We start from the raw sequence: 144,179 nt of genomic DNA, 5'->3' as shown, positions 1-144,179 counted from the left end.
AATTGAGCAGAAATCAGTAAAATTGAAAACAGAAAGCAAAAGAGAAAAACCAATGAAACCAAAAGCTGATTTTTAAAAAAAATCAGTAAAATTTCTAAAATTCTAGTTGGAGTAACCAAGAAAAAGAGAAGACACAAATTACTAACATCAGAAATGGAAGAAACATCATTACAGATGGTGTGGAATCAGCATAAAGGTAGATAATCCATTAATGAAAGAGAATACAGAGTGCAAAAAAACAAAAACAAAAACAAAAATCCTAGACTTATGGCCAACTATCTTTGGACAGAAGTTAGCTCTTTTTAATGTGGGGTATGTAGCTATGTCTTCTCTTTCACTTTTGATTTTTTTTTTCCCCTTGGCCAATCTGCCTACAGGTTTATTTATTTACTCGTCTACATTAGCTTGCCAGCTACTATTTCCAGTTAAAATAACCATTTTTGTTTATACACTTTACAACCTCAATGATTTTATCTCCTTACCAAAGCATTAAAACTATTTAAATCTTGAACTACCTACCGAGTAGAAAAATAAAGACACCACTGTGACCCTATTGGTTTGGAAGTCTACTGACTAGAAGGGATGTTGAATGACTATTAGATCAACTCTCTCTCAACCTCATCTCATTCTCAAATTATTGCCCCAATCTCTCTTTTCAGAAGAACATCTTGAAAAAAGTTATTTAGACTTCCTTTCTCCATTTTCTTACTGCCTACTTACTTTATAAGTCACTGCAATCAAACTTTTATTTCTCTACCACCCATTAAAACCGCTAAAATCGAGATCACAAACGATATTCTTGTAGCTAAAGTTAATGGACGTTCTTTAGCATTAACCATATTTATCACTCCATCATTCTTGAAATATTTATTCCATTGGTCTCTAAGACAACATTTTTGCTCACTTTTCTTCTTTCACAGAGCAGTATAACCACACATCCTCCTGTGTCTCCACTAACCTATGTACGTAATTTCAGTATTGGTGCCGTTCAGATTTGGGGATCGATCTCCTTCTTCAGCCACTGTCTTACTCTACTAATCTTTACTAATGAAGGGAAATTGTAAGCTACATTTGGCTGACTTTGTTTTTTTTTATATTATATTGTATATAAATTGTATTATACTTCCACACCATGTCAGCAAAACAGTTACCAGGTAGCTTGCAAAATCAGATATCTGGGTGTAATCTTGACATCTTGTCATAAAGAAATGAAAGGGATATATTGTGATTATAGTGTCTTTCTTTTGGTTTCCAAATGATTGTTTTTTCCTCCTTCTTTCCAGATGTGCAAATGAACGAAATGAGGTCTATATGCTCACGACGTATTTGAAACTGCTCCCTCCTACTTTGTGCCATTTCTTGTTTTAGTAAATTGCTGCTGAGTGATTTTTGAAGGTGCTAAGGGGAATCGACTATGATTTTCTTTAATAAAAAGCTTAATATAACATTGGCTGGGACTAGAGAAAATAAATATGGAAGAGAGAATGTCTTTTGATTTAATGCTGCTGATCTATAAATCAGTGTAAGGCCCTCACACTTTCTCAACTTTCCTTTTTCTGCCTTTTCTGTAGACGTTTCTGAAACAGTGAAACACCTTGTCAGGACACAGGGAAAACTGCCCTTACTTCCTATGCTGGTAATTGATTGTGTATTTATTTGCCTTCTCTTTAGTCCATAGACAGACTGAGAGGCACTAGGGTACAACGTAATTCTAAATATGCCAGCGGAGAGAACTTTACAAAAGCGCCTTTTTTCTCATTTGCTTCTATTTCATTTTTAAATATTTTTAATGCTCTCTTGATGGTAAAAAATAAAGTTTAATTGCTAAACTAATTTTATTGTGAGAATTTTTGTTCCAGCTACATTCGCTCTATGGTTGATTAACGTATGTCAGACTGACCGGTGGAAGTTTACAAAATAGAAAGCTCTGAGCATTCTCTTCTCAATAAACCAACTGGGTCCTGTTTTCAGGGCGTATAATCAGCTGGAGAGTTCACAGATATATCAAAATTATTGTATCTAAAACTTACCATTTTGAGCTTCCTTAAATCTTCCCTTTCTCTGTGTCCTTCCCTGATCCGACAGCCAGCTGGCTGTTCAACCATGTCACTGGACCGTGATTCTAAACACGTGATTCAAATGGATGAAAAAAATCCCATTTATTTCACCTCCTTTCATTCAGAAATTGAATGGTTACTGAGCATTCCTTTCTATGCAATGGGCAGTGTCTAGGCACCCTAGACTACACCTTGGTTCCTCCCAATTTAATTCATAACTATGTCTCTATTTGCTACCATATACCCAAACTCCCCCTTTTTGATTACTATAATATGGTTTTTTTTTTTACTAGTCTCACTGCCTTCAGCATTAAGGCCAGTACATTCACGGCCAATGGCACAGCCTCTGAAATCTTTCTACAACAGAAATCTGATTAAATTATTCTTCTGCTTAAAACACTTGGGTAGATTCCCACTCAGTAAAATTTAAACTCCTTACCATAACTAAACAGTATGCAGTCACGAATGGTTCTTAAATGTGTTTTAGTCTTTGCTTACCTGCTGTTCAGCTGAATTGGATTCAATTTCTTCCTTCTAGTCATTTATAGATGCTTTTTTCTTTATAGAAAAGTCCTTATCCATGACATTGATTTCCACCTAATTCCAACTCAATCTTTCAGGTTCAAGTTTTTTATTCTCTTGTGAATGCTGTGCTGGGTTTGATTCCCCCTTCGGGACTACAGTACTAATTTCCACAAATGCCAAGAATGCTGACACATGACAGCTCTTCGGTCTCAGCCCAGAGACACTGCCCTCAGTTAAAGACATCAGCTTCACCCAAGATCACTGCCCTTCCTGTGGGCCACCTGCATCCCGTATCTGGGTGATACCAGAGGTATAAAGGCCCAGTCCTCACCCTCATGGGGGATTATTCTGAATGACTTTCCCAGCATCAGAAATCCCCAAGCAGCTGGCTGAATCTCAGTTGTGACTTTATCACAGCTCATTCTGTTCAGTGCAATTTTTCTTCTTTCCCACAAAGTGTTGATCCCAAGAGCACTTTTGACATAATAACCTCTGTCTCAGATTCAATTTCCCTAGGAGCCTAACTTACAACATGTATTTAAAAATAGAGACTTTTGCTATATATCGAGATATATTTCTAGATATAAAATCCACTAGGGGTCCTCTCCCGATTCGCCCTTAAATCTAAGTTGTGTTCCTTACAAGTTCCCCAAAGAAGATGTTCTTTAACGATCACTGCAGTTCTACTGCAAAACTGCAAAAGACAAGAAACAAGGAATTAAAGATGTAAGTGAAACTGATATATTGAAAATCTGCCAGGAAGACTTTTGTAAGCAACTTGAGAAATAGAAGACTTCAGCCATTTGTTTTAATTAATTTAAACTTTTTTTTTTTTGCTTTTTGTTACTATTGATATTTCTTCATATTTTCTACATTTTTTGTATGTTATGTGGTAAATCATTTATCACTTACAGTTCCCAGTGTATTTGTTCTAAAGGTTTATTTCTATAGGGTCACAATTGTAAATGAAAAACAGTTTTGGAAATGTAAGAAAGACCCACAAAAACTATGCATTTATGACAAATGATATGTTTATTTTATATCATTTATATAATTCTCACAAAATCAAACAAGTTTCTGAGCTTCTAAGTTTTCCCTGCTACTCTGATATTTCACTTAGAATTCCAGACCCTGCCTTCTTCCATCATGAAGTCATTTACCAGTTTCTGCCCCTAAAAAGCAGTTATGAATAATACGAAGTGACAGCAGAATAAAGGCAGGCAGATCTTGAATCTGGAATGCTACTGGGACGTGCGAACCTCATCACTTCTCGTTTAACCTTCTTTGTCTGAGTTTTCAGCACAGACAGGCTTCTCACACAGGCAGGAAGAGGACGTGCCGCAGTCGTCAGTCCCAACACTGTGCGTATTTGCATAAGCGCATTTCCCCCAGAAAGGCACGCCTGGCTCTGGTAGGCTCCTGAGAAAGTTAGACAGAAGTCACTGGCCGCTCACTGCATTTGAATTAAGGAGCATTTAATTAAGAACTTACTGAGTGAAATGTATTGTGCCTGGTGCTGTGGGGAACTCAAGGGAATAAAGACACGCTCCCTCTTTTCAAAGGACTCACACATTTATACATTAAAAAATGAGATGGATGCATAAGTAATGAATAAGCTTCACAAAACGTGATAAGTATTTATAAGTAGGAGAAGATACACCCGTATAGAGAGGAAGAGAACGGTCTGGCTGGAAAATCATGGGACCCGGGGCACACACTTATGTTTCAGTCGAGATCAGCACGACAGAAACCACAGGTCAGTCAGTACAGCTGCAGTTGGAGGAGGAATGCTTTGCTTGTAAATACATTAGATATAAAGCCAGTTACGATTAGTAACAAAGTGTAGAATATGTGTGTGTGTGTGTGTGTGTGTGTGTGTGTTTGTATATATGTCCTTCAACAACACGGATTTGAACTTTGCACGTCCACTCACAGGTGGGTTTTTTTCAACAGTAAATACTACAGTACTACAGGATCCGTGGCTGGTTTAACACACGGATTTGGAACTGCCTGTAGGAGGGCTGACTGTAAGTTCAAGCAGATTTTTGACTACATGGAGGGTTGGCCCTCATTGTTCAAGGGTTAACTGTGTGTGTCAGGACATTTGCTTCTGCTCCAATGTGTTCATTTTATTTTCATTTACAGTATCACCACTAATATAAATGCCATAAGGTAGATGCTATCAAAGGGTATATGTACACTAATTATGAAATATCAAGATGACTTTATGATTTACAAAATAACCAACAGTATTATATGAAATAGCAAAGGCAAGAAATAAAGAGGTTTAAATTCTGTCCCGAGCAGTCTTCTCTGTTCCCTTAAGCTCTTTAAGCCAAAGACATTGAAAAAAGGAATAAGGAACTGGATTATGTACTAGACACTTACAGGCCAGGAGAAGGGAGAGAGCCATCTTCCCACTTCCACTGATTGTCCTCCTCCTTGTAAGACAGACCAAGCCAAGTGTGATTTCCCGCAAGTAACTTCAAAATATTCTGCATGGAACCAAAATACACAAAGGTGTTAATACTAAAAGTGCACTGGAGTTAACAAATGATAGAACTTATGTCTGAAGAATCATAAAAACAAAAATCATGTAGTCTATATATGCCCACTGATAAACGAAACATTGAAAAAATATTTCAGTTCTTTAGTGTCTGTACATTTCTCAAACCAGGAATTAAATACAAAGAAGCAAAAAAAAAAAAAAGGAGGTAGGTAAGATAAGAACATTTTACATTCAGGAGGACACCACGCCAAGGTATGAATTACTTTTAGCTTATTTTATCATTTACTCAACTCTGTGCTTGTGAGATAGATCATTGCACAAAAATGAAAAAAAAAATCCCTGCTTCTGGGGGATATGAGCCAGATAGAAGTACACAACATACATATAGATGATACGGTATATAAGAAGGTGACAAGTGCTAAGAAAAAACTACAGCAGGGTAAGAAGGCCTAAGCATACAGAAGAGGGATCTGGGGGACACCGATACACAGGTTTCAATTCTAAGTACGGTTGTCAGCGCAGGTCTTACTAGGGAGATGACAGGTGAACAAATCGGTGAAGTAGTTAACCATGGTTGTATCTGGGAGAAGAAGTCTGCATGCAGAAGAAACAGCGAATGCCAAGGTTCTGCAGTGAATGCACGCATGGCGTGTTAGGAAAGAAAGATGTGCTGATGTGGAGCATACCAGGGAAGAGGAGTGAAAAATGAAGCAGGAGAGCCCCCCTGGCTTTAGAGATGCAGGTGAGCCCTTCCTTTGACTGATGGCTGCTTTACATTTATATCCCAGAAATAAAGAATGAAACACAATCTCACCATCAATCTACTCCTTTCTGTATTTAAAAATGTAGCATTCAACGAGGCACAAATATTAGAACACTCTAACCAAGAAACCATTTCCTCGGTTTCGTGGTAGCAGTGGTCTCGGTACTGCACCCAGGGACTCGGAGGAGGTCCACATCTGTCTCCTAGAGAAGAGGGTATTTATAATTCAGAACCCACAGAACCCCACACACAAGGTCTTATGGCTTCACATCTTTTCTCTCTTAAAAGAGTAATAAGACTGTTATTAAAAATGGTTGTCAACTCAGAATTTTCTCACTTCCAAATCACCTGGTTTCGTATTCAGTTCCTGTAAAGCTTTAATGAGATATTCATTCCGGTTTTGGAGCCACTCTAGGATTTCTAGAGAGGAAAATAAGACTTAACATTAGATGAGAAGACACATCACACCTGATCTGTTACTGTTTTAAGAGTCATAATAATGATCATGATCAAGTGGAAAACAGACAAATAATTATAGTCCCGTTCCCTTCCCTACTTAGTTTCATCTCTGGCTGAAATACTCAGTTGCTTAGAAGTGAGACCTTTAAAATGCCCGACATAGTGATTATAGTCAAGAATACTGTATTATAAACTCAAAGTTGCTAGGAGACTTGATTTTCATTGTTCTTAACACAGAAAAGAAATGAGAATTATGTGATGTGATAAAGGCGTTAGCTAACACTACTGTACTAATGACATTGCAATACATAACTGTATCAAACTCACATGTTGTACACCGCAAATTACACGCTATATGTCAATCATATCTCAATACAAAAAGAAACCAGTCTTTTTAACATGAAGAATCACTGACAAATTCTCAGACGGTTCATTTAATTTTTCATATGGATTCAATACCTCAAAGAAAAAAAATCTAACATTTCAATGCAAATCCTTTGTAAAATATTTGTTTAATCATAAATATCGACTATTTTATATTATAAATTAATTAGTATAAAAGAAGCATCATGATTACTCTAGTATTAGTACTTAGAAACTATGAAAACACCATTACTTTTCAAATATCTAAGTTCTTCTACTTCCATGCTCCCTGAACATCTTGCACATACCTCCACTGCACCCCTGGAAACTTTGGTTTATTTCTGGTTTATATGTTTTCTCTAAGCCTCCCAAGGGCAGGGTTCATATTGTATTTATTACTGATCACCAGCCAAGCGGCTGGCATCTGGTATACACTGAATAAATTTGAATGATTAACTGAGTGAAGGAGCTAATTAATTAACATGAGGTTATATTTGGTAAACGTGAGACTCACTCAGTTTCAGAAGACACATGAAGAACCAAAAGAGGCAAGAAGCCATCAAAACAAGCATGCTGCTGCCTGAGCTCATTACATTAAGCAACTAACCATTTTTATGGCAGCAAGAAAAACGGTCGAGCATTCTGTGAAGACAGTTTGCTCTAGCTCTAACGTTACCTTTATTTTGGTCAAGAGATTCTTGAATCTGAAGGAATTTTTCCTCTTTGTTTTGGAAAGACTCAATCCATTGGTTAAGGTTCTTCAACTGGCTCTCTGATTGCTGAACACTTTGAAAGTCTAGAATGAGAATTCCAGACATGTGTAAAACACATGCTCAGTTATGAAACAGTAGGTTATTAGATTGGGAAGCTTGATTTTTGTAGTATATTCTTAATAAAGCTCCCCAAAAATGTTTTAAAAACTATAAAAAGATATTTGGCTAAGTATGTTTTCATTTATCCGCTATTTTTTCTAACGTCTATGCCTAAGTCCAAAATACCATTTTAATTCCTTATAAGATTGAATGTGTGTTTATATTAACAGGACAAGTGTCCATCTCAATTAAAACAGACAACAGCAACAAAAACCAAGTCTCAAGCAAATCTTTTGGCGTCATGACTTGATGTAATGTGAATTTCACTTACTAATCAAATTTTAGAATTTTGAGTTTCAAAACAGCTTTATCAAGGACCAACAGCTACTTTTAAATAACCAGTTGTCAATAATTTTAATAGTAATTAGAACATTCTATTAATCTAATTTAGGATGTTGGAGGTGTGGAGAGTTTTTAAAAAATTACAAAAGAAGCTACTTTTTATTTTCAATGTAAAGGTAGTTATAAATTCATTGATCTTAATTTCTTAGTAAGTTCTAATTTTTAAAATAATAATAATCAATCATTACTAACAATATCTTCTGCAGTAATTACAATAATATAGTCTCCCTGGAAAAAATGTCATTATTGAGAGCTCACAAGATTAAATTCATTCATATAGCAAAATGTTGTGATATTTTCATGTCATTTTTTTCCCCCTCGTCTCTGTTTAGTCTGGCAATAAAACATTTACCAAAAATTATTATCTGGAAGTGGCTTAAAGAAATATGATAATTTGACAAATAGTCTATGATTTCTTTCCCCCCTATTAATCAGACTTACACTGATAACCAAAGAATCCACACAGCATCAACAGCAGCAGGCAGGAGACTCCCAGGATCACGGAAATTGTTCCAAACAGAGTAATGGGGAAAGGAGAAGCTAAGAAGCAGAGTGAGGAAAAATCAGAGATAATGTAAGCTCCTGTTATTTAAAAGAGGAATATCATTATTTCCCTTGTCTTATTATTCTTTAAACTGCCCTAAGTTTTCTGAAAAATAATGCCCAATGTGCAAATTACTATGAACTATTAGACTGAATGAGGGGAAAAAAAAAAACTATTTTAGAGGATGTGCAGAAAAGAATTAATGGAGCAGACCTGACTTCTGTCCTGAGAAGCCAGCTTACAAGGCTGGCCCTGGCTAGCACCTGGAAACCTAGGTTTCAGGAGGGTCGCCACAGCCGTTCACTGATGAGCATGGCTCACGCTGCCTAAACTGCTTGTGCAAACAGCTGTGCTGAACTGACTTTCCTTATTTTGTTACATGCCAGTCAAATGCTGCCTGTGTGATTAATCCTCAGTAAATAATCTGAATATTGATTCCCTAATGAGTTTTCCTGGTTGGCCATATTTGACACGTTGTCACACCTTGTTGTGACCTTGAGCCTGGGGCGCCCCACACCTCACTCAACGTGCCTCTTCCCTTTGCTGATTATGCCTGTTACCCTCTCATTGTCATAAATCTCAGCTACAAGCACAGCCGAATGCAGAGTCCTGTGAGTTCTCCCAGTGGTCATTAAACCTGAGTGTGGCTCTGGGGACTTCCAGCACAGGTGAAAAACGCACACACGGGCGTTACTAAATATCCTTAAATACGAGACATAAAACTTCAGTTCAGATTACGTTATCCTCATTGATATGATCAGATGGAGAAATGCTTAATGATTTTAAATCTGTGTTTATTTGAACTTGATGACTAGTTGTATATTTCCCTCCTAAAGAATTAGAGTAAATCTTAGTGAACGTTTTAACTGAATGACATTTGGTTTTAGGTCAAACAGCATCTATAATTTATTCAGTTTCACAAAAGTAATATGCCAATTCCCCACACTCCAGAAGCTGAACCTTCTGAGGCCATCATTAATAATCTTTTATTAACTGTGTGTAGAAGCCAAGAATGGGGCTAAACATCCTACCGCCCCTGGACAGTCCCCACAACAGTTACCTTGCCCAAGACGTCAGCAGTGCTGAGGTGGAAAAACCCTGCTCTATTAAATTGTTAAGTTTAATTATGATCAAAAGGAGGCAGTCATGTAATAGGGTTCTACCTTTCTTTGTCTTTTTTACACACTTGCTGAATTGTAAACCATGATCATGTTAAGTCTCTCCGCTTCCTGTGAAGAAACCAGCCTAAATCTGGACAAAAGTCTTCTTTTATCCTGAAACGTGCTCCCTAGTATATGAAATTTTCAAACCTCTCTGTGAGAAGGTATGCTTTTGTTTTACTTCTTTATAGGTTTTGAAGACTTTTTAATCTATTTTCCCTAAATTTTAAAAGTTCCAAATAGTAACAACAGGAGAAAAGCAAAATCGGAAGATGCGCCTTAAGATATAAAGACAGAGAATGTAAATGAATCAAGTCGGGCATGTATACGTTACCATGCACGTTGGCGTGCTCGGGAATAGGACTCCATTCATCCTCCGGAGCGGGAGGGGGAGGAAGGGCAAGAGGTGGTTCCAAGTCCACAATAGGGATAGCCTCTGTCTGCTGTGTATTTTCTTTTAGCATAGAAAATGTATCATTAATTTATAACCCCAAAAAGCAAATGAGATTAGAATTGAGGAGATCCATTGCTATTTTCAAAGATCACTACAAATACAAACATAGTAGCAGTAAAATCAAAGATACTCAAATCACACTTTCAGTCCTCAGCCCATCCAGCTCCCCTAAAACTATTTAAGCTGGTTGATTACACTCCGGATCCAGCCAGGAAAAGAGATCATTCTTTCTGTTAATTATATTTAAAAGCACTCTTTCAGGTATCTGGGAAATATCAAAGAAAATATAAGATATTTAATGCCCTTGTTATAATCATAACTAGCAGTTAGCATTTAGGATAGACAAAAATAACCAAAATTTCATTTTCATTAAAATACACAGAACACTTAGATTAAAAAAAAAAATACCTGAAGGCTGTTCATAGTCTGAATCATTTGACATTATGGAGCCTTTGGGATGATTTCTTGGTCCCAGTAGTGAAGAAGATCCTGTAAAGATGTTGGTAGGTGAATGGAAAGATATTTCTGCCACGATCCTCTTAGGGTTGATGAGATGTCCAGACCCAGCCTCAGGTGGGACAGCCACATACAGCTGTGTGATACTACCTTCATTTGGTAAAAACCACAGAGGAAATGTGAATCTATAACTGGATATACTTATAGTAGGTTAACAAAAATAAAGTTGCCCCACGTTAATTAAACTACATGCAACAAGCCTTTAAATATCATCTACTTTGTACAGGCAATACTCCATCACTCTGGAAATAAACTAGGAAAAGCCACTGTCATAAAAAATGCATAATTGTGTAGTCTAGACTGAAAATTTGTATGAGAACTGAGTCTGCAGTGAAGGAAGACATAGGGATATGGAAACAAAGATTCCAGATAACCAGAGGAAGCAAAAAAACAGGAACAACACTGGAAATAACATGTGTCAATCAAAGGTGGATTTAAATAATAATGTACATGAAATGGCATTTCAAGATAGAAATCACATAATGAAACCTATGCATTCAGATAGTAACAGTTTGGCTTAGGGTTTTTTGGTGCCAAGCCCTCTTCAACTTTTTTTTCAAAGGAAATTCTATTCGTAGAAATATAGTCAGATAGCCACAAACAATCTATCTTTTGCTCTTTATTGCACAAATGAAAAAAAAAAACCTCAGTTTTTATAGTAGGAAGAAATACATATTGCATACAAACAAAAACAGACGTCAGACTTTCTCACTGGGGTTATAACCTCATAGAAAATAATGCATATTTGACCCTGGTTGAAACCACACAAGATATCTCATATACAGGCAGTGGTCACAAGTTTCCCATCCTTCTACGTCCTGTTCAAATCAAATGGTTTTACAAATAATCCTAAAAATATATCACATTTTAGATTTAATATATGAAATACAAGGTTAGTTGACCAAAAAGAATATTATAACGTTACTGTTCACTCAAAGATCTCAGTAAAGTCAGGGATGGAGAGAGCAGAGGCCTAGTTAAAAAATATTCTACATTGATTTGTCTGCCTATATTGTAATTTATTTTTATTTTGTTTACTCTCTAACTCTAATTTTAAAAATCTGATTGCACTGCATTGGGTCAGGATTCAGGTAAGTGTAAGTGGGAAGAAGGAAAAAGTATTAATTATTAATGTATGATTGTCACTTATAACAAGCAAATGTGAAAAAATATTATACGGACATATACAGTATCCCCTTCATGGGGGCGTCCATTATATTAGAATGAAATGAACCTTTTGTACTGCAGCCTTGTAATACGATGCAACATCTCTCCACGTGGGTAGTTATATATCCAAGCATTTTAAAGGGAGAACCCTTTAAAGAATGAGCTAGAAGGAAGGTTCTACATGTTTTACTGTTTAGGAGCAAAAACCAAGCAGTAAAGCAGTGGACACTTAACAGCAGCTCATGGAAAAGGAAATGAGGAGGAACAAGAGGAAGAGAAGAAGAAGAAAAACAACAAGAAGAAACATATGCAAATGTGTTTATTTAATTCATATTTATATAGAAAATTACTTGCACAGGTGATCACAGGCAGGTGGACTACAGGGGAGAAGAAAAGATTACTCATATTTGCTTCATCGTGAGGCCTCATATTCTATGCATGTATTATATTTATCACATTTTTAAAGAAATTCTAATAGATAAAGGGAAGTAAAAGCAAAGAGTGTTTCAGGATTAAAAACTTCATGTTGTAAACAAATTTTACCTTACAGAACACTCATAACAGTATTATATCTGAGCACCAGAAATATTAGAAAAAATGTGTGTCCATAAATGAGGGATTGGTTAATTCCCTATTAATAAAATGAAATACTATACATCCAAAATAATCACTTTATTGAAATCTGCTTTATGACATAGGTATACGCTAATATAGAGAAATTCACTGAATAAAGAGATTACATCAAACTAAAAAGCTTCTGCCAAGCAGGGCAAACTATGAACAAAAATGAAAAGGCAACTGCAAAATGGGAGAAAATATTTGCAACTCATATAGCTGATAAAGGGTTAATATTCTAAAATAACTCATATAACTCAATACAAAAAAGAAAAAAAACTGATTAAAAATTGGCCAGAGGAACTGAACAGTCATTTTTCCAAAGAAGACACACAAATGACCAACAGATACATGAAAAGGTGCTTTACATCACTAACCATCCAGGAAATTTAAATCAAAACCACAATGAAATAACACGTGACCGCTGTTAGAATGGCTATCATCAAAATGGGAAGAGAGTATAAATGCTGTCAAGCGTGTGGAGAAAAGAGAACACTATTGTACTGTTAGTAGGAACATAAATTGATGCAGCACTATGGAAAACAGTATGGAGATTGCTCAAAAAATTAAAAATAGAACCACCCCATGATCCAGCAATCCCACTTCCGGGTATATAACCAAAGGAAATGAAACCAGGATCTTGAACAGGTATCTTTACTCTTACGTTCATTGCAGCATTGTTCATAATGAACAACATATGAAAAACAATGTGAGATATATGCTGTATATATGTATAAAATAAAGCATTTTGTAATAAACATTATACCTGTATATTCCTAAACATATAATGGAATATTATCCAGCCATGAGGGAAAAAGGAAATCCTCTTCAGGGCTTTATGTGAAATGGAATAAGCCAAAGACAAATACTGCACAGCATCAGTTATGGAGAATCTCAAAAAAAAAGAGTCAAACTCAACAGAAACAGGAGATTAGAAAGTAATCCAATAGGTGTGTCTAAAGAGATGTCAATCAGACATGGAAATGGCCTTCCCCAAGGAGAACCACTGACCCAAGATCGTGACCCATTCCTGGGGGCGATTCCAGTGTCAGTGTCTTGATGTTGCTATGCTGCCTGCCCGGCTCCTTTTACTCATGTATTCAGTCGCTTTCCCACAGAGAAGTTAGGCCTGTGAAATAGAACTGAGGTTAATTCTAAAAGAGAAAATTTGCATTCAAAAAAAAAAAAAAGACACATGGGAAAGAGGAAAAAGCATATTCATGGTTCACAGCACACATTGCTAGAAGTACTTTACATATTGACAATGGTAAAAGGGCATTTGGTCTTTAGGTTTTATTTAATCTCATTATTAAGAAAAATAAGGTATAGTCAGCCATTTCTGCCCATGAAATAACCCAGAAGACAGTCAAATGCTCCTATAAATACATCACAAAAAGTTTTTTTTTAAGTGTTAATAGTAAAAGTTAATATCTGAACATAGTTTATCTGAAATTACAAAAGGAATTACTAATAAAGATTCACCAGAGTGATGGTACTTTTCCTTCTGAACATATAGCACAAATATTTGTTTTATCTTATAATTTTTTATTGCTACTCTTACTAGCTTTTTTAACAAATTGCTGAGATAATTTCATGGTTTACTTGAAAACTAGTACCACATGATCCTACAATTTTCACCACTTTGCAATAGAGACAAAGGGAAAAAGCTTCAAAATTGCTGCCTTAGATATTAATACAGTTAAGGGTTGTCCTCTGTTACCACTCTGCTGTGATCAACCAGTGTGTCTTACACTGCCATCTACCACTTGATTTTACCATGAAAAAATGGATTCTGTTCTGCCAAATTAGTTAACTGTCATGAAGATTTTTGCAGAGGCCCATAAGACAAAAAACAAAAGTGGGGCAGATTAGAGGCCAATTAATAAACCATATCCTTGGAGAAGGAAAACCAAGTTTCATAGTTGTGGATAAAGAGAAAGTAAAGAAGAGATCACAGTGTTGCCAAAAGATCAGCCCCCATCCCTGATGAGGCAAATAACTCAGAGACTGGGTCTTGGAGCTTAGAAGAAAAGACGCAGCTTTATTACTTTGCCAGGCAAAGGGTGAGACAGGATGGAAGGGGGCAGGGCACAGCCACTCAAAGAATGACAGCAATTTAACACCAAAATGGTGGAAGATTCACCTCATTGGTTGGCCTTGAGGATTAAGAGGTTTGACTTCTGGCAGACCTCAAGCTTTATTATATGCTCATTGTAACAGCGTGATAAATAACATGCCCGCAGGCGCCATGACAGCCCCAAGGCTGACCACAAAAGGCCAAAGAATGGGAGGCGGCCCATCCCTGGGAATCCCAGCCCCTTCCCCGGGGCAGTTGGAATGTCCCACCTGTAGGCGTGTGAAGCTACTGAGTCCATAAAACATGGCAACACCACGCCTAGTGGCCCTTTTCGCTCCCTCCTCTTTGGAGACGGCCCGCACTCTGTCTATGGAGTGTGTACCTACTTTAACCTGAGCACCCAATTCCCACACCTTTTTCTTTGCATTTCTCTTGCCTTACACTCTGTGCAGTATGTATCTCTCTAAATAAATCTACCTTTACTCAACGGTGACTCGCATTTGAATTCTTTCCAACGACCTACATTTGCTGGGGCACGTCCCAGGGGCTCAACCGAGACCTGGGACATGGCCCTTCTCACGCCCCACATCTATTTTCCTGCATCAAGGGGACTCACAGCAGGATAGTGCCTTCAAAACTGTGAACCCACCTTGGGGATGGGGCGGGGTGGTTATTTAGCCATAGTTCAAACAATAAAGCATTGATAATGATCAACAGAACCATTTTCTCATCAGATGACTTAGAATGGCGTCATGATGCCTCCAGGCGACCAATTCTATAGAGGCCAGCAGTTAGATCTCTTTATCTCATAAGCACTCAAGGTGTGGTCTTCTCAGTATTCAGCCTACTTCATAAGTTTACAGTTCTGTGACCTTCTCCCTGGAGATCGACTCAAAAACCAAGCATGATCATAGCTTTCAATTACTGGGATAAAGTAGAAACAGTAAGATCAGTGGCTTTAGTTTTAACAGTGGGCCTGGGACTGTGGGTAGCAACCAGTCAGTCAGGTCAGTTGACCATTTTAAGAGCACGCATAAGAATAAGCAATCTGTTAGCCTAAATGTGGCCATTTTATTAATCTTCCTTTAACAATACCCGGATTCTCAACCCTGCTGATATGTAGGTAATTTTAACTGCATTCAGATGGGTGCTGGCCCCCATGTATGACAGGAAATTTTCAAAGTGGAAAAGGATTTATTGAAAAGAATGATTCAGATCATCAGTTAAGTCAATTCAATGTCATCTCTTTCAACCATTTAAAATTTTAAAGTAAAATGCATTTCAAAATTACACTTCTTTTCAAATCTATTTTAATAAATTGCAAATGTACTATTAATTTTAATGTGTATGCTATGTGTCATTTTTGAACACTTTATATTTTTAGTATAAAGTAAGATAAACGTTTGAAAATGATATGATTAGACTGTTGTCACTGACTTTAACGTACTATTGACAAAGAAAGTTCAGCTTAAACTTTAACTTAGAATGAGCTAGATAAAAACATGTCAAGTGTATATTTGAAAAATCTGTCCTTATCGTACAATAAAAATAGTACAAAAATTAATTCAAAATGGACTGTGGACCTAAATACAAAACTCAAAACTATAAAACTCTTAGAATATACCAGAAGAGAAAATCGTATGGCCTTGGATTTGGTGAAAACTTTTTAGATACAAAAACAAAGGCACAATCCATGAAATCCATCAATGTTCATAACAGAATAGTTCACAGTAGCCAGAAGATGGGAACATCTTAAGGGCTCATCGACAGTCATTAATGAACGTTTAAACAAGATGTAGTGTATACATGCAATTGAATATGATTCAGCCATAAAAAGAAATGATATTCTGGTACATGCTACAATGTGAATAAGCCTTGAAAACATTAAGTGAAAAAAAGCCAAAAAAAAAAGATAAAAATTATATGATTCCAGTTATAGGAGATACCTGGAATAGGTAAATTCAGAGACAGAAAATAGAACAGAGGCTGCCAGGGGCTGGAAGGACAAGTGATGGGAGTTGCTGTTCAATGGGTGCCGAGTTTCTGCTTGGAATGAAGAAACAGTTCTGTAAATGGATAGCGGTGAGAGTTGTAAAACACTGATAATGCACTTAATGCCACTGAAGGGCACACTTCAGAACTGCGAAAATGGTGAATTTTATGTTATGATGTTTTCCACAATTAACATTTTTCACAGGAATGAGCTCTTGATGCACACAACATGGATAAAACTTATTTGCTTTCTGCTAAATGAAAGAATACACATTATGTAATTCTCTTCAAATGACTTTCTGAAAAAGGTAACATGATAGGGAACAGAAAACAGAAATGGCCAACTACAAAGGCAGGACACAGGGAAATTTGACGGTGAAGGAACTCTTCAGTGTCCTCCTGGGGTAGCAGATACACCACTCTGCGCATTTGTCAAAGTCCATAGAACTGTGCATCACAAATGGTGAACTTTAATGCAGGCTGAAATAAACAAAAACTCATCAATCAAGATGTGAAGGTATCCCAGGAGGGAATGCAGACTGTGAGAGCAGACTCTAACTATGTCACAAATGTGTAACACGACTGCACTGAAGGAGCGGGGAAAATTTTCAGACACTCCCTCCCCAGGGGGCTGGTCTGGACTTGCTGTCTTGCCTCCAAAGAACGGAGTGGGGAAAGCAGAAAATACTACCTTCACGATGGGGAAACCTGGCAAACACTAAATTAACCAAGGGATGAAGTTAAGACCACAAGTGATATCTTGTGAATAAATGTATCCCTGGTAAGATTTGATGATCAGGCTACTTTGCCTTTGTAGTAGTTTTTTTTTGTTTTTTACTTGTTTTTTGTTTTTTGTTGTTTTTTTTTTTCCTGGAAAACCTGTAAGTCCAGTCTAAATATGAGGAAAACATCACAACAAAAATTAAGGGCATTTGACATGAAACCCGACCGCAAGAAAAGACTGGAACTGTCACAGAACAGAGGAGACACAATGACTAGATGTCATGTTGTATCCTGAACTGCATTTTTGAAAAAGAAAAAAGAATATTAATTGAAAAAGTGATGAAATCCTAGTAAAATCTGGAGTTTCCTTAATAGTAATGTATCAACGCTTAGTACTTCGGGTTTTGGCTATGGTAGTGTAGGATGATTGAATTAAGGGAAATTAGGTAGAGATTATATGGAAAATGTTTGCAACATTTCTGTGAAACTAAAATTAGTATAAAATAGTTTTTTAAATAAAATTTAATAAATACTCTTGTGTAACAACATGCAACACAGATTTAGTCATTTGAAGAAAACAGAGGATATAAAATCTGTCAACAATTATGCAAAAGGTCATAACAAAGGCTTTTCTGTCTGCCCAATATTTTAATATTTTATTGAGTAATTATTGTCTCCTAAAACTTTGCTTTTAACTCTGCTTACGTAGTGAAAAATATTTCTTTCATCAAAAAGCAAAATACTGAATACTAATAGGTGTGACGTATTAGTGTGAAGGAAAAGCCGGGCTGGGCTAACTTGTAAATCTAAGTTAGTAAGTGTCAGTTTGCTGATTCCCTGCTCATGTTTTTTTTTTTTTTTTTGCTAGCTAGCTGGATTTTCAGAGAGACGTATCTGGCCTTGGAGTGTCAGTTGGCTGCCTCCCTGCCTCTGCTTTGGGATAATGATGCTGCTAAAGCTGTTCCATGCCTATTGGCCAAATACCCCAAGCTTGTAATTAACCCTGTAAAACCTCATGCTCACGTTTTGGAGGTGCTCAGAGCCTCAGAGCAGAAGCACCTCTGAGCCCACCGGCGTAGTAAACCTGAGTACTCCAACCCTCCATGTGGTGCTTGTTTCTTGGCTGGCCTGTCATTTCTATAACATTAGTCATATTATTAAAATTCTAAGTAAGACAGAAAGGAAAATAAACTTCCCATGTGTTTAGTATAAAAAGGAAGTCAGAAAATACAAATTGATTTTTAATTTTTATAATCAAAGAAATAGAGCATAAATAATATTTTGAAACTGTGACACCACCAAGATTATTTTTTAAAAGTAGATTTCGTAGATCATAAATATTGTGTTCCCAATGCTAACATTTTCTTAACATCCTCCTCTTTTCCATAGTTTGAATTTTTTAGTTCTTTCATTTGTTTTTGTTTCTGCTTTGCTCTTGGTGCTAACTAAAGGCTAAGGCTTACATGGAGTAACAGGTTCTTCAGTGTACTTTGACTTTTGGATGTTTTTGGGTTTACGTGTGTGTTCTTGAAATTAAGAAAAGACAACAAAGAGTTAACAATGCCTATGAGGTTACATTACCACATAATAATAATAAATAATGGTATTTATTTTTTATAAATTTCAAATTATTTCAGGATTAAATGAGATATATTATCTGCAAAGTGCTTGGCACAGTGCTGACATCTTGTAAAATGTTCAGTAATCTGGGTAAATTCATATTTAAAACTTGGAGAAGGCAATTTGTAAGGTGAAGCATAAACATAGTAAAGACTAACAGACCCACGCAGAATATGAAAGATTACAGTTAGGGAAATCCTTAGAAAAAACAAGGCATGTGTTTCACGGAGAAAATAATTATTATAGTATATCATTGGTTAAGAAAGATAAATTGCTGTAAAAAGGTATAATAGTGTAAAGAAAAATGATTAGGAAGTGAATCAGAGAATCGACTTTTTGATTAAGTGGAGAAAGTTGTAATTAGGCAAAATGGAAACATCTGATGGACTTGCAAATGTGAGACGCTAAGGCCTAACCAGATATTTTCAGAGTCTGATATTCCAATCACAGTGGTGTTGAGTGTTGCCTTTGCCAGATGGCTGTTTTAGATGCAATCTACAATAGCTGTAGGGAGCAGGACAAAAATAAGAAGTGACTCTTCCAAAACCAAAAAGAACAGGTAGCCTGAACATAAATCGCATCCCGCTTTCACAGACTACATAGCATTATCTTTTTTTTTATTACACACATTCTGTTCGAAAATGTCTCTAAATTGTTTGTATATCAAAACAGGTTTTCCTTCAGTCCACAACTGAAATACATTTCTTTATCTTGACCTTCATTATTATTGAACTGTGAAAACAGATAGAGCTCTTTCGATCGTTTCCTACTGAGTTGAAACCCATATATTTCAACTGCATTGTCACTGTTTATCCATTACACCACTGGAGATGCTACATCAGACTGAATAAGGGGGAAGCGAAAATATTTCTGCTCTTTATAATTAGGTTACATACCAGAGGGGAAGGGAACCAAATAGCATCAAAGTCTGAAGTTTATATGGAGAGAGAATATAGAGTGTATTTCTGCTGGAATGAACTCAAAAACAAACTGTACAAAAACTGCTCTGGAAAACAGTGGCAATTGAATCCAGATGTATTTTAAAGAAAACATGGACTGACTGGCTCTCCACCTAACAAACCTTAAGATCTTAAAACTTTATTATTCAAAATCTCCTTCAGATAAATGTGAAGAATGATGGATACTAGTGTTCATGTGTTTTCACTTGGCTAATACTAAGGTAGTTTAGAAGATGGATTTAAGTATCTAATTAAGTACAAATTTTATATAGAACCCAAACTTTAGTCCGTTTTCAGGATTATATTTAGAATCTTAGTATTTGATGGTGGCGGCTGCAGTGGTGATGATGGTCCTTTTTTTTTAGTATGCAGTGTGTGGATTCTGTGCAAAATGGGCATGGCCCTTTAAATTGTTTTGCCCATTCATCTCTTCTCTTCAAAAACCGCCTTTCTCTGTCACAGAAGATGCAAAAAGCCTGACGTTCAAATAGGAGCTGCTTTCTGTCTTCACGAGGAGCTGGCAAATACTGAAGCTTCTTTGGTAACAAGGGCAAATAACCTACAGCGCCCAGAAGAACTGTCCTGAGTTCCAGCTCACAGACATCTGTGCCACTCGGCCCCTGGGGCTGACGTCCATTTGGACCAGACTCCAGCAGAAACAACCGCGCTGACCAAGGTATTACATGCATAGCCGTGGCTCTCGGCGTAGCCCATTGTCACGAATGCCACCTGAGTGCGTTTACAGAGCACACAGAGATTTTTTTTTTAATCTAGTAAATTTAATCTTGCAGGCAAAAGAGCTAATTCATTCAGGTTTAAAAATTACTTTATAAGGTAAATTGCCTCATAATTTCTCATGGTTTACCGTTAAACATAACAGATAGTTTTCTTAGCAAATATTTCAATGTATCTCTTGGATGTAACCAAGTGAGTTAATAATAGAGGTAATGTTCACATCAATGAAGACAGGATGTGAGTAATAAAAAATTATTTAATCAGTGATCAATTTTTATGTCTATATAATACTATGTTTCTCTATTTCACACATACATCTAGAATTTTCTTATTTATGTGATATAGCTTCCATATTCCTGAGATATTTAAGACTTGGTGAAGAATTTTTTAAAGGCATTATAAATGTACTTGTGAACAATCATGTTTTCTTACGAGAAGTTATCTTGTGGGAAGCTACCAAATGTTATAAATGAATGTTACGGATATTTAGAGGCCTGTGTATTTTAATCATATTATAAAAGATAAAAACAGGGAATAATTCTCTGAGAAATAAAAATATGTAACAATTGTTTTATTTGCTACTACACTAGCAAACTAGTGAGCAATGAAAATTTTAACCATTTTATGTTGCAATTCTACTCCAGATAAATTTCTTTGATTATAAAAATCATATTTAAAACACTTGAAACAAATTAACTTTTCCAAAATTTGCAAATAAAATTAATCCTTCCAGGAGAATTGGGTGCTTTTTGCCTATGCCTTCAAGTGTTATGGGCATAATGCCACACACCCCACAGGAGAATAAGTAAAACAATTTTAGTCCTAATTGTAGGGCTTTTGTTTTTAGTACCATGTTGGAAGAGATGGCAACAATGCTTTAGGAGATTATGGTACGTAAACTGTCATCAATCAAAAACAGAGTGGAGATAAATAGAAACAGTATCTGGAGAGCTCATGAAGGAGAAATGTTAGAATGACTCATTATGTAACACTATCTCTACAGTACAAATGACTCATAAAAATTATCGTGGTATTCTTCTGGGTAGGGACAATTTTTAAGTGTAAATATTCTATAGATCATAGCAATGTTACCCTTTTCAAGTTACAGTAAATTTCATATTTGGAGAACTTCAGGTAGACGTGAAATGACTATGCAAGCATCTAAAGACAGGTGCTGATAACTGATAATTTTAAGACTAGGAAAGAAAATAATCTGCAGCAAAAATCTTTCTTGGAAGAAAATTATAAAAGTAAAAGCAAGAATCAGTAGTTCAATGGCACGAAATAGTGATTTCAGTGATACACAGACAATGAAATGACAGAACCTGAAAGCTTAGTTTAAAAAAAAAATTGTCCATTTATGTGTCTTAGAATTGTACCTCAAAAATTTTTAGAGATGACTGAAAAACACATAACATACGCAGAAGTGAAAAACATTCCTTCCAAGAAGCAGATGCAAAAAAAAAGTGAGTATTTTTTTCTCCCAAGCCCTACTGAATCCTGACACTATTTCCTATTCCTTTTCAAATAACTTTTCTAAATAATTTTGTTATAATTTAGCAGGTGACACATTATGTCTAACTCATTTTCAAGATTTTGTCTTATTTCAAAGATTTACCTATAATTGAAATTTGCTAAGAGAGTAGAACTTAAATGTTCTTACCAAAAAAAAAAAAAAGAATAAATATGCAAGGTAATGGATGTGTTAATTAACTACTTGGGAAATCCTTTTACAATGTGTAGGTATATTAAATCACCACAATGTACACTTTTTAAAAAAAAAAGGATTTACCTGATGAACTTTGCATGGTAAGAGAACAGTTACATACATCTCTTTCATTTGGGAAAAAAAAATCTATTCTGTCAACTCTCTTCACACATATTTATAACCTACATGCTTTCTGAGAAATGGTGTGACTGTGAAGCTGTAACCACATCTCTGTTTTAACCTCCAGAGATGAAAGAGCAGCTAATTTACACAGAAGTGAAAACATGTACTTCCAAGTCCGATCACACAAAGATAACAAGAACTGAATCACCTAAAGAAAAAGGTAAAGTGTATGTCGAGGACCCAGCTTACCTGTCCCCCCGTCGCTTAGCCAACCACTGTTCTGAATGACTAAGTCAGCGTTCCCTGTTCCACGAGGCTGCTCACACTAGCTCTTGTAACCTAAACAAGAAAGTGGTGTTGAAAGTGAATATCCATGTGTAGTATATCCCAGATAATTAATGCAGTTTGGGTTCTATATTCATACACTTATAACGGAACAAGTCAAGTAAAAAAATTATTTCTTTTCAATTTGTTTGGGAACAACAGTGAATCTCCTGATGTCACTATCCACTCATTCTGTGAAGCTTAAAGAAATAATATTCGATTAATAATTTTGATATACGCTTGGAATTATGTCTTCTAATGTTGAAGAATCGTAGTGAAGCTCCAATGAGAAAATTGTGGAGATATATATGTATACACACATATGCATAAATGTATGATATTTACAAAGTACTAAATATCTTCTATTGTGGGTCAATAAAATTGATTTATACAGATATATTTTAGAAGTATGTTTGCATTTTAAAAACCAAGTCTATGTATCTAATTTTCCCTTTGTATTCGTGAACCATTCCGATGAATTAGGGGATGATTTTGGTAGTTAGATTCAGTGGATGCCCTAAGAGATACATGGTAACAGAACAGACAGCAGAACCCAGGCATCTAGCTCTCTGTCCACTATTGTTTCAAATTGTTCAGTATCCCTTTCAATTTATAATTTCAAGTTGGAAGACATTCAAGGCTTAGGGTCTTGAATTTGTGGAACATCTCCCTCTGAACCCTGCTCTGTAATTCAGTCTTTTCTCTGCTGATCTCCTCAGGCTTCTGTTTTCTCTGGGCAGGGTCTTCAGTTCCGTTTGCCTGGTTTCTCACCGTAGTGATTCTTGGAATACTCTGTTTCTTTCTCCTAATAACAACAGGAGTCATGGGATTCATGGGTAAGTTAAATGAGATCTGTGGCCTGAACCAAGTATCTCCTCCCTTAGCAATTACTCTTTTTATCAGTCTTCCTTTCCTGCTAGTTTCATAGCTATGATTTCCTGGGTTCGACCCAGGAAACCCTTCCACTTTCACTACTAATGTAATCACTGGACCATTTTCCAAGTTCCTCAAAAAAAAAAAAAGCTTCTGACATCTTCTTTACTTATAAAGCCTTTATCATACTCAAGATATTTCCAGGAGCGATCATATTTGAGCTTTTGCTGATGGCTGACCATGCCGTGTCCACATCAACTTTCTCTGTCCTCTCTTATTCCTTCTCTCAATAAATAGTCAAGTCCTCTTGCAATCTCCATTCTGTAGCTCAAATTTACTTTTTTAAATTTTTTTTTCTCACAAACCCCTAATACAACCCAACAGTACTTTTCTCCTGTACTATTACAATCGCCTCCTAATTTATCCTAACGTCAACAGGCTTTCAAAATCCTATTGCAATTGCCAAATAAATGTCTCCAAATCCATCTATGATCATGTCATCAAAATGCCAAGAAACTGTTCACGGTTTTTCATTCTTTACTGAACTGTTAAAATTCTCCTACATATACTTGCTTTCATAAATAATAATCTTCTTGCAACCAAATGATTTTAAGCTTTACTCCCTACATCCAAATTGGCTTCAAATAATTCTAGATCATTTGCTGTTCCCCACAGGTTCTCTTGAGTTTCTCTGCCCCAGCACATTTGTTTATGCTGTTCCCTTCATCTGTACCGCCCTCCCCAGGGGGCCTACATCTGCCTATGGAAATCATACCCATCCCTCAAGACCCATTTTATAGGACATGGACTGCTTTTCCAAATATTCCATGATATATTTTCTAATTCCCTAACCAGATATCAGTTCTCTTTCTAAATCCCATTTTATGACCTTTTATAAATTTTCATCCTGCTGTTTTTCCCCCTTGGATCAGTTTCTAAACCTCAGCACTATTGACATTCTGATGGGATAATTCTTTATTAGGGATGCTGTCCTGTGCTTTATAGACTATTTGCCAGCAACCCTGTCCTCCACTCACTAGATGACAGGAGTTATAACCAAAATCTCTCCAGATACTGCCCATGCTCCTGGAAGGTAAAATCACCCCTCACTGAGACCCAGTGCTCTGGATCACTTTCCTTTCATACTAGACACTGCAGGTGATTCAAAAATAATCTACCAACTAACAAGTCTTCCATTAAAGGAAGTTACAATTGGTTGCCATCAGTTGAGTGTTTACATTTCTTTATGTGTATTTAAAAAAAAAAAAACACCATGCTGTTTAATGGCATGGCTGAGCCTCGGCTTCAGGCTTCCTGGTTTGCAAACCAAGCTCTTTCAATTGCGTGTGTGTGTGTGTGTGTGTACATAATTGTATATGTAACAGCTATATAGTACCTTCATGGAGATATAATTCTCCTACCCTTATACACAAGCCATCTTATGGAGTACTAACATTGAACTCCCTTAATATGTCATGTTCTCTCCGTGTCTCTAGTTTGGAGCAGTGATTGCAGCAATCCAGAATTTTATTGTCCATCTATTTCAGTCTCCTGCCTCTTTCTCAGACATGGGCAGAAAGCAGACTTAAGATTTACACTAACGTGTGAAGTCCTGCTGACCTGCATTTAGTCAGTCAGCCCTCTCCTGAGTTCTAACAACAATTAGCGGGTATCTCTGTTGTGTAACTCATTGCATGGTACTCTAATTGCATACGCTCCCCACTGCCATGAGTGAGTTTCTTGAGGACAGAAGCTTCATATTTTTCATCACTCTATCATCAAGGCCTACTAAGATGTTTTGTCACTAATTCATGTATTTTCAACAAGTGAGATGGAAGTATGTAAATCGTAAGCAACGAAGAGGTACCTTAAAAGCCCAGGAATAAAACTCCTGAACATTAGCTGACGTGTTCAATTTTAAATTGTGCCTTCAGTCCATTCCATGTTCTGTTTTCTTCGAGCTAATGATGTATGGTAAAGTTTTCCAGGGTTGTCAGGGAGGCCAATTAAAGAAGTCTCCACTGGACAACGTGAAACAAGAAGACAATTCCACAGTTAAAAACACAAGTTTCAAAGAGGAGCTACTTAGCGGAGGTATGCAGATATGAAAACTGAACCCAAACAAGTTTCTTCTCTGTTTCCCTCAATCACTTGAGAAATTGCTCAAAATGGATTTTCTTAGACTCAGCCAATTGTGGAGGCCAACTTTCATTTTTACGTAATTGAAAAAAATATCAGTCTCTCCCAGAGGTTAGAGTCTTCTGTCTGCATCATACTATATTCTTTTAAATCACCATTCCTCAAAATAATATTTTTTTCTACGAAAAAAAAAATCCTACACCTCCTTTAGCACATTTTCTAATCATTGTTGATACGCTCTGATGTGGCTGTGTAGATCAGATGCTGGATTAATGCACGAAGATCAGCTCTGTACCTACAGATTTTACTCAGTCTAGAAAGTACAAAGACGCTGTTTCCCACTGTGAAGTCCTCTCTAGAGACTGTGAAGGAAAACATTAGTTTTCTTAGAAACTCTTTCTAGAAAATTTTAATAAAGTTATACATAGATTTGGAGGACTATAAGTCACGTACCCTCTTCCCAGGCCAGGGTTCTTTTCAGAAAACAGAAATAATGGCCATCAGTCTCTTGAAATAAATGTTTTTAGAAGGACTAGAAAGGACTCCTGAGTTCTGAGCTCTAGAGCACTCCTGTCTGGCACACACTAAATGGTCTCCGGGGAATATCTTTTGTTTTCGAGGAAGGGAAAGCAGCAAGTGTGAAACTAAATGGTCATGTTGTGGACAGAAATGTTACTATTTTGCCAATGAACCGAAGACCTTTGACGAGAGCCAAAAATTCTGCAAGAAGATGAACTCCAGGCTTCTTAAGATAGAAACTGAGAAAGAACTGGTGATGTATATTTTCTGTTTTCCATCTCACACCATAATTGTGTAGCCACTAGATGTTGGCTCCATCTTAATGCTTGATAATGTGAGCATCTTAGCAAAGTTTACTGTTGTAAGTTGACTCAGATCCCAAGAGTACTCATGTTAGAGTCAGAAATACAAATAGAAGTGAAATTAGAATTTCATTTCATTCATCTAATTCATCTACAATCAGAACTTTTACAGTACAACAAGTGTAAAGGCAAACATGAAGCAATTAGAAAAATATTCACCCTTAAAATATATCATTTATCACAGATAACTCTATTTACATATTGATAATTTCATTGAAATTTAGCTTTAGCCTCTCTGAAAAAGAATTAATTTACCTCTAACAAAATCAATAAATACAGCATCACCACTGAGCTTGAGGTAAAAGAAAAAACTCAATATCAATTTTAAATTGAAGGTCAATTAATTTCAATTCAATTCAATTTTAACTCATACTAGTTTGCAAGAAAACTGAACTACATAGTCATACTTCTTATCATTATGTCTTGTTTTGAATATAGAAAAAATTTACCACTATTCTTTCAAAAATATATATCCTTACATTCCAGGTTAAGGGAAATCTTTTAATATCCTCTCATAGATTAATAGACACCAACAATTACTCAGTTTTCTGTACTAGGCCAATGATCCATATACTTGGCTTTTCATAACTCATAAATAGCTATTAAAAATATGAACTTAAAAATCATTAAGGAAATGAAGCAAATTTGAATCCCAAAATAAGACATTTGTAGAGTCTGAATTAACTGCCTTTTACTCTAACAGAAAATGCATGCAAGGTAATGAATGTTAACTAGACTTTGGGGCTAATTATTTTGCAATGCATACAAATTATGAATCATTATGTTGTACACCTGGAACTAATTTAATCTTGTATGTCAACTATGTCTCTAGTAAAAAAAAGAAAATTATAATTTTTGATAGGGTAAATTTTAAAATTCCGACTTTGTTTACAGACAGGTCAAAGAGCTCATGTGAAAATATAACATGTTTAAAAGTAGCCAAGTAACAGAGCAAATGTGAAATCTGTCTCTGTCCAACTAATAATCACATTTTAGTGAGAAAATCCCTTATAATCTTCTTAGATAAGAACTATAGAGTTTATATGGATAATAACCAGATTTTCAGAAGTATTTACACTGCACTCTACCATCCACAATGACTATGGAAACATTAGCAAAGAGGTGAGAGTTCCATGTTAGTCATGGAACTTCTGGCTTTTCCTATGAGTGTCTGGACCTTCACTTTGTTTATCCTCAGTCTTATTTTAGACTTGTAGATTTTTAGAAGAACATTGTAAAATATATCATATTCAATAACCTGTTACTGAGTTATCCACTGCATCTTTTGACACGAGAAATTGTAATTTGGTATCAATGGATATACAGAAGAGAGGGTTTAAGAATGAGTTTTACAATCTAGAAGCCCTAATCTCTCATGCAGCGTATCTTCATCAAGAAATATAAGCATTTATGAAAACCCTGAAGTTGAATGCCAAGTTTTGTATCTAGACATATATATGTCATTTCTTTTTCTGGGTAGAGGGATTAAGTTTTTGTTTTCTTCTCTATGGGGAAAGAAACAAAAGAAAATAAAAACTAAGGATGAAAATTAAAGCAGAATAGGAAAATAGAATTTACAGTCAGAAACCCTCAATTTAACTCCCTTTCACACCTTATTTTGTTTGACTGCATCAATTAGAGCATCAGTTTCCTCATTAGGGAAGAATGGAGAGTAGGTATTAGAACTGGCTGTATTTTTCTCCCCAGCATACTGAGGAACATCAAGCTAGGTAATATATGTGCATACACATTGTAAACACTAAAGTACAAGATTAGTATTAGTTACTTTTCACTTACCAAGCAATTTCCAGCCAGCTATATAAACACTTCATCTGACGGCATGGAGACTTCTTCAAGATGCCCAATTCACAGGAAATAAACAGAGTACCTGTGGAACAAAAATATAAAACAACATTCGTAGAAACATCACAGCTGTCACACCTGGACCCCAAAGCACAAATCAGACTTTATTCAAAATTCGCCTTTGAGCTACAGGCATAAGTTTTGAAAGTAAATTCGGAGATTTCAGTTTGAAGACTAAATCAAGCTAGCCAGACTAAGAGAGGGTTACTTTATGTTTCACTTATTTACTATACTTAGTAAAATATCAATAGCTGAGGTTCCATTATTTTATACTTTGAATAAATCAGGATGAAGTCGATCGTTATGCTTTTCGTTATTCAAAACAATAAAAATATTAACAAAATCATGACTTCATTTCAGAAGCATACAAAGAATTCTTCTTATCGAATATACTCCTTTTCATTACAGCACTTCATTCAAAGTCAGCTATCCTACTTCCACTGGATTGGACTGTCCCGTAAAGGAACTGGAAGTTCCTGGACATGGGAAGATAAATCACCACCTTTTCTCAAAATGTAAGTCTCTAGAGGAGATAGTAGTTAATACGTTCTATAATCACAGGTCCTGGTTTACATTTCTGAATGTCTCAGGGAAAAATGCCACATTCCTATACAGGCATATATGCAGACATGTCCAGGCATATACATGCTCCCATACATAAAGAACGTAGGTTCAGAAAATGAGTGTATGAAGGAGAGAGGGAGGTATTTCAATTTCATTCCTATAATCCTCACCAGGTACTCTTCAGGAAAGTTAGGGCACCAAGGGATAGTTTCTTACAAGGAAAGAAAAAATATACCACCTTAACTTTGGACCAATATTTCCTATTATGTCTGCATTAGTGAATGTATATTTCACACTATTCATATACTTTTATTTTGTGTTAAGTGATTGGAAAGAGTCAGAGGTTGGAAACTGTGCGAGCTTAGCAGCAACGAGGATGACGGTGGCTGACTGCTCCACATTCAAGCTCTACATTTGTGAGAAGTAGACTGCAGTCCTGCCCCAGGGAGAGAACTACAACCACAGAAGACCATGCAATAATCTCCCCTTACAAAAAGCCATGCTCTTGGAAGTCCCAGAGTCTCTCTCTCTCATTTCAGAATATCTTTGCTTTATTATGGGCTGTACCAATATTCCAGCCTCTGACTGAGGTACGTCGGACCCTCCACTCCTGCCCCTTTCACATGTAGACTGCCAAATCACACAGGAGCACGGGTTAGTGGAGTGAGAAAGTGTCAGGGCTTCTGACGAGCATTAGGAAGCAAAGTTCTGTATGCTCGATTTCTGCAACTCACACAGATTTAGTAAGTCATCTTGCAAACCACAGTCACTCTCATGCACATTTTATCTGGCATGTAATGTCAACAATAATTAAAGTCATTATTGTGTATGAATTGTGTATGCATTTCTGTTCGATTCCTTAATTTGCAGGAGAAATACAGTAGGGTATACTGGAAAGAGAATAAACAGTACCTTGAATCAGACCCTTGTTTGTGACCTACACCACTAATAGCTAATGTGCTTTCTGGCAAGTCCAAACTTCTGAGTCTGTTTCCACATCAGCAGGTAGACCATCAGGCTGTTCTCAAAGGGGCTGTTCCGTTTTGCATTCAATCAACAGTGTGTGACAGTTCCATTTGCTTGTATCTTCCCGAAATTTAATACTGTCAGTTTTTTAACCATTTTGATAAAGGCGCAGTATAATTTAATTCTGGTTTAAATTTGTATTTCGTTAGTGAATAAATGATGTGCACCATCTTTCCTTGTTTTTTGTTAACCACGTATCTCCTATGGTAAATGCTGATTAAAATCTTTTGCCTATTTTTACTAGTTTGATTGTTTTCTTATTATTGAGTTCTGAGAGTTCTTTCTTTATATATTTTGGATGCTGACATTTTATCAGTCATGTGTTTTATAAACAGCATCTTCCAGTCTTACCTTTTATTCTCAACGTTGCCTTTAGACGTTTTAGAAGTTTAGATCAGCAGAAGCTTTTAATTTTATGAAGTGCAATTAATTTTTTAATTTATAATTGATGGTTTTTGTGTTTTAAGAAATCTTTAATTAACCTGAAGTTGAGATTTCTTCTCCTATGCATTCTTCTAGAAGCTCTAAATTTACATTGAATCTTTAGTACATTTCATGCTAGTTTTTGTATATGGTGCAAAGTGGGGATTGAGTTCCTTTTTAAATTGTTTTGCATTGAGATGTCTAATTATTTCAGCACCACTTTTTGAAAACTGTACTCTTCTATTGAAATATCATGGCACTTTTGTCAGAAATCAATTGGCCAATTATGTGTGGATTTATTTCTAAACTCTCTATCCACTTTCATTGATCTGAATATCTTATCTTCTTTCATCAGTATCTTTATTGTGATTTTATATTGTCTTCAAATAATGTGAATTCTTCTTTGTTCTTCTTCAAAATTGTTTCCACACTTTTTTTTTTGCAAAGAAAAAGAAAATTTCACGTAATGGCCATGTTTTTATTATAAATCTATTACCCAGTAAAAGAAATCAGAGCTCCTTGGAAAAATGACTGATTCTAAGACAAAGGTAGGAAATATATAAGAGCCTGGAGATTTTTGTAATTCTAGAAGGTGGGGAAACACTTAAAACCATGGGGTATGTCAAAGCGGTTGAGCAACTAAGTAAAAGAAGTCCTAGTGGCCAAAGCTGGAACAATTTGAGCAACAGAAACAACAAATGTAATATTGGATTATAACCCAAAATATAAAGTAAATATCCATGAGTCCATAGTAGTAGAAAATGACTGAATACTTAAACATGTGGGGACATGAGACAAATCTCCTGTGCAGAATAAATCCAAATAAAGTATGGAGATGCTTCCGCCTGACGGTGGTGGGACCTAACTCGTTATTCCTTAAGTGTGTACTGCACATAAATGATTCCCTTCCAAGGAAGTATTTATAGACTCATATGGAAGGGGAAGAAAGAGTAACTTTAGAGTGGAAAATCTGACAAACACTACCTCAGTGAGCAAAGTTAACATCAACAGTGATAAGTCATACTGTCTGTTTGTACTCTTGAGATGAAGTGATACAAATGGCACTGGGTGGTCCTCCCCAGAGCACAGAACCCCAGTCTACGGATGAGAACATCAGACAAATCTCAGTTGAGGGATATGCTTAAGTATACCTACCTAGCACTCCTCAAAACTATTGAGATCATCAACAACAAGGGAAGTCTGTAACAGCCAAGTGTAGCCTCAGGGTGCATGACAACTAAATGCAACGTGATAACCTGCATGGGATCCTGGAACACAAAAAGGACATAGGTAAAAGCTTGAGGAAATATGAATAAATTATGGATTTTAGTTAACAAACATGTGTAAATGTTGTCTTATTAATTATATCAAATGTGCAATACTGCTGTAATAGGTATTATAAGGGAACTGAATGCAGAGTGTAGGGGAACCCTGTGCTATCTTTGAACTTTTTTGGTAAATTTATATTGTTCTGAAAAATAAAGTGCATTTCAAAAAATTTAAATCAGGGTGTAAATTTCCACAAAATAAAAGCTTACTGGGTTTCTGACTTTGATTGACAAATTTAGAGATCATACTGAGGCTTCCAATCCAGGAACGTGGTATATTTATCCATTCATTTGTCTTCTTTAATTTTTCTCATTAGTGTTTTATAATTTCAGCATACAAATGGTGCACATATTTTGGTACATTTGTACTATAACTTAATGTTTTTGATACTACTGTAAATAGTAATTTTTGTTTATCTCAATTTCCAACAACTTAACTTTATTATATAGAAATGTAATTGATTTGGACATAATGTCCTTGCATTTGAAACCATGCTAAACTTACTGATTAGTTTTAGGAGGATTTTAGAGAGACTTTGGAATTTTCCAAGCAGACATTACATCACTTTGCAAATATAGTTTTGCTTTTCCTGTCCGATCTGTGTGACCTTTTTTCTTGCTTTATTGCACTGAAATGGCCTCCCTTATGATGGTGAACAGAAATGGTGAGAATAGATATCCTTGCCTTGTAGCCAGTGTTAAAGGGAAAGTACCCACACTTTCACTGCTAAATATAGTGTTACCTATAGGTTTTTCTTAGATGTACTTTATCACGGTAAGGAAGATCTCCCTTACTATCAATTTACTAAGAGTATCGCAAAAATGATGTCAAATTGTGTAGTGCTTTGTTTGCATCTATTTAAGCTCTCATATGGCCTTTCTTTCTTAGTCAATTAGTAAGGCAAATCACATCGACCGGTTAATCCTACATATACAGAATAACCCCAATCCATCATGACGCATAAACTTTTGTGTAAGTTGGTCAGTCAGTGTGTCAGCATTTGCTGAGGATGTTTGTGATGTTCTGTGCATGTGGCCTGTGGTTTCTCATGTTTATCTGGTTTTGATATCCAAGTAGCAGGGACTTTACAAAACTGGTTGGAATGTGTTTTATTCTCTTCTGTCTGTTGGAAGAGGTTTTTTTTTTTTTCAAGTTTTTATCTTTATTCTTTAAATATTTGGTAGAATTCACATCTGGAATTTCCTCTGGAATGTTTTAACTGCAAATTCAATATCTTTTCTTAGATATACAACAATTCAGGTTATCAAATTCTTTCTGTGTGTGTTTTAAAAGACCATGTTTTCTCAATAAATTTGTCTATGTCATGCAGGTTTTAGAATTTGTTATCAAAAAGTTCTACATAACATTCCCTTAATATCCTTTTAATGTTAATACTCTCTGTAACAATGCTGCTCTTCCATTCCTGGTATTGGTCTTCCATGCCTATCTTTTTTTCTTTTGATCAGTCCAGAGAGAGGATCATCAATGTCACTGATCTTTTCAAAACTTATTGTTACATTTATTATTTTTATTTCAAATTTTACTGATTTCTGTTTTTAATTTTATGATTTCCTCCCTTTACTTGTAGATTGTATTTCCTTTTTGTTTTCCATGTTCTTGAGGTACAAAGAAAAGTGTTTTTTAAATATAAAATGTTATACACCACCTAGAAATAATCATTGTGAATAAGTGCAGCCATTATGGAAAACAGTACGGAGATTCCTCAAAAGACTAAAAACAGACTTACCCTGTGGTCCAGCAATCCCACTCCTGGGCATATTTCCAGAGGGAACCTTAATTCAAAGAGATACATGCACCCCAATGTTCACAGCAGCACTATTTACAATAGCCAAGACATGGAAACAACCTAAACGTCCATTGATAGATGACTGGATAAAGAAGTCGTGGTATATTTATACAATGGAATACTACTCAGCTATAAAAAAATTAAAATAATGCCATTTGCAGCAATATGGATGGACCTGGAGATGGTCATTCTAAGTGAAATAAGCCAGAAAGAGGAAAAAATACTGTACAATATCACTTACATGTGGAATCTAAAAATAAAGACAAACTTACTTGCAAAACAGAAACAGACTCTCAGACATAGAGAACAAACTTGTGGTTACTGGTGGGGGTGCGCGTATAAATTGGGAGTTAGAGATTTGCAGATACTAACTGATATATATAGAACAGATAAACAAGTTCATGCTGTATAGCGCAGGGAACTATATTTGATATTTTGTATAACTATGGTGAAAAAGAATGTGAAAACAAGTATATGTATGTTCATGTATGGCTGAAGCATTGTCCTGTACACCAGAAAGTGACACAACATTGTAAACTGACTACACTTCAACAAGAAAAAAAACATATATATATATATTATATATATATATATATATATACACAAAAAAAATCTATACTTAATTAAAAAAACAATTGTCAGGTTAATTAAATAAGAAAATTAAACAATAACTAGAAGGAAGTTTAAAAGAATCTTTAAGTGATTATCCACGGTAAAATTTTTTCTTCTGTGTACTTTTATGTACTGTATCGATTGCTAATAATTTTAATTTTCATCCAGATGTTTTAACTATATATTATTATGCATTTAAGAATGTTGAACAAGCTCTTTTTTTAATTCCAGGTGTCATATTTGTGATCAAGTAGACACTATAGAGGAATAGATATATTAACTGCTGAAAATTGTTAAGAAACTCCAGAAATACATTCAATAAAGGATAGCATTTTTAAAGCAAAAAAAAAAAAATATGTATTTTAACTCTTGGAGACTTTGAAATAAAATAAAACTGCATTTGTACCATAGATCATTAATTCTTTATCATCTTTGATTAGAGACTAAGAGTAAAGCCCATGACACATACATGTAAAATCACACTTCACACATATGTTGAATTGTATATATATTTACATGTTTAATTTGCATATACACATTCAATATATGTTTAAGTATATACTATTTTAATTTAATTAGAAAATAGTACATGGGGAGGGAAACTAATCCCTTTTTTAAAGTGGAGGCTAGTGTTGATGACAAACTGGAATTATAATGGAATGATCATAGATCAGGTGTACAGAAGTGGAGTTGAAAGCCATTGAGGATCTGGTCTCAGACACGTCCCTGCACCCCTAGGACTTGTATTTTCTCTGAACTAAACCAAACCCGAGGACACCACCAGGGGGATTTGGGACAACATCCACCAGCTGCAACCTTATGGTCTCAAGCTCCTGCCTTGTAACTTGGCAACCATTTCAGACCCCAAACAATCCTTCTTAGCGAGCACTCTCACTTCTTGCCAGCTCCAATAATAATTCTTGACAAACAACTTACGTAACTCACTGTAGTTGTAGTTTTTGCACTTAAAAATCTTCCTCCTATCTTGGTGTCCTGTGGGCCACAACTCAAGTGCTTCTTTTTGAATCCGTGCCTCCCAAGCTGCAGTCCTAACAAATCCCTAACAAACACCTCTTTATTTCAACCAGGTCTTGGTTTCTGAAGTTTTGGTTAACAGTGTTAACTGAAGGCACATGGGACTCAATAAATATTTGCTGAATGAAGAAAGACTACATGAATGAACTAAGGTATTTATGAGTGAATATATAAACACAGAGACACAGAGTTACAGGACAGTTACCCCGGCTGCCTTTTTGTGCTCCCAGTTTTCCCTCCCTCTCACTCACAGCCTGAAAGGCACTCTTTCTCGCCCAGCTTGGAACAAAGCTGACCCTAATTTGCAAAGTACTCTAGGAGACTGAAGTGGAGATGCACTTGTTGAGTGTGATGTTTTCCCCAGGCACTGGGGACAAGAAAGACAGAAAAGTGGAGTACAGAGTCAAGGGGAAGTGGGTACTAACGGAACTTTTGAACATAACAGAACGGAAAGCAGAAAGTAACCCAATTGTCCGAGACCACGAACTTTCTACTACCTGTCTTCTTTGGGCCATTTTTTATCTCAACAGTTCTGGACACTTTTAAGCTCTCCTCAAGAGAAAGCAGGAGAAGCCTGGACATCCTGTGAGGGCCTGAACCACAAAAGGATAATCCTGACCCCGACCAAGATGGAACTCAGCTGAATTTCCTGTTTACCACTGGGATTCCCGTGTGAACAAGAGAAGAAGGGGTCTTTGGCTACAAAAGAAAGGCGTGAACCTTACTGAGAGAAGAAATATATAAATCTTCATTCTGAGAGCAGATTCTATTGGGGAAATAACATTTATCAGAAAATATTCTCAGGAATGGAAAGGCTACTTGAGACTCTGAAGAAATGGACAGCAGTGTCTCTTGTCAGAGAACACCAGTGCCCAGGAAGGATTCTCAGACTGGCCAAAGGGTAAAGGTCAACATAATGAACACTTGCATTGCGAAACAATTGAAAGTAAACAGGAGCAGGTCTTCAAGCACGGTCCCAGGCCAGAAGCATAAGCATCGCCTGAGAACTGTTAAAAACACAAATTTGGAATCAGAATCACTGAATCAGAAACTCTGAGGTGGGGTCCAACAATCTGCATTGTCACAGGCTCTCCAGATGATTCTGATGCAAACTAAAGTTTGAAATCCACGGATACTGACTTCAGAAGCAAATGAGTCACAGCTATCAAAAGTCCCTAACATTAAGCCCACGGGGAAGACAAATAAAAAGTGAGAAACTAAAAAGTTAAATAGCCAGAGGCTAACCATAGTTCGGAAGTAAGGCTGTACCTAAGTATACAATTCTTTCTTAAGCTAGACAGAAAATGGGGATATGCTGAATCCTTTACATGGCATCCCATTACGTTTTAATAGAATAGAAACCAGGCTGCACTGCACTTTATGTTTTTGTCTGCATCCCAATTTTTTTTTTATTATTTAAAAAAAATTTTAATGGAGGTACTGGGGATTGAACCTAGGACCTCGTGCATGCTAAGCACACCCTCCACCACTGAGCTAGACCCTCACCCTTATCCCAATTTTTGATACCTGAAAAAAACCGCTTGATGCCTATACACCAAGAGCAGGCACAGTGCTGGAGAGGTTCAAGGCACAGCCTGGATAGAAATGTGGCCCTGAGCTCACCTCCCAGTGACACATGCCAACGTCTTCTTCGCTTAGTGAATCTACTTTTGCGTTTTTTCATGCTCACTTCTTTCCCTACCGGCACCCTCCTGGCCCACCCTCACTGGTTATCAGTTAGTTCAAGCTCAGGACATGTCATCCGATATTGCTTTGTCAAACTATGTTCAAGCCAACTCTAAAATATAATTGAATAACACATGATCAAGTTTTAGATCACCTGCTATTCATCTATGCCAACTCAACCCTCCACCATCATAAGCGTAACTACAAGTCCATTATAAAAGACACTGCGAAATGTGCTATGAAAATAAAACACAAAATAGACCCAGACGCTTCCTGAGAGGTTGTCAACATAGCAAGCCCAGCAGAGGAAGAAAAAGAGCTGAGGTACCTCGGGTCCTTGAGCTAAAACCACACAGGAAGTCTCAAGCTGAAAGAGCTCGCTCCACCGCCAGACCCAGAGTGACGTGCGTTTCACCGCGTGAGGCGGGGTGAGCCCGACAGTGGCCTCCTCTCTCTCCTCACTTTCATGCAAGGTCTGGGAATGAAAGAAAAGGTACATTTTAAAAAATATGATAGATTTGAGATCTACCTTTAAATCCGTGGCTTACTTTAAACCTGGCCTCTTGGTCATGGACTCCCCCAGGATGGTCACAATAGGAAACATACACGTGAGGATCTGATATTGTATTAAAGTGTCTGATGATTGAACATGGACTGTTCGTTGTTTGTTGCGGTTGTGTTTTTTAGAGTATTTTTTCCTCTCTTCAAAGATGAATAGTGTGGGCCAGTTCTTTGTTCTGTCATCTACATTTTATTGCTTACTAATGAGGCAAACTAACATTTAGGGAAGTGCCAAGCACAGCTTTGGGGAGCTTGGGGGGGCTTTTTGCTATTGTTGCTTTCCTGCATCAGTCACTTCATCTACGCCTCAGCACACTGGGCAACAGTTACCCTCATTTTACAGATGAGCAAACTCAGAGTTAGGGGCATTAGGTGACTCCCAAGAGGGCATGTAAGTGCGCATCTATGACCTCACGTAGTAGGTTCATGCCTACTTTACAGGCAAGAAATAAAAACTGAATTACGTGTACCTTCTCATCCCACTTTTCTGTTAATAACAGAAAACATTATGTCAAATTCCAAAAACAAAATTTTAAATACTGGACTTCCCACAAAATCTTTTTATTTTACCTTCAAGGGACATCACGCACAAAATTTAATACTGAGAGACGGGAACAAAACAGGGGCAGGCTAGAAATTTGCCTCCAGATGGCCAGAATGTGCTCACAATATACCAGGAAATGAACCAGGAGGGAGGAAGTGGCTAGTTCAGGTGGGCAGATTGGGAGTTTTTTGGAGAACTGCGGGGGCAGGGGGAGGAGAGAGCCACTGAGCTCCAGCAGCATCTGCAGCCTGAATCAGTGCCAGCTAAAAACCGCCACCTGCCATCTGACACTACAAGAACAATGTCACCAGCCACTGCAGTCCCTGATCTTCAACACACCCTGAGAGGAGTTCAGGGTGGAGATCAGGAATAAGGCGCTCTGTGCTCTGGGAAAAGCTGGCAGAACAGGACTTCAGATAGTTGGATATTTGCAGGAGACCCTAGGAGCCCAATTTCTTGCATCTTCTCATATCTAGAGAAGCACCACAGGCATTCAGGGAGACATCTGCTCCTCGGGACAAGCAGCAACCTTCTGCCAAAACGTGTGCTTGACTGCACGTACCTCCACCCCTTCACCAAAATCACACGTGTGCTGACCTCCCCGCTGCTTCTTTGGAGCAGTTCCTCAGAGCTGTCTGAGGGGCTGCCTCCAGGGCTGCAGTCCTCATTTGGCCCCAAATAAAATTTAACTCTCATGTTGTGCATTTTTTTCAGTCGAAATAACGCAAGATGTGCAGTCTCCTTACCTTGTTGAAAGCATTTCCATTCACCTTTTCTGCTTTCAGAATAATTCTTCAATGTCTCTCCCTCATCGGGACTGCATCTTAAATGTTCTGCAGGTGAAGGGCCGTGGACCAGACCTTCTCTTACTCTTAGGAAGAAAGGCCCCCCAACCTCCCTAGCACATGCTCATCTCGCCCTTGCAATCCCAGTGTTGGTAACGTCAGACAACCGAGACTTCTCTGCGGCAGTGTTCTGCACCAAAATCCACCGCGACCACGGCGGCAACACTCCATTCTCACGGGTAGATGATGTCTCTCCTAACAGGTAAGTGCTTGTAACCCCCGGATAGACAGTGCAGATACTATTTACTCATGATCATGTTTGTTCTTGGAAATTCTTAAACAAAGAAAAACACGTACAAAGGTTAGTACGTCACAGTCATAAATCAAATATTTGAGTTCAAACTGGGGGAACTAGGACTATCAAGTGGAAAAAAGAAAATGTATTGCTCCACTATAAGGCTTAGCATGAGTCTGCCGTATTACTTGACAAAATAGTCTGCTTATCCGTCTCTCTCTTCAACTTGGTCATACGTTCCATAAAAGCAGACACTGTGTCTTAATCACTTTTGTATAACCAACACCCAGGGCAGTGTCTGGCATATAAAATAACACTGGATAATTAATGAATACACAAACTTTTTTTACTGTTTAACATAGTTGAATACAAAGAATTTGAAATGATGATAAGCAACCCCAAATTTTATTCCCTCGCTTTGTTGTTCTGACTTGATTTCTTCTTCTTAATAACGTATGATTTTTTTCCAGCTACTCATTGTTGAAAATTGGAGCAACAAGGAAAACATGAAGAAAAAACCTTACAATCTCTTTTTAAAATTATGTCAATATATTTCCTTTCTATGTTTTCTATGTACATTTTGTACATGGTAGGGATCACACATTATTTTACAATCCAAATTTTTCAATTAACAGAAATATTTCAGAAGCATTTCATATCACTGAATACATCATAAAAATTATTTTTTAATTTTTATATTTTTCAATTGTATGGTAACAGCATATATATTTAACCTATATATTTAACCCATCCCCTCTTGTTGGGTGTAAGGTTTTTCCCTGGTATTTGGCAATTCAAATAATGCTAAGGTAAAAATCTAAGTGTGTAGCATTTGGTTCATATGTATTATTTTCTGAAGATAAATCTCTAAAGTAGAATCATTAGCTCAGAAAGTACTATCATTTTTAAGACTAAGACTATAGTTTGCTAAATCTATTTACAGTAGCTAACATCCCCAGTAGCAGTTTGTGAGAATATATTTATGACTCTATTCTACAGAGCAAGATTTTTAAATTTAAGAGCCTTGATTGTAGAGCTTGGTTTGTGTGATGATGCCATCTGGTGGCCGTAGTACAAAATTACAAAATCAAATGTGAGAAAGAGCCTTTGAAAACTGTAGCAAACAAAATTAAAGTGGCAGCAACTATTCTAAGTTTTCAAAAAGTACTCTTGCTATTTGGATTTCTAGAAAATAAATCTTACAAACTGTTTCAAAGCATACTTAACTCAAGCTGAGGGCCATTAAGTTAGTTTTTGTTTTAAACTTCATTTATTACACAACAGCCACTCCCAAAACTGAATTATCTTGTGAATTTTTGTATAAAATATCTGGAGTCTATTTTGAGATTCTGACAAAAACATAGCAGATAAAATCAGGGAAAGGGTTCAAACCCCAAAATTAACTGAATAATTTTGCCAAGCCTTAGCTTTCTTATCTATAAAATGGAGAGAATGGCACAAGCAATCTTCATTTGACTGTACATCACAAGATAATTCCACTTTTTACAGGTTGAAGGTTGGCAGCAACCCTGCAGCAAGCAAATCTATCGGTGCCATTTTTCCAGCAGCATTTGCTCACTTCACGTCTCTGTGCACATTTTGGTGATTCCCACAATACTTCAAACTTGTTCTTTATTGTCATATTTGTTATGGTGATCTGCCGTAAGTCATCTTGAATGTTACTATTGTCATTGTTTTGGGGTGCCACAAAGTGCTCCCATAGAAGATGGTGAACATAATGGATAAATGGGTGTCTTCTGACTACTCCATCAACCAGCCATTCCCCTCTCCTTGGGCCCCCCTATTCCTTGAGACACAACAACATTGAAATTAGGCCAATTACCAATCCTCCAATGGCCTTTAAGCGTTTAAGTAAAAGGAAGTCACGAATTTCTCAGTTTAAATCAAAAGCTGGAAACGATTAAGTTTAGTGACGAAGGTGTATCAAAAGCCAAGATAAGCCAAAAGCTAGGCCTACTGCACCAAAGAGCTAGCCAAGCTGTGAGTGCAAAAGAAAAGTTCTTGAGGTTCCTGAAATAAAATGTGCACTCCAGTGGGCACATGAATGATAAGAAAACAGCCTTCTTGCTGATATGGAGAAGGTCATAGTGGTCTGGACAGAAGATCTAATCAGCCACAACATTCCCTTAGGCTAAAGCCTAACCCACAGCAAGACCTAACTCTGCAATTCTGTGACGACAGAGAGAAGTGGGGAAGCTGCAGAAGCAAAGTGCGAAGCTAGCGGTTTGGTTCATGAGGTTTGAGGAGAGAAGCCATCTCCATGACACAGAAGTGCCAGGTGCAGTGGCAAGTGCTGACGTAGAAGCTGCAGCGAGTTACCCAGAAGATGCAGCTCAGATCATCAATGAAGGTGGCTACACTAAACGACAGATTCTCAGTGTAGATGAAACAGCCTTATATTAGAAGAAGAGGCCACGTAGAACCTTTATAGATGGAAAGAAGTCAGTGCCTGGCTTAAAGGCTTCAAAGGACAAGCTGACCCTCTTGTTAGGAGCTAATGCAACTGATGACTTTATGTTGAAGCCAATACTCTTAATCATTCCAAAATTCCTTGGGCCCTTCAGACTTACACCAAATCTACTCTGCCTGTGCCCTATAAATGGAACAACGAAGCCTAGACCAGGGAACACCTATTTACAACATGGTTTACTGAATATTTTTAGCCCACATTTAAAACCTATTGCTCAGGGGGAAAAAAAAAAAAGATTTTCAAAATGCTATTGCTCACTGATAATGTCCCTGGTCACCCAAGCGCTCTGATGGAGATGTCTAATGAGAGCACTGTTGTTTTCGTGCCTGCTAACACAACGGCCCATAAATCCAGGAGTAAGCTTGACTTTCAAGTCTTATTATTTAGGAAATATATCTTGTGAGGCTACAGCTGACATAGATTATGATTCCTCTGATGGATCTGAGCAAATTATAAACCTCTGGAACGGATTCACCATTCTAGATGCCACTGAGAACATGTGTGACTCATGGGAAGAGGTCAAAATATCAACATACACAGGAATCTGAAAAAAGCTGATCTCAACCTCCATGGATGACTTTGAGGGGTCCAAGGCTTTATGGGGGGAATTAACTACAGATGTGGTGGAAAGAGCAAGAGAACTAGAGTCAGAAGTGGAGCCTGAAGATGGGACTGTATTGCTGAAATCTCATGATAAAACTTTAACAGATGAGGAGTGGCTTCTTCTGGATGAGCCAAGTATGTGGTTTTCTGAGATGGAAATGACTCCTGGTGAACATGCTGTGAAGACTGCTGAAATGACAACAAAGGATTCAGAACACTACATAAACTTAATTGATAAGATAGTGGCAGGGTTTGAAAAGATTGACTCCAATTTTGAAAGAAAGCTCTACTGTGGGTAAAATGCTATCCAACAACACTGCATGCTGTAGATAAACTGCTTGTGAAAGGAAGGGTCAACTGATGTGGCAAACTTCAGGGCTGTCTTGTTTTAAGAAATCGCCACTGCCACCCCAGCCTTCAGCAGCCATCACCCTGATCAGTCAGCAGCTATCAACACCAAGGCAAGATTGTTCACCTGTAAAAAGATTACAACCTGCTGAAGGCACAGATGATAGTTAGCATTTTTTGTGATTATTAATTAAGGCATGTACACTCTTTTTTATACATAATAATACTGTTGCACATTTAATAGACTACAGTATAAACGTAACTTTTATATGTACTGAGAAACCAAAAAAATGTGTGTGACTCACTTTATTGCAACATTCACTTTATCACGATACTCACTTGACTGTAGTGGTCTGGAGCCGAACCTGCAGCACCGCCAAGGTATGCCTGAATTACCTTACAGGGTGGTCACAATGAGAAAACGAGAAAACATACGTGTATCGTCAGGGTCCAGCAAGGAAAACAGAAATCTGAGTATTTAAAACAGAGGGAATTTAACTCAGGGAATTGATTACAAAGGTGACAAAGATGCTAAGAAATCACCTAGGAATCAATAAGGAAACCCAGAGTTTAACAAATACCAGGAAGTTTCAACTACCCCCTAAACGAGGGGAAAAGGAAAGAGGTGGTTTCCTGGAGTCAGGACCCCTGGCAGAAGCTAGAACCATAGATCTGTCCAGTGAGGAGCAGGAGCAGAGAAGCAGTGTCACTGTTGCTACAGAAGAAATCTAAAGTAGACAAGGGTTAAAGCCACCCTGGCTTCTCCTTTCTCTCATCCTCCCATTTCCTATCAGCATCTCCTCTTGACAAAACCCACCTAGAATCGGGGAGCCTGGTTTACTCGAAGACATCTTAGGCACTTTCTCACATTCTCAGCCTCAGCTTCATACGCCTCTTGGTTCTTAACCACTTGCTTTCACACTATTGCCCTTGCAGTGATCATCTGCAAGTGGGGCTGCAGTTTCCACCGTCTGAAGTCTGCAGCTGAAGAGTCTAGCTCGGAACACCATCTGTGGACTCTGGTAAGCACCAAACCACAGGATGTGACAGCCGGGTCTGAGGAGCCGTACATACTAGAAGTGCAGGTTATTTGCTTTTGCTTGGGATAAGCTGTAACAGCTGGGAGATGAGAGATGGAAGGGGACTGGTGTATAAATCTTCTCCTCACTTTTCCCTCCGTTGACTGTTTACACTCAGGGTGTCCCGGTACAGCCACTCTCCAGGGCCAAGCGACCGGTTTCGTTTCTTCATGGAGCAGTGGCCAGCTCAGTTATGGGCCGTCTTGCATGTATTTCCCATCCTCCCTCGCCTCGTTTCCCCTTTCCCTCATTTTCAGTGCCCTGGAAAGCACTGACAGCATTTAGGCTTTGCCAGACAAGACACTGGAGAATGCAGCTTGGAGGGGTTAGCCTTCCCATAACTCAAAGCTGAGCAGGGGAGGAGCAAGGAATAGATCTGAGCCACTGACAAGCCCAGACGGGCACATTCTAACCTCAGCGCTCAGTGCCATCCTTATGCTCATATTTAAATTTCATACAATAACTTCACGCATCCACCTAATATGAAGCTCCTCACTTCTGTAATAGGTCGTGAAGCACATGGAGGAGGGACGCAGAGACTGAACATCTGTAACGGGGGATGTCCCCCAGTGCGGTAACTCCCTTGCATGCCTAGTGTGGCAGGATTACTTGATGGGTTGTTCTATCAGTGCAATAGCCCAGAGATCCTAAGGTAAAGGAGGGCATAATAAAGATGGTCCAATTAAATAAAACTTGTATGTCAAGTAGGAAAGGAACAGTCGGCAGGGGCCATGACACTAGACAAGAGATCTCAACTGGTTGAGGAAAATAAGCGGTAAGAGTACAAAGTGATAAATATCAAATGCCCAAATGTGGATGACCATATTGTGGTCCATCCGTGTAAGGGAATGCTGCTCCGTAACACAAAGAATGAACCGATACGTGAAAGAATGAGGATTGATTTCAAAAACATACTGAGCAAAAACAAGCCAGATGCAAAAGAACACACAATGTATGAAGATCTATAACAAAACAGGCAAAACTAATTCATGGCCACAGAAAGACCACCACCAGTTTCCTGGGACAGGGCGGGCAGCGAGAGGGAGAAAGGAACTTCTGGACGTGATGGAAATGTTCTGTCTTGATCTGACTGAGGGGCGCATACATTTGTCTAAAACCCACTGATCTCATGACTTTAAATGAATGCATTTTATTGCATGAAAGTATAACTCAATATAGTTGATTTTTGAAACGTCAAGATCAAGACAGACGAAATCCTAAAGAAATTCAGCTTAAAGGAGACTAAAGAGACATCACAACTAAATGTACATGATCCTGAACAAGGAGGAAATACTAGTATAAATGGCATTCTACAGACAGTTGAGAAAATTTGAATACGGGCTATAGATGAAAGCATAGTAGGATCAATGCTGAATTTCCTGATTTTGACAATTGTACCATGGTTACACAAGGCAAAGTCCTTGTTCTGCTGAAATATTTAGACAAAGGGACATAATGTCCTGAATTTATCATCAAATGAATTGGCAAGGAGAGAGAGAAAGAGAACTATAAAGTGAAGACAGAGTAAGACATAAACAAATGGTAACTACGGGTTAAGGTTATACAAAGTTCCTTGTACTATCGCTTCAATTATTTTGAAATTACTATCGCTTCAATTAGTTTGAAATTACAGCAGAACTAGTTTTTTAATGAGAAGGAAGCATCTAGCTGGGGAGGGAGGGAAGGTCACTGTTTTTTAGTTATGAACTGTGATCTCTCAAAGCCAGAAGCTATTGACATGATTCATCCCACTGATAAAGAAAAGACCCAGGCTTTTTATCTGAGTTCTCTAATTGGTTCTGTGAGTGTCTCGGGGAAAGGGAAAGTAATTCCTTGAGGCTATTAAAGAGACGGGCAACTGCTCTGCAAAGACAAAACGACTCTCTCTTCCCCAAGAAGACAGATGGTATCTGATGCCTTAAATCATAGTCCAAAAGGGCATTTTCTTCCTCTCTCAGCTCATCTCTTTTTCCACAGTGGACTAAGTCCTACAGTCAAAAATATTAATTTGTAAGTAACCACAAACTATTACAAGCAATAAACAACAGTTTTCAAAAATGACAAAATTCCATTTCACCTTTTCTTCTTAGTGTTTATTGAAGCAATCAATTCTCTTCTCACAGATACAATGGTAGATTTCCGAGCACACAATAGACGGTGCTCTTGTTCGGGTCAAAAATACACACTGTCCTATCCCAGAAGGAATATTCATTACTTTCAAATTACTGTAAAAGAGAAAACAGACATGGTCAACTGTTTAATTCTGAACCTTATAATAACGTAAACCATATTTTTTAAGTCTGTTGCCTAAAGACCTGAAATATGGAAATATTAACCATAACCTCATCACTGAAAGAATTTCTTCTGCTCTTAGCCCATTAAACAGAACAACATCTTCTTGATCACACCCATAATCTCCCATTTCGTTCCACACTGGGAATTTTTGATCAGAAGGCAACATTGCTATGCTGGCATCACAATATAGCAACCTGCTTTCTTATATTAACTATTTCAATAAAAGTGAGAGATTTAAAAGGAGGAACTGAATTTTTGTGACAAGATAGTAAGGTCTTGTGTGCATAAACTTTAAGGAGAAAAAAGAAGTGGAATACAGTCAGAGATGAAGTTGTTTAATTGATGTTTTTATGTGTTTTATTTCTTTTCCTTCCCTATCCCATAGCTAACGGTTATTAACTGAAACATGAAAATTCATTGAAAAATATCTAAAGCAGGACCTTTATTTCAGCAAAGCAGTGGGTTAGGTGAGAACTATCTTCCTATTGAAAACACTTTAAAATGCTGAATAAAGACAAATTTTACACCCTCTCGAATAAATTGATAAGAACTGATAAGAAGCAAATTCATATTCAAGCTGAGGGTTAAGTAAAGGTGGGAACCTCGAAGGGGAAGTGAAACACTGAAGCCACTTTTTCCCTTAATTGATGTAGTCGGCTAAAGAATGACTTCCACCCGAGATGGGCATTCTAAATAGAAAACAAGCTACAGAGAGTTGAGACCCCAAAGGGATATATCTTCAGTCTAAATCGCCCTAGAACAGTCTTGAACCTTGGATTTAAGCAGAAGAAAAAAAGAATAATCTCACCTAACAATACAAAATCACAAACCATCCCTCATGTAATTTGCATCTGCTGCATTACTTAAGAATACCCAAATTTGCTACAGGGAAAAAGAGAAGCAAGCAGTTAAGGAAGATATACGAAACTAAGTAGCTTGTGAGGCACAGGCAGAAAGTACAAGATGTGTTAAGTACAGGTAAGTTAGTAACCTATGGCACATGTTAGGTACAGAGACAGCAAACAGGGCACACGTGTGCTGAACACAGAAAAGGAAGAACCAAATAAATACCATACACCATGTGTAACACACACGATGCTCATAGACAGTCAATGTTCATAAGGTCTCAAGTTCGCCACCCACTGGTGACACTCATTCTGGCCTTCTGCCTAAGGAACTCAAAATAAAATCCACAGCTGCTCATCAGGTTAACCGGAGAGCTGCAGTTCTGAGCAGGCTTACATGCTCCTGTATCCGCCCAATAGAGATAATGTGTGCACTGGCCACAAGAACCTTCTGTCTGTTGGGCCTCCTTACTTAAACCTCAAGTGTGGTCCTGGAAACCTTGCACCATCGTCAGGGAAGGGTGATGCAGCAGAGCCAGGCCATTTGAGGAGTGGATAACTCAGGATTCAAGGGGTCCTTCCAACTACTGGGCCCTCATCCTAAGTGTGACAACCTACTATCCCATTCCATCCAAGTGTGAGAAGCTACCCCATTTCTTTCCCCTTGCATAGTGCTAAGTGTCTTAAATTGATTTAATTAACTGCATGATGTGAGCATCTTATTTTGGTCCATTTGAGCCTTTCTGTTTTGTGACCCCTGAGGTTGTTTGCCTGAAAGTGTATTCACAGGCTTCCAGGACATTTAGGTGATTTCCTCCACACATCTCTTATAGGTTTGCAATCCAGAACAATACTACCTGCGGGGCCCAGATTTAGAATTAAAATAGCTCAGATTCACAGTGCCCCAAGGCAGCCAACAAAAGCAAATTCCTTCTTGAGGAAGCCACTTTCATCTCAGTCCTCGAAAAATTTCCTCAGCAGCTCAAAAGGAAAACAGAAATCACTAAACACTAAAAATGAAAATGGCACCATGAACAAAAGTCAGTAGAAATAATAGGTTAGACTCACAAAACTTCAAATATTAAAATTCTCATGTACCAAATGTAAAATGAGTATGTTTAGTATCTTTCAAGAAATAAAAGCAAGCTTGAAAATGTAAGTAACTAGAGAGATTTGAAAATGTAAGAGAATTTCTAGAAATAAAAAATGTAACAGTTAAGATTGTTCAAAAATCAAACAGATTTAGCAGATTATAACTAAATGTAAACCCAAGAATTTACAAAATGCTGCGCTTAATAGAAGTACAATGAGGGGAATGTGTGTGTGCATGTGTATGCTTGTACTTACATTTATTTACATTTATAAATAATATAAACTAATAATATAAAACATTTTCAAATGAATTTTGGGGGATATTCAAAATACTCATTTGTGGTTGTGGGAGGAATCACTATGGCTAAGTCAGAATGGTCCAATCACTTCACATCACCGTCCTTAATGGTTTTGTTTTGTGTACATTGTAACACATATTTCCGAGCATGTGTTTAACATCATAATTTGATTATTATTACTAACTCTGTATGACACTTGCCTTCCTTTTTAACTATACTTCCCAAAACACTTTCTTAATCATTCGCCTTATTCTTACCAAAAATCTCTACTAGAAAATTGTAGATTATAGATAATCCATCCAACCTGGCACCAGTATTAGACTTTGAATGCATCCCAGAAACTTACAATCCACATGTGTCACCGTCAATCCATTTCCATTTACTTTCCTCTTTATTAAATGATGCTCCAATCCAGTAGGAATTTTGAGACATCTGAGATTGAAGGAAGGTCTGTAAAAGAAACAAAACATATGAGTGACTAAATTCCCACCTGCTGGATGAATGACAATAAGGACAGGTAAAAGACTGGGCTGTTCCCACAACCAGCAGTCTGCTATTTTCTGCATACCTCATCCTTTGGCCCTCCTTCCTGAAAAACCCCCTCTGTCTTCTCATCTTTCAGTCATTTTCCTCTAGTAGATTATTTATTTATGTAAAAACTGGCTGCCAGTCTCATAAATTATTTAAAATGTAGAAAATTTCAAAATCTAAATACCTAACAACAGGAGATTTGTTCAATAATTTTATGAAACCAGTCAAAATCATGCTTCAGAAAAATTTAAGGATAAAGAAAAATAGTCATTACATATCCTTAAGGGAAAAAAAGAATCTTCAGAACAAATTTATTAAAATAACAAGTGTGGGAGAAGGGTGCGTTGGAAACGTCAGCTTTATAAGAGAAAGGCTTGCTACAGTTCACCGGAAGAGGAAAAAGGAAAAGGGGAAGCACTTAGAAAGATTCACTATGTCTGAAAACGTAGTATGTCAAAGTGACATAGTACATAGTGTTGATTATATTTCTGAATATATTTTTAAATACAGGTTTAAATTTAACTGTGTTTTACTGCAACAAACAAAAAATTATGTTACTACTTGGTTTATAAATTCTTTCACATTATGCTTTAAAACATCTTTCAGATTTGTATATAAATTTTGTATTTTTTTTTCTAAATGATAGAGGTTTCAGGTAGATTGTTGCATACATTTCTTTGTAGAAACACGTGTGTGTGAGGATAGTTCTTATTAGTAATAAATTTAAAAGATGATTTTGATATTGTCACTGTATTTTCTCTTTTTACAATTCTTCCTGAGAGAGATACATCTTGATATAATACATACAAGTATCAATTCAAGTAAATGTTACCACCGATGCAGTGAAAATCGTCATGAAGCTAATTTGTAACACTGTTATCACCTTTATGATCCTCATTATTATCTACCTTTTGCAGATGGGGGAAAAAAAAGGCCTAGAGAGGGTAAGTAATTTACCAAAGGCCACCCATCTAGTAAGTGGCAGAACTGGATGAGCCCAGGCGGTCTGGCTCCTAACAGTAACTACTAGACGGTGCTGCCTCTGGGTTCTTGGTTGCCACCTTACAGGGAAGAATACCGGCTGGCTCCAGCCTGCGGGCGACCAAAGGCTGAAGTGCTTCATCAAAGGAAAGGCAGTCTTCGCTGTGAGGGGTTCTCCGGCAGAGTCCTAAGAAAAGGAGATCAAGTCCCAAACTGCACCTTCAAGGGGGTTTCCATTTTGGAAATAATAATGGTCACCATGATACATAACATGCATTGAATGCTTTGTAAGCAGCGAGATCACATGCCTATTAGCAGGCAGGGTCTCCTGGGAGACTCTTAACTGTACGATTTTTGTTCACTCAACAGATAGAACACAAAGAATAATTGAAGGTTCCTCTATCTAAACTCCTCCATGTTCTCAGTGTTTTGGGTCCAAGGGTGAGAGACAGAGGCCAAGAGAATAAAAGCACATGTAACAAACAGTCCATGATACCATTTCTTCTGCGTAGTCTATCTTCAAAAGAGAAGAACTGTAACTTTGGCAAATCTGTTTACATCCCTTCCAGTCTTCAGTTTCAATGGTAAAGTAGTAACACTTTATTCCCCAACAGCACCAGTCACCTTTCTTGAGTTTGCCTACAATATATAAGGTGAAACATTAAACTTCTTTTCATCCAGTATTCTGTTAAGCAGAATAAGGTATTTATCAGCTCTCCATGAATAAATAAAAATCTTAATAGCTACCAATAATGATAATGTGATGTTCATAAAAAGTCTGAAACGCCAAGAGATATCTGCACTCCCATATTCACTGCAGCACCGTTCACAATAGCCAAGAAATGGAAACGACCCACACGTCCGTCGATGAATGAAAAAAATGTGGGATAGTCACACAATGAATATTATTCAGCCTTAAGAAGGAAATCCTGCCACATGTAACAGCATGGATCAAACTTGAGGATATCACACTAAGTGAAATAAGCCAATGACAAAGGACAAACACTGCATGATTCCACTTATGTAAGATATGAAGAGTAATCAGACTCAGAGAAACAGAAAGTAGAAAGGTAGCTGCTGGGTAGGGTAAATGAGTTGTTATTCAATGGGTAGACAGTTTCAGTTATGCGAGATAAATAAATTCTAGACATCTGCTGTACAACGTAGAGCCGACAGTTAACGATACTGAATTGGGCACTTAAAAACTGGTAAAAGCATACACCTCGTGTTAAGTGTTCTTACCACAAAGAAGAAGGGACTTAAGAAAACTTCTGCAGGTGATGGGTATGTCTATTGCCCTAATTGTGGATGGTTTTACAGACACATCCATATGCCCAAACTCGTCAGATTGTATGTATTAAATATGTGCAGCTTTTGCATATCAATAGTACCTCAATAAAGCTGTTTTTAAAATAATAAAAGAAAATTAATTTTTAAAAGATCCTGGAATGCCTTCTAAATAAAAGAAACATTCTTCTGTGGAATTCTTTATTTTCCTCAAACATTTTATAATATACCAAATCAAAATATTACTGATCCTTTAATTATAGACAGTACATTTCTACTAACTACCATACTTAAATCAGATTAAATACGTAAGACCGCTCTGTAAACTCTAAACCCTAAGCAAACATTTAGTAGTTGTTGATTAACTAGGCTGATTCATTCCATCGTTATGCATGATAACAGGGTTCATTGCATTAGATTTAATATTCTTATCTCCTGGGTGTCTTTAATGCTATCATCACACAGAGCTGCACAATCGTCAGCCCTACGGCACCTTGCAGGTGTACCGCAGGGAGTATATACTGATCAAAAATAGACCAAAATATCTGAAGTCAGTGCAGAATGGAAACACACACAGACAATTATCTTCACAACAGAATCCAAATAAAAGGCGTTGCGCTCACTGTAGCCTAAGTCTATTTTTACTGACATTCTCCGTATTTCATGCCAGCAGCAAAGCTGGAGAGTCTCATTTGCCCACAGGTGCAAAATGAACCAAATTTTCCAGGGCGCTGACCTACTGTTTCATCTTCTGGGAGCAGTAGGAAAGCAAGAGCTGCCGCCGACTTTGGGGAAACGCAGGGCTCTACTGCTGCAAACGTGGCTCCTGAGGTCTCAATCCCGTATTTGAAACAAGCAAACCCAAATACCCACGTGACATCCAAGGGGCACAAACTAACAGTTGTCCAGCAGAGCTGGATCACTACCGTGTAACGTAAGCCTGTTTCTCAGGCATCAAAGCTTTTGAGGGGGGGAAGAAGGAATGAAAAATTATGTGATCTTTGATTCAAGATTTCCTCCATACCTGTATTTTGCAAAGACTTTGAAAAGATCTCCTTTTTCCTACAGCATTCCATCTTTTCTGTAGAGTTAGCCCAAAGAGTTTTCCTATCGAGTTTCATTTTAAGAATGCCACATTCTGCAGTCATATTTGTCAGAAGTTGCCTAACTGAGTAGCTGTCATTTTGCAGAATGTCGTACTTTTGACTGAGGTTTCGTAGAATTTCCTCCTGGTGATGCTTTTCTTGAATATACTGAAAAACTAAAATTAACAGCAGAGATGTAATTTTTAAAGTCCTCATAATGCTTCATTGTTGAAATTTAGGACAAGAGGAAAAAGGTATCTCTTTGACGACCAACTCATTTCATTAACTTTAATTAGTAATTTGACATTTAGAAAGTAACACCTCAACAAAGTGACCATAAAAATTGAAACATCAGATTCCTCACTATTAGCCACCTAAGTGTAGAATCAATAAAATACGATTCCTGAATAAAATTGTGACAGTAACATCTTATCATTCAGTTCAGTTTCTTAGTAACAGTGAGTCATTTACACATTGATACCAAAGTAAAAATCAGTCAGCATTCAGCCACACATCTACCGAGTAGGAAAATCTGCACTAAGAAACATGAAGAAACAGCACCATCATCGCTGGAGTAGATGGAATACATACAGAAGAAAAGAGAAGAAGACCCAATTTTGTAATTTTATCTGAGCATAACATGTTAGTAATGTTCCCTAAACATGTCAAGGAATGCAAATAAAAGATAAAGGTTGAAGTCAAGATCATCTAACATCCATGAGGAGAACCACTCTGTTTACTAAACCATTTCCTCACTATATACTTAGAAAAAAATCAAGAGAAAGTCTTAATTTCTCTTGAAGCGTTGTTTCTCAAAGAATGTGCACCTGAGATTTACAGTGATCTAAACTGACAAAGCGGAATATTATAGTCGTTCCCCCTTATCTGTGGTTTGACTTTCTGCGGTTTCAGTTACCATGTCAACCACAGTCAGAAAATATTAAATGGAAAATTCCAGAAGTAAACAATTCATAAGCTTTAAATTGCATGCCATTCTGAGTATTGTGGAGAAATCCCACACCATCCCGCTTGTCCTCCCCTGGACGTGATCATTCCTTTGCTGAGTGTATCCCACCCGCCTGGGTTAGTCCCTTAGCCGGTATCAGGTGGCTGTCGAGGTACACAGTGCGTGTATTCATCCACCCCTTATTTCACTTAATAATGGTCCCAACGCACAAGAGTAGTGATGCTGGCATCTGGCGTAGTCTCTTATTGTGCCTAGATTATACATTAAACTTTAAAAACATAATATATACAGGATTCAGTGCTATCTGCTATTTCAGGCACCCACTGGGGGTCCTGGAAGCACCCCTGTGGAAAAAGGGAGACTGCTGTACTAAGTCCTTGTCAGAAGGAATGTTACCTTGTCTCATACAGAATGAGACAGCTCATTACGGCTTCAGAGACATTGGAACAGGTAAATAAAATGAAAATGACACTGTGATTACGTCTGGGGAAAATATCTAAGAAAGAACCACCTGGAACATTCTGTGATCACGGCCAGGGAAAAACTGATGGAGCATGGCCAACATCTGCACAATTAGTGGTTACGTCTGATACTCAGACTCAAAGGGTGTACTTCAATTACTCACTCTTTGTCCCCAACACTATGATTGCCATCAGCAAAAACAGACAGAAGATCCCCAGAATCACTGCAATGCGAGGCCAGCACACCGAAGACTCTTCAAATAAAGAAGGAAGAAAATGATCACTAGGGATAGTGCCTGGCCCTCTACTAACCTTAACCTGGACACCATCTGAAATACAATCTTCTGTAAACATTTTACAAAATATATCATACAAAGTGTTCTAATTTTCATTCTAGTAATTACAGTTTTCTAGTTTCAACTTCTGACCGATATTCACTAGTTTCAGAAACCCTACACCCAAGAACACTCCTGTGGGATTTTAAAAATGCATCCTTTCCAAAAGCACCAATGAACACAATACACACTGACGAGCATCCACGTCGACCTCCGTGCTCCTTGCTGTGGTCACAACTGATCACGAAGAGAAAGGAAAAAGCAGTCAATATTCTTGAGAAACTGGTAGCCAATTGTGGATACTATGAAGCTGCAAATGTGACTGGGGCACATTCTTAAAGAACTTCCTAGAAATCAACTTTTTCCTCTTTTTCATCAATTTTTTTTCCTCTAGTAATGCTAGATTTATCCTCCTACTTTTGAGGTCCTCAGTATCCGCAAGTTACATCTCTGACTGACACTACATTAGAACAGTAAAAACTATTCTCAATTTAGAGTTTGCTGCAATATTTGAGGTGGAGAGAGAGAGAATGGAAAAATCTCTCCCCTTTTGATCTGAACATTTTTGCTTCTTCATTGCCATGAAGTTTTGGTAAATATTTAAGACATCTAAAACAGCTTTTGTCTGAATAAAGGCAGTGTTCCTAATGCTTATTTTTCATTTCTTAAATCTTCTGTAAGACTTTTACTTCTCTAGGAAATGCAATGTTTTCTTGAGACTCTAGTCTGTCCTTTACTTTTAAAGGCCTCATGAATTTTTCTAGACCAAATTTGAATGAAAACATTCTATCACCTTCTCAAATTTAAAAAAAAATTCATTAATTTCTCCATTCTCACAAATATTTTTTTAAAAGACCATTAAATACCACTATGGTTTAGTCTGACCAGCTGAGGACCTGAAGAACAGGTAGGAACTTTTCTCAAACATCAATAGTCTGACAAACCATGAGAGGCAGGTGAATTTAGATGCTTAAAACGTGTACCTTTTTCATCAGTCTTGCGAGCGATTTCAGTACCACGAGGCCTTAATCTATTTTGTGACTGTGAAGGCGGCTGAAGTATTCTCACGGTGGAGTAAGTCACTTCCTGATCGCTCATCTCTAGAGCAAAAAGCAATGTATGTTTTGCATTAAAATTTTGCAACAAAATGATCTGTCCAAAAAAAAGAAATTAAAATGTCAGTCTACGGAAACATACCAGGATTAAGGCAGATGTGTGTATGTCTGTGTGTGGATGTGGATGTGTGTTTATTAACTCCTTCAAGTGCCTAAAGTACATAGACTGAGCCTGATCTATATAAGACATGAAAAACTTTCAATATTTCTGTGAAAGTCATTTACATTCCTAGTAATTATGGCCATGACTATTAGAAAATATGGAAAGAATATTTTTAAAAATCAACCAATAGATTAAGTAGGCTAGGTCCTATGCAGTTGAGCTCAAAATGTTCAACATATGCATAAAATGTTAGGCAAAGTGGTACCATTCCAAATTACGGAGACACTTTTAAAACTTTTATGTTTTTAAGATTCTGAAAAAATTTAATTAACTTGGTTTAAAACAAATATATATGTATATATATATATATTTTTTTCAGATCTACATATAAATAGTAAAAAGTTCTTACAAGGGTTAGAATAGTAATTCAATGTCAGTTTGAGATCATTATCTCTTGGCCCACATAGATAAATACACTGTGTAGTTCTTTTCAACTATAACACGACGCTACCACATTGTTTCCCAAAGTATATCCCATACACCATCTACAAAAGAATTACTGAGGGTTAACACTGCAAACTGGTTATCATTCTAGATTCCAGTGCCTCATGGGTGATGTGCTGAATAAACATCCCTTAGGTTAGACCCCAGACACCTGTATTTTTAATCCTAAATGACTCCATATATGTTACAATTTCAGAAATAATCTTCCAGTTGCCAGAGAAGCCAACTTTATTTTGTGAAAATAAAATTTGTCAATAGGCAGTCTTTAGTTAATATGCATAAAGGATTCAATCTATTAATAGACAGCAATATAGAAAGAAATTATTAAATAGTAGATATTTAAAATTTACCTTGCTTCTTATATTAATCAGCTTGAAAAGATGATATCCAAGAAGCACGAAATACAGAAAATAAATTGCACATGTAACTATAGTCTTCAAAAAAATTTTTTTTAATTTCTGGAAGTTTCTAGACTTGATAATTCACATTATTCCTAATTTCCTAAGGAAAATAAGCTGTTACTATAGAACGCTTTAAGACTGATAAGATAATATACAAATCATTAGACTCAAATAAAAAGTAATAACCCAGACCTCTTCTTTGATAACTCAAAGCAAAAATCACAGCATATTTTAAAAAAGAAAACTTTCCGTGAATGCTGAACTAGTTTTCACATCCCTTGGAGTTAAGGCAGTTCTAACCCAATTAACAAAGAATGCTCTTCTCCCCACCCCATATTCATGCCAAGTCATTTATAATGAATTGCTATATTCCTAGAATCTTTTTCCCCCTAGAATCTTTTCTTTGTAAGTAGGATTAATAGGACACTCGGTATAAAGATCTGAGGGAGCAAAAGCAGATGTTACCTGTGTCTGTGCCGGGCAGTGATGCAGGTGGAGAAACCTGACCCAAAAATGAGTAGAGAGAAGTTGGCCTTTCCAATCCCAGATCGCTTGGGTGTGTGAGGGGCTCTGAGACAGAAGGCAGAAATGAACAGTGTCTGAATGATACTCCAACTCAAAATCTTCTGCCCCTCCTCTTGACCAAAGTGATGAAAGGAAATTATGTGATAAAAGCTGGTGCTGACGGGAAAGGAAGGATGGTCATGAGCTCTATCTCCCTCATTTCAACTAACCAGCCCCTGCGGTGAAGAAAGCATTCAGAATCTACATCTGAGGACTGAGAAGATAAATGAACACAGCTTTGGCGAAAAGAAGTAAGATCTTTAACAAAAACTAGCATACTTAAAAGAAACTACTAGTAAAAACAAACAATTAAAATGTATACGCTTAAATATATAGACATATACACAAGAAATATTATGACTAAATTCTTTACCTCAAAATAGCCTGTCAGAAACTTTCTCGTATATATCGCTATTGGGAAAAAAATTTTTTTCCATTTGTGTTTATTGCAGATAAATGTATTTTAGAATTTATTTTGAAACATACGTTAAGATGGTTCCACTATAAAATTTTGGTATATATTCTTCTAGCTTTTTATCTGTATGTTTACTATCAAAATTCATTCTGTATACAACGCTTTTGATCTACTATTTTCTAATAAATGTTTTCATTTAAAATGTTACTTTAAAAAGCCATATATAGTTATTACCCACATGGGTTATACCATAATTTATTTAGGCAATCCCCTACTGTTGGACATTTAGGCTCTTTCTAATTTTTTACAAATATAAAAAATATTTGGCCTGTACTTTTGAGTATTTCCTTAGGAAAACTGTTTAAATAAGAAATTATTGGTCCAGGGTATATACATTAAAGACTTTGATACATATTACCAAACACTCTCCAGAAAAGTTGTTCTTGTTTATACAGCACTAGTTGAGCAGGAAAATGTTCACATTTGATTATTTTTCAAGAAGAGAAACCAGTGAATGCTTCCTCTACTTGAGTTTTGTCCACGAATCTTTACTTCATGAAGACCTATATCCCTCCAATTAAAAGAAACTCGTTTCGCTAAGTCTGTTTCTATGAGCCAGACCCTGCCAGAACACCCCCAGATCTCACACTGAGGTTCACGTTCATCTGATATAGGCCTTGCCAGTCTTCAGGCGCACAGTTCTATGAGACCAATTTCACTGCTCTTCAAATCAGGCGATCATGGTTAACATGGAGTGTCGGGGAAGAGGAGTGAGGTAGGGAACACAAGGGGAAGTTGATTACACGGAGAAAAATGAACCCTATTTTACCAGCCTCTCGCCAAATTCCTTGCTTGTTCTCTCCGTCCCTTACCAACCTCTACCCTCAACGAAGCCATCATCCTGCAGAAGGCGTCCCCGCTCTTCACCTCCTACCCCTCCTCCTGACTACTTTACAAACGCAGTCTACTCAATGTTCTGACCACCCGGACCCCTCTAGGCTGTGCTGTTGTTTGGCCCCCCAGCTGCCCTACGTCTGTCCCCCAATGCAATCCTTAATCTCTGAGTCAACACCAAGTCTGCCACTTGTCATGGGGCACAGCCAGTCAGCTGAATGACCTCCCGGGCACTGACTGAATTCAATTGTATGAGCAAAGTTGCATGGGTGGAGTCTGGATATTTCAGGAATATTTGCTGCTGGACATTTTCTTCTCTCTTTACCCTCATCGTGGATTGCCTCTGTCAATCTCAAAACAGAGAGAGATTGCTAGCACTCGATCCCAATGCCAGGTATGAAGGCATGAATGAATGAATGAGTGGAGTTCTGCTGAGAGGGAATGGAGCAGTAGTGAATGATCTCGAGAGGTGGCAGAGAGATGCCATCGTTTGTTGGAGGACTCCTGAGTGTACAATCATACTGAAACCTCCCAACGCTGACAGCTATCTACTATCGTCCTCATCTGACAAATGAAAACACTGATGTTAAGAGGTTAACTGACTCACCAAAGGACACCTTATTGCTCATCCTTGACCCATGTTTAAAATCAAGCCTGACTGAATACACTGAGCACAGATGGACTTTGGATCTGAATTTTTAAGAAACCTCTTGCCACCAAGCCCCAGTTCTAGAACCAGGCAGATCTGGCTTGAAATACCAGCCCTCACTTCTGTGTGTGACTTAAGCAAGTCACTTCACTTCTCGGACAGTAAAATAGTGATATATGCCTCCCGAGATTATAGGGTCTACAAAGTGCTAACCAGACCTGGCAACTACAGAACGGGCACGGATTAAACATTAAATATCACCATTTGAGGTCCAACATTCAAATCCTTTCTAGCTGTAAAAATTTGAACACATCACTCCAAATCTTCAAGCCTCAGTTTCCTCACATGTTCCTCACTTCATAGACCTGGAAGAATTCAATTAGATTGGCACTGGGATATCTCAGACTTCAAAAAGAAGGAAATGTCATTTTTTCCCTCTCTCCAAGGGTTCTATAAATAGTGGAAGAGTCAGGACTGTGATCCAGAAATGCACTGCACTAAGTTCTCTGTCTTCACATGTCAGGTTTGGGGTGCAGATGCTTGGAAGAAAGGGGGTGTGGGGGGGGTTGGTGGGGGGGAGGGGAACAACACAATTTGGGAGCTGGGAAACATGTGGCAACATACCGCTACCTCTGTAGAAAAAAACATCCTGTAACCTCAGATCTGGCTATTTTATATCTTACTGATCCATAGACACTGGTGATGTTGAACCGTTTTGGGTGATTTTACATCCTTAGAGCTGGTGAGGTGGGTAGCTCTCCTGATGGAAGAACATGTGCAGAACACTTTTTCACACTTACACAGTCGTGCTTCCTCTACATAAACTCCATACTGTGTGTACCACGTCCATCCCGTTCATCGGTGTAACTTCAACACATAGAGGAGATACGATGCCTACATGGAAAGTTAAGAGGAACTGACTACAAAATACAGGTTTTTCATAATTTTTCATAGTTTTGTAGGAAGAATGAGATTAGTAATTGGAAAGTCACATTGTGTAGCTGTTCCCTCAAAGCTCTAGTTTCTTTTTATTACTAAGCTCTAATTTCTGGAAAAGGCAAATTCCTTCTAAAATAAGACACCCAGCATCAGAAGGTAACAGCAGTAACTTCAGACAGGACTAATTAAACTCCCAGCATTGCCCTTTGATCAAAGAGGCACAAAATCGGAGGCACTAAACTTCATCTATTGCAACCCCTAGTTAAAAACAGAAAGATGAAAACTCTGAGGGTTGTTCTGAATGTTCTTGTACATTGTGTTCCAAATTCACTTTTGTGCAAAACACACATAACATGTACACCACATGGACACACATGGCATTCACTTATTTACTTCTTGGCTGCTTTGCTATAAATATAAAGCCTTTCTTCATTTAGAAAACCACAGGTTTGACCCATCCCTTCCTGACAACAGTGACTGTCAGCTAGGAGCTTAGCACACAGCTTCTGGTCACACCTTCAGACTTTCCAGCCACACCTTCAAACCTCAATGGCTTATCATTTCACAGCAGCAAGCTGGTCTTCCTGACCCAGCCGGAAGTGAGGGCTTCAGGGACAACCACCAGCTCCCAGGGAGATGGTGTGTGCATCGCTCTCTTGGGAGGACTAACCTCACCTGGCCAGGTTCCCACTTCCATGGTTATTTGTCCAAATGTCTAACCTTTATGCCACTGAGTGATATTAAATTTCCTGGCTCTTACAGTAAAAACTCTAAAGACCTTTTGTTTGAAGTTTCCTGTTTCCCTAATTAGCTACTTCATTTGTCCTTCTTATCTTTACAATAAAATCTACTCTAATGCTCTAGAGTTAAAATCCTCTATCTTGTCCCAACTGGCCTCTGGCAGTCAAATAGTCACCTTTCATAGAACTTTTAATTATATCACGGTTTCATCCTGCACATCCATCAAGGTCTACAGCTTGAACAGAAATGCTCATTTTCACATAAAAGACCTGACGGTGATGACAGCACAGTAGTGCACAACGGAGATCAGGAGATTGGATGACTTTTCAAGGCAAACCAGAAGGGGCTGGCCACACGTTTCAATGCAGCGTAAAGGACCAGAAGGCACTCTATGGTCAACAAGCTGCCAAGCCAGGCTCTGGAGCTATGCTGTCCAGAAGGCAGCCACAAACCTCGCCTGGCCATCTAAGCCTAACAAAAATCAAGTAACACTAAAAAACGTAACCTATCGGCACCAGTTACACCAGGCATTCCGCCTGTAAGTGAAAAATCCACAACAGGACATCATTTACTGCAAGACTCATTATTGCAAAAGGAAAATACTACAGAATTTAGATTGGCATGCAGGTATTTATTTTACAATTCTTTCAACAGTTTTTTGTGTTTGAAATTTTTCATAATAAAATGTTGGGAAAATATTATTTTTCATTAAATAGGACTATAAATTCAGCTAAATTAACCACATCTCAAGTACTCAGAAGCCACATGTAGTAGCTAGTAGCTACCCCACTGGACTGCAGACACAGCACATTTCGATTATCTCACAGTTTACGGTACAAAGCTGCTCTAGTCTAGCTGCTCAGGCCCCCTGGCAAGCCTCCAGTCACTAATCCTCCCACGCTAAGGCCCTGAGTTAGGTGGATGATGACTAGCAAGATGCGTATTTTTAAAGAGTGAGGGTTCAGATGGAAAAGTAACAGAATACCAGGGCATGGTTAGCAACAAAAGAATAAAAGACCAAGTCTGTCAGAAAGAGGTTGAAGGAACTGGAAATTTGAGTGGGACCTGTGTTCATTAGGAGTTAGGATATAAATACACACACACGTGTGTGTGTGTTTAAGTCTAACCTTTAATTTTTAGAGCGGAGAATTCATTTATTTCCCACAAATACACAACACACACACATACACACACACACATATATAGTGAAACAGAAAATAAGGACATAATAGAAGATGTGCCTAACGGGACACTGACTTCACCTTTGCCACCTTGAGGAAATCACTGCTTATACCAAAACATTTCAGTGTGAATAACCGGAGAGGTTTGTGATAAATGTAAAAAATTCAAAACCTTCTGTAAACTATTTCTATAAGCACCAAAAAATTAAATCCCATCAGGTGTGGTAGAAAAAAGGGAAGACCTACAATTACCTTTAAACAGGTGGGGATCTGGCTCCGTGGTTCTACCTGAAAGAACCTCTGTCAGAGGCCGCACCGACTACAACAACTGTTATTGTCTTTAAAGTGAAGCAGAGATACATCCTCCTGGAAAAAAAAAAAAGCACTGTCCATGCAGGCTTTGATATGTTTTATTGGAGCAAAATTTCAATACAAGGTGACTTTTATTTACAGAATTTACTGTGTGTGGGGACTGTCTGACCCATTTGGACCCAGGTGAAGACAACCATTAAGCCTGCTTATGCAGTTTCTTATTTTCAGTTTGCGTATTAAAAAAAGTTCACTTCATATTCATAAAAACCCCAATATTATAAATGACAAACCCTCCCTCACCCATCCCTTAATTAAATATAAAAACAGCTTCCAAAAAACATACAATTTAGATTGGTTTAATCTTGAAATGTAATCCAATAAGACTAAAAACTAAACATTTCAGGTCCTGCACCAAATAGTAAAATACTCGAAGGCCTTCAGGATCCCTAAAATTTAAAAAGACAGAAATTACTTTTTGGTTCCTAGAATGAAACAACATAGTAATATAAATTAATCCCTAACACAACACAAAAACCAAAAAGCTAAATCATTAAGTTGAAGGAATTCAGGAGAGAGGATCTGCTGATAACTAAAATGCACACACTAAACAATTCCCATCCCTAGCTTTTCTATGAAAAAAAAAAAAAACCCTAAATTTTTTCATCAGTATTCATTTCACATTTAAAGTGTTTATTTCCTGCATAAAAATGTTATCATTACAAAAGTGTATAAAGCAAATAAAATTATAAAGATAGAAAAAAACCTCAATACTATATAATGAAATAACTAATTATTTTAGTATTTCTCTAATTTTTAAAAAATTATTAAAATCATTCTCTGTGGCCTTTTAAACACTACTTTTTCCACTACATTAAAAAAATTCACAAATAAATTTTAATTAATTTAACAATTCTCTTCTTGTTAGATATTTGGATTTTTTTCCAATTATAAATAAGGTTTCAATGACCAGCTTTATCAATAATAAAACTTTTTCATTATTTCAGAATATTCCCCCAGAACACACTGACACTCAGAAATGAAATTAGCTGGAAAAGATGAATGAAAAGTATTAACAGCTTTTCATGCAAATTATCAAATCGCTTCCCAAAAATCACTGTATCAATTTACAATTCCAGTAGGGTATGAATGCCACAGCCTCACGATCTATGGGTAAACAGATGTTATCGCATAAAAGTATTTGGTCACTCTTTACGGACACAGCCTTTTGGATCCAATAGTTATTATGCATTCTTTCCTTTCTCCGTTCCTCTAGTAAACATGTATAAACCATCTATTGTGTGCCAGCATTGGGCTAACTTTGGAGATATAGCAAGGTTCTCATGGAGCTTACGTTGAAACCAGTAAACAAGTAAGTTATTCCAATTTAAGGTGAGAGGAAAAAGACACTACAGGAACATTTTGAGGGAAAAGAGTGGAAAGAAATAATTGGAGGCAGAGGGATTTTTCAGACAACGGTACGTGGCACAGAGACACAGAACCTGGGAGGACACAGCAGCTAAAGCCTTACCCAAGCTATACTGGGTTTTTTCCATTTTTTTCAAGTATTAAACCCAAGGTGGAGAATGATGTGATACACATCTAATAAGGGTGATAAATCCAATACGGATTTCTTTTAAATTTTGTCACACTGTGTGAAGAGGAAGATTTTTTTCCCAATCAGTAAAATATACTACTAACTTCTTTGATAACAAATCTTCACTAATATAAAAATCAGGATTACACATACATAAATAAACTGATATGGGATGCCATTAAAAAATTTTACCAAACTGGCTATAGTTCTAGTATGAGCCTCTCTAATAAATTATGCCAATTCAGTCAAAATACTTTAATATACATACTCACTTTGACTGATTAACATCAATAAGAGAACCAATTTTTGATGTAGTAAAAGAAATGTGTTCATCTCCAATTACAATTTCAAGCTCCTGAAAAAAATAAACAGAAATGTAGTTAATACAAAAACCCATCCCAGAGATGTCTATATTCTTGCTACCAAGAGGTCTCACTTTTAGCTGCAAGTTTTCTAGCTGTCACAGGGTAGGAGAAAAAAAAGAAAGAAAGAAAGAAACTTGATCTATTAGATATAAACTTTGGCTGTAAAATAAAAACCTCATCAACTGCTCAGGAGTCTCCAATATTAGGATGAATCCAGAACAGCTTTCCAGAGATCTCGTAAAGAAGACACCATCAAATGAATGATATGCTTACGAGTGACACAGAAATGTTTCTTATAATGTCAGTAAAAACTAACAATATGGGTATAAGCTTATGTTTAATATAATAAATACAAACACATTTACCCTTTCTACCAGGCTCTACAAATAAGCTGCATAATAGTACTAACAGCACCACTTTAGCACCTACTGTGTGTCAGGCCCTGGGCCAGGGACTTTACAAACATTGTCTATAATCCCTAAAATTAGGCCAATAAGCCTACCCTCTCCAGGTCAGTTTTACTGGCCTAATTTTACAAATGTGAAATTCAAAACTCATAAAGCAGAGGGAAAAAAAACTGTTGATATTTACAACCACTAGTAAGTGATAGTACTAATATTTGAATCCTGGACTGCAAGGCTGAAAGATTCATATTCCTCTGACTTCACAAAACAATTAAAATTAAGGACTAGTAACACAAATACAACATGTTTCTAGTGTGTCAAAGTTACAGTATAATTTTCTCCCCATATTTACCTGCAAATCTAAAACAAAAAATTAAGAGGCTATGTCTATTGTGATTTTTCAGTTTAAACTAACAGATGCCACAGAATACACTCTTAGCTATGTATTCATCAGAAGACCTAATTATGCAGTTGATGGCACGCATAAAATGGAGAATTAACTTGATTTTAATGCACAGTGTATACATGGATAAAACAAACTGAGATCTAAATTTACTTCTTAAAAGTGTTTACAGTGCATAAAATACTGTTCACTATTACCTTTGCTTTCCTAAATAAAGTTCTTTAAGCAGAAGTGTTAAGTTACTGCTACAGAGCGTCAGCATGCTAGATTCCTCCACATTTTCTTCTAGTCAAAGAACCTGTTACACAGTACAATCCTCGGGAACACACAAACTCGAAATTCAGTGCTTCTTCCTCCTGGGGTCACAGCTCATTTCTCCAAGAGCTGAAATGATGCAATTCAGAAATCAAACTGTCTTTCTACAGAGTGAAATTAGGCCTCAGTGTTTGTCAGCTGCCTTTTGAGAAACAATTTTTCTGAAGGAAATGTGAAAGGGAAAAGCAACTGTCAGTCTGAACAAAAATGCTAATCAAATCCCTCTCTGGGGCATAAAGATGCAAGTAAGAATTCTGAAAGTTATACATCTAGAGAAAGTGAATTTTACATGGTCAGTGAGAATCCTTATTCTCAAGTTTAACAAACACTTACATTTTTGTCTAACTATTTTTATTTATTATTATTAAGAATTTATTGTTGCTAATAAAAGGAACAAACCTACAGTCGAAATGACTCATAACAGTGTGAAAACGTCCTAAGTTTAGCTGGGGGGTGGCTGCAGAGAAGACTGTTCAGAACGACATCCAAACTGAGAGCTGTGTGCTGACTCCTTTCCTACCAGTAGACAGCACAGAAAGTGGGGCACAGTGAAATAAAAATAAAAGAGTATTTACTGGGTGTCTCCTAAACGGAAAAATCAAGATTCAGTGAGGCTCTATTCTAACTAAATAGAGAGAAACATAACAATGATACTGAAAATGGTTAGTATTCATGCATTTAGAGAATCACCAAGCACAAACCTGCCGGCCAACCCTGTCAGGGGGAGGCCACAGAGCATCATCTTCTTTTGTAATTTCACTGTCGTCGATAATTCTTTTCAGTTCTTCCATTACACTCTTGTGTACATAAGCCTGAAAGTAAGTTACAAAAATTTCAGTGTATCTCTATCTCTCCCCACGAGTCACAAGGAAATAATAAAACAAAGTTACAAACCCTGAGTATTCAAACAGAATATCAAAGAAAAATTTAATTCTGATTCTAAAAGTACAAGATGGGAGAGAGTCATTCATCCTTTTTATAATTTTTCTTCACTGTCTTGTCCCTTCCTTTAACATTTATTTTTCCCTCTTCACATTACTAGCCCCCTTTTAAAACCTTGTATTCCACCTTTGTGCCACGGGATTCAACTATCTCCAAGTGCTAAACTCAAAACCTACAAGGTGAACAGAGACAAATACAAACACACAGCACAGTTAGTGCTTTGAACTTTTTCTTATACCTAATTTTTGAGCTGTTCATTTAAAATTCATACTATGTTTAAATCATGATCAATCAGTGTTAAATAGTGAATAGAGTAAAAAGACAAAGTTAATTATAAAATGAATTAAATGATATGCTCGATTGTGGGATTACAACTTAATATACTTAGATTGCTTCTTTTGTTGTTACAGATGCTTCAGTTAGAGTCCCTTTTCAGTCTATAAATCGGCTTCTTCTTTACAGCCGTAGGTGTACTTTAAACATGTAAATTAGAACACAGACATGAGAAAAATGGGCTTAATGTAAAAAATTAGACATTTGAAAAGAACTTACCTCCTTTCTGATCATGACATCATTTTTGTAATTGCTGTTGTTGGCATATCTAAGTTTTCCTGTAGGGAGTGGAAAAAAATTCAATCTATAACAGCAAAAACTGCTAAAGAAATAAAGAAAGAAATGACATCGTAAGCAATTTTGAAGGTAAAAGCCATTTGATACTACTACTTTACTAATATTTTCTCCCTCCTAGCTTAAGGTCAATATTGACATGTAGACACACAAACATTTGCTGATAAGTTGGCTAAAGCTGAAGCTAGTCAATTTTTAAATATTCCATGCTTTCAAGAGAATTTCATATAATGGGGAGGGGGCAGTCATTTTCAAGGCCCATTCCCTTAAGCTATGTCATGAATTGACAGGGAATCTGAAAAAAGAACTAACATTTCTTCTAAAGTTTACATTATATGCCTTATTGGTGCTAAGTGATTTACCCAGAGCACTTAATCTAATCTGTAAGACAACCCTAAAATGTAGCTTTTATTCTCTCACCTAGTCATAGTTGAGAAAACAGAGAGTTCAGTCACTTGCCCGGGGTCACACAAGATTCAGATCTAGATCTGCCTTCTTCCAATACTCATGCTTTCCCTGCTACTCTAAAATGTTCTCTTTTAATTATCTTCCTTCAAATTAATGCGTGTACGTATTACAGCAATGCTAGTATTTTTAATTCGTGATTAAGAAGCATACAAACAACGTGCTGCTTCTGGATAAAAACTGGCCAGTTTGTTAGAGGATCTACGTTTAATTTTGAAGTATTCTCATGTGTGCTTCTCCTCATGGCTAGTCAGTTGCCCAGGTACAGATGTCATGTGATCTTGAACCTCTAACATGGCAGGTTACCCTAGTGAGGTGAACCCCTGAGGAATCGCTGTATTTGGGATTCATTATTACTGACAGAAGTCCATGGAATGGTGTGGTGGCAGATGAGAACCATTGTTCTGGAATGAAATTAGACTACTGAATTTATGTGACTGGCCAAAAGTGATACAGATAAGCTGAAAGCTGTTCACAGGCATAGGCACTAAAAATACGATCACATTAAAAAAAGAACTGAGGGAGAATTCAGGCAAATTTGGTTTCTTAGCGAAATTCAGAAAACATTTGGGGAGAACTAGGGAGATCAAGGTGATCAAGGTTTCTGAATAACTGCAGGGCTGTAGTTACCTTGAGCTCTACCTAAAACGTCAGGTAATCTTCCCTTTCCCTAATATTAATGTGATTCTCCTCTAATTTTTCTTTCATGCCTTCAAAGAACTTTGTCCAAAGCATGAACACAGCACTTAATACCCTATACCACCGTATGTTTAGTTTCATGTCTATTTTACCCAAGATACAACTCCTTGAGGGGAAATAAACAGTCTTACGCATTCCTGTACCCTCAATTTTTGTATTTACATGGTGTCCAGCACACAGTATGCACTCAAAAAAGAAAAGTCTATGTAGTTGGACTGTCCTTATTACAGTAAGAGTTCAATATACAGTAACACAATCTAAAGAGAATCAGAGCTGACAAGGGACAGAATCTGCACATTTCTTGGGCAGCAGGCAGTTTCACCTGAGCATTCTATGCTCAGGCAGCTCTCGGCAGTCTGACTCCTTTTTTCCCTCAGAAACCAAGAAAAGATCTACTCTCATTTCAAGACTCATCCCAACCGTCACCTCAGAAAAAAAAATTTCCCTTACTGTCTCATATAACCACTCCCCTTTTTCATAGTCTTAATGCATCGTAGAGGGAACAACCGTTTTTAAGTAATCAAAACACATCATTACCAAACATTCATTTTTCTACACGTCGGGCTCCCCCTTTCAGAGCAGGCCTCATTTGTTTTTTCTAGACATGCTGCCTTACATACAGGGAATGAATGAAACGGATGAATGGGTAGCTCGAAAGTCACAGTTCACCGGAAGACTTTAAGCATCCATCTGACCACCGTGTGGTGGGAATGTTCAACACGTTCAAGTACTAGGACGATAAACTAGATGTAGATGGCCTTAAAGGTCCCTGCGGGTGAGCGGACTCTTTACCATAGGTCCAACTTTAGTGTCTGGCAGGATTGGCTCCTCTGAATTAACGTACACGGAATAATTCTCTATTATTCACAAAACCAATGTATATGCCTCCTACACTCCCAAGCGCCTCAGCACCGCTGTACAGTCGCGAGCCCACGGAGGCTCGCCCACCCGCCGCCGCCCCCTCCGCGGCCTCTCGGCCCCGCTTCTCCCCGACTCAGCACCGCGCTAGCTTGCGACGCCCGCGGCCACCCCTCCGCTCACCGTCCGGCCGAAACTCGAACTCCAGAAACTCGTGTCCAAACTTGCCCTTGTGCCCTACGTAGTAGCGCAGGTAGAAATCGCTGGCCATTGCCATCTTTGCCGCCGAAAAGCCCGCGGAGGGCCTTCCCAACGTGCCGCGGGCGCCTAGCAGTGACGTCAGCCGCCCAGGATTAATACGTCACTGCGTGCGCGCCCTTTCCGCCTCTCGGGCGGCGTCTCGCGTGAGCGGCCCGGAGGCGCCGGAGGAGGGCGGCAACGACGTGAAGTTTGCTTTGTTGGGGTAGGAAGCGTGTTCTTTCCTAAATTATATTAGGAAAGCACAGAAGTGTGAAAATATGAAAGCATTTGTTATGCGCCTAGAACTAAAGTTTGCACGTCGCTCTGACTTTTCGGGTCTCTATTGCGCGCGGCATCATGTGAGGTGGGTGTGGCTCCACTGCGCTTTGATTAGGGGAGTAAATAAAGATAAAGCCAGAACCTGAGGGGCAGATCTGGAATGCAGCCCTCCCCCTGCTAAATTCTTAACTCGGGCCCTTCTCCATCGGACAATGATTGCATCTGGAAGCCTATAGTAATAGAGACAAAGTAGGAAGAATTCCATCAGGCTGGAGGTCCGAAATTTTTAAAAGGCACGTTGAAACTGAGCATCTCTGACAGTCATGGTAAAAACGGTTCCTTTGATTCGTAAAACTTGCTTCATTCAGTAAGGGTTACTTTTTTTTTGTATATATATTTTTATTGAACTATAGTCAGTTTACAATGTGTCAATTTCTGGTGTGCAGCACTGTGCTTCAGTCATACATGAACATAGGTATACTCAGGGTTACTCTTAAGTGGCCTCTGGGATTTTGGCAATTTGACTTAAGATCAAATGGTTTGGCCCACGTTTCTTAACCAGACAGAATTAAATTGGGGAAGTGAAGAAATGCTCCTCTGGGATGAGTTTTGAAGGATGGGGAAAGACAAGGGAAACTTTGCTCAAAGCCTGTTTTTCAAATGGTTTTGATCACTTTCCTTTTACCAACACACAGGCTAATCCCGGCTGTTAGATGACCTTTCACCTTCAGTGGGACTTAGTAGAAAGAGGGGCAGCCAGAAGACCTGGTACTCATTTCCATTACTTACTCTGCCTAACCTGGGTGAAGGAGCTATCTCTAAGCCTGCTTATTCATCAACCAAACATACTGCAGTCAGCTTGCCAAGCACACAGAGTTGTTGAGGATCAAATGAGATACTGCATGTAAAATAAGGTTTAAAATTTATAAAACATTATATAATGAGTTATAACAGGTATTTCCTATGTGCCAGAAATGGTTGGGCACTGGTAATAAAAAAAAAAAGTCCTTTGCACTTGTAGTCTAGAAGACAAACATGTAGACACGTATTAGCCCAAGGAAGCAAATGCTATAAGAAAGAATTTTTTTTTTTAATTCTGATAATACAGCAGAGGAAACAGGTCCCTTTATTGGGGAAGGGGAAGTTGAAGAAAGTGACCCGGGGAGGGCTTGGGACAAGGTGCGCTATTTGAATTGGACCTTGTTGAATAAGTTCAGTTTGTGTTCAGAAAGGTGGAAAAGCAAACAGCCTGAGCGAAGGCACAGTGGTATAAAAATGCCTAACTTGAGAAAGCCAAGAAATTCAGTATAGTTAGAACATAAGGTTCATGGAAGTGGAAAAACCAGAAAGGCAAACTGGGCAGGTTGTGTGGAGTCTGGACTAGCAATTGTATACCTGTCAATATAGAAATCTGAATTAACCATTGTATAAATATGAATATAGAAAAATTATTCAGTCCCCACTGTAGGCTGCCATTATGGAAGATACACAAGAAACATAAAGCACCATCCTTTGCCACTAGAGCGACTAACCTTTCCAGTTTGTCCGGGACTGAGGAGTTTCCCAGGATGTGGGACTTTCTGTTTTAAAACCTGTAAAGTCCCAGGCAAACTGGGATGAGTCAGTCACTGAACTTACCACAAAAATAACCCACAGAGCAAGGAGGGTGTAGCTCAGTGGTAGAGTGCATGCTTAGCAGGCAGGAGGCCCTGGATTCAATCCCCAGTACCTTCATTAAAATAAATAAATAAATAAACCTAATTACCCCCCAACACATACACGCACAAATAACAATAACCCACAGAAACTTGACCGCAATATTCCATGGTATCTCTGAAAATACAGACAGTGATCCATTTAGTTTGTTTTTTGATGGGAGCTTCATTCGATCTTTGGATTTCCTAATGCAGTTCCTTCAGATTGTTGGCACGTGTCCCAGTGTTCATCTTCATCCTTCCCTAACTCGAGCTGCAGATACCAGGACTGGGACTGTGTAAGCAAAGCCTATGGATGCATAGTGTTAAGATCTCTATCTGTAGCCAGTTACTGTTTTTATCCTCTAAAAAAACTGAACTCAAGACTAATCCTCTTTAATTCTGTTTTTAAGATGAAATGTGAAAATATAGTTACTTTACTTACTTAATCCTTCCTACATTTAGCAAAAAAAAAAAAAAAAAAGCCAAAATGTCTATCTCTTGCATCACGATAAGGGCTGGAACAGGATAAAGCATTTGTGTATTGTAGTCTTCTCAGATGTTATACACCAGAGCTGTGGAAATGTTCCAAACAGCTGGTGAGCACCTGACATGTGGTTAGTGAGCCTGGAACTGAATTTTTTCTTTTTAATATTATTTAATTTGTGTTAATTAAATTAACATTTAAATAGCCACATGTGTCTAGTGGCTACCGTTGTTGGACAATGACATTTTATAAGAACGATTTCATATACTTTTATGTGGACTGGAAATAGTGAAAATATTTTTGGAACATTGAGAAATCTCAGTCTCAGTGGCTCTCGGCTTCAAATCAGGGCATATTTCCACAGTTGATTTATGAAAATAAATGGGCTGTTTAACTGAAGCCACATAAAAGAACTATTTCTGCCTTTGCTAATGCAATGTATCTGTGGTTAGCTTTAAAAAGCCCTTATGAAATAATTAAGAAATAAACATTTTATTTTCCAACTCCAGCTGAAATCAAAGCTTAATGATTTAATCAAACACACAATATTCATTGATAAAATAATGATTTCCCACTAGTGTTTTTAAGTTTGTTGCTTTCAGCTTCATGGTGATGAACCAAGTCAGAGGACTATGGTCAGAGATGATTATTTCTTATAAATGTTAATTTACCCTTTTAAAATGTTTTGATTTTTCCTGCATCTAATCTCTTCCTTTGATCTCTTGTCTGCTCTGTCCTCACCCCTCTTTTGCCCCACTATTTAAAATTATCAAACCATTCCTACTTACAATTTTTGGAAATATGTTCTGACTTTCCTGTGATAAACACTAGAGAGGATATTTGTGGGTTTCATTTGTTTTCTTTATTTTATCAGTAGCTTTTGAGTAGTTTTGATTTTGTATTTACAGAACAAAAGCTGTGAGGGCTATTCCATTGCATTAAATTGATCAGAGTCACAAATCAAGAATATTATATGGTCTAAAACAATATTCTAAGGTAATTTAAATGTTTTGAAATGTCAGAATGACTATGGTGCATTTCAGTCTTTATTCTATCCACCCACCTTTCTCTCCTCTCTTTTGTAATAGACCTCTCTACTTTAATCATGTGTCTTTTTAACCATCCAGTGGATAAGGGAACCACCATCATGCAGAAACATGAAACCTTTCACACCATTGTTTCGCAGATATGTTTATATGTGGTGAGCACTTGAAACTATTGCTAGATTATTATGACGTGATGATATATTCAATTCCATTATTCAGACTAATATTTTTTCAGCCTATGACAATATTCTATGCTTCTAACACATAGCATAACCACTAACTCTTATTTCCCAAACAAGTAAAACCAGTCTGCTAAATCAGGCATAATAGGCTGTTCTCCCGGTCTTCCATTGTATATGTATTCATTTGTTTAAATGAGTCATGGTAGAACAAAACTTTAATAACTGTTGTTACAGCAAGGTTAAGATTTAGAGGATTCAGTTCATTCACTTACTTTTTCTTTTAAAATAGTGGGAAAAAACATCATTATTCAATTTTAATAACAAAATACTTAAATCTAGTGTCGTGCATGAACATGATTTGAAAACTACTAGTTCAGACTATTCTAAGTTAAATTACATTGTCAAGTTTCAGTTAGACATGGTATCCAGGTGAGGATTTGCTCAGTTCCTAACTATGTTGGAAATTTTTTTTTAAAGAATAAAGCATAAATTGAAGAAGAAAAAAAAAAGACTGAAGGAGGAGGGAATCCAAAAAATCAAAATCCTAACCAGATTCAAATTGATTAAATGGTAAATAGTTTCATTCTCTTTTCCTATCATTAGGAAATACCTAGTTTGGCCAGTAAGTCAAAAATGCCAGAAATATAAACCCCCTTTTAGAAAAAGCTTGGCCAAGTGAAGAAAAGACCCAGTTTTCTTGGAAGAAACAATTCCTGTGTCCCGTTTTCCAGACCTATATCCAGAAAATACAAACATGATTCAAAATAACAATTGTCTGCCTCTTTGCCTCCTCCCAAAACAAACATTAACATACAGTGTGAAAGGGCGATCCTGCATCTCATTAGGAGCAGCTCTCCTACCTCCCTCTGCCCCCATCCTCCTTGCAGCTCCTCCAAGTGCTTTTTTTCTTGCCTCTGAGTTTTCATATACACAGTCCTTGTGGAAAGCTCTTCTTACAGGCAGGCTTATTTACCCATCCCTAAGGGCTCAGTTTAAACACCACTTCTTCAGGGAGGTCCCCACTTTATGCTCCCTTCTACTATCCTGTACTTTCTCTTCAGAGCACTCACCACAATCTGTAGTTAACACATACCCATCCAAATATGTATATAACGTCTCTCGTAATCCAAAGCTCTCTGTTTCTTTTATCTGAAGAAACTGTAAATCCAAAGCTCTGTAGTCCAGACTGTAATCCAGAGCTGTTCTCTTACCCAACACCTAGCACAGTGTCTGGCACAGTTGGCCTTAACACTCAATTCTTTGAAAATAGTTGAATGAATAAATAAAGATTTTGAAAATCTGACTTAAGTGAACAGCTGAAAAGCAACCGCGAGATTCCATAGGACTTTATCATTTTGTGCCGAGCCACTCGACCCCCCCCTTCTCTCTGCTGCTCACCGCCCATTCAGATCCTGACTAGTCGCTGTGGTATTGCTACAGGTGCAAGAATCATTATTCAGTTGGCTGGCTCATCATGACTCCATCAGGATTCTAACTTCTGCAAACTTTTCAGCTGCCAGTCATCTTTCCCATAGCAGCCTTAGGTGTCACTTCTAGAGTATCCAAAGCATTCTTTAAAATCACAGGTCACATGTTCAACTGAATTGTCATCATCATCATACTTTCAGTATTTTGATGTAGTAGGAGGTGACTCATCATCCAGACCTCACACGAAAATAATGCCGTCATCGTTTTAGTCACGTGGCATTTGTACCACACTCATCTTTAAGCGTGTCCTGCTTTGTAGTGTGACTGACAGACCCGGGTTCTCTTCTTGGCCACAGTAGATGTTAAACGAAAAAGATATGAAAAATTCTAGGATAGGAAGAGGGGCAGTAAGGAGATCAACATTTATTGAGCACACAATGCATACCAGATACTGTACAAATGCATACTCTCATTCAGTCCTCACAACAACCTTGTGAGGGGGTTGTTACCCCTGCAGAACTCTGAGGAATCCCTTTTCTGACAATGTAGATTGCCTCTTGAATTTTTCTATTGACATTAACTTCCATTTGTTTACTTTTGTCTTCCATATTGTAGAGATTTTGGCAACTGTATAACCAGAAAAGCGTACCTTCACTTAATAAATACTAATTTAATGAAACAAGGTTCACAGTACATCATCGGAAGGAAGCTACCGTCCTTCCATCTCAGATTACATCCTTTCCTAGCCCTTGTTAAAGACATTCTGATCTACTAAGCACTCTTGCTTGGTTTCCATATTTCCCATATTAAATACATACGCAGTATATTCATCACCGACCTAACTGTCTCTTTGGGCTCAATCTCCCTCATCTCAGGGACCAGGAAGCCAGCCTGATGAACATTAAGAACATGTTGAATGTTCTTAATCATGAAATGATTCCTCCAGCTTCTGGTTAAAAGAAGTACCAACAGTGTTTACCTGTATCAGAATTAGATCAAAGGGGATCATATTTCTCCTATCTGTACCCCAGGGGAGACTCGGAGCTTCCTTCATGGGTCTCCTCCAGCCCTGCATGAAGGGAACGAGACTGAAGACTTGTCATTCCTCCATCTTCTCTCTAATGGATGCCCTCCTGAGCAAACAGAACCTACATTTTTCTTCTCATCAACTTCTTTATCGGCTTTCTATTCCCTCATTTGATTCCAATGTTCTGGACCTTATAATTGCCTAGATAGAAGCACATTTCAGGAGGAAACCAGCCTGTGGCGGGTGGATTATCTGTGCCATGCTAAGACAAACACTGCAGATTTCTAAAACCTCCCTTGCAATGACACTGTCCACCCCATCTACCCTGTGTCTTCAGACCTGGACAGCAGAAATTTAACAGAGAAATGAAATTATATTTCTCAGTCTCAAGGATTCTACGGCATGTGCAGCCTTATCTACCATCATTTCAGGTTTCTAGGGAAATATGTGGGAGAAAATCCAGGATCCATGTCCATTTCTCCCTTTATGTCCCACTAGAAAGTCTATTCTCTGTTCTTGGAGGAATTGGTTCCAAGAGTATCTGATCGCCCAGAAGTGTGTGTTGCCGCAGGATCATCAGAGGATGCTGTAGGTGTAGGAGAGACTCTCCACGCTGATGCCAGCCACGGCTGCATACAGTTCCGGCACCACCAGCTCTGGTACCTGCAGTACAGCCTTGTCGTTTGCTGTTCGAGCGGCAGTTTCCAGGCGTGAGCGTAGCTCTTCAAGTGACGGGCGGCTGTCCTCGCTCCAACGCCAGCAGGACTTCATGAGACCATACCTGAAAGGGAAGCGGGTGAAACAGACTTCCTTGACGAGGCGTCTGAAGGTCATGTCTCCTCTCCTAACAGACCTTAACAAAAAACACCCTACGGTTCTTTGATCTGTGTCACAGCACGCTTCGCGTGCTATATGTACATCGTGCATAAAACTATCATCTGCCTCGTGCATATAAGCGTGTACATCTTATTCTTAATCGTGCATAGCACATTCAGTCAAATCATTTCCAGCCAACATGCACATCATAACCCTTAGATCACGAGCTTAATCACCAAGCTGCATGAAACCATCAACCCGCTCGGCAGGTGTCCCTCTTCTCGCTCCGGGCCCAGATATGCCTGCCGTATTCTCAGAGGATGATATTCTTTCTCATCCTCCTAAGTCTGTTAATGTCATCCTCTCAACAGGGCAACAGGAATGACTAAAGATTTCTTAAACTGCAATCAGTATGACAGAGCAGGCTCTTTTTTCCCATTGTCAAAAACTCTTTCAGAAGTTAAGTGTTTTCATCTTTACATATTAGTAACTTGCAGTATGCCAGACCATTGCTGTAACACATCTACCAATACAGAAGTTAAGTGTTTTCATCTTTAGATATTAGTAACTTGCAGTATTCCAGACCATTGCTGTAACACATCTACCAGTACAGAAGTTAAGTGTTTTCATCTTTAGATATTAGTAACTTGCAGTATTCCAGACCATTGCTGTAACACATCTACCAGTAGCAGCTCCGCTGCAGCAGGAAAAAAAAGAAGTTATGGAATAATATGATTCACACTAATTTCAGATAATGTAATTAGATGCCCCTTCCATTAATTCAGGTCCTGTCCCTCCTTTGTTATTTAGCTTCTCCAGGAAACTGCTTTAATCTAGATAAAAGTATTTATCACCTGTAGTCTGTCTCTTCTTTAGTCCAGTTTATAGAGAATTTATAACATGGTCTGTTTTCAAAGACTTTTCGTCAAGTTTTCAAAGACTTTTCATCAAGTCAAGACAGCTCTAGTAGAACTGAGGTTGGCAGGCTCTGAGACTGACATTTAAACATAAAACACTGCTGTACTTGAATTTGGTTTGGTCTGTTTTTAAAGCTTCCAGAGGAACTAAGTTTTATCAGTTTTAGAAAACTTAAATTTCTAATATAGTAGCCAATGGTTGCCTCAATATTGTGTCTGTGTTTATATGTGTGTATACACGTACACATATGTGATGTGCATATATGTGAGCGGATGTGTTTTACTGCATAGATTTGGATTAAGGCTGTACATTAGCACATAGTGATCGCTGGGGCTCACCTGAGCCATGTCGGAAAGGGTGTAATTGATGAGGAGCAAAAAGAATTTGAAATGAGAGAAGAGTCGGCCTTTTAAAAGCCACTCACATGGTGTGTGTGCAGCTACTGGGTCTCTTCATCATCTTCCCTCTTTGGAGATACGGCAGGATGCTGGTAGGAGGGACTTCGGGGTATGGAGGTGCCCCTGTAGGGATGGAAGGAAAGAGAAGAGCAAGAGAACCTCAGCATCCTCTAGAACATGACCTGTAACTAACACTGCCCTCCACCCCCGGGGGCTAATTGCCTGCAAAATGCAGAGCCATAGGAAAAATAATAGCTATAATTTAGTTGCCCCCTGGTGACCAAGTAAGGAAGGCTATAGCTTTAGAGAATTTATGGGGGGAAAGAAAGGTGTTTGGAAGGGAACTGATAATTTAGGAGAATGCTGAGTCTTTAGGAAAGTAACAAAATAAAGCAAAGTAAGAAAGAAGATCCACTGTCTGCTTCCCAAACGTGAGAAGGTGCTGTAGTTTCTCAATCAAATGGATGAATAAGTCTAAAGGCCGTGTTTTTATATTTTTGCAAGATTACTCTTAGACTCATCCTTGGATTTTAAAACATCTCTTGGAATTGGTAAAGTCTTGGGGAAAAGAAAGAGAAGGAAAGCAAAAGAGAGTTAAGAAGAAGAGCGAGGGGAGAGGGACAGAGAGTCACAACTTCACAAGACTCTCTTACAAATCAGGCTTGGGTTCCACATCAGCCCAGCTGGACTCCCAGGGACTGTACTGAAAGCCCCTCTCACAGCACCTGTCACCCACCACCCAAGTGAACGCCCTTGCCTGTCTCTAAACAGGTGCGCATGGCTTTGGGGATCCTCCTTACCTAGAGTCACCATCTCATAGAGCAGGAGCCCAAAGGACCAGCTGTAAAAGCAACAAAGTCATTCACTTAATTGCTCTTTCTGCCTTTCGTAAGGAGAGCTCACTTAAATATCAGAGACCTTCAGTAAGAACTGCATCGTAAGGCAATGAAGGGGGAATCGAGGGCTGATACAAAAAGCAGAGTCGTAGAGCCATTACAAAGCGTTTCTGTCCAGTGCCCTCGGAGCCTAATCTCTTTGAGGACTGGATGTATGTCTCCGTTCTTCCATATTCCACAGTAACATGTTTACTGTTATTTGCCAGATTGCATGAATGTTCATGCAAACATGCAAACAGATTCACCCAAACATACAGAAATTCCCCTCTGTCTTTTTCATCCTTTCCATTCCTTCCTGCTGAAATTCCACCCTTTATTCTTAGCACAAGGCTAAGCAAGTTTTATCATTGATCTAGGAGACCTAGGAAAAACATTAACAGAGCAAGATTTATACATAATTGGCACAGGTATTTGCCTGAGCCATATGATTTGAGAGATGTACATTTCACTATTCTGTAATATCCCCAATAAATACGCAGTATTTCCCAGTTAAGCCTGTTACTCCCAGACCTCTACCGAAAAGCTGTCAGTGACGCAGCAGTGGAATAAAGAAGCAGTCTCCTAATTGACTCACCACGTTAACTGATGTTCCAAGTTTCCTCTGCGGCATAGAACATTCAAGTTATGTAACAGATTAAGTGAGATACTCTGCATTACGTCTATGTGCTTCTCCAAGCAGCTGAGTGTCGTGGTTACCAAAAGTCAATTGTGATTCTTTACAATCCTGTTTATGCCAATCATACGTGTAACTGTAATCATGTAATCAATTAAATACCACATAAGCTGATTAAATATAAATGCTGAAAAGTATTAGCTCCCTGGAAACTAGCTTGAATGCTTTGAAAAAATTCTATAAAACTAAGCTGCAAAAAGAAAATGCTGTCAAATGGTGTGACTGAGACGACTGTAGAAAACCGGGGAAAAGATTAACAATAAATGTCTACAGTCAAATTACACCCCAGTTGTTTTCCAGTTTCTCACCCAGAATCACCCCAAACTGAAATTCAAAAATAATTTATTTTGCATGCTATTTCTACAAGAAACACAAAATGTAACTTCATTTAGCATAGCAGGTCTATCCCCCTGGCCCTCCTCCAAACAATTGATAAATACCCATTTATCTGTTTTAAATTAAAGTAAATTGAGTATATACATATATGTGTGTGTGTGTGTTTAGTTTAACAATTTCTAGTTTAAGTTTTGATGAAGCAGACCTGCCTTTTTCAGATAAAACAAACTCGGAGGTTAAGTTCTCAGATACTGGCTTGAATAATCTTTTCGTTTTTCTTTTTTCCCTCCCACTTAGAGCTTCTGCTCTAATACAGAAGGAATACTTCAAAGCGCACTGACAAGGACTGCAGCCAGATGCTCTGGCACGTAACGCACATTTTTGCTTGCGCACTTGTCTGACTTCCGAGTAGAGATGGCATGTGTAGACAGAACTGACAACAGACCCAGGTGCGTTCAGGGATTGGAGGACACCCAGATCAAGAGAGGAAGAAACCCAGAGGGCAGGAACAAACCGTACACGTCTCCTTTGATGCTGGCTGCTCTCAGCAGAAGCCGCTCCGGGGCGAGCCACTTGAGAGGTACCGAGCCAGTAGAGGAGATGGCCCCTCGGGAGTGGAGCTCATAAGCCAGGCCCAGGCCACAGAGCTTAGCGGTGAGATCGCACTGGATCAGGACGTTCCTGGCTGCCACATCCCCATGGAACAGATGCTTCTCCTGGAGAAATTCCTGTCCACGTAAGATCAAAGATGGGTCAGCTGTCTGAGGTCACGGCTTGGGTCGCAGATAAAGAGAAGCAGTCCCAGGGATCCTCGAAAAGAGGACGTTTTCCACTCTGCACAAGTCTCATTAGTGACGACATATCACTTCCAATTATTTATCATGGCTCAGACATTTTTGCATTGTGTTTATAGGATCACCAAACTGAACACATAATCCAAGCCATATTAGTATTGAGTTTGTAAAGTGTAATCCCCAACTCTGCATCAAGCCCTGACCGTGGCCTGATTCCACGTTCCTCTCAGCTAAGACCCAGCCGCACGATGGGAAGGGGAGCGGGTTTCCAGTGTTTAGCAGCAGCCCCCAAGCAAGGCCATATACAGAGCACAGAACAAAACTGAGCGGCATAATAATAAATTTACATAGAGTTTTACATAGTTTCATTTTGTTCCTAAAATAACTTGATGAGGCAAGTTACGGAAGTAACTTTTAGATAAATCTAAATGATTATGCAAAGCTACGCAGTTACCAAGAGGTGGTGACCACAGTCAGCTGTTCTAATTCACAGGCAGAACTACAAATTCTGCTAACACTTTTCAGCCCAGGCTGCACATCAGAATTGCCCAAGAGCTTAATAAATTCATAAGATGTTCACCCGGGGTGTACTTAACCAAAATCTAGGAGGGGGGACCTAGGAATCTATGTTTTTAAGAAGTATCAAAGTAGCCCCTGCACAGCCAGTAAGGCACCTGAGAGTCACTGTACGTGGATGACACCGACGTGCTGAAATCATTTCCCCGACAACCGAGCTATTCCGGGCACACGGAGAAGCTGAAAACCCACCCGTGATGGAAGAGCTAGAGCCTCAGGTCTGTGACGACGAAACAAGCACAGTGTGAAAAAACAAAAGGCTGAAGTTGGAGATTTCCCATCGGTGATGGTGAAGCAAACAGTGGCTAGCAGGGTTTGGGGTTGGGTTGGGTTTGGTTTTGGTTTGTTTTGTTTGTTTTGGTCTCTGGTGAGCTCTTAGAACAAACAAATTATATGATAATGAGAAGAATTAAGGAATGTACTGATCCTGAAGTTGTTAAAAGTAAGGGAACTAGCATGTTATTGCATCACAACTGGGAGCCTAGGGCTCTGAGGAGTGCGCCTGTGTGATCCCTCGGAACATCCCCGCAATGACGGTTCAGGATACGAGGCAGACTCTATCCTGACACCCTGACTTTATCAAGAAAACATACCAGTTAGGCCCTCCAAACACCACCGTGAACATTTATCTGTGCGCTGTGCCCTGTCCTCTGCCCCATGAGAACTTCAGCCGGAGCCTTCTCTCACCTCACTGCCTCTCCTTCCCTAGGCCTTCCCTGGGTCCGTGCAGAGCTCTGGTATACTTCGCGCCTCGGGGTGGCAAGGCGTATCAAAACCTTAAAGCAGTGGCTTCACAGGGCCCTGATTTTCCGTAACAAATGCTGATTCTAAACACAATTATCTAAATAATCTCATAGAAATAGTCACCTAAATTTGTAATTCAGTAAAGGTAATTTTTTTCTCTTAAACCTTGAGTTCTTTCTCTTCCCTGTTTATTTACGTTAGTTTAAAATCAAGAAACGGTCACGTTGTCGCCCCTTCTCTTCCTCATCTTCCACTTGTTCCCTGTTCTTTTTCAGGTATGTGCATTTCCTATCACATATGGTATCAAAGCAAGTCTCCAACCGCACATGTTCTGAACTCGTATTTCTTGTTTTTCAGGTATAAATTATAAACTTCCTTCTTCTGTAGCCTTTCACCCATTCAGTTTCTCCCCATGTCTTCTCTCACTTTGCTTCCCTTTTCCCTCGTACACCTGTTAATATTAGTATAAATCGGGAAGTGGATTTACAGCTCTTGGCCCTGGCTTTTGACCTCTTAAGACTGAGAAACCTTTTAACACCCTTCCTGTTCCTTCTAAAAACCCCAAATTGACTGCTCTCTGCCTAGAATTACCAATCCTGAATTCTGTTATCTAAACAATTTTGTAAAGAAAGAACTGAAAACAATTTATCAGGGCTTGAGTTTCTGCCCACCAACTTCCATCTGACTTTATAATATATACACCATTGAGGAATAGAAATATGAGAAATATGACATCAAATGCCAGGCACAGGACACACAGAAGAATCCCTGCCATCTGTTGTCATCTTCCCCAGCCTTACCAAAGCCAAGAGAACCTGCTTCCCAATGTGATATATTTGTTTTTCTGTGAGGTCATAGAGAAGGCCATCCATGGTCATCACGTCCTAAAGAGATAGAGAAAAAGGCATCACATCAAATGACATGAAGAGATTTGAAAGAAAAAATAGGGGCGGAGATATTCTTAAATGCAGTTATCAAGACTTAAAAAAAGAAAAATACATAAACATACAGACTATAAGATTGAAGAAGAGACTGCTGTGAGAGATTCTCCAATATGCAGACAAGGGCAATGATTTATTGGAGCAGGGAAACTATTAATAAAGAGTGTAGATGGATAGCAGAATGAAGGAAGAACAGAATAGCAGATGAGAAAAAGGTTTATATGAAACTATCCATCAGATAAAGCAGCACTTTTCCTGAAGCAGAGTATGTGTGTGTGTTAGAGATTAATTAAGCACATTAACTCAACACATCTTGATTGAATGCCTGCTAGGTGCCAGCTTCCATCTCAGGAACTCAGAATACAAAAGTGAGTAAAATAAATATGTCTGCTGCCTCCTGGAGCGTGTAGGGTGGCAGACACTCAGGAATCAGAACCAAATAATCATACATAAATGCATGACTACGTATCTATAAGTGCCATGAAAGAAATGCAAAAGAGCATATGATGCTGGAGGAAAGAGCCGATTCTGCTGGAGGAGCAAGGAAAGCTCTTGCGGAGATCTGAAGTGTGAGTGGACACAGAGGAGGGAAGGGAGAAGTCAGGTGTGATGAGAAAGGCACACAAAAACGATCTGAAATCGACAAGCATGTAGTTTGAAAAACAGAAGCTGGTGAGGTTAGAGACAGACCATGTGACAGATGGATAACCTCTGAAAAAGGTTCCAAATCTCATGATGTGCACACTGTCCTATTGGCACTGCTGGATGGAAGAGGTCAACAGCGTCCTCTCTCCACATACATTTAGTAGCACGGCAGTCAGCATGCTGGGGAGGTGCGATTAATACTGAACTCTGTTCATCAGCAAGTGAGGCGCTAACTAGGAAAACAGCACTTCAGAAAGGGGAATGGATAGAGAAGTGGGGAAAGTGTAAGGAAAGCGACTTGCACTTTAGCCCGGAAATTTCTGAACATCTTAGTTTTTAAAAATATGGATTGGAGATACAAAAACTTGCAGGCTGAATTTCTTCTCAGCTCAGCCCTGGCACACTAGGGTGATGTTACAGAAAGACAGGCACACCTAACACTAACAACAATGAAGTTATCACTAACAATAGTTACGCTGTTATGCAATTATCGCTATAACAGCTACCATTTTGACTGCTTGCACTTGAGTACCAATTGCTATGTTTTTACAAACTTAATGTCTGAAGTTTAATAATTATTATTACTCCTACTTTACAGATTCAGAAAACTCAGGCTCGGAGAAGTGGCTTGCCCTGAGTCACACGACTAGTAGGAGATGGAGCCGAACGTCCATTTCCTTACCTCTGCACTGCGCAGTGTGGTACCTGTGAGCCACTGGTGGCTATCTGAACATATATTATTCAAAATTAAATTAAATTGAAACTTCAGCTTCTTAGTCATGTCAGCCACATTTCGAGGATTCCACGGCCACGTGTGATTAGTGGCTACCATATGAGACAGAGCAGATATTCTATCAATATAAAAAATTCTACTGGATGGTGATAATCACTCTGTTATGCTGTCATAATATCTCTCTAGTTTGCCGTCTTTCGGGCTAATTGACATGTGAACAGCTGATCAGCCAGGTCAGGCCTTTCCTTCCTAACACCCCCCTACTGCTCACCCGGCGACAGGTCCAGAGAAAGCTGAGCAGGTCCCCCGGGGCCACGTCCTCCAGCACCACGTAGAGCGGCAGCTTTTCTGTGCAGCAGCCTTCCAGCTGTACCAGGTTCTTGTGCTTGCCCAGGTACTGATAGAATTGGATTCGGCCTAAGAAATCCTGCACCTCTTGGAGCCCGGCTGGCTCTGTGGAGGACAGAAGAGCCACAGGGAGTGAGCAGTCAGAGTATCACCAATAAAATGGGAGGTATGAGGCAGCAAGCAACCTCAGGTGACAAATTTCAGGGCGTCACAGGGGAGTGATTGTAGACAAAAAGCAAGTAGAAAGAGAATCAATTAGAAGATCATCTTCAGTGTCGCTGATCTTTTGTCAAAGGTAACAGAAACATAGGGCTTCCTCTGCCTAAATAGACAAGTGTTCTGTTCACATTAAAATATTTTTACTGTCTATGCGTTTTGAGGAATATTCTTGCTATTTCTATCCTTGTCCTCTTTTATGTATCCATCATTACTGGTCCAGATCATGAGTATCGGCAAAAGAAAAAAAAGGAAAAAGAAGAAAAATACGGTATCAGCCAATATGCAAAAATCAGTTCTAACAGCTTGATAGCTAGGAAAATGTTAGCTAGGAAAAGACCGGAAGAAGAGCATTTTCCATCACGAGTTTTGTTTTCTGCTCCCTTCTGATTCTGAGCCCAACTGTCACCACAACCACCTGCTGATTAACGTCTCAATGTCTGCAAAGCCTGTTAGCATTCACTGCTGTGGGCGCACAGAAAAAATGTTAAAAGGAAAGAAAGTCCAACACTTGTCCTTTTACCTTTTAAAGCCTTGAGGACAACACTCTTGGCCTTAGCAGGGTCCCCAGTATATATCTTGGTCCGATAGATGGCCCCATAACTACCATTGTGGATTTGCTCCAGGTCTTCAGAGAGTTGCTCCCGGGGCACCTGCAGCTTGGCCAGGGCACGTGTGGAAGTTTGTAGAAGGCTTTCCACTGATGTCTCCTTAAGTGGTACAAACACACTTCCTCCATGTGCTGCTGCTTCCCGGCTTACACCTCTAGAAGATGGCACATGGGCAATGCCTAGAACAAAGAAGTGATACTAACCAGCTTTGCCCTGGCCCAGGGACTCCAGGAAGGCAGCACCTGGAGTAACCCAGCAAGGAAGCCCGCTAGCAATCTTCTCTCTGGCTGATGTGAAGATACGTTCTGGTGCTTCTCTGTGAGCCAGCATCAGTACAAACCTTGTGGAACTTTTATAGTAATCCCATTACTTCTAAGACAACTCAAGTGGACCTCTGGAAACTGGTAGTGACATTCCTTTCAGTCTTCCCGAGGATTCGGTGTGAGTATAGCAGGGAGATATTCATACTATATCAAACCACAGACACTTAAATTTACTGATGGTAACTGACAGTGGGGGGGTGATCATTTAAGTCAATCAAATGGCTTCCAAAGATGCGAGGGGGGTGGTATGGATAACTACTCAACTCTAAGCCTTGGCTATTCTTCCCTCAAGTTGTCCCCAAGGTCAAATTAATCCGTATTTCCTAGCGTCTCAGTCAAAAAAAATCTTCTGGTACTTTCCCCCGTTCTAAGCCAACTTTTCTCCATTGGAAAAGAGAGGTTTGTTCTTTTTATTAAATCTCCATTCATTCATTAACTCATTTATTCAACAAAGATCACCTCCTACATGCCAGGCACTATTCTAGGTGATGGGAATAAGGCAAAGATTCTTATGACACTTACTTGCCAGATAATACTATACCAGGGGAGGAGTGTCATGGAGGAAAAGAGGGGGATTATCACATCAGTGATGCAATTTTATGCTGGAAGGTGAGGAAAGGCCTTTCTGATGAGACCAGTTTTGAGAAATACCTGGAAGCAAGTAGAGAGCAAACCATACGGGTATCAGGGAAGTATTATTGACGAAGTGAACACGGAGTGCAAAAGTCCTGAGGAAGGAGCTCACTTGGCATGTCTGAGGAAGAGCAATGAAATCAGTGCCCCTGGAACCAAGTGGGATAATTGGCGGGGTACAGGAGATGAGGCCAGAGAGGGCCCAGATCATGTAGGGTCATTGAAAGAATGTTGTCTTTTTCATTCTAAGATGGGAGGCTACTGGAGGGTTTCAAGCAGAGAGTTAACAGGACTGACTGACGCCTTAAAAGAATCATTCTGGGGTGGGTGGGGGGAGGGTCTAGCTCAGAGGCACAGTGGATGCCTAGCATAAAAGGGAAAAACGATAGGGGCAGAAGCAGGGAAGCCAGTTAGGATTACAATTATCTATGAGAGGTGAGAATGGCTTGAGTCTGTTTTGAAGGCAGAGTTAACAGCGTTTGCTAATGGTCTGGATATGGAGTGTGAGGGAAAGAGGAGTCAAGGACACCTTCAAGGTTTTAGACTGAACACAGGGAGCGGGGCTTGCCGTTCACTGAGATAAGGAAGACCACTGGGGGAGGGCATTGTGAGGGGATTTCGGGACGTTTGTTCTACACATAATACATCTTAGATGTGTACTAGGTCACAACTGCAAAGTAGGTGGTTTAGTATGAGAATCTGGAATTCAAGGGGACTATAATCAGAAGGAAGGAAGTATTTGAATCCGTTAAGACTGAAAATTAGATCAGTTAGGTCGTGACTGCAGATTTAAAACAAACCTAGAAAGTACTTGAAGGAGGAGGAAGTGCAAAGTCATTTCAAATGCTTTTGAGAGGTTATGAAGACTCAACCTAGCTGTCGCTGGCGATCTTGGAAAGAGTTGTTCGGGTGAACCGGTCGGGGAGAAGCCTTGTTTTAGTAAGTTCAAAAGAGACCGTGACAGGCAGAAGCAGTGAGAGGGAGTTAAGACAACTTCTTTGAGAAGTTTTTCTGTAAGAGTGACTGATAAGAAAATTGGGACACAGTTTAGAGAAGGAGTAAGGATCGGCCACTACGGAGTTTCATGTCACTGTCGGGATATGTTTCTCCTTCCTTTGTCCCTGAGTTTCATGTATGAGCGCACGCCCTTTAATTACATGCTCAGCGGTACCCCAGAACAGTGTGTTATCATCGCCTACCCAGTGCTTCAAAGGCCATTATGAAGGCTATCCCCTTTCGCCATAAATTCCAGAAGCACAGAACAGGGTTGGACTGTATTACAGAGTAAAATGTCATCCTTCAAAGCTCAATGCTACAGAGCCTTGGGTGTCACCCAATAGGTCTTCCTCCCTAATCCGTAGACACTCACACGGCCAAAGATTTGTACAGTAGGACAAAGGAGACAGAAACAGGTTACATGAGGCCTCTCTTGCCGACTCTTCTTTCAGCTAACAAGCATATGTTTGATTTGTACTCATGACTCCCTAGAGAAAAGTTCACCCCCTCTCACCTCCATAGGAGGAGACCCATATCCCCTAGCTCACTGCAGGAACCTCTAGACCTGGGCTCTCTGAGGCGTAGGTCTTATCTTCTGTCGCCTGTATCTGCCCCAAGCCACCGCCCAGTTCCAGTGTGAACTTTACCTCGGCGTCCAGGAGGCTGTTGTTGGGCTCTTTGTTCTCTGATAAAAAGCCACAGGATGACCCCAAGGAGGATGAGGAAGATGCCCACCAGGAGGGTTGGGATGATGATGATTTCATACTGCTGCTCCCGGACAACTAGGCAGGAAGTCAAGCAAGAAGAGAAGAGGCTGAAGGAGCAGGCTAACCTGATGGCCACAGCACTCCCCTGCCCACCAGTCCTAGCTCACCGTACATGACACGATCGTCTCTTGCTTCTGACCCCTCTACTTTCATTCAGTGCAACCACAATTGGAATCAGCTCCTTGATCTGAAACCCCAGTGACCCTGTTTCTTAGCCCATCAGGGATGCTCTGTGCCTCTTCTCTCATTTTTCCTACTGAGATGAAGGATGAAGCCCACCTGGCTGTACGGTTGCCACTCACCCCCACTTCAAAGACAGTGGCCTCTAGTGCCAATTCCTGTCATCACCACCGTCATCATTTCTGTCAGAAATCAAACGATCTTCCTTCCAGAATCTCTTCAGATCTTAGTCTCCATCGCTCTGAAATCAGAGGACAGATATCTCTAGCATATCTCTACTTACTACACAGCTTGTCGCTGAGACTGCATTCCAGCAGTGTTCGTGTCATGCCCCTCTCGTCTCCCATTGCTGCACAGCTGTCCACTTCAGCACTTGACCCACAGAGAATGCTCAGAGCACAGCTGAGAATAATTCCCAAGGACTGAGTCGTTCTGAAAAAAACAAACACACACAGAATTTTAAACCACCTCTGCAGATCACTAGTTACCAGATACACAGCTACCTGGAACTCTCTAAGCCACCAACTCATCTCTAGCCATCCACCTGCTATTCAAACTGGAAGAACTTGTTTTTTCCTGCCATTTTTTTCTTTTATATAGTTAACACAGTGCTGATCTGGTCTTACCTTTTCATGTCATTGTTTCTCAAATTATTTTCAAAGCTCCCCTCCGACCCTAGACTCCTGCTCCAGCGGTCAAGTTCATGAACGGTGCACAACTGTGGTCCATGGGTTTTGTGAGAAAGAGTTATCCTTGTTTATAGTCCTTAAGCAAGTCTGATTTTCTTTTTCTATGTATCACCCATTTTTTAAAACAAAACACTTAATTCCATTTTTATACAAAGCTAAGTCAGACAATGAATAGTTGGCAGATCTCAAGTGAGATGAATTATGCTTTCTTTCTCTGAAACGTCCTCCCCACTGCATTCTCACTACCAATCAACAGACAGCATAGAAACTATTTAATTCTACAGCTCTCAGCGCTCCAAGGAGCCTCCCCTGCCCATCATATATAGACAGACACAGACACTCATTCTTACCAATGTATAGATTAAAGCAAGTGTCTGTACTAAGCCATCTTCTCTTTCTCTCTTTTTTAAACAAAAAGGGAATCTACTTATTTGATTCAAAAATAAAAATATAAAATGGCATACCCACCCCAAAAGATAAAAATCTGCTTCCCACCTCCTTGTTCTCCATCTATCCAGTTCCCAGTTCTCCTCCAAGCAGACTATAGGTACTAGTTTCGTGTTTACCTGGCCAGAGATTCTTTATGTGCATCGCTTTCAACTCTATATAATCAGCACGTGTTTCTATATAATTCTGTATAATCAGCATATTCCCCAAAACCGGGTTCGTTCTTTTTGAAGAGAACTGGTGGTTACCACTCTTCCATATATGCACAGACTTTACTTTGCCCTTGGTTAGCCTGATTCTGTGGCCCGCAAGACCAACGTCTTTAAAAATTCTCATTGATCAGAAACAAAATATTGTAATTTTCTACTGTCTGGGTAACTGTAAATATGTGCTCTAGTTTTGTAGTGATTTGATAACAAGGTCAAATTTTTAAAAATCATAATTGTAGCTTATATGATATTATGCTATATTGTACATGTATGACATTAGCCATATTATGCTCCCTTCTGTTACATGTTGCGCTTCCTTGCTAATACCAAGAACCACGCTGATCTGTATTGAAACAGTGTCTCAGTGCCTGAAACACACATGTAAAAGGAACCTCCCAGCCAGCTGAGCCTTCTCTTCACCATTCCTGGAGCTCTGTGAGCTCATCTGAGGGGATGAGAGTTAACCAGCTCCCTTAGAACTCAGAGGACAGGCAGGTGGCTGGTTGACAGAAGCCCAAATAAACAGAGGAGTAGCGAGAAGGAGGAACATTGCAGAGAGAGAGGGAAATTCTTATCTGTGGGATTGCACAGAGCAAAGGATCTATGCAGTCAGTGAATAACAAGATAGCAAAGTCCATCTCATCTATTTTGTAAGTCAAAAGGGCAAGGTGGAAGTTCCCGCAATTCCACGAGACCACACGAAAGGGAAAGTGCTCGTAAAAGGGCAGGAAGCAACATGCCTTGAGAAGGTGGAGCAAAGGAGAAGGTCTTCAAAATAAAACATGAGCTCAGCCAGAAGAGTTCTAACGTAATTTGAAAATGGGTCCCTGCCATTGTCATTCTTGTTTTTCTTCCCTCTTGCTTCCTTTTCGGTGCATGATCAGACGTAATTATTTTCATTCAGGGAGCAGCCTGTTTAACGGGCTTGGCCACCTGGGAGTCTCTTCTGTGACATAATCTCCTACCACAGCACAAGAGGAAGAGAGAGCCATTCAGCAGCCAGCTCCGACTCGTGAGCTCTGCCCAGAAACCAAACTACACTCCTGCTGGTACAAACTGGAACGTGAAATGGGAAGCCCTGTGTACATGTCCCCACGTAGAGCTGCTCAGGGTGGCCACATCCAATGACACCACATGTGTAAACATAACCACACCCAAGGACCCAAACCCAAGCTTATCCTCCCACCCCGATACCACACTTACTCCGCAGCACCCATTGCTGGACGCAACATGACCTTCTATTGCATTTCCTAAACAAGGTTCTCACCATTTGGCTATAGGCACCTATAAGATACCAAACAAGTCAAGAATTTGTAAGGAATACATGCCAGGTGTACCCATCTGTCCATGAAAGCCACACAGAGCTCACCAAAGCACTGAGATCACAAAATTCTTATATTCACTTGTAACAACAATATTCCTCTCTACATTTTTTTCTTTGCCATTAATGTTCAATTACCACATGACTGGGCCTGCCCGTTCTGTGTCAAGCTAAGAAAAGGCATGCCTAGATGCCAGAACCTTCTGGGATGGCCCTTCCTATGGGCTGGATTCTAACCCATCTATTAGAAGAATATTCCTGTCCAACATTTCTGTACAATATGACCCATACTCTGTCCCCTTTGATTATATCTCGCTGTGTTAAAAGAAAAAAAATACGTTGGCTTCTGCTTCTTCTCTTAAGAGGAAATCCTTAAGTATATAAAACACTAGTCTACATGCCTTTTGCTTTCATGCCATTGTTTCTCAGATTATTTTTAAAGGCTCCCCGCCTACCCGAGACTCCTGCTCCAGGGCTCAAGTAAATGTTCACAGCACCTGTCTGAACAATTGTGGTCCATGGGTTATGTGGGAAAAGTCTACCTCCTGTATTCTAGTCTAATTTTCTTTTACTGTGTTTGACTTATTTTCTAAAGAAAACATTTATTTTCATTTGGATACAAAGCTAATTCAGACAAGGAATGCATAGTTGGGGCAGATTTCAAGTCCTCTCTTTAGTGCCACGTATTTCTAGGTGCAGGGCACTGAAATCAAGGGTCCAGTGAAGTGGTGAAATTGTTAATTCTGATAACTCTGGCGGCTGGAAAATAGGTACATAGTTTGCCTATAGTTTACACACACCCACAGTGCCAAGTCTCACCCGGAAGGGCTCTAGTTAAAGCAATATTATTGCCTCATTTGTGGCTGTCATTCCTTATTTTTCCTCTTCTCAGTTGCTTCTGACTTTAGCATCTTAAAAAGTTGAGTTCCCCTCTTGAAATGAGGACCTAGACTGATAAATCTCACTATGCAGACAGAGATTCACATAGAAAGAGAACGAAAGTAAAATGGGAAGCAAAATCCACCCCAAATTCTTGCAAGACTATAGCCGGGAGACCATGGAAGTTAATGACCATAGCTAGAACCGAGCTAAATATTAACTCTCCCAACTCTGACACATATTTACAAGGAAAGTACAATGCCATACTGCATTTTTGTGTCTGTTTTAATTACACAAAGAAAGAGTTCTCTTTCAACAACAGCAGAAATCCCACTAGTGACAGTTCGGTTTGGTCACCACAATAATGGCCCAGACGTAATCAGCAATTTTCTCATGAGCATCCAGAAGAGATTCTTACCAAAATATATCAACAAATAGAACTGTAAAAATTAGATGCATTCTCCTGTACTCTGCCTCTGTGTTGTGAGAAATTTCTTGATCGACTCTATGACATCTGGTCCTGGTTCCATAAGGTGTGATTAAATCTGTTGTGCCAGCCTCATCCTCAACCTTGCCACCTGCCTGTCAACACAAGCTGATCTGCCAGCGATGTTCTTTTATACAGGCAAGTGACCCGCTTGCCTAGACGGGCACCGCGCTGGGTTGAGGGGGTCCTTAGTAGCCGTGGGCTACGGGGCAGAGGAAGAGAAAATACAAGGAGAGGGTCCCTGAGTCGGAGACAGTCTGCCTTCTCCCTCAGTCACTCAGCCTTCCCTCTGCTTCCGCCATCACCCCTACCCCTGAGCTGTCCAGCCCCCAAAATTCACTTAATGGAGTGACCATGTTAAGTTGGAAGCAAGATAGAGAGGAACTGCTCAGATCCAGAGGATTCCAGTTACTTATCTCCAACATTCTGAAAATGAGCGCCCTTTCACACACAGGAGGACACTGAGGTTCAGAGGAATTCAGTTCTGAATTAGCCAGAGGAAAAAAAAGAAGAAAAAAAAAGCAAGTAAATAGCCAAAAAAGTTTCATACTCCAGTCTTTTGATTTCAAACCCAATTTTCCTGAAACGACTTCACCACACATGTGCACCTGTCACTCAAATGGACAAGACACATGGTGTCGAGAAGGAATTATGTCAGAATCCAAAGAATCATGGAAACCATATGCTGAAACCGAATTTCACCAACAACTATACCATAAATCGGAAAGGACAGGTGAGAAGAATCTGCCTGCTTGTTCTCTAAGGTCGTTCAGGGGCATGTCTGCACGTCTGTCTTCACACTGCATCCTGAAAATAAGTGTCGAATCAGAAATGGTTTCCCATACTCACCAGATTATGGAATCCTGGACCATTTTCTTAGTTTGTTCATGTTCCTGGAGCTGAGCCCAATTCTATTTCAAGGGAAAGGGCCTGGTTTCCAGGATTAGCAATCTTCCACTGCGAGCCTGAGGGCCAGGAAGGGGCCAGAACTCCCAGGGCCAGAGCTCCGGACTAATAATTAGGGTTGCTCTGCTGGATGTCAGCGCCTCGGGCTCCACCTCTCCCCGAAGCGCACTCGTGAGCGGACAAAAGTGAATGGGAGGGCTCACTGACGAGGCGGCCCTCTAAACCCACGGAATCAGACTGGTGTAGATAACTCGCCGCCCGCACAGGGATTATAATCTGCTGGTGCAGAAGAGGCGGAGAGGAGAGGCGGTTCCCCGGAGAGCATCCCTTCCTCCTGCTCTTCTCAGATATGGGAGACGGGGATGGTCCTCACCCTCAGCCTCCTCCACCTTCCTAGACACCCGGGCCTTGAAATGCGTTTTGAACCATAAAAAGGAGAGGCTCTCAGCCTGTTGCCTGGGAGTCCTGACCCTGTTGAAACAAAAGCTTTTGTCAAGACAGAGCCTATCAGCTTTTCTTGCTTAATTTTACCTGTCGGGAGGAGTTCCTGAAACGCACGTGATGTACAGTAATGGTGAGGAAGCCTAAACTGTATCTCGGCTCCTCCCCAGAAGCCCGCTCACGGCCCCGCAGGCAGCTTCAGGCCTTACACGTCACTGCAGACAAGAACGCACTTCATGCCCTTTGGGGTATCCCACCAATTCAAGACATGGTATTTTGACTATAATTATTGCCCTGTTTATCATGTTCCCGATTCTATAACCCTCCATCCACCACGTTCAAACCTCAAAAGCCTGGAAATAACATCTCTTAAATTAGATCCTCTCCTGGCTGGCTACTTCCTCTTCGTGGGATTACCAAACAACAGTCTCCCAAGCCCAGAATAAGGACCACTGACAAGAGGGCAAAGCCAAGAACACACAGCCACCGCTGCCTCTACACAGAGCAGCCTCTGATCCATCTGTGTCTCCTCTCGCCTACCTGATGGACACGCGAAGGCGCCGGTCCGTGCTGCTGGGGTGTCTCAACTGCTGTCAGTCACACTGCATTTCTGGGGATCAGTCCCCCTCTTTGCTATTCACCCTGCTCAGCTTTTTCTTCCAAGGGAGGGGACTCCTGGTACTTTAAAAATCTTTTGGCATTTCCCCCCCAAAAGCCGGGAGATCTATTTTCGTGTCCTGCCACGCCGCCTCCAGCCTTCTCGAGCACACAGCCCTCTGCAGTGAAGAGGGTCCCCGCTGAGCAGAGCAGAAGGAAGACAGCCCACAAAAGACTGTGGGAACCCACACACGGGCACGCGCACGCGCACGCACACCTGCTCATTCTCTGATAAAGGAGTCCCTGGCCCAGGCAGGCAGAGCGACAAATGGACTCACTGCACAATCAGGAAATCAGCTAGTGTTGTGTCACACAGGGTGTGTCCTTGTAAGGAGCCTATACATAGAAAGCAAATAACAACCCCTTGGCAGGATGCAAAAGGCACCTCACTCCGCACAGCCAGGAGCCAGCAGCAGGGGTGGGTTAGCGTGCTTCTGAGCTGAGGGGTCTGGGAGTCCGGGGACAAGGGAGCAGCACCGACCTGGTGCTGTGACAACAGAGTCAGAGGTCTGAGGTTCTAGCTCGAGTTTGGTAGGTGAGTCACCCAGCGTTCAGAGGCATATGACCTGACCTCGCTGTTCCTTCTCGTCCTAACTAAGGGACCAGGACGCCTCTTTCTCTCCAGAGGGCCGTGAAGGAGTACAGAGGGCAGCAGGAAGTGAATCACACCAGAAAAAGGGGCAGGCAACCAAGAAGTCCCCACAACCAGTTATTCCACCTCTCAAATCCCGAAGGCTCCCTTGGACCCGCGTCTTCCTTCCCACATCATGGCAGCCCCAGAACCTCGCAAGTTTTCATTCCTGTCCCTCCCCTGCCTGTAATTTCCCACGGGGTAACGGTAAGAGAAGGAGCTTTGGAGGACGGCTTCTGTTTGCATCTCAGTTCTACTATTCATCATGGCTGTGTGTACATTATCCTTACTTTCTGAGCCTCTGTTTTTCCATCTGTAAAGTGGAGACACAAATGCCTACCTTCCAAGGGATCACTTATGTTAAAGACCTCAGGCACATTAGACAATCTGTGTGTGTTAGTCTCCCTGCCTTCTTCACCTGCCCTCCGGGCTGGGAGGTAGTCACAGAGCTGTGCCAGTCAGGTAAGCATATATTAACAGAAAATAGTGAAACAAAAGACCATCATCATACTTATAATATCTGTGGATCTAAGTGTATGTAGTTCTGTGTTTGAAGAAGAAGTTAAAATAATCATAAAGTGAATATGGGTTTTAAAAGTCTTCATACACCCCTCTAGGTGTGATTTGATAGCCCAAGTATTACACCAGCTAGGAGGTATCTGAATTTGACCGTCATGTTGAGGAAGGGGTATTTAAACACGATGGATCAAAGAGCATAATGCTGTGAACAAAGGCATGAAAACAGACAGAATGCTAGATAGTGATATATTAATTAATGAATTGATGAGTTTTTGAATTAACCTCTGTCCCTAAATTTCTCAACTCCTTGTCGCTGGTTCCATCGATACCACCTTTCTGCTGGCTGTCTTCGCCCAGTTCCTGAACCCACCTTGACAGAGGCAGCAAAGAGCTCACTACTGGCCAGTAGTCCCAGCTCCCCTCTCTCCTGGCCACTCTGAGAGGACATAGCCTCACTCCACTTTCAGAAGGCGGGTCCGGTGACTCATGCTTCAGATCCAGGCCCTCTCAGATCTGGAGTCCCGTCCTGAATGTCTCATGGGTGGGTAGGGCTTTATGGTCCTGCCTTCATCAGCCCGCTGTCCTGAGCTTAGAACTTTGCTCTGTACCCTGGTTACTGAGGTTCTGAGATAGGAGGGAAGGGGGCAGGGCACAGCCATTCAAGGGAAGACAGCAATTAACATGCAAATGGTGGGGAAGATTCAACCCCCAGTAGGCCTTGAGGATTAAGATGGCAGGAGATTTGACTTCTAGTAGACCTTGAGCTTCATTATATGCTCACTGTAACATATTAGCATGATAAATGACATGCCTACAGGCACCATGACAGGCCCAAGGCTAGCCACAAAAGGTCAAAGGGTGGGCGGTGGCTCAGTTCCTCCGAATCCCAGCCCCTTCCCCAGGGAAGTTGGAATGGTCCTCCCACTTGTTAGCATATGAAGCTACCGAGCCCATAAAAACTGGCAACACCACACCTCGTGGCCGCCTCTCTCGCTCCGTCCTCTTCAAAGGCAGCTGCACTCTGTCTGTGGAGTGTGTGCTTGCTTCTACTTCAACCTGAACACCCAACCCCCACACCCTGCGGCCTCTCTTGCTTTCTGAAACAGCCTACGCTCTATGCAGTATGTACCTCTCTCAGCAAGTCTCCCTTTACTCAACTGGGGCTTGCTCTTGAATACTTTCCTGCATGAAGCCAAGGACCCACACTTGGTGGGACATGTCCCAGGGGCTCAACCGAGACCTGGGACACAGCCCTCCTCATGCCCCACATCTGTTTTTCCTGCATCAGTTCTGCTACAGATGGGAAGACCATCCCCCAGATCAACACCCCTGCCGGCCTAGTGTCTGAATAATGACCACCCCCCCACCCCAACTCTGCTTCACGTCTAAGCACACACCCCTGCACCTCTTGCCCCCGTGTTCTGCTCACCCCACTAAAAACCCAAGTTTTTTGTCTGCATTTGACTCTATAACCGAACTGCCCACCTTTACCTACCGCCCACCTCTGCAGCCTAGTTCGTCTCACATCTCTCACTCAGACGACTGGTCGGAAAGCTGATGAGAGGTAAGAGGGAAAAGTCACAGGTGGATGCAGGCAAAGTGGAGGTCACTCTTGGCCACAGAAAGAGTAGTTTCAGAGCAGCAGCAGAGTCAGAGTGGTGTGGCTCAGGGAATAAACAGAAAGTGAGGATGTGGAGAAGATGTGTTTGGGGAGCTTTTCTGAGATGTTTAGCTGTGAATGAGAGGACTAAGGTGAGGAGCTCAGGGACCGCTCTTCAAGTTGATTTGTTTGGAAACTTAGGGCTCCAGCAAATGAGGACGGGCACTAGCAACATCCCAGCATGGAGTCAAAAACAACACAAATCAATATTTGAGCTGAGGGCGGGGGCAGGCTCTAGGCCTGAATACACAACAAAGCCCGAGACACACACACACACACACACACACACACCCATAGACACACACACAATGACACTGAAAAACAGACAGACAGATTAATAGAACACGCAAATATCCCAGAAATAAATCACATGTTTAGAAATTTAATATAAAGAAGTCAGCATTTTAAAAAAAAAAAAAGCAGATTCTCAAACTGAGCTGCACATTAGAATCTCTTACTGAGCTTTTTAAAAAATACCAATGCTGGGGTTCACCCCCAGCCCCAGAAGAGAACATGGTGATTATGAACCCTACAGATTATGGTTTCACCCATCAGCACTGAAAAGAAGGAATGCTTCCCAGGAGAGACCAAAATATAACTTGTGCGGAGAACTGCCAAGCTCCGTTATGCATAATATGCATATTACAGTGTACCCATTTGGCAAAAAAAAATTTAGATCTTTGCTTCATCCCTGTGCAAAAATAAATTTTACTTGGGAAAATGACTGTAGGTTTTAAGAAACATAAAAAAATCACAGTGTAAGTTAAAATGGATTGGCAAAGACTTGCTATGTTACAAAGAAAAGATTTCTTCCAATAGGAAAAAAAAATCACAAAGCGAGATCAACCAATCAAGCAAAGAATAAAAACATAGAAATTTTATAGCAATAAATAAAGATAATTAAGATGTCAATAAATAATCGTGGAAAGTGAAAAACAGAAGAAAACTAATTCACCAAACCAAAATGTGTAACAAATATGGAAGCACAAGGGAGGAAGATTAAAGATGTTCAACTTAACTAGAAATTAAGTCATACTATTACCTACTTAGTTAAATATTAAAAGAAAAACAAGGTGCAATTTTTTTGCCTATCCACTTAAGGAAAATTAAAAAATGAAAGTGAGAACTTTGATGCATTAAAGAGCCCAGTTAAAAAAGCTCATTCTTACACTTTGACAGGGTGTCTAAATTTCAATATTTAAGGAAACAAATTTGGCAATATGTAAATAAAGAGCCTTAATGACATTCATAATCTCGACCAACTAATTTCTCTCCCAGGAGTCAATTATAAGATTTTTTTATAAGATTGATTTTAATGGAAGATGATTCTGAACACACAAAAACATTTTTATTGTACTGTTATCTATTTCTCTTGAAAGCAAAAATATACATTTACTTCAAAATATCCCAGGACTTGAAGAAAGAAAGTGGGTAGAGATATAAATGAAACAAGATTGGCCATGTGTTGAAAATTGTTGAATTTGGGTGATTAACACATGCATAGTCATCCTCCCATCCAAACCTTTTGTTTTCTTCTGTTTTTGTATAGATATGAAATTTTCTACAATTAAAAAAAAGATAGAAAAAAATTAAAATTTTCATCAAAAAGAGTGTGATGCTTAATTTTACATGTCAGTTTGGCTAGGCCGTACCAAGATATTTGATCAAACATTATTCTAGAGGTTTCTGTGAAGGAATTTATTTCATTGAGAATGGCTGGCTGCTTAATATCTTAAACCAGTCACAAAGCAGCCCAGCAGCGGGCCCCACCTCAGCCACCTGCCTTTGTCCTTCACGCCCCTGCCCTAAGCTTGCAGGCATGAGAAAGATGCTCTGCTTTCAGATGCTTTTTTCCTTAAGATCTTTTCTATCTTCCACCATAAAGGCCAAAAACGGCATGCTCCTACACTTCGGCTCGCTTTCCGTTTTTATTACAAGTGTCAGAAGTACAGCCCCGTGCATTTCTGAAATCCAGTGGACTCCTTTCTGCTGTTAATTAGTTGTGTGCTCTTGAGCAAATTATGTAATCACTTCTAAAGCTCATTGTTTCACATCTGTTATAGTAAATAATCTGGGGATCTATTAAGCTGTTGTTCACATATCTGAGAGAACTTCAGGCCAGCTGTATCATTGCCCCATCATGTATGGCTCACAGTTCTCCTCTGACACGTCATTGCTACTAATCTTTAGGGAGACAAAAGTTAAAACAGCTAAAAAGGTGATAAGAGATTCACTTTGGAGAAAAATCTGATATCAAATGAATTTTAAATACTGCTATTTCTATATCAGCATGGATATAGAATGTATCCAGTATAATGAGACATATAATTATCTGTGTAGTTATATTATGAAGTATAATTAATCTTCATTTTGGCTTCAGCTGCTTTCTGCACTGGAATTTGTCATATTTTCCTCATCTAGATTCTTTCTCAATAGAAAGTTCTTGAAGAAATGTACAGTGAGAGGGAAGAATTTGCTCCTAATACAGGCAAAGGAGTTGTGCGATCTAAGTTATGATCCTGGGTCAGCAAAATCTTGTGTGTGACCTTAAGCAAGCCAGTCAGAGGGTTGTATGTAAATCATCGAGAAATAATATCTCAAGAGTAAACATATAAGGCATTATAATTATTTTTTGATATCCAATGAAGAACATCCAAGAAAGCAAAACTATGATGAGACCAAGTATATATAACATATTTACATAGGAGAAAGAAAATTCAGGAGGGTAAAACCAGAGGAAAGGTAGACAATGGAGTTTTTCTCTACCCTTTTAAGTAAGGAATTTAATACCTTATATCATTCCCTCAAAATGAGTAAGCCATCCAGTCCTTAGAGCAGAATCTCTAATTGCTGTCAACACATACGAATCTACGGAAAAGTCAACAGCTGTACGCACACCCTTCCAAAGATGCAGAAAGCAGTTTAAAGCAAAGGCATTCGAACATTGCCTTAAACATCTGCCACCCTCCTGGGTTCCTCATCTGTCCTGGGACATGAACTTTAAGGGTTTGTTTGATCTTACTTTTGGAAATGGAAGAGCAACAAAGATGCCAACCAAAACGGAACAAGAGAACAAAGATCATGAAGTTAGTGTCTAAATTCCAGAGGCGAACCGTCAGAATTTTTGCCTGACATTTATTTAAATTGAACAACAAAAATATATTAAGTGCTTTCCACCATTCCTTGCTCAAGTTGCCTTTTCTATTTGTCTCTCCTAACATATTTTTGGACCTTTCTCCAGGACCCAGGCAAGAAGACTAAATTCAGTATTTGTATCCTTGGACCCACATTCTCTTTCCTTTCTTTTCTGCTAAACCCAGGCTCTTTCCATGAGAGAGCATGGAGCAGAGTTCAGACAATAAACCCAGTGAAATAATCCACGTTGGACCCCACCCTTAACTGATATTTATGCTCAGCACAACTTCCTTGATACCGGGTTTTGCTTGCTAGTACATTTTATGGCATAGAGTTACAATGGTAAACACTTATATAGCGCTCACTCACCATGTGTTAGGACCCGTTCTAAGCACTTTACATATGGATGAAGAAACTGTGTCACAGAGAGGTTAAGTAACTTGCTCTAGATCACACAGCTAGTAAGTAGGGATTTGGAGTTCCAACCCAGGTCTTGTGGCTTTAAAATCTGTTCTTGCATTGTACTATTCTGCCTCCCTAGCAGATTCTCAAAAATCCTTTTTTCTTTTTTTCATAATCAGAATTACCTTTACTATTGCTTTTGAGTTTGTCTTATTTGAATGAGCTACAATTCATATACCATAAAATGCACCCTTTCGAAGTGTACAATTCAGTGGTTTTTTATTCACAAAGTTGTGCAACCATCACTGCTATCTAATTTTAGAATATTTTCATCACTACCGCCCCAAAAAAAACCCTGAATCAATAGCAGTCACTCTCCAATTCCCACCTCCCCGCCCCAAGCCCCTAGGCATCGCTAATCTATTTTCTGTCTTTATGGATTTGCCTATTTAGGATACTTCACATAAATGGAATCATACACTTTGTCACCCTCTGTGGCTTCTTTCACTTAGCAAGTTGTCAGGTTTCATTCATTGTATTAGTCGGGGTTCTCTGGAGAAACAGAACCCATAGGATATATGTAGAAAGACATATGTAAAAGGAGATTTATTACAGGAATTGGCTCACAAGAAGCTGGAGGTTGAGAAGTCCCACCACCCGCCGTTTGTATGCGGGAGAACCAGGAAATCTGGTGTTGTCACCCCATCTGAGGCTGCAGGCCTGGAAGTTGGGGTCCGCTGGTACAAGGCCCAGAGTCTGAAGTCCAGACTCCCCTTATTCCTTATGCCAATAACCCAGGGTCTTAATTACTGTAGCTTTGGAGTAAGTTTTAAAATTATTAACTAGGAGTCCTACAACTTTATTCTCTTTCTGAAGATTGTTTGGAATATTCTAAGTCCCTTGTGTTCCTTCCTATGTGAATTTTAGAATCTGCTTGGCCACCTAGAATTCCGGGAGAGATTTCATTGACAACGTCCATTGACTTGGGGAGTACTGCCCTCTTAACGGTATTAGGTCCTCCTACTTCCCACAGGGTGTCTTTCCATTTACTAAGCTCTTCTTCCATTTCTTTCAGTGATATCTTGTAGTTTTCTGTGTATAAGTCTCATTTGTTGCTGACGGTAACACTGACAGTTCCATGGCCTCTAAAGGTTACATCAGACTTTGTGTACGATTTGATGATACCACAGAGCGTTCTGCCTCTGAGAAAATCAGTTCCAGAACAGGGTGGACAGTCCACGCCTCCTAAAGGCTGGTCAGACGTGCCCTATAAGGTAACACAAGCTCACGACGGGTCTTTCTCACATCTGGATAAGAACACAGACTATGCGGCTCCGCGTTCGATAGCTCCCAGCGTCAGAACCCTCTTTATTTTCTTTGACAGTCCTGAGTTGGTCTGAATTTCTTAGGTTGCCATGAACGGGTGGGACTAGAGAGGACATCCAAAGAGTAATGTCTCTAAATTCCTATCAGCATAAATGTTTCTATATTGCAAACCTACACACACACACACACACACACACACACACAAATTACTGCTCCCTGGGCACACAAAGTAGGTTTGATCGAGGTTTAAATAAAAGCCACAAAGATACAGCCCCCAATATCGCTGTTAACCCCGTAATTCAGGTCTGGAGATACGGGGTTTCCCGTCTAGCACAGAGTTCTAGCTCAGGTCTCAGCAAACTTTCTGTGGGCGATTTATCTCACTCACTATCTGAATCTCTATAAACCCACAGCCTGTGGCCTTGCCGATATACTGTCAAATCTTTATTGCTCATCTGTTTGTAGATAACCTAAGTTTATACTTCTATTTTTAAGTCCGGTTGCCTCTATTTCCCAGTCAATATTAACTTGGTGAATTAAAAATAATCGATTTCAGCATCAGCCCAAGAAGAGCAGAGCTGGAAAGCTAGAGGTGGAGGTGGCCAAAGGGAGGTGATTTATAGACAATTGTACATTCACCTTTGGTTAATCTGCATTTCTTTCTTCCCAATTGTGCAAAGTGGGAATATTCTTTAAAGTTGTCTTCGCTTTTATAACAGAAAGCCCCTTCAGAATAATCCATGGCTATTTTAACAACTTCATGTCGCATGTGGAAACTAAGACCTAAGTGAAAGCATGAATTGCCGAGGGTCAGAAAATCAATTAGATCTAATCAGGCGTGGGACCCTTGATCATGAATCCGTTATCAGGCCATCCTAAGAGTGGAACGGGTGAGGACAAGAAAAGACAGGGAGCGAAATCAAGGTCACTTGGTGTTATGGGAGCTCTTTAGGCTTCAAGAGAGGATGCAAACACAGCAGGTTCAACTTTCAGTGTCAAAAAGCCGTTCTCCTCGCACGCTGTGCATGAGGAAACCAGCACTGTACCTTCTGTGCCAACGCAGTCACACCTGCCCGCTAAAGAAACTATAAAAACAGCAACCGTGCCTTCCGTTTCTCATTCTGCTTTACAAGGACACCGTGAGATGCCGCCCAAACTCCATAGAACTCTAAACAGGGACCACCAGACGAGCCCCTTGAAAGCAACACCCAAAAAATAAAAACACTTACCTCCATAACTTTCTGATGGCGGAGAAACTGAGCACAGAATTTAAGAGTGTTCCAACAGCTAATTAGCGCTTAGGCTAAGACCTGCATCGTGCATCCTGATTGTCCATCGGGTGCTCTCTCACTACAGTTTTCCACCTTCAAAAGGCAGACTGGATATGGGGTCTCTGTTTATTAGGTTAAGTTTTGGGGGCGGTGAGGACAAGGAGGAAGATCCCTAGGTCTTAGCATTCATAGTGTGCCCAGACTCTCCTAGTTTCTCCTGCCTGCCGGGCCCTTGGGCTGACAGGTGCCTGGATGGACCTCGGGGTGTCTGTCACAGACACCTCCAAGGCTGAAAAGACTTCGCATTCCAGCTGTGCTTTCCCTGCTGCCATTGCAGGGCTTCAGGATCATTTTACTGAACAGTCTGCTTATTTCTTCCTCCACCGAAACTCCTTTTGGCTCACGCTCAGACACAACCCAAAGAAACCCAAGGAACACCAAAGGGGTCAGGCCCTGAGACCTGCGGAGAAGAGACCACAGAGGTGGGGGCAGGGCAGCTTCAGACCAGACTGGCTGGAGCTGTGGATTCTACCTACAGATCTGACGGAAAATGAGGCAGTCAAGAGAGATTTTCAGCATTCCCTCAGCTCCCCTCCCCCTTCCTTGAACCACATGCCAGGCTTGTCACTTCTTCTGCTCAGATAAACAGGTCCTTTCCTGCTTCTGTAGCATCTGACTAGCCAGAAGCAGTACCAGCTCTGGGCGCAGGTTGCGAGGCGTCCCACGGCGCTTAGGCAGAGGTCGGCAGCAGCCTTCCTTGTCGGGGCAAAGCCAACCCATCTGACTTAAAAGGAACTTTGGAGGAGTTTATTCTAATGACACAAACTAGGGGTGGCTTTGACATACAATTGGTCCTGACAGCTCCTTATTGTCAGGGGGAAAAAAAGGTGCTTAGGATCATCCTCTCTGAACTCCAAATGATCCTCTTTGGCAACTATTTTTCATCCTTAATGATGTCTCCTGGATTGTTCAATGCAACAGCCCACATTTACCCAACAACACAGTACGTTTGGTTAAATCATTCAAAATTGATAATAAGATGAAAGGTAATCGTTTTGAAGCTTTTTCCAGGAAGCTAACTGGCTTAAAATATGAGTATTATATATGTATTACTGAGATTTTTTTCCCTATGGCTACAATGTACACTTTGAAACACATTTTTTTCTTAAACTTTAGCATCTGCTACAAACTCTTGTTAGTAGAATTCTAACATAGCCTAGAATTTTATACATATAATAATTCTAAGTTAGACCAATGTTCTGGAAGCATCTCCATATTTCTATGTATTTTGTTACCTGACAACTTTAAGAACCACTGTTAAGTATATAAAATGGGGTACTTTACTATGACCGAAGCTGTAAGTAGTTAACAGCTGTAAAAGAAAAATTTAAAACACATTTCCCTTTCATTTATCATTTTTGCCAGTAATTTATACCTGAGAATTCTAAAAGTGTAGGTCTAAAAAATTTAATCACTATCTTCAAGTTGCTATGATCATGCTGTTGTTAAGAGCTGGCTGTATTGAGGTGGTGTGACCACGAGGGTGGAGTAAAAGAGCCTGAGCTCACCTCCTCCCATGGGCACACCAAAATTACAACTATTTACAGAGCAACTATCGATGAGAATGACCTGAAGTCAAGAAGGAAAGATTTTTTTCACGACTAAAGATACAAAGAAGGAACCACAATGAGATGGGCAGGAGGAGCAGAAAACGGCGTTGTCAAGACCCACAACCCTGCGTGGGCAACCCACAAACTGGAGGGTGATAACAACTGCACGGGTTCTCACCAAGGAGTGCGATTCCAAGCCCCACACTGGGCTCCCAAGCTTGGGGTTCCTGCGCCAGGAAGACTGGCCCCCAGAATGTCTGGCTTTGAAGGCCAGTAGGATTTGCACAGGGAGAGCTGGAAGGCTGTAAGAAAAAAAGACTCACTCTTAAAGGGCGCACACAAAATCTCACATGCTCCAAGACCCAGCGCAGAGGCAGTCATTTGAAAGGGGCCTCAGTTAGACTCATGTACTGATCTTGGAGAGCCTCCCCAAAAGGCAATGGGGACTCCCTCTGGGGATATAATGCTGGTAGTGGTCACTGTGGGGCGCTTGTGCCACCGCAAGGACACTGGTGCCGGCAAGAAGCATTTTGGAACCCTCCCGCTAGCTCATTAGCACCAGGGGCTCACCTGCCCACTGGCTGATCATCAGCAGTCTGGGGACTCCATGGGCCAAGCAACCAGCCACATGGGGTCACAGCCCCGCCCACCCGACAGCAAGCTGGCACCAGCCCCGGGACTTCTCCCCACCGAAGCCCCAAAGCCACCACCCTAGGACCCAGCCACAACAACCAGTGGGCCCGCATCCTCCAAACGAGGCAGGATTTGGCAGCCAAATGGGCTAGGGCAAGACCCACCTACCAGCTCACCCACAGTAGTCAGTTCACCGCAACGGAAGGTCCCATGAGCCCACACGGGGGCACCCTTAAAGCATTTAACTCTAGTGAGCAGAGTTAAATGGCTCTTATATCAGCCACTTCTCCAAGATCAGAAAGTATAAACAAACTACCTAATACATATAAATAAAAGCAGAGAGTTAGGCAAAATAAGGTGACAGAGATATACATTCCGAATGAAGGAACAAGGTGAAAACCCAGAAGAACTAAGGGAAATGGATATAAGCAATATATCCAAAAAAGAGTTCAGGGTGAAGATCATATGCTCAATGAACTAGGAGAGGAATGCATAGACACAGTGAGAATTTCAGTAAAGAGTTAGAAAATACAAAGAGGAACCAAATAGAACTGAAGTATGCAATAACTAAAATAAAAAATATACTAGAAGGAATCAATAGTAAACTAAGTGATACAGAGGAATGGATTAGCAAACTAGAAGACAGAGTAGGTTGGAGGGTAATAGCTCAGTGGCAGAGCACATGCTTAGCATGCACAAGGTCCTGGGTTCAATCCCCAGTACCTCTATTTAAAAAAAAATTTTTAAGAATTTAAAAAAAAAAAAGAAAGCAGAGTAGTGGAAATCAACCAAGCTGAACAGAAAACAGAAAAATAATTTTAACAAAATAAAGTTAGCTTAAAAGACCTTTGGAAAACATCAAGTGTACTAACATTCACATTATAGGGGTCCCAGAAAGGGAAAAGAGAGAGAAAGGGGCACGTAACTTACTGAAAAAAATAACAGCTGATAACGTCCATAAACGGGGTGGGGGGAGGCATCCAGGTTTAGGAATCACAGAGAGTCCCAAACAAGATAAACCCAAAAAGAGCCACACCATGACACATTATATAATAAAAATGGCAGAAATTAAAGAGAGAATCATAAAAGCAGCAAGGGAAAAGCAATTACCATGTACAAGGGAACTCTTGTAAGACTATCACCTAACTTTTGAACAGGAACTTTGCAGACCAGGTGGGAGTGGCATAATATATTTAAAATAGTGAAAGGAGAAAACCTATAACCAAGAATACTCTTCCTGGCAAGACCATCATTCAGTTCTGAAAAAGAGATACTTATAGACAAACAAAAGCTATAAGAATTTAGCATCACTGAACCAGCTTTTCAAGAAATGGTAAAAATACTTCATTAAGCAGAAAAGAAAGAACCACAACTAGAAAATGAAAATGATGAAAGGAAAAATCTCATTGGTAAAGGCAAATATACAGTGAAGATAACAGATCAACCACTTATAAAGCCAGTAGGAAGTTTAAAAGATGAAATTAGTAAAAGCATCTATATCCACAATACATAGTTAAGTAATATACAAAACAAAAAGACATAAAATATGGTGTAAATAACATTCAACGTGTGTTGGGGAGAGGTGATAAATGCAGGGTTGCATTTTAACTTGTTATCATCAACTTTAAAAAATCATGTAAAGTTGCTATGTGTAAACTTCATGGTAACCACAAAACAAAAACCTAAAATAGATACATACACACACACACACACACAAAGAAATCCAAATATAACACTAAAGATAGTCATCAAAATTACAGGGGAATATATATTCACACACACAATGGAATATTACTCAGCCATAACAAAGAATAAAATTCTGCCATTTGCAGCAACATGGATGGACCTAGAGAATATTATGCATAGTGAAATAAGTCAGACAGAAAGACAAACACTGTATTCATACTCATTTGTGGAATCTAAAAAATAAATGTATACAGCAAAACAGAAACAGACTCACAGATATAGAAAACAAACTAGTGGTTACCAGTGGGGACAGGGAAGGGGGAGGGGCAAGATAGGGGTAGAGGATTGAAAGATACAAACTACTTTGTATAAAATAGATAAGCGATAAGGATATATTGTACAACACAGGAAATTATAGCCACTATTTTGTAATAACTTTTAATAGAGTAAAATCTATAAAAATGCTGAATCACTGTGTTGTACACTTGAAACTAATATAACACTGTAAAGCAACTATACTTCAATAAAGAAGCAAAAAAAAAAAAGAGAGAGAGAGAAGACAAATTAAGAAAACCGAAATTCCGTGAACAAAGAACAGCATATCTCACTAAAATTTTTAAGCATGGTTACAGATATTACCTCATTTAGATATGACAACAGCCCTATGAGGTAATTACATTATTAATTATACTTAACAGATAAGGATGCTGAAGCAGAGAGCAGTGAGCCCAGGGCCACACATCTGAGCGTCTGTAGCGTCCTGTGACAAGTTATTCCTGTCTTTGCTTGTTTCTGTCCCCCTCTCTGATTGCCTCTTCTCCAGGAACACACACAGACTGCTCATCCTTTAGCTTTCCGGCTGCCTCTCTTCTTGCCAGAATTGCTGAGGCAAGTTTAATTTTTCTTAAGGAAAAAAAAAAAAAGCCAAAACCTACAAGACGCTTGTTCCAAAGAAATAACAGATTCGCAGATTTCATTCACCTGGTGATCGTTTTTGTTCACAAAAAATAGAAACTGCCACTCGCAACCATCCCACAACCGGCCACCTCTCTCTGTTTCTTCCCAAATGTCTAAGTCCACACCTAGCTGCATCACTGCAATCCCCTTCCACCCTTCATGCCCCCAAACCCCTTTCACTACCGTGTCCCTCCTCCGGTCACTCTGTATTTCAGATGAAACCGGCCCAGCCAGGTAAAGGGAGGGAAAAAAAAAAAAAAAAAAAGGCCGTTTTGGGCAGGGCAAGTTGTACCTGCCTAAAGGAAATGCTTTTCAGTCCCTCCTTCCCACTGTGGGGCGTGGCTGCCGGCGAAGGATGGAGTTCGAGCGGGCTCCCACAAAGGAAAGTCTGTGGGCACTGAGGTTTCCGGGACTCACCACACATGAGCCAGCGGGAAACCTCTGCCGAAACTGTAAAAGCTGGACTTGCTGCCGATCAACTTGTTCATTTCCTTCTCTAGCGATTGCTAGACGGGTATGAAGGGGCCGCGCGTCCCGGTGCCGATGCCGTCATGATGAAGCGCAACAGCGCCACCTCTCGTGCGACCCAACCACAGCTGCCGTCATCAGTGCGCAAAACGGTCAGAATTTGACGTTTAGCTCCAGGGACAATGGCAATTCCAAGCCTTTGCTGGGTGCACCAGAGAATATGACCACTGCTATGACATGAGGGAAGTGATATGGAGTGAGTGAAAATAAGAATCCAGGGAGCAGGTAATGAATCATTCATATATGCTTTTAAAACAATCTCTGTGCTGGGCTCTCTTCTAGAGATACAGTGATGGACACGATAGTTATGTTACGTGCCCATATGGAATTTACAGTCGTAAGAAACACCAAAGAAAATACACCATTGGGAGAATTCTAAATCAGATATTAACCCCTTATGCAAATTCTATTAAAGGCATATAGGTCATAGGCTGAATGGATGAGCAGCGTGCCCAGCATTGAGCGCACACCGAGCAGAAATGGACATCGTCAGAACAGAAACAATTTGGGTGCCATGTAACGTGGCGTATTTAGAGAGTGAGCTACTTCAGTTCTCTAGAGTCTGCGCTATTGCTATTTTTGTCTCCTTTGGAGCTCTTTAAAATAGGATGAACCATACTGAATGCCACTGAATCGTACATTTAAGAATGGCTCGTGGTTAATCTTACATTATGTGAGCTCTACCTCAATTTATAAAAAAGAAAGGATAAAATCTCATCAGTCAATTGTTCTTCTCATGTTTTATATCGTAATTGATAAATAAAAGCCAAAGGAACTGATCTGATTTTCATATTATGTAATCTCCTTACTCTACCTCCCCAAGAACTCTGAACTCTTTGAAGTCATAGACTGTGGCTTACTTATTATAGCAGTCACTGCAGGACCCTAGCATATTGCTAGATACCCAACCTGATATAGAAACTTGTTTAAAAATCTAGTTATTGTAAAGAGCTGTTATAGTCACAGAATTTATAACCTCTAGGATCTAGAAATTTAGATAGATACATAGATACATAGACAGACAGAAGGAAGATAAATTCAAAATTTTATCCTCCAATTTTAATGAACAATTCAAACAAATGATTTTTAAAATTTATGAGATAGAGAAAACTCTAGAAATAACAATGCTCCGACACAAAAACACCTACATACGTACGGGATAGAGAATCCTAGTTAAACAGAAGATATAAACAGGATGTCTACATGTGTGACTGTTCCCACACGTATATGCACGAGTAAGGTGACTAGATAACCCCTTACTTCTCTTTTCTCTTCAAGTGTTCATTCCCTTATAATTTCAGCTACCTCTGTCTCAAACTTCTGGCCCTCTGACTCATTTTCAGCAATGCTTTAGTCCACCCATCCCTGCCGGGTTATTTCTACCTCATCGTTAATTCAATCGGCACATTTATTGACTGTCCATTTTCTGCTGTGCCCATGTTAAGTACTGAACGGTGGGAAGTCACACTGAAATAAACACTAGGGGCCTCTTCATTCTGTTGTTTGGTCCACATACACCTCTACCAGATCCTACTCTCCTCTAAATTCCTACAACAGCCACCCATTCGTGTGTTGTTTAGTACATTCTGTCCTGTCTGATTCTAACAACTCTGAGTAGGAATTCCAGCTTGAAGACCGGTGGGGTGGCCACTCCTGAAATCTATTGACGTGAGGCATGGAGAACTCCCTGGGAAATTATTCATTGTAAGGAAAGAGTCGGGGCAAGAAGGCTTTGCCCAATGACAAGAATAGATTGATGTTCAGTTTTGTGTCTGTCTCTTTATAAAGTCCTTCAGCTGAGGGCTTGTAGCTGAGTCTTAGGGAAAGACGGCTGTAAAAGCAGAACTGGTCGAGTTATTTCTCAAAACAGAAAAATGAAACAAAACAAAAATCTGCAATAGACCTTGAGTAACATTGCTTTGGAATTGTTTCAAAAGAATTTAACACTAAGGCGAGGCAGATAGATTCTTCCAATTTAACTGAAAACAACCCAACTTCACCATAAGAGGGCAGCAGGGAGCCACCAGTGGAAGACATTCACAAGCCCCCAAGGCTTCCGAGAGGAGGTCTGCAGGGCACCGGGGAACAGAAGCTGTTGACGAAGCTGTGGACAGAGGCAGTGATAGAGTCCCTGCCGCAATGCCCGCCACCTAAACGGGGCGTCTCGGGCACTCTCAGGAAAGGACACTGCCAACTAATTGTCGCTCCCCATCTGACACTACAAGAACGGTCACCAGCCACTACAGTAGTCCCTGACCTGCAACACACCCTGAGATGGGAGATTTATTTCATGCTTTTTTTATATACCTTTGAATATTTTTGCCTTGTGCATATTATCAATTTTGACTCTTCTAAACTTGCAAAGCAATACAGCTCTTGAATAACCCATTTTCTCCAGCTGGCCACGTCTCAAACCGGCCAAGTACGGTCCCACCCGAGAGCGACTGCACCTGCTCCCTCTGCCTGGAATGTTCTTCTGTCCAGATATTCAAATGGTATTGATCCCTCACCATAGGACAACATTTACATATTTTATCACATAGGAGAGACACCTCCCCCCCATTTAAAATAAACACACCTCACACAATTATGCCAATCTCCACCCTTTGCCATGTTTTTTCTTTATGCATCTACTGCCATCTGACACTACATGTCACATGTGTTTACATATCTGTTGATTCTCTCATTCACTCACTAAGACACAGCTCAGGGGGACCGAGGTCTTTTGTTGGTTTGTGCCTCTAGAGTGGCACTGGGCACAAACCGAGGCTCCACGTGCACTTGAGTTGAGGAATACATCTGCAAGGTGCGGTGGGTCTGAGGAGTACCCACACAGAACTCACACACCCTGCAGAGCTGCTCAGCCGGGGACCCAGCTAACCCCTGGGGGAAGAAATCTGAAGTGCGTTTGAAACGAGGCCCCCTTTCTCTTTTCTGAAAGACATACGTAGACAAGCCCGGCGCTGCAGTTGGTGTTGAAAACCTCCGCGGGTGCCAGTTCAGGGATGTCAGCGCTGCTAACTCCTCCGCTGAAGGAGGCTGATCGCCTGCGCGCCACCAGTCCCCTCAGCGACGACGACGCCAGAGGCGCGGAGCAGCAAGCCCAGCGCGCCTCCTGCCGGGCGCAGCCCTGAGCTGGTGCCAAGAAGAACCCCCTTCCCCAAGGTCTCAGCTCCAACGCCCGCGCCCATCACACAGCGCAGCTCCACCTGGACGTTCGGCTGTGCGCTTGCTGTTCAGTGAATGGGGCGAGGACAAAAGACGAAGCACACGCTGAGGTAGGAAAACAGACTTGAGTTATACATCCTTTCCTTTTAAGGGTAAAAATTTTATTTTTGAGGAACTTCAGACTGCACATTTTCAAAGAGAGTCACATCAGAAAGCAAAATGTTACCCTCCCCTCATCCTAGAAATAAATAAGAAGGGCATAAAATTTCTTTTTAAATCACGACACTTGGAAGTTTAGCACCAGCATCCAAAATGAACAAAAAAGGAAAAAAGCATTTACTATATATTTCAGATTTCTTTGGTTGGGGGGGGTCTCCCCATGTGGTATTAATAATTCCTCTTTCAATTCATATTACCAAAACAGTAAAAACCAGAAAAAATAATAATAAACCGAGTGGTTGCTGAAAGCGGGGAGGTTGCTCTCTTGCTCTGTGCAGGCATTCCCAGGGTCTCAGCTTGCTGGAGACATCGGCTGACGTTTTCCTTGTGTAGCTGTTTGTCTTGTCAAGAACAATAGTAAACATTCTAATGTCCACATCTTGGTTACTAGTCTTCCACTTTATTGCTTGGACGTTTCTTTGGTGTTGGTAAGGTCGTGCTCTGCTTTTTGCTTAGTTTTATTTTTTGAATGGTCATTAATTTCTTAGGTCACCTGGAAAAAATTCAAATCGAAATTATAAAGAGTGGCACAATGACCGAGAGTTAAAGCATAAAAAGGCAAAAAATACAAAACAATTATGTAGTTCAAAAAGCAGTATTTCAAAAGCTCTAAACAAAATCTACATGTGTATCTTTTATAGATTTGCAAACTAAAACATTAATTTAATGGAAACCTTTAAATATTTTAAAAAACCAGAACAGTCAGGACATAATAGTAAAAATTCTGTAAAATTATATAAAAGAAAATTACCAACATGAAGCCTTTTCAAATAAATGACACTATAGCATTGATGACTCTTCATAAGCATTTTAATGGCTGTACAGTATCTCCTCATATGAATATACCACAATATTAACCACTTCTCCAATATTAGACTACAAATAGTAGAAATATGTTTCCTGTATTTTGGATTATTTATTTCCTTAGAGAAAATACCTGGAAATAATGTTACTAAATAAAAGGTTATGACCAAATAACTGACACATAATTCTGTCAGCAAATGCAAGCAAGTCGAACATGGAATTTATTTCTATGATAAACTTTCCATGCTACCCAGAAATAAAACAGAATATTCTCAGCATAGCAAATGGTCACCAGTGAAAGGCTAATTTAAATCCCAAATCTCTGCATATAAAAGCAGACAGCATTTATAGAGTAGAAACTTACGGGGAGGGTATAGCTCAAGTGGTAGAGCGCACGACCAGTGTGCATAGGGTCCTAGGTTCAATCCCCAGAGCCTCCTCTAAAAATAAATAAATAAACTTAACTACCCCCCCACTAAATAAATAATTAAATGAAAAATTTTTTAAAGTAGAAACTTAATAATGATCGCAAAACTTTATGAAATCTTAATTTTTGGAAAAATAACACTGAGACTATGAACTTTACAACATCTCTTTTAACTAACAGCTAATTCTTTATTTACTTAATGGAAAGGGCAACAATTAAGAAATACTGAAAAATTAGAGTCTCAGGACTTACTGGATGAAAAATCTAGAATGAAACCAACTACGGCTTCTAAATTCTTTGAAGACTGGCTCCATAACTGAGTCAGTCTTTCTAGTATATGTCTACCTGTATAAATGCAATTTCCAAGATCTTTAACAAGACGATAGAAAAAAGCAGGAAGCAACAATGAACAAAATCAAGCTGGCTTTTACGGAGCGGCCATCCTTCCCCACGCCCTGCTTAAGTACATCGTACGTGGCACTGCACTAGATGCGTGCAGCGGCCGCAGTGGGCAAGTCTGGCGAGCAACCTCATCTTACGGGCAGCAGACATTCCTGAGGCCGAGGATGAAGCAACTGCTGGCGACCACTCAGGCACGAGCAGATCCTGCACTGCACACATAAACCCGGCTCTCACGCGCCACATGCAGTGTCTCAAAATAAATGGTGGTGGCTATCAAAGGAAAAGGGGAAGGGAAAACCACTCTGGTTTGTTCCACGGATCACAGTCCTGTTCCTCAAATGAGGCCTTTAAATGGTCAAACTGGCCACTAGGTGTCACAAAGGTAAAACTTTTCAGAAGTTTTCTTAAGTGGTATTAATAGTTAACAACTGTCTATCTAGAAAAAAGAAGTTGACTCTCCTTAACCCTGTCTGCGTGTTTATGCCCCTAAAACTTGGCAAAAGCAGGTCAGTCTCAGGGAGGCTGACCACCAATACCACCACCGAAACCGCTCTTTCTCCAGCATCCTGATGGAGACGGGAGGTTGGCCCAGATGCATCTCAGAACCAGTGTCGGCCAGTCGGCGCAACTGTGGAGAAGGCAGCGCTGTGTGAAAGGCGCAGCGGTCCTACCTGCAGGTGGTGAGGTGCCTGGGGAGCCTGCTGTCACTCAGCACTGCTCTGCTCGGTGGCCGGAGCGGGGTTCTCAGATGGCGCGTCGCCTGCCTTGGTCTAAAACACACAACAAAACCACAACCCAGAAACAAATCAATTCAGATGGCAGTGGAAGGTCCAAGGCTAAAATCTCTAAAGTTGGAATCTTCCTGCCTGTGAAGGTAAAGCACTGTGCAAAATCTTAACGATGCTAAGGTATGCGTCAAAAATTAGAACCAGAGAAAAATGGCCTCTAAATGGCGACGAAGCCCCACTACTCCCCTGAACAAAAAGCCGTAAAAAATTATATAGTTGCTTTCAACACATGCTGGGAGGTTGACAGGCTCTCTGTAAGTGCTGTCCTTTGTCCAGAGAGCCCTGAATGCTTCAGCTCTGAGTCCCCATTAGTACGGCTAATTAGTTGAATTCAAATATTTGATCTGTGTTATGTGCAGGGCATCCCCTCCACCACATACATATACACGGATCTTAAGAAAAATGTTAACTATATATAAAAATATTATATATATTATATGTATCTGAAGTCTCAGTTTTCAGATTACAAAAGCACTCTCAGAAGGGATACTGAAGTTGGACACGGTTAAGGATGCTCTGGCCGCCTCCCCTCCAACTGGCTGGCTTCACGCACCTCTTTGCCATCTTGTGCAGGAGCGTTCGGAGGGCGGGGGCGGCGCCGATAGTTATAGGGGCGCCGGTATCCACGACGAACAGACGGCTGGTTGGGACCACTGGCAGCTTGTTGATTCTCTTTATCTTCAGCCTCTCCAGCAGCTGGGGCGGGTCGTGGGCGAGGAGGGCCCCTGGAGCAGGGAACACGAGAGAACAGAGGACACGAGCAATGGGACGGGGTCCTTGGGAACGTGAGGTTTTATTCTCAAAGGTTACCAAGTCAAGGGATTGGGACTCACTGCTAGAATTAGACACAGACTAATGCGGCAAAGGGAACAAGGTGTAAAAAAAACTGCTTTTCCATCATTTTCCCCCTTCACCCGGACTCCTGTTTGTGGTGAACAAACGTATGCTGAACACAGCAAGGTCCTGGCAGGCCCTCTGGCGGGCACTGAGGATGGGAAGATTAAGAAAGAAAATGGCCTGGTCCCTGCCCTCCGAGGACCGTGTGTCGGGGAGACTCAGGGGACTGAACATGGGGAGAAAACTAGCATCACTCACTTTGTACCAAAGCCTGTGCTGGGATGTTTTCGTGTTAAATATTTAATTCAATTTCAGCACTAATTCTGTGAGTTAAGATTTGTAGAGAGAAAACCAGGAAGTTTAGAGAGGATAAGTATTTGGCTGAAACGTACTGGATTATTGCTTTTATAGGTCAAAGAGCCCAGAGTCCCACAGCTCGGGACTCACAGAGCTGGGATTCGTGTATGCTACCGTCTTTTTTCTGTTTTCATTAAGACATTTCTATGAAGCCTCTTCTATTTCCAAAATCCTAATAAATCATTAGAAGGATTACGTCTAAAACTGAAATGAATCTTATGAGAAAAAAAGATGCAGAGTGGTACAAATCCTCTCCCAGAACCATACACTCACTCTCCTCTCAATAAACCCACGCTGCCAAACCCTGAGGTGGTATGAATGAAGCTCTATTTTTTTTACTTACATCAAGGGTAGGGTGAGGAAACAGGAAGGCTTATATAATATAAAAAAGCTTAAAAGAACTTAGGGAGTCTAGCCCAATTCAGTCATCACAGGGGATAAAGCAGAAATAAAATAACACTCCCTTACTAACACTAAGATCGCTGGTAGTAACAATAAGCGGTATTTACTGAGGGCTTTCTAGACCAGGCACCGGACTGATTGTCGTAAATGCCTTAGTGCATTGAACCCTACTGACAACTGTAGAATACTGCTTATTGTCCATTTTATAAACCTGGCGACTAAGTCTAAGAGGATTCTAGAAACTTGCCAAAGTAATTGTAGGGTGGGAATTTAAACACAGACCAAATTTCATCTGTATCCTGATGTAACCCTGTATCAGACTGCCTCGGCTATCAGAGTATTCAGTATCCCAGATACTCCCTGGCACTCAATTCTTCCTCCGTTTGTAGCACTACCCATCAATTAATTTCTGTTTGTCTCATTAAGCATAAGAAAAATTAAGCATTAATTTATATCACGTGAAACAAATAATGCTTTGGTGCAGGGATAACTTAAAAAATTCTAATTGTTAAGTAGGGGGAAACGTCACACAGCCATCTAAAATAAAACACCCCAGAGTCCCACCCCAAACCTGGACGTAAGGTCAAAGCAGCAGCATCTTCAGTTGCATAATAAACCCAGAAAGCTGACCCACAACTTCCGCCTCCATCCCACTGTCACTCCCAAGTCCTTCAGCCAGTCGCCGTCAGTAGGAAACACATACCTACGGAACCTCGGGCGGTAAGTCGGATTCCGATGGACTGGTCCCTGAAGTTGTGCTCCGTCTGGAACTCCATCCTTTATCTCCCCAATCTCACCAGCCTAGAAGGGGGCAAGGAGAGCGTCAAGCTACAGGACAGAAGAGATTCGGCACACAGCTGCGTTCAGAATTTTTTTTTTTAAAGGAAAAAAATAGAAGGTTTCATTACAAAGCTGGGAACTCTCAACTCTAACAGGGAGCTACGCACTGATTGGATCTTTGTGAAAGACAGGAGAGAAAGAAAGATTCTCTCCCACTAGACAGTATTTTGCCTGATCCCAGTGCACCTAATTCTATTTTAAAATATTAAACACTTTGAAGTGTTCCACACATCTCTTGAAAGAGAACCTCTATTCTAAAAGGACAAGGAATGATATTCTCACTGGAGCAATGAGAATCTCTTCAATCTTTTCCAACTCAGACGCACCGATCCTGCAGACAGGGTGTCCCCTCAACACGGTAATGCCTTCTCCACTCAAAGGTTCTCCCGCGCCTCCTAACCACACCTTCACCAGATTTCTTCCTTTCACTATTTTTTTCCTTTTATCTATTTACATTCTTTACTTAAGTAAAACATTTTAAAAAAATAAAATAAAACATACTTCCTTGAGAAATTTATTTTAAGCTGGGGGGGTAAAATTAATTCACTGCAGAACTTCCAAGAGAAGAAAGAATGAAAAAACTAACAAAAAATCCGAACAGCAATCTCTGAAATTCTTACAATACAGCCACATCTCAACCTTTTTTTTCCGCCTCAAAATGAATATCCCTTCCTTCTCCATACTTCACCAAGAAAAGAGAAGCAATCAGAGAAGAATTTCCACGTTAACTATCAAATCTACCAACTTACCTGCCTTTGTTTTCCTTCTCTCATTACACTGATTAAGTGGTCCACGCTCAAAGCCAAAGCCGACCGACCACCTCTCTCGCCTACCTGAGCCTTCAACTCCGCCCCTTTCACTGGACGTCAGTTCCCTTCTCCCCGCCATCATCTCCACCCAGGCATAGAAATGAGCTGAAATAGCACCCATCTTCTCCAACTTTTTTCTTTAAATAATCACAAACTTACAGGAGACTTGGAAGTATAGGATCTAGCCCTCAGACCCCATTCAGGCTTGCCACTTGTCCCCAAAATGCCCTTCACAGCAACAAGACGCATGGAGAACCACACCTTGGACTGAGCTGTCTCTCCACCTGGAACAGTCCTTCGGTCTCCACCTGGCTTTCATGACCTTGGCACTTTCAAAGGCTACAAGGCCAGTTTATTTGTAAAATACCTCTCAGTTTTGGTTGTTTGGCGTTTCCTCGTGGTTTAGTTTACGCACCTTTGGAAGGGAAGCCACAAGAGGGGCACTGAGCCCCTCTCACTGCGCCCTGTCCCACGGCGCCTGGTTTCACTTCCCACCGTTATGGACAACACTGACCTTGAGATGGCGTTAAGGCTCCTCGCTGTGAGTTTCTTCCCTCCCCCCCTTTGTAATTTATGCGGATTTTGTGAAGAAGTACGTTCAAAGTCTGTAAGTATCTCATTTCCCCTCAAATTCAGTATCTGTATTTCTTTCTCTCTGCAAAGATCGCACGGTTCTCTGTTTTATTCCATGAGTGAAAGTCTGTTACTCTCATTACTGGCCGGTGGGAGCCCTTTCACGCTGGCTCGGGTCCCTCTGACCCGGCTCCAGCATTCTCTGAGCACTTCCGTGCTTCCTGGCACAACAAGATGTTCCAGGCTCATATTGTGCTTTCTCTGGCCTGGCTCTGAAATCAGCTGTTTCTCCAAAGGAGCTTCCTTTTATTGGGGAATGGTATCTATAAATGAAAAACTGGAGGCCAGGCATGCTTAATGCTATTAAGGTGTCATTGACTTCAGGCCATTTTGGGAGACAGAAATAAGAAGCACACAACACACACAAATACACACGCACGTACAAACACCTGAGTTACACGCATATAAATGGATATGGATGTGTGTGTGTGTGTGTGTGTGCGTGTGTGTGGCATATTTGATCTGGCCATCTAACAGCTTCAGAAGTAAGCTGTTGGTGAGGGAAAGGGTAAGGGAGAACAGGAGTGAATTCATTCAATGTAAAAACAAAATCAAATCAAACAGAACCCTTGCCCTGCCCCACACCCTCCCCCAGCCCGTGCCCCATCTCCCTGAGCTCCCTCACAGACATACACATTAAACCACTTCTCCCACCACAGAAACCTCCTCAAAGGTGAAATGTGATACCCCTTCCTCCTCGGTATGCTGCCTCCTTCCGGCTTTTCTTGAATTCATTCTAATCAGACTTCTGTCCTCACCACACCACTAACCTCCGAGTACCAAAGCCACTCATCAAGTCTCAGCCTCACTCCCTCCACTGACCCACAGCACTTAATACAGCACCCACTCCCTTCTGGAAGTACGTTTCCCTGCCTGCTCCCTTTCTCGAGTCCTCAGCTAGACTCCTCCCCTCCCAAATCCAATCCTGAAACGTCAGGGTGCCCCAGACCGCAGTCCCATGCTCTGTTTCACTTGTTCGACAGTGCCTCTCACCAGCACCACGCCCTTGGGTGTGTTTTGATGACTCCACAAGTGGATCACAGCCTGGTCTCCTCCACTTGGGGCTCCCCTCGGCCCTCACCCTTGTACGTGCCCTTCCCTCTGCCTCTCATGCCCTTCCAGCATGTGAGTGCCTCGCTCCATTGCTCCTTTTAGGTCTCGCCCCAAATCCAACCCAGGACTTTGTCAGCCACCTTAACTGAAATCACACCTTCTTAACCAAGCCACTTTCTACCTCTCGACTGTTTTATTTTTCTGCCCACTTAATGTCTCCGCTTGGAGGCAACACTGCCTGTGTGAAGATGACCTCCAGATGACTCCTGCCTCTCCCCTTAAACCCGGGGTCTCGTCACAAAGGCTTCCTTCACTCCTCACGCCACACACTCACTCCAACATAAAGGCTGTCACTTCTGTGTTTGAAACACGTCCTAAATCTGACCTTATCACACCTCCACTGTGGCAGCTCTAGTCCATGCCACGGTCGTCTCTCCACAGGGAAATCCTTAGAGCGGGTCGGCCGACTCCTCCTGCCGACTCCTCCAGCAGTCCGATGAGTTCTCAGTTACGTTACCTGCCTTAACCAGTTTTTTATCGTATTTCGGGTAGGTCAGTAGGTCTTTTCGTGGTCTGCTAGGCTCACTTCAGCTGCTCTAGGATGTCACCTTCACCTCACCTCCTAGCCCTCTCCTCTTCACTCCTATCATCCCAGCACACGAGCTGCCCTTTGGTTCTCTGAATGAGCAAAGCTGCTGCTTCTTCGGGAACTTTGATTCTCACACACACACACACACACACACACACACACACACACACACACACAAACAGCAATTAAATGTACAAAGGATGCGGAGTCACCAGAATACTAGACTGGGAAGAGACTGAAACACACAGAATAAGTTTAAATCAAGCTCTGCCCCTTTTCGCCCATGTGACCTTAGGTAAAAGTGGCTACTTTTTTTTAACTACTCAAACCTTTTCATCTGTAACGACAACAAAAATACGGAAACCACTGCCAACTTCCTAAAGCTGCAGGGAAAGCGAAGAAGAACTGATGTCAAACATCTGTCCTTGGTGGATGCCAAACGACGTTGCTCCCTTTCCTCCGTCAGAGAATCCTTCTCTCAAAGACTACAAATATTTCAACTATGAAATGGGTAAGAATTTCAACCTAAGTTAAAACAACTGAGTGCAATGATCAGAAAAAACACACATTTTCAAAATTAGTTTTCACCCTGCCTCTGGAAATGATGCCCTGCATGGCACTCAACACTCCCTGCGCTCTGAACCTTCAACCCCTCACGTGAGATATACTGCATTTCCAACAGTTTGGAAAAGAATCATCATATTCTCAAAAAAGTACAGCACATACGTATACGTGAAACAGCAAGGATTATTTCAGGAAGGCACTACTAACGCCCTAAAAATAAATGTGTATTGCATCTCCCTGACTCCTCCCGCCCTCACTTCCTAGAAGCCTGGAGTCTGCCCTAAAGAAACCCACTATGCCTCAGGCACCCAGTCTCTCCATGTATGCAGGGCTCCTGTTATTTTTAGCACATTTGTCAGGGACAGCTGCTGCAGAGTAGAAGGGCAGAAAACAAGAAGCAACGCGGAAGGAACACAGCCGTGCATGGTAGGCCAGGAGAAGGGGAGCAAAGAACAGACTGAACACAATGTTCAGTCAAAACACTTAGTGGAAAAACAAAAAACAAAAACCAAGGACATTAAGAGAAAAAAGTTGTAGCCAGTAGTCAAGAAAGTGACGTCCTATCCCAAGATTTCCAAATTTCCTGGGAACTGCCAAATTGGTAAAAGGCTTGTTAATTACAGGTCAAGTTCACAACAGCTCTATCAATATTTTGCAATGAAAAAAGAGAAATCAATAATCAATCCTATCTTAGCTTCTCTTAAAAATCGATACTCTCTCATCTCAATTAAGGCCTTTATAGCTGTTATCTATCCTGGGGGCCTCATGCTAGCCTCTACCTTTGATTTACCCATCACAGCCCCACGGTGGAGGCAATTATCCATTTAAAGGATGGACAAGTGACTCTCAGAAGCTCACAGGTAATAAGCAGCAAAGACAAGATTCACATCCAGGCCTGCCTGGCCTCAGAGCTGAGCTCTGACACACACTGTCTGTCTCCACTTCATGTCTTTTATTCTTCCACAAGCTAGAAGCCATGCCCTACCCACCGGCGTCCCCAGTGACAGGCAAGGCTCCTGGGCTCATGCCTTTAGAAGTGTTACTAGAATGATCATTCTGCAAAAGCAGACTGGAGGCCTTGCCCCCGCTCTGGGAGCATCGGGAAGCCACAAGCAAGGTTTTATTTCCGGCAGCTGGTGTTGGAGGAGGAGGAGGAAGAGGATGCAGAGGAAGGATGGAGGGGTGAGGACTGCTGAAGAGAGGTCCTAGGTGCAATGTTACCTGCATTCTGCTGGGATGGGGAAAGGCCCGGGAGCGGCGGTCAGAGGTCTGTCCCACGTGGTAAGGCGGGAACCGCCGCCGGTACTGAGGGCGATACTGGGGGCGGCGCAGCTGACTCCGGGCGCCAGGGAACTGCCCGTCAGTGGCAGGGGGGTCAAATCCTTCACTGCTGCCGCTCCCTTCCTCCTCCTCCTCCCCAGCGTACTAGCGAAGCAAAGAAACAGAGGTTCAGAAGGAGTTTCAGCAAGGAAAGAACCAAAGAATACCATTTAGAGTGAATATCACTGAAAGAAAAACAATTTCCCCCAAAGGAACGATTCTACTATACAGACAAAAATGCATTTAACCCAGATTATCAGGTGACTTCCTGGGATAAACGATTTTAAGATTAAAGTAGATCTGTGCAGATAAAATACCAAGAAGCAGAAAAGCAAGTGCCATCACTCTGTAACGCATTTGGTAAGCATCTAATAATTACAATCGGTGAGTTATCAGTTGATCAACCACCCAAAAAACATCTACAAGGTTTATAATATTTACCTCCACCAAATGTGTCTCCATCAACATTTGCCATCCACTGGGGCAAAGTCAAGAAAAATATATTTCTTGGTGGCTGGTGTTACCAACAGGTTGGTCCAAAGTGGTTTGCTTCCTGGAGCAGTTCTCAAAGTGTGGACAGGGTCTCTGAAACCCTCCCCAAGGCGTTATCAAGGTCAAATTATCCTCAAAGTGCTAGTAAGGTACTATCTGTCTGCCTCTTCCCCTCTCATGAGTGTTGGGGGGCGGTGTCGCCCAGAAGCTCGAGTGACTCGTGGTCTCTCGGCAGCCAGAATGCAGAAGGGCTGTGGGAACCCAGCTGTCTTCTACTAAACCAGACATCAGAGATTTGCAAAATATAAAGCAACACCACTCTTCTCACTCAATTTAAAAATCTGGTTTTCATTAAAAAAAAAGTTACTTATATTTATATGTAATGAGTTTATTTTAAATAAATTAAATGTTTTAAATTTCTGCCTTAATTTCTAATGCAATAAATATTAAGATATAAAACCACACAAATAAAAGCTCTGGGATCCCATATTTAGGCACATAAATGGGTCCAAAACCAAAAGGTTTGAGAACCACTGACTTAGGCCATGGTTCTCCTTGTGTGTTTAGGAATAGTTTTAATTGCACTTTAATATATAGTAGTAAGTAATAGATAGATACAGACAGTTTCTAAATATAGTCCTTATTAACAAAGCAAATTATTGACTCATTTTATATTTTTTCCTATATTTAAACTACCATATCACATACTAATGTTTTATAGAAAAAAATATATAAGCAAGCAGCTAAACACCCCTCAAAGAAATTTTTACTTTGATTCTTACTTTAAAGAGGAATTGCAACAACACAGGCAGGCTTAAGGGAAGTAACTGTGATTTTTTAAATGAAAAAAAATAAAATGCCTGATTTTGAGGGTGAGGCCATTTAAGGTTTAGAACCTTCCAGAGCCAAGCCCACATGGGCAACTAAATTCCCAAAGAGGAAAAACTTCGACTTCAGACTTAACTAGTCCAATTTCAGAAAAACCAGGCCCTTCTACACTTTATGAAACTGGTATCCGATATAGTCCCCAACGACGTAAAGACACGTCAGCACAGAAAACGCCGACCAAACTATGAGTGAGACTCGGTAAAGTGCTTTCTCGGTAGGTTTTTCTGTGTCTTTTGAGCTGCGTGGAGCCAAACCCTTCATCGGGAGTTCCCCTTGACAAAACAAGAGTAATGGCACCACCATTGCCACGCATGCTCTTGACAGACACTCAACAAGCCGCTGGGACTTAGAGGCATCAGAGCAGGAAATCTTCCTTTATGTTTACATTCGGAATTTTGCCAATTTTATTTCTAAGTATTTTTCACCTGCATGACTTTAGAAATTTCCAGCTGAGAAGGAAAGTCTTTAAAGAGAAAATCTGCACTAAAGGTTTTCTACCACTTTCACTTCTAAATTAGCCTAGAAATCAAAAAAACTAAAACTTGAGCTCCGTGAATCTGGTGAACTTGAGTTAGCAGTAAACTCTATGGTAGTGCAATCTTACCACCCCCTACACAGCTTATTATTAAAAATTAAATACAAAAAGCAAAACATAGGTAAGAAAAATATATAAAGAGAAAAACAATATGCCATGAGGGATCTGACAAAAACCAATGTGGGCTGCATTCGAAGATGGCAGAATAAAGAGAGGAAGCACTCAGGGCAACAGAGATATGAAGCTATCAACGTGCAGAGATAAATCATTCGCAGTCTGCAAATACCTTTTTCTGGTGAGATTTTTTCAAAAGTATTCCTTGGATAATATACATAGCCCCAGTGCTGGGCCTACAAAGCGTCTTCAGTTTTATTCTATAGCATGAACCTCAGGTACTAATTCTAGAAATGTCCAGAAATGACTCAAATCTAACAGGCTCCCCGTGACCACAGATGAATGGGATTCTTCTGGGTGCCTTGAGAATGCTTTAAACTGAGCCTCCTCAGAAAACTGGCCAGACAAGGTTGTAGACCCTTCCACCTGGATTGGTACCAATCTAAAGAACGAAAAATCTGGAGAACCACTTATTGCCTCTTTGCTTTGAAATAATGGGAAATGCTATGCTAAATAAAACAGCCACAAAACTGAGGCAAATTATTGACTATTTCTGTGGCCCGCACTGTTTATTGCGTATTCCTCAACTATTCCCCCCCTTCCTCTTTGCCAACCAAAGGCTGATTTTCTTAGAAGTTAACGGTACCAGCGCCAAGGGATGAACAACAGGTTTAAGGCAATCACAGAAATCCCATTCCCCGGTCCCAGTGAGTGACAGGTTCCAGCCGGACAAGGGAGCCACATGAAGAGAAAGCCTTTTGGACAACCTTGGCACAGCCCACCTTAATTAAGCCTTCTTGTTACGGGATAATTATATGTCTGCTACTTGCAGCCAAATACACAGAAACTGATACAATTTCTGAATGGTGAGTTTCCACTAGGACCAGTGGCTACAGATCAATGCTGGACGCTAAAAATTTCCCATCAAAAAAAAAAAAATCATTGTGTCTCCAGAAGATACAGCATTTATCTGCTCCAAGTATCTACACTTAATTTTAGCTGTGAAGACATCTTCAGTCAACATTAGGCTGGGGGACCACGTACATTGCGGGGCGGCCCCCGGCGGCGGCCGTAGTAGCCGCGGCGGTACCGGCGCCGGTCCGCAGCGTAGCGGCTCCCTTCCACGGGCACTCCATCCGGGCCGGTCACGTTGGCTGCTTCTGCCCCCTGAGAAAGAAAACAGAGGCGGCCTCAAAATTAAAAAGAAGCCAACCTAACCACCAACAAAGCCACCGTAGACCGCCAGAGTTACAGGCTGCCAGAAGGTACCAGAAACTCCGATCATGACCTCAAAAGCACACCCACGTTTTCTAGGGTTAGCAAGATGCTTGCTGTCCTGCTTTAAATGTACACAGCTGGTCTGCTTCCACAGCCTGAACCGTGCCTTCTTCTTTGGTTCAAGAGCAGGACTCACCTCCTCAAAGAACAAACTGGTAAATATAATGAAACTGTAAGTGCAGAAACGCTAGACTGGGAAGAATACTCCTCAGGAAAATAACTGAGATACTGTTATCTTCCTAGAGAAGTTGCAGCCTACGTGTTACTCTCCGAGGTACTAAGAATCCGCTCGTGGGCTTCCATGGCTCTGTCCAGCATCAAGTTATCATGACGGAAACGTCTCCCATCTCAGCAGCAGCAGGAACGAAGGGTCCTTGACTGAGCTTCCACATACGTACAGTCTCCACAAATGTGGTCACTCTTTAAACCTTCTTCTTATCCTTGAACAGACTTGGCATTCTTATTCTCATATGGACAAATGGATCAAATGGTTCAAAAATATAATTCGGACAAAGGAGATTCAAAAGAGTGTATTATTACACACTCTACATCAATTTGTATAACCTCAAATTCGGAAAATACACAGAGGTAAAATTAACCTAGCAGAACAAAATTTTAAGAGCTGGATGGGACATCAGAGATCACTACCGGCCAGCATTTGCTGGTAAATGATTTCAAATTCCATGAGATTTGCAAGATACCTGGGGGATCACATTGGTAAAGAAGTCATTTAAATTTCTATATTAGATGAAACAAAGTGTTTTTCTTTTAAAATAGAAAACAGTTTGAGAGCTGCTAAGAACATGGGCTGTGGAGTGGTGCGTATGTGAAAAGAGCAGGCGCACGGGAGGCGACTAGCCATTCACTCAGCTTGTAACTCAGCTGAGACGGCTGGTTACCTGCCAAGGCAGCTCCAACACAGACAGTTTTAAAATGTTTTTGTCCCTCTTTAACATCATTTTACTGATCTCTATAATAGACTGCTGATTAAACACAAAGATTAAAGGACACTGCTAATATTGGAATTAAATATGTAACAGCATAAAAAAAAATTCTGCAGATGCACATCAGGATGATCCATTGGCCCCTTGGGTTGTTCTTCATCTGAACACAGTTGTCATACAGGCCACAGGTGCCTCTGGCTTTCCAAAAGCCAAGCCAAAGAGAAAACACAATGATTATATTTGATTTGAATCTTCTTTTACTGTGACTAAAACACTATTTATTGTGTATTATTTGTGCAGAAGAGCTTGCAAATCACAGCCTAAAATCTTTAGTCTTAGAAAAAGAAATCTTTGGCACCAAAGCAGCTTTAATCTATTTTAACACTATAAAACCATTTAATTTTAATCTATACTTGAATATACACTTAGTACCAAAATAAAATATTTAACACTATAAAACCATTTAATTTTAATCTATACTTGAATATACACCTGGTGCCAAAATAAAATATGTCATGTTAAATCTTGAGAAATTAGCTTTTCCTTCCATAATGAAATAGGGTTCATCATTTATTAAAATAGAAATTAAATGTGCTTTTATATTATATCAAACAACACATACGATGCCATTCAATAATCAGAAATGTTTTTACTCAAGTCCCTTCTTTCTGTCATTCAAAAACTCCAAAGCCCTGTCAATTCATTAAGGGCTGAGAGACCATTTACTCTGTGAGAAGGCCGTACCAGCAGCCTGGGCACCCAACCACCGCCTCCTCTCACCTTCTCTCCTTCGACCACATCAAACTCTACAGTTTCTCCATCTCCTACACTGCGCAGATATTTCCGTGGGTTATTTTTCTTGATGGCGGTCTGTCAAGAGAATAGAAAATTCCAAATAAAGTATATGCCCAAACTGGCCACAGATTTCATCACCTTCAAGTCTCCCAGTTATACTGAAGAAATTGTTGCTCCAATATTACTTTTTAAACTTATTCTCCCAACAAACCTGGATCTCCAAAACCACAACAAAAACAAATCAAAAAAGCGCTATAAACCTATGTTCCACATTACTTTCTTGATTCATGTTATCCTTCAAAATCCATCTTGATAGGTGGATTAAGCAGTGCACAGTTACAGCCTGACACCTGGCTGCGATGTTGGGTAGATTACTTCCCCCGCACTGTTAAGTGTCTAAGATTCACACTTTATCTTCATGAGGGGAGGGCGGAGGGGATGCTTTCATGAAATCTTACACGCAGAAACACACAAATACGTTCTAAGGCAGAGATTTCATAGATGAGAGAAACTGCCAACCTCAAAGGAAGTTTCAAAAATGCCAAGGGGATAAATATTTCTGATAGAATATACAAAATTACCTCAACATTAACATTAACATTACAATCTTCCCCCTCCCATGTTATGGCTGAGGGAACCAACCGGAGGCTAGTAAGTGATTTATCTGAGATCACAAAAGACAGCCTGGGGAAGACAGCGGGGAGGAGGAGGGAAGGGGGGAGCATGTATACCCCTGTGCTCTTACCTATATGCTAGTTACTCAAAATTTTCCCATCTCACCATTCACAAGTCACCTCATCCCTACACAGTCCCTGATAACACACTGAAAAGTTAATGAAAATGCTCTCCTGCACTGAACACCTGCACATAAATATCTGCTTGTGAAACAGGCCCGTTTTTTCCAATCAGTGGAAGGAAGAGAATGATTCCTGCAAATAAAATTTTCCATTTCTTTAGCTGGTATCTCTAAATAGTTAAAGGGGCCTCTGAGTTTCTTTGGAACTAGGTCAACCTTATTTTATAAAGCGATTAGGCATGTGTAATCCAGCCCTTCCCTTACTCTGAGTAGGAGGGAGGGGAAAAAAAAAAAAAGAATGAACCAATAGGGCAGAGACCTCACCCACAGAGGAAAAAGGCAGCTCAGGACAGGATATACGCGCAGGCAGCCTGAACACTCAGCCATTCCAAAAACAGCCCCTCCCTGCCGGCTCGCTCCCTTTTTCCTGTCAAACTGGGCGAGCCTTGGCACACCAAGGTGACTCACTGCACAGCCTCCCCCCGGGGCTGGAATCAGGTCACAACTCACAGGCGGATGAAGCTGGCCATGGGTACAGAGACTCCTTTCACTCCAGCCGTCCCCAAAACGTCGAGTTCTTACCCCAAAAGGCCTAGTAGCCTCTAGGTGTTATAAGCAACACTTTCTTTCAGTCTGTTATGACTAAAAGTCACTGTGTCCGGACAAAATAACCTACTCCAGCGACCGAGGTACAACTGAAATGTCACTCATAGAAACCACAACGGGAGACTCTATCCTTCCACATCACTATCTCCAGGAACCAGACTCCACCCCGGTATACACGTGGTGCTAAACAGAAGGAAACACACACACACACACACAGCCAGCTGCTGGCCAGCCTGCAGGTGAACATGCCGGTGCTGGTACCTGCCTCTGCGTCTCCTTGTCGTTACAGACTAAGAACTACACACACATGAGACAATTCACTGAAACCTAATGCACGGAACGAACAGTTAGCACACCTACTCCTTTCAACCTATTTTGTAAAGCCAAGTCCAGGACACATAATGTCCTATTAGAACAACATCCTAGGCTAATACGGTGAAGAAAGACTAAGGTTCCTATAGCAGAGAAGCCCACATTTTCCAGATTTTACCAATTTGCTACATTTCCTTTGAATCTAGGGGAATGTGGGCCTTTTTGCCCCGCCCACATACATGCTAACCCAGCCTGGTTTCAGCAGGAGTGAGGACCAGCGTGGGAATCAGGAGCTTTCTCCAGTCTTAGGTACACACACCCCAACCATCGGCTTCGCTATGCTGCGCTATTCACTTCAAGTTCCAGCTGCTCTGACAGGGAACCCTTCACCAATGCCCGCCCAGGCCGAAGAGGACAGGTCCCAGCCAAACACTACGGAGGAACCACAAAGGCAGGAGAATAGGATGCTGACATGGAGACCCAAGGGCTTTTTGCTAAAGCTTTAAAATTCAGAAAGTGGTCTGACAGTACTTCCTTAAACTGCAAAAATAAAAACTGTGTGAAAACAGTATGATGGGACAGAGGAGCTTATGTGCTCATCTTCAAAAGTGGAACTGAGCACTCTTGCCAAAAGAAAATCCCAGAAAGAGCTGGAGTAGAGCAACAGTGTGCAGGACCTTACCTTGGGAAGGGGACGACAGCACATTACAGACGCCCCTCCCCTCAAAGAGCAAACGTCACATTTATTCTCCCACTTACCTGATGGACAAATACATCTTCTTTGGTGTCATTTCTATTGGAAGATAAAAAGTTCACAATTAAAGGTACTAGGTATGTGAACAAATGTAAAAGAACAGATGTTTTGTGAGTTTGGATTCCCAGACCTCAAAACACAACATGTTTGTTTATCCTTGAAACTTAATTCAGATGCCTCAAAGCATCCTCATTAAAAACTTCTAAACCCTCAAGATACCCACCCTACTCCAAGTGACCCCAGTGCTTCGAAACAGGCATACAGATTCAACAGCCAGAAACATCCCTTTCCTCTCAGCTCTTCCTAAATCACATGCTGTGTAACCAGAGCCCCAGATTCCCCTCCCAGCAAAGCAAAGCAAAGCAAGATGGTTAAAAGGACAGGGCACAGCTGTGAACGAGGCTCTCCTTACACTGAAACCTAAAACAGCTCCACCCTCGTCCTAATCACCCCAACGCACCCACCAAAATATGCAAGGAAGAAACTAGAGGAATTTTTTAAGGGGGGGGTCATGGGCAGGGGAGTAAAGAAAATGAGGATATCATGTGGAAACATTATGACACCCCCAGCAGCTCTCAGTTGTGTTCTCTTTCCTATATGGCTGGAAGTTACCATGGCTTCAAGAAAACACTACAGTTTCCACACAGGACTTGGACCAGACCTGGGTTACAGATCCAGCTCAATTACTCATTAGTCGTGCGACCTTAGGAAAGTTGCTTAAGCAGTCTGAGACTCCACTTCTCCGTCTGTGACACCGTGGATATCGACTCAGTCATCCCCCGGCCCTTCCCATTTCTGATTTAATCCTCCCCCCACCACCTCTTGTCTTTTCATGGCCAGACTGTGTAAAACACGTTATTAATTTATCAGTGTTTTAGAAATGTATTTAATTAATATTTTCTGATCAGATTAGAAATGAGAATATTTACAGTGCTCAGAAATCTTAAAACTTAACACCAGCCATCAATAAAGGATGGGAAGAGACACCAACAACAGGTGCCACAACATAAGTACACATTGAAGACATGCAGAGATACACACACCTACCGATTTATAAATCCGTATCCATTTCTGACGTTGAACCATTTGACAGTGCCAAGGACTTTGGTGGCTAAAATAGGATTAAGCAGATAAATTAGTATCTGACCTACAAAGAGATACAGCTCATACCACTAAGGTCTTGATAGCATTATTTAAAGCCTAAACATACCTGAGGAAACCATTAAAAGCTTAACTCCAAAGTATATCGGGAAGGAAAATGGAGCAAGTGAAAATGTCACAGGGAAAAACTTTTCAGAAGACTAAACCTTTCTTCCCTGTTAAACTTTTCAGTAAAGTCCTAAGATCAGGAATGGGCATAAGTCTATATAACTCTGCAAGAGGCAAAATTGAGAAACACCATTCAAGGAAAAACAAAACCAAAAAAATGCTCTTTAAAGTTTTGTTTGTTTGGTTTGTATATTTTTTTAAATTGACATGTAGTCAGTTTACAATGTCATGTCAATTTCTGGTGTACAGCATAATGCTTCAGTCATACATGTACATACATATATTCGTTTTCCTCTTTAAAGTTTTAACACAGGAAATTTTTCTGAGTGCAAAGGAAAGGTCACAACGCAAGAGACTGCAGACACACAAACAAAGTATGTACCAATGACCTGACACATAACTTTCACACTCTCAAATAGTGGGCAAACTTTAAACAGTGAAATAGTAGCTCCTTGTTAGTAGCTAATCTACAAAGACCTGAAGAAACTTGTCTCAGTGCCAGACGGGGCCTATCAGGGAGTCAAGAGTAATAATAGAAGTGATGCGGTCTCAGCCCAGTTCTGTCCTTACCACCCTGAGACATGATGTAACAGGCCTTTTCAAAGCAGTGATGAATTTCGGATTCTGTTTCATTGTTTACCCTACTCTCCACAGCTGGTGGGAATCAAACAGCATTTTCTTAATAACATCCCTCTCTTTACCTTGATGATTGTCTGTACTTTGTGTCGTGAGTACATTTCTGCACAACACTAGATTTCAATACATTTAAGAGAAGGAATCCAAACAAACAGTATGGCCATATAACTTGTACTCGCAGATTCGTATCTATTTCAGCCACTTATGATTTTAGATGACTCCTTTGAATCGACTGTGAATAGCAAATCCAGTACTTCTAGGACATGCCTATGTCTAAGTTCAGGACATGCATAAAGCAATGATCAAGACTCAGTGAAACAGGAACAATAGGGAACTTTGAAAAAGAAAAAAAAAACATGCTTAGCAGAGAATGGAAGTAACAATTAACATTAATCCGAGCTGCCTCTCTATGAGATACAAAGTTTTTAATTTCCAAGGATAAACAATAAGGATTCAGTTTTTGAATTCAAGACTAAAACAGTCATTAGGACTTGTTTTGCTGTGGGCGGGGTTAGTTCTGAGTTTTGCTAGACTGATATGCTGGGGAAGTATTTTAGCTCTCTTTGTAAAAAGAGGGGGAAAAAACATCTTTCTGCCTTCAGAGTCATTCTGCCCACCACTGACTGAGCAACCTCCAGACCTAATTCCAAGTAAGGAAGATCTTTCCAATGAAGAGATTAAACCCTTAAAATCTTCAGTTTTAGGCCTTTCTAATAACAGCAGCAAGGCAAAGAAGAAAAAAAATTCTGTATTTTAAATCCAAATGTACACATATGACTGTTTTTGATAAATTACATGCTTTTAAATCACACATTATTTCAAATCATATGCTTTTTGTCTCTCCTTTCATTTGCCCCACAATTAATGACCTAGAAGAACATAAGGAAAATGCAAAGCTAGGAACTCCTTTGATTCATTTTCATACAGTTAATGTCCCTAGGCACTGTCAAAGGCATGATCTTCGTTAGAAAAGCAACAGTACTCGGGAGAAAGATCAAAGTGGTTTCCAAGTATCACTTCCATCCAGGCTGCAGGTTACTTTTACTCCCTGTGTAGTTTTAAAAAGTTTCCTAATTCCACAAACATTCCCAACCACTTCATAAGGCTAAACGCATCCATGCACCCTTCTTGCCTTAAAACCATAAACTCACTTCACATCCACGGAGGGGGACATGGGGGCAGAGGAAGAATGTCAAGCTTCTATGATGTTCATTAGAAGGGAAATTTTCTTTCGGGAGGTGGACTCTTTCCCCAGCCTGTGGCTAAGCACTCAAGTTCAAGACTGTTTGTAAAATCGAGAATGGGAGAATCCCAAACCGGAATTCCATTTCAGTCGCTTTGTCCCTGGCACATTTCAGGCACCCATGTGTTTGCTTGGCTAAGGAAAAGGAGATGGCAGAACACACTGGACAGAGACCGTGTTGAAATATCAGGTAGAAGGCTGTCTGTCATCTGAAGAGCTGGAGTGACAGTGGAAAGGTCAAAGACCTCCATACTCATCACCAGGGATGTTAGAGGCTTACAAGCAGTTGGTGGTTGAGGAAGTTAATTTATCTGTTTCCTTCATCTTTAAAGATGTCTGTTTCGGCTTAAAATTTGAGAAGATTAGTCAGAACCAGAAGGATACAAGAATCAAGTGAAAAACTGCAAAATGCCTTTACAGGAAAATAAGTTATCATTAAGAATATATCTTAATACTGCTTTGGATAAGCCAAGGCTGTCTCTCTGACATTCTGCATGGAAGTGTTCCAAGAAACACTTGTTGGAAACAGTATCACAATGCAACACCAAGGAGATACAAGCAACTTTTAGTCTGGTGAACTGAGGCTGTTTTGTTTCTTAACCTACACAAGTTACATCGAACATGTTGACAGTAACTAAGTAAAATTTAGCCCTTGAAAAACATGAAAACAGGCCCCTTAAGGCAGGAAACATTAGATGGCACTTTTCTTTCTTCACATTACTCCCCCAGTTTTCTTCCTAGAAAATTGGTCAGGCAAGACTCAGAGTCATCAAACAAATCCCACCCAAAATAGTGAGAATTTCTCTAAAGCATCCTACACGCTTTCTTAACTCTCCTGTTTAAAAAAAGAGTGAATGAAAAAACAAACACTCACCTTTTAGAGACCTGATTCCCCACCCACCTGCTTTATGAGCCCGTTTGGGCCTCACACAGGGCGTCACTTAAGGAGAGAACGCGCCAAAATACATGACAAAACCAACAATGACCACAGGACACCCTTTGTAATGCTCTGCCCCACCCCGGACCCGAACATCTCATCTTCCCATTTCCTTTCTTAAGTTACCAGTCCCAAGATAACGATGCTGTGAACTAACGTCATTTCCACACTTCCGAGGAAGTTTTTTCAGCTGCTGCACGAAATGCTTTCCCACAATCCAGGAAGAAGACAACGTGTAGCGATTGGTAAACACTGAACGGTTCTCTGCAGCAGCGGGCTCAGAGAGGGAGGAGGACGCGGGACCCAGAGCCAAGTTTCCCGGAGAGGATTGCAACACCTCTCTGCCGGCATGTGGCCGACAGCAGCATGGCCTGGTTCCCGTGCCCCTGTGGGAAGGGCGTCAGGGACAGACACCTGAGCCTTCCCGGCAAGAAGCTTTTCCAACTTCCCCTCCCGGTCTCCGAGCGCCTTCCTCTCCCCCGAAAGAAATGCTCTCCGCGATCCTAAGCGAGGACCCCTAAGTTCCCGTCCGACATATGTACCTGTCCCATCCCTCCATCCACATGCATCCCAACCCCGGGTCCTTCCTCCCGACTGCCGCTCCTTGCCCCTTCGCATCCGGGCCTGCTTCGCCGCCGGAGCGTGCGACAGTGCCCGTCTCGGGGACCCAAGACCCCAGCTTGCGGGCCCTGGACCGGGAGGGCGCACTCGGGGGCGGGAGCGCAGCGCGTCGCGCGCTCACCCGGCAGCGCCAGCGGCACAGGCGGAGCCCGGGCACCGGCGCCCGGGACCCGACGTCCCCGGGGACGCGACGCTGTCCGCTCCCCCGTCGGTGGCGGAGGCGCCGGAGCTGCCCACACGTGCTCGGCGGCCGCCCGCCCCGCCCGGGGCAGCCCCCACGCTCCCAGGCCTGACTCACCGAGAACTTTCTTCTCCGCGTCTTCACTGCCGGCGGCGGCCGAAGAGGCGGGGGCCGCGGTGCCCGGGGCTGCGGGGGCCGCGTCCCCCGCTGGGTTTCCCGCGACCAGGGCGGCGGGCGCCGGGGCCGCGCCGCCGCCCGCGGGGCTCTTGGGCGCGGGGTCCTGGGGGGCCGCGGCGGCCGCCTCCGCCGGAGCCTGCGGGAGGGTGGTGGTCGCGGTGGTGGTGGTGGTGGCCTCGCCCGCCTCGCTCATGCCGCCTCCTCCGCGCTCACTCGGGCACCTCGCTGGCGGTTGGTCGGCGGTTAGCGCGGCTGCTGGTCGCGGCGGCCGGGGCTCGCTCTCGGGAAGGCCGGTGCGGATCTCGCGGCGCGGGCGGCGGAGGCGGCTCGAGCTCTCGGGCTGCGCGCTCGCTCTTGGGCTCCTCGCTCGATCTTACTGCCCCAAAAATGGCCCCGCACAAGTTTTTCTAGGCGGCGCACCGGCCCTGGAGGGAAGAGGGTGGGGAGAGTTGGCTCCGGAGTTGGGCATCGACTTCATTAGCATTTAAAGGCGCCCGGTGCCTTTCCGCCCACCGATCGGCGCGGGATGCAGCGCAGGGGCCGAGCGGCCGCCAGAGGAAAGCAAGGGCGGATCTGAGCTTGGCGGGGTGTCTGGAGTTCTCTGCCGAGCCCGCGCGGCCGTCCCTTTGTTGGAGCCGGGCGGCGGGGCGCTCCTGCCTCCCACATCTTCTCGGAGAGGCAGACTCGGGCATCCAGATGACCTGGCGCTCCTCCCTCCCAAACGCTGGTTTTTAAATCCTTTCCAGTTATTCAGTCAACTTTTATGAAGCACCAGAAACTGTTTCTGCTACAGCAATGAACTGGAATAATCAAATCTGAAGGCGGTTTGGCTCCTGACTCCGGAGAGATGATTTACGGATCATTTCGTCTCTCAGCCACAGGTGAGGAGACTGAAGTCCAAACCTCCGAGAATTAATATAAATATCCGAGTTTACAGCAGATTAACGGCAACAAGTGAGCTGTTCAGATGCATATACTACTACTACACTTTTTAAAAAATGAGTAAATCCACACCCCACCTCCTGTTCTAATTACCTCTGCCAGCTGGTGAGAGCCTCCGCAACTGAGCCCTCTTGGTCTCAGGGAGGAGAGGTACAGAGAAACAGATCACCCAATAAACGTTATTCCCAGTTGGAAGAGCCCGCGTGGCCTTTAGAGAATGGACAGGATTATGCTAAACACCTAGCCAGAGGGACTCAAGAGCTGAGATACGGGATATTCGGTGTTCTTTGCCTCCAGGGTCTAGACAGACTGTAGGTATGCACTCCAGTGCTGCTCTTAATTAACCGAGTTGACTTGAACTAGGCGTTCAATGTCCCGAGTCAGTTTCCTCCTTTATGAGAGTCTCTCAAAGGCACCCTGGAAGGTAGATGGGATTACCATATGTAACTCCAGTATCTGGGTCCAACAAAAGCTCCCTTTTTTCATCCCCTGTTCCCCCAAACCATTTACCTATTACTTCCTGCTGGAATTACATGTCATGTGGCTACATCAGGAGGGTAGCTAGCAAGTGTAATTCACCACTGTATCTCCACTGGTAAGCACGGGATCTAGCATAGAGCTGGAACATAGTAAATGTTTGCTAAATGAAAACAAACCAAAAGACCAACATTTTCCAAACTCAATTACTTCTCAACACGTTTATTATCGATGATTATAAAACTACTCTCTTATCACTTTCTTACTTTATCCATGAAAAAATACAAATTCAAATAGAAATTCTTAGGAGAAATAGCAAAATATGGACTATTTGGCTTTTCCATGTAACTCACCTACATTTTTAAAATTGCAAATTTGTAAATGTTAGATTCCTATTTTGGATTGACTTCAGTACGGACCATACAGCAATATTGTCTATATTGGGGTGTATTTTTTTAAAATGCTGATCTGATTCTAAGCATGATTAAATTATTTCTTAATTTTTAAACAGTATAGTCTTAATTAAAATTAAATTATATGCATGATTTATACTGGTGAGGACTGGCCATTGACTTTCTTATCTGGCAGAGTGATTATTGCTATGCAGAATTGGGTTTGCAAGAAAAAAAAATGAGAGGGCTTGAACTCCTGAAATTCCAATTTAATAGTGAAACCTTTAAAAAGTATATATATCTATGTATGTGTGTATATACACACACATATTCACACATACACACAGAGTCTTCACCCTTTGAAAATAATTCTTAACCGGTGTGGTCTCCAACCTCTGGAAGACCCTAAAATAATTACAGATGCATCCTGAGATTTCCTAGAATTTTGTGCTGGAATGGCTCCCAAAACTACTCCTCATTTTCATCCAAAAAAAGCAGTGAGCAGCTGGGAGTTCTTGGTTCTGTGCTAAATAAATGTACAGAGAATTAATTAGAATAAACAATGATCTATGTTCTTTTAATAATCATAACTGGAGAGCAGCTATGATACAGAGACAGGCAAAGTCTTCCATTTCTTCACTCATTAATTCACATGCCCACTCGTTAGTTCGTGTTTACTAAACACACACTATGCATGTGCCAAGTGCTACATTATGAGTATCCAAAGCTGATCAAAATGGAGCTTGCTGTAAGGTTTTTTTTTTTATGGGATGTTAAATCATTTTTTCCCCTATCATTTCTACTGTAAGAAAAATGTCATTTCTTAAATTTGAGCTCAAAGTGGAACAATAATGAAAAAGAATCATAATCTAATTGTTGACAACAATCATTTTTAAGCTATGACTGGTTTGGTCATGAAAACAAAAGCCGCTCTGTTGCGAGTATGAAGGGAGTCAGAGCTTGCACAACTGTTGGAAGGGCTGGGGTGGGGAGAGAGTCCGAGAGCTCCACCGACGATCTCAGACTCCAGCCCCACCAACCTGGTGGTTCTCAAGAGCTTTCCTGAAGCCACTGGAGTCCCACGTTCTCCTGGAGGCTCCCAACCATACAGGACTAGAGCGAGGTTTTGTGACACGTAAAGTTTACACAATTTAGAGAGCTCTCTTTAAGACAAAATAAATATATTTATGAATACAAAGTTGCAAGCCACCTCCAGAGTCTTAGAAAGGGTCCATGCAAGAAAGGAGCCCTGAAGTTTAAACTTCATTAGCTTCGCTGTGAGTCTGCCCACGCCAGCTCTCTCAGCGGCCACATGGATGCTGGATGTCCTCAACAAGTTTATCTAGAAGCAGCTTTGAACCTCTATCTGCCCATGTGTCTTCCTATAACTGACTGGGAAAAATGGTGTCCTCTTCTGCCTTCAAATCATGAACTAGTGCCTCTCATTGACAGTTTCCAACCTGGAACCACACAGGGAAGGAGATTCTAGGAAAAGTAGTTCCTGCCTTCCAGGAGATTAAAGATGCTGCTGAGTTGAGAAGAGACTATGCTGCATACACCCCAAGGTAGACAATGCAACTAACTCACTAAGGAGTTTAAGGAGTGTTTAAACTATTCAAGGCACTAAAGCTAAAAGTATGGGAGCACTGACATACGTGCCTATCATCTGAAACCAGAAAACAGTGAAGTATTAATCTACGCCTGATTGATTCTAAAACAACACAGAAAGGAAATGGTTGGTTTAGAATAAAAAATAGAAAAGTAAGAAAGCAAACGTTTTTCACAGTCATCAACAATGTTCATGGGAGAAAGTACCCTGAGTGTGTCTCTCATTCACTAATAATGCATTCAATGCATTTATGGATTATTCACATGAGGTGCTAAGGATAACATGCAAATCAAGACCAGAATGGACCTGTCTTCAAGGAACTTATGGTCTAGACCAGCACTGTCCAATTGAAATATAATTTGAGCCTCAAATATGAACCACATATGTAATTTTAAAATTTCTGGCAACAACCGCACATAAAAAGACACAGGTGATGTTAATTTTAATGCATTTCACTTAACCCAGTATCCCCAAAATATATATTATCATTTCAACATTTAATCGATATAAAAATTACTAATCTATTTCACAGTCTTTTTTTTTTTTGGTACTGTCTTCAAACTCTGGTGTGTATTTTAAATTCATAGCACGTCTCAGTTTGAACTTGCCACATACAAAGCGCTTGATGTGTTTTTTTATATTCTTATTCATTGTAGGTTACTACAAGACGTTAAATGTAATTCCCTGTGCTATGCAGTAGGACTTCACTGTTTCTCTATTTTATATATAGTAGTTTGTATCTGCTAATCACAAATTCCTAAAAAAATAAAGTGCTCAGTGTGGCTAGTGGCAACCCTGTTGCCACTGGAAGAGTTATACACATCTCCTGGACAATCAGAAATTTAGCCTGAACAATTCTCAAGAAACCCATTGTGAAAAACAGCCTGGCCCTGCAATCTGGACCGCTCATCAGTCTGCAGTGACCCACCAGGATAATACTGCCTATCACACTCACCCGAGCTTCCTTCTGACGTGTAATACCCGAAGATTTTACATGAACAATAATTCTGAATAGCTGTATGATGACAATAAGTTCTAGAGCACACAAATTAATTTACAACATCCATTCCATGCCACCACTGCCTTTGCAGACTTGCACTCTTCTTCTTTAACTTTAATGTATATTGGCATATCAAAGCAAAGATGTATTCTGAGCTTTCTTCTTTTTCATTAAAAGAGCAGGGTGTGAGACTGACTGTGACTTAACCCTCTCCTGTGGGAAACCAGATTTAGGATTTAGAAAATGTTGCACTTCTAGATCTGAGATTATTGAGAGGGGAGAAGGACTTACTGAGGACTTCAAAAAGCAGGTTTTAAAAAATATGGTTATTTCAGCATATCTTGATTTTATATAAAAATTCCAGCTTTTAAAAGACTTTGTAGTGTTGGTTTTGCTTCTGTTGGTTTTTTTCTGAACTATTTAGATAAATTCCTAATTTTCTCTAAAGACTAGCAGATTGGCATCCTTTTGGCTGAAGAACTTGAAGAGATTCTCTGATAGATAAATAAGAACTGGAAATAAATCTTAGACATTATCCATTTCAACCCCATTCATTTTACAAATGAGGCTCAGAGGGATTAACCAACTTTCTCAAACTCATTCATCCCTTTCATGGCAAAGCTAAAGCCCAAACCCGAATCTCCTTACACTCAATCCGGGGCTCTTCGAACTGTACAATTCTGGCTGAAAGAATCCCCGTGTTCTGGCATTGAGTCTCGTGGTGTTTCAACTCTCCACTCTGATTAAGTACATAATAATTGGAATCTGGTAAAATGTAAGAAACATGCAGGGAAACGTGTAAACACTCTGAACTCATCTCCAAAAGAGAGTGAACCGAGCAAGGCTCCCTGGACACTAAAAAATGTTCACATCTTCCCAATTAAGAGCCCTGGATAGGAAACCAAGCAGCTGTATGCAATTTTATTTTAGAGTCTTTTGGAACTAATTCTCTGAAACAATTAGTAAAGTAGATCCTCCTCTTCCTGAAGAAACTGCCTCTGTCTCTTTCTGCAGATTACTTCTCTTTTTTTCCTGTTTCATCTGCTTTCTCTATTTATTTTCATCTTCTCCATTACTTCCCTTAATGTCCTCACTTGTTTAGGAATTAAATCTCATGGGATGTCTAGTCTAAATTCTTGTCTAGAAGACCTAATGTCTGTGTTTCCTGGTGAATATGATAATTCTGGGAAATAAATCCTCAACCAGCAAAAGACAAAAGGAAAGCTTCCAATAGATCTCTTCCAATTTTTCTCCTCTCCTCTTTAATCTGAACTCTTCATCAGGCTTTTGTTTTATCTCTATTAACATCCCCAACTACTTCTTGTAACGATCCATTAAGTACTCATTTTTTGGGGTAGACATCTGTTTAATTTGATTTTTGTACTCCTCCAACATGGGAACTTTAGGGTAGAAATTGAGAATGAGAAAATTGGGGAGGGTAAAGAAGAAACTAGCTCCTAACAAAATTGCAAGAGAGAAAGATTAGTCAAGTCCCATCAGAATTTTGATTTCTGTGTAAGGGCATAATGTAGGAGAAAAAAAGTATTTATGCAAAAAATTACAATAAAGTAGCAATATTTGCAAGTGTAGATCTGTGTGTATTTATTTTGATTTTATGAACTAAATATACACAAGGAGAGTAATATCTATTTCTTCCAAGTATTTAGGTCTCTAGAAATCTAATGAGAAATCGATTTCTAGTCCTCTTTCTTTTCTTCTGCCTTTGCCCGAATCCTTGATATCCACCCCTATTGGTCCTGGCCTTTTAATACATGTTGGATGTTGCAGAGCAGAGTTTGAGCAAAAATAAGTATTATAATAGGATTCCTGTAACCTTACTAGGTTGCATTGTACTGCAATTTGCAGAAACACATCCACCTAATACTCGTTCGGGTTAAGGCATGAAATATATTTTCAAAAATAATTTTAGTAAAATAATCTTTGTTTAATTTGTACTCTTGTTAAGGCAATTTACAGTAATTTTCAACATCTTGACTCTCAAGCCAATTTTTTTCCTCCTCTTTGGCTCCTTAAGCCATTTCAAGTGAAAAGGGGTAATAAACAAGAGTGGTTTCATTGGTAGAGATGGAACAAGTTTAGAGTTTTTAAACATAAAAATGGAACTTTTATAGTTTAAGCTATACCACGATAGGAGTCCCCACAGTGAGAGTTTACATGGATGGAAAATGATGAAAACTAGGAGTTGTAAAGTATCAACAGGGGAAATTTAAGTTCGGGTAGGCTAATTTTTAAAAACAAGACTGTAATAAACAAGTGGCGTGGTTTTATTTGTTTTTTGAGAAGATTGCTTTGTTTTGATGGTGATTGGGGTGATGATTTTTTTGTGTATGTATGTATGTATTATTATTATTATTTTTTTTTACCATTGTAAAAAATAAACCCACCAAGCTAAAAAATCATGTCTTCGGGATGGCGGACAATATCAAGAAGTATGCTGTGGTAAAGATCTATGTTACACTGTTTGGCTGTAGCTACTCCAGTTCTCCTGTATCTCAGTTTCATGAGTTTCTATACAAGTTCCAGGTCCACAATCTATAACTATAATGAAATGAAACATTGTCCTAAAGCTGAAGTGTGGAATCTGACATTTAAAAGGACCCAGAAGACATGTCAGGCCCTAAGAAAGTAGAAGAATGTCATTTTTCTTTGAATTCACTAGCGCACAATAGTATAGCTGGCCAGCTATTTCATTATCTTTAACAAGAGTAAACTGAAAGAACCCAAGTTTAGTTATTCCAAGAGGGATCTCAGTTTAATGACATCTAACTGTGAGATGGTGAGAAATTCAATCATGTGACAAACGACTTTGAGGTGTCCCTGATTGGAAGGGTTCTAAAGTCAACCTTGGTGGACGGGAGTTTGTGGATATAGTCTTGACTTACTGTGAAATGCTCTGGGGGATGTGTATTTTATTACCTGGACCTGCCAGGAGCAGGAGTCTGCTCTCTACTTCAGCACTCAACTCCTCTTTGTAGCTTAGGAAATACGATTTCCTATGGCTGTTCAACAGGTATAACTGGGCACGCTGTAGCCTTAGTTTCTGAATTCTGGTCTCTCAAGATTAGCTGGCACTTTCCTGACCTCTATTCTGGCTGAAACTCTTAAGTAAGCCGTACATACCTACAGAAATAGGCCAGGGTGTTGTGTGAAGTGGAAGTCTGTTAAGAAAATGCTGGACTGGGATTACGAATGCCTCTTCCTCCAGATGGAGATCAAACTCATATTGAGACTAAGTTCTGTAATCAGAGAATCCGGCCTATCCCCATCTCAAACAAAAACTGGAAAGAAGAGAGAATGAATTGGGATATTTATTTCCAAGGATCCCATATGGGTGGACTGGGTCCCTTTACTGAAGACAGCAGATCCTGTCTGGTGGCCTTCTTTATAGTTACTCTGCCTGGGTTGGGTTCTGGCAACCATTTCTTCTCCTTGCCCTCTCAGTCTTAAGGTCTTTGGAAGTGTCCTCGTTTTTATCCCCTGGCGGTGGGGGAAGGAACGGGGCACTGCACCACTCCTAGTTCATTTCCTTTAATCGTATCATACCTTTTATATGTATCTTTGTTAAATGCTCCTCAATTAATTACCTTTTATCATGCCATCTTTTTCTTGCCAGGACCCTGACGCATGCATTGTGTGGATTTATTTTTCTCACATCAGGGAATGTGAATTCATGACCCTTATAAGATATGACATTTTTTTTCTGAAATTACCAGAAGTCCTTGTGTGGTCCATATCAGAGTTATGGGTAGATTACAACTCCTAGCACTGAAATAAAATCATTGAGTTTTTTGACACTGAAAGTCCCACATCCTGGGAAATGACTCTGTCCCCAGCAAATAGGATGATTGATCAGCCTGGTTATGACTCTCATGTAGAGTTGGGTGTGCACCCTCAGAAGTCCCTAGTGATTTGTGTCTAGCAGGCTAGGATAAGAAAGAATTTGAAAATTACTACATAATTATTTCTACATATGAGATTGTACAAAAGGAGTCGAAGGGAATTGGGATAAATGCCACCCTGCTCAACAGTTGTTTCAAGAAAACTTTTTAGTGGGGCATGGATATAAAACAGTCATTTCAGCATGAATTGTTAAAAATTAAACTACTTCTTGGAGATGGAGATGTTGTCACAATCCAAGATACAAGGTAAAAACTATTGTCCAAACCTGGACAGGCCATCAGAGGCATGGTTTAACGTGTTGGAACAGATGATAGAGCTAGGAAAAAGTATTTAGCTTATGATGGAAATGATTGCCAGACAGTGAGAGGGTTTGTAGGAGATGCAGTTTCCATCCCAAGAGAAAAGACAGTTCTGTCTTGGATACCACTAACATTGAGATGACAGAAGCTAAGGAAAAGAACATGATCTACAGGATGCCTGAGGAAGTCACCCTAAGGAGGCCACAAGTGCTCTCAAGTCAAATATTTTAGTGGCTGTGGTTGTAGGTACTTAAGAGCTGGTTCCAGGGGCTTAAATCCAGAGAATATGGTAGGTAAACCTCCTAAGTGTTGCCAGAAAGGTAAGGAAAGTTGACTGTATTCACAGTGAGGTTAGAGATTTTTTTTTCTTTTTACCAAGGAACCTCCCCTAAGAGCCTGGGGAAGAGAGGAAATGACTCACTTAGCACAGGTGTGGGCAGGGGCAAAGATGAGCATCTTTCCCAGAGCAAAGCTGAACCTGACTGAACTCAACCCCTTTCCAAGCTTCTCCCATATAGGGAAGCTGTAGAAAAAGGAGAGAAGAAGAAGTTATTTCCTTCCATAACAGGGAGGTGGAGTTCAGGAAGATGGGTCCCACTTCATCCATGGGCCCAAACGGTGCGAGAGAGTAGATGGGGAGTTAACATGGCAGATAAAATACCTGAACGCCAGCTACTTTTCAAAGTCGGAGGTGACTAGGGGCAGATATCCTTCTTGAATTCTCCCTGAGAGAACCAACTTCTGTAATGAGTGAAACTTGGTGCTTCCACCAAATTGTCATCGACTTTAACCTGCCGTCAATATGGGGGCAAGAGGCACCCACTTGAAAAAGGCTGGACCCTATAGTGAAACTAACATTGACCAGGATCTTTGCTGTTAAGAATGGAGGTCTGGGCCTCACTTCAGCAGTGCATATACTAAAATTGGAACAACACAGAGAAGATTAGCATGGCCCCTATGCAAGGATGACGCACAAATTTGTGAAGTGTTCCATATTTTTATGCAATGTATGGCACAGGGAATATAACCAATAATATTATAATAACTTCGTATGGTACATAATCTGTAAAAATATTTAGTCACAGTAGTGTACATCTGAAACTAATACAATGTTGTATGTCAGCTATACTCCAATTAAAAAAAAATGGATGTCTGAAGCCATATTTCCTGGATTTCTACCTTAGAAGCTGTGGGACATATTTGTAGGAGAGCCATTTACAGTTTAGGGCATACAATCACCCTTCTTTTAGCATGCTTTTGAGGAAGATTGACATTCCATGGTTGACAATGCCATGAGCGCTTGTAATGAAAAAGCTAAAGTGTGCTTTGAATTTCCTAAGGGAACACCCATGAGGCTATTCTCATCTCAGTAGAGGCCACGTTCAATTGGTACCTCTTTTGCTTGACTCACAGCCCCCTAACTCCACCCTCGAGTGACCTGCTTTCTGTGCCTATGAATCAAATAGCATTAGCTCTACAGAGTCTGCTCAGAAAATGAGTTACCAGTTGTTACCAGGTAATTTTTCTTCACTGGAGAACTTTTTGTGCTTTGTTTGGTGAATAGTTTTTAGGAAGTCATAAGTAAATTGGAATTTGGAAAGTGAAGGAGGCACAGTCTAAGGCTTCACCAGGTAATGGATGAAGGTCAAGGATGGATAAAGGACAAGGGCCGATATACCACCTTCTCACTCTTCCCCCAAACACGGATGGATGTGAGCAGGTGAGAGGTGAAGGAGGAAGGTGGTACTTCTAAGGATAAAGGATGGTGTCTCTAAGGATGAAGAGTCTTGGCTAAAGATTTGACTTCAGTTGAACAACTCACATCACTTCCCAGTAATAGACCCTACACTTCTGCCTGAAGCCCTTATTAAATTAATTAAACACAGAGACCATTAGACTGAAGTGGCTTTAATGCCTTAGTAACCTATGTAAGCAAACCAAAACCTAAGCCTGTAACGCCTCAATTGAGAAATTAAGACCTAGGCGTAACCAATCACAAACAGCCAATGAGGCTTTCCCAAATAATGCAACCCCTAAAGCTATGGCCAATCAATTTTCTTGTTTTGTTTCCATGTCTTCTCTGTAGAAGTCTTTCTGCCCAGCCCCGTGGGTGGAGCACTCTTGACTATTTCTGGTTTGGCATTGCCTAATTTGAATCAAGTGTTGTTCAGAGTCTTAAAATGTTTAGTATGCCTCACTTTATCTTTTC

The 144,179-nt window shown here is 40.3% G+C and overlaps 5 protein-coding genes and 1 non-coding gene across 7 annotated transcripts; 1 reads left to right on the top strand and 5 right to left on the bottom strand.

Moving 5' to 3' along the window:
• Positions 1-3,614: 3,614 nt before the first annotated feature.
• LOC102531914 (C-type lectin domain family 12 member B-like) lies at positions 3,615-44,006 on the bottom strand. Its single transcript, XM_072954822.1, has 16 exons — positions 42,812-44,006; positions 38,697-39,069; positions 37,174-37,320; positions 31,532-31,644; positions 28,298-28,388; positions 25,348-25,501; positions 22,533-22,622; positions 13,358-13,475; positions 10,457-10,654; positions 9,929-10,048; positions 8,332-8,430; positions 7,353-7,472; positions 6,203-6,274; positions 5,906-6,057; positions 4,971-5,077; positions 3,615-4,001 (listed from the first exon to the last, which is right to left on the bottom strand). The coding sequence occupies exons 9-16, from the start codon at positions 10,488-10,490 to the stop codon at positions 3,857-3,859; spliced, it is 849 nt and encodes a 282-aa protein (XP_072810923.1). The 5' UTR covers positions 10,491-10,654; positions 13,358-13,475; positions 22,533-22,622; positions 25,348-25,501; positions 28,298-28,388; positions 31,532-31,644; positions 37,174-37,320; positions 38,697-39,069; positions 42,812-44,006; the 3' UTR covers positions 3,615-3,856.
• Positions 44,007-45,622: 1,616 nt separating this feature from the next.
• LOC102544564 (killer cell lectin-like receptor 2) lies at positions 45,623-61,598 on the bottom strand. The gene is made up of 9 exons (XM_072954823.1): positions 61,488-61,598; positions 59,175-59,268; positions 56,318-56,422; positions 54,713-54,829; positions 53,559-53,648; positions 51,906-52,142; positions 50,091-50,233; positions 48,429-48,532; positions 45,623-45,776 (listed from the first exon to the last, which is right to left on the bottom strand). The coding sequence occupies exons 4-9, from the start codon at positions 54,825-54,827 to the stop codon at positions 45,638-45,640; spliced, it is 828 nt and encodes a 275-aa protein (XP_072810924.1). The 5' UTR covers positions 54,828-54,829; positions 56,318-56,422; positions 59,175-59,268; positions 61,488-61,598; the 3' UTR covers positions 45,623-45,637.
• Positions 61,599-61,629: 31 nt separating this feature from the next.
• MAGOHB (mago homolog B, exon junction complex subunit) lies at positions 61,630-68,562 on the bottom strand. The gene is made up of 5 exons (XM_006199862.4): positions 68,403-68,562; positions 66,123-66,181; positions 65,330-65,440; positions 63,414-63,496; positions 61,630-61,993 (listed from the first exon to the last, which is right to left on the bottom strand). The coding sequence occupies exons 1-5, from the start codon at positions 68,494-68,496 to the stop codon at positions 61,894-61,896; spliced, it is 447 nt and encodes a 148-aa protein (XP_006199924.1). The 5' UTR covers positions 68,497-68,562; the 3' UTR covers positions 61,630-61,893.
• A 5,421-nt stretch (positions 68,563-73,983) lies between these two features.
• On the bottom strand, positions 73,984-107,618 carry STYK1 (serine/threonine/tyrosine kinase 1). The gene is made up of 10 exons (XM_006199863.4): positions 107,430-107,618; positions 87,430-87,578; positions 86,847-86,981; positions 84,160-84,426; positions 83,344-83,525; positions 81,554-81,637; positions 79,159-79,367; positions 77,535-77,575; positions 76,761-76,857; positions 73,984-75,383 (listed from the first exon to the last, which is right to left on the bottom strand). Exons 2-10 carry the CDS (start codon positions 87,491-87,493, stop codon positions 75,179-75,181), a joined length of 1,284 nt encoding a protein of 427 aa, XP_006199925.2. The 5' UTR covers positions 87,494-87,578; positions 107,430-107,618; the 3' UTR covers positions 73,984-75,178.
• Positions 107,619-110,847: 3,229 nt separating this feature from the next.
• Positions 110,848-133,616, bottom strand: YBX3 (Y-box binding protein 3). 2 transcript variants are annotated; one of them, XM_072954386.1, is made up of 10 exons: positions 133,271-133,616; positions 129,314-129,377; positions 128,272-128,305; positions 125,784-125,873; positions 123,826-123,948; positions 120,654-120,857; positions 115,648-115,745; positions 113,902-114,073; positions 113,232-113,330; positions 110,848-111,420 (listed from the first exon to the last, which is right to left on the bottom strand). In XM_072954386.1, exons 1-9 carry the CDS (start codon positions 133,521-133,523, stop codon positions 113,265-113,267), a joined length of 1,104 nt encoding a protein of 367 aa, XP_072810487.1. In that variant the 5' UTR covers positions 133,524-133,616; the 3' UTR covers positions 110,848-111,420; positions 113,232-113,264. The 2 variants fall into 2 exon arrangements, with proteins under 2 accessions (XP_072810487.1, XP_072810488.1); XM_072954387.1 differs by lacking the exon at positions 120,654-120,857.
• Positions 133,617-142,867: 9,251 nt separating this feature from the next.
• On the top strand, positions 142,868-142,970 carry LOC116276986 (U6 spliceosomal RNA). The gene has a single exon (XR_004186484.1). It is a non-coding gene; the product is annotated as a U6 spliceosomal RNA (small nuclear RNA).
• The last annotated feature ends 1,209 nt before the right edge of the window (positions 142,971-144,179 follow it).

Source organism: Vicugna pacos, chromosome 34 (genome assembly GCF_048564905.1).
Source record: "Vicugna pacos chromosome 34, VicPac4, whole genome shotgun sequence".
Lineage (NCBI taxonomy): Eukaryota > Metazoa > Chordata > Mammalia > Artiodactyla > Camelidae > Vicugna > Vicugna pacos.
Note: the sequence above shows the minus strand (reverse complement) of the source record. Positions and strands in the feature narration are given on the sequence as shown.

Bases quoted from the DNA above. Each gene is read 5' to 3' on its own strand.
- YBX3 (XM_072954386.1), bottom strand. From the start codon at position 133,523: ATGAGCGAGGCGGGCGAGGCCACCACCACCACCACCGCGACCACCACC. The intron at 123,949-125,783 runs GTGAGAGGAGGC...TTTCTTTCTCAG, and splicing joins ATGTGGTCGAAGGAGAGAAG to GGGGCAGAAGCAGCCAACGT. The intron at 114,074-115,647 runs GTATGTGTTTCC...TCCCTGCTCCAG, and splicing joins TACCGCCCGAGGTTCCGTAG to GGGCCCTCCTCGCCCACGAC.
- STYK1 (XM_006199863.4), bottom strand. From the start codon at position 87,493: ATGGGAGACGAGAGGGGCATGACACGAACACTGCTGGAATGCAGTCTC. The intron at 86,982-87,429 runs GTAAGTAGAGAT...CTTCCTGCCTAG, and splicing joins TCTCAGCGACAAGCTGTGTA to TTGTCCGGGAGCAGCAGTAT. The intron at 84,427-86,846 runs GTAAAGTTCACA...TCTTTGTTCTAG, and splicing joins ACAGCCTCCTGGACGCCGAG to GCATTGCCCATGTGCCATCT.
- MAGOHB (XM_006199862.4), bottom strand. From the start codon at position 68,496: ATGGCAATGGCCAGCGATTTCTACCTGCGCTACTACGTAGGGCACAAG. The intron at 65,441-66,122 runs GTAAGTTCTTTT...ACTTACTTTCAG, and splicing joins ATGTCATGATCAGAAAGGAG to GCTTATGTACACAAGAGTGT. The intron at 63,497-65,329 runs GTTTGTGCTTGG...TATTTTTTTCAG, and splicing joins CTGACAGGGTTGGCCGGCAG to GAGCTTGAAATTGTAATTGG.
- LOC102544564 (XM_072954823.1), bottom strand. From the start codon at position 54,827: ATGAGCGATCAGGAAGTGACTTACTCCACCGTGAGAATACTTCAGCCG. The intron at 53,649-54,712 runs GTACACGTTTTA...CTTTATTTGAAG, and splicing joins TCGCAAGACTGATGAAAAAG to AGTCTTCGGTGTGCTGGCCT. The intron at 48,533-50,090 runs GTATCATGGACT...TTTCTTTTACAG, and splicing joins TAGACTACGCAGAAGAAATG to ACCTTCCTTCAATCTCAGAT.
- LOC102531914 (XM_072954822.1), bottom strand. From the start codon at position 10,490: ATGTCAAATGATTCAGACTATGAACAGCCTTCAG. The intron at 10,049-10,456 runs GTATTTTTTTTT...CTATGCTAAAAG, and splicing joins AGACTATGAACAGCCTTCAG to AAAATACACAGCAGACAGAG. The intron at 7,473-8,331 runs GTAAGTCTGATT...TTCTCATTCTAG, and splicing joins TGGATTCTTTGGTTATCAGT to ACTTTCAAAGTGTTCAGCAA.